This window comes from Fulvia fulva, chromosome 7, assembly GCF_020509005.1.
Source record: "Fulvia fulva chromosome 7, complete sequence".
NCBI classification, from domain to species: Eukaryota; Fungi; Ascomycota; class Dothideomycetes; order Mycosphaerellales; family Mycosphaerellaceae; genus Fulvia; species Fulvia fulva.
The window spans coordinates 1894687-2025745 of NC_063018.1; the positions used below are offsets into that span (position 1 = coordinate 1894687).

The following is a 131059-nucleotide window of genomic DNA, read 5'->3' on the forward strand; positions in this document are numbered from 1 at the left end:
AATATATCGGGTTAAGGGCCTACCTATATAGAAGGAAAGTCCCGGACGTATATAGCCTAGTATACTAGTATAACTACCCGTTATAGAACCCGGAGTATATAATACTACGGTGCCCGTAATAGGTAGAAGGACGAGGCTAGTAGAGAGCTAAGGTAGTAAGACGCGACTACTAGTTAATCGTAATGAACAAGCGAGACGTAAGACGGATAGTATAGTAGATACTATAGTAGGGCTTTCTTTAATAGTTTATACTAGCTAGCGAGACGGAGGAGTAGATAGAGAAGAGGCGGGAGGTTAAGGGGGTATAGATAGGGTAGTTATTAAGGTAGGCCTATAATACTAGTATATCCTTAATAAGGAAAACACGGAAGAAGGCAAGGTTAAGAATATATAGGAGAGGAGAGGGAGTTTTCACTTTATAATACGAGTTTCCCCTTTATAACTAGAAGTGGGTAGTATAGCTATATAGGCTAATAGGCTCTATAATAGCATAATAAACAATATATATATATATATATATAAGTACTAGGCGGCTAGCGATCGTAAGGTCGACGCTATTAGACTACTACGACTACTCGAGTAGTACTTAGAGTGAGATATAAACGTAGGTAATAATAGAAGCGAGTCGGATATCTCTATAGTTACTAGTATCGTAAACTACGATCGCGTAGATTAGAAGAAAAAGAAGAAGAAGAGGTTAAGTAACGTTAAGAAGCGTAATACTATATAGGACGTACTCTAGCGCTTTATTAACGATAACCTTACGTATAAGTATAAGATAGTACTATAATTCTTCGACGAGCCCGGACTACTACGGTATTACGAGAAATAGTCGCGCTACTATTAAGCCTACGATCCTAGTATCGGCTTTAAGCTAGAATAGATACGTATAGTAGTTAGATTTATATCGCCTATAAAGACGTCGAAGGGCGTATAAAAAAGGGAGGTATAAACTACGCTTAAGAGATAGGAGGGTATATAGCTATCGGCGCGATTCTAGTATAAGGTCTCTATACTATATCCTAGTATAGTTCTCTCGCGGGAATACTATAATACGCTCGTCGCGATATAGGGCGTTTAGAAGCCTATATTCGACAATAATTAGCTACGTAGTCCTATCGTAGTATATCGCCTTATATAGGGCTATAGTTACGCTAGCGATAAAAATCGGGTTATAAAGAGTCTACTATATAAGCTAAATAAAGGTCGGACGCTAGGGAAGAAGATTCGTAGTATAGAGCTAAGTAGATAAGTACTCGGTAATAATAGTAGACTATATACTATCTATTAAAGTATATATCTCGCCTATCCTACGACTACGCGAGCCCGCGTTTATCGTAGCTATCGCCTAAGCCCGGTATACTAGTAATCGTAGATTCTATAGAGATCGCTACGGCGAGGCGTACGCTCGCGTTATCGTAATCCGATCTATATATAGTTCGGCCTTCGATCTCTACTACTATCTCGATACCCGCGCTATAGTCTAGCCCTAGTATAGAGGCGGATATAGGCTATATACTATTAGCTACGGTAAGGACTAAGCTCGCGTTATCGTAATCCGGTCTACTAATACTAACGCTATCGAGTACTACTATCGTATCGGTACCTATACTACTATCGATACCGTCTATCTCTAGTATATATCTAACTCTACTAAGACCGGCGCTCGTATCGCTCGACTCTAATACGAAAGTACTCTCGAAGCGACTATTATCTACGGACGTACCTCTCCCTATAGCGAAGTAGTTACTAGTACGGAATAATACTAGGCGTAGGTATAGTAAGGAGAAGTATAGACCTTACGTGTCTCCTCCTATATCCCCTCCTATATCCCCTCCGATATCTCCTTCTACGTCTCCTTCTACTATACGTAAGCGTCGTACCCCGTCTACGACGCTATAACCGGATCCGTATCGTAAATAGTATAGCCCGCGTTCTCCTCGTACTATACGCTTTTAGTTATATAGCTCGTATTATAGACTAGAGTATATAATTACGGTATACGTATAGCTAGCTAGATATACCGTAATCTTATCTTCCTCTCCTATTATACGGCCTTATAGCGTATACTATAGTAGCTATAGACTATATAATATTAACTATCTCCTACGTTCTAAAAGTACCTATACTATATACCGTCGTAATCTAATATCGCTCGTTCGTTTCGTATTAGAAGTATGACTATAGGTAGCGTATATAATACTATATTAAGCGTATAGAATACTACTAACGTGCTTTACTACCGAGTAGGCTATACTACCGAGCGGGCCACTTTTGCTAAGAACTGTACTACTTCTAGAGATATAGGTATATAGCTACTATTATAGCGTATATTGTCTTCAAACGAGGCCAAACTGACCTGAGCTGTCTAGGCTACGAAACGCGACGCGACAATTACGAATCGACTTACTATAAAGGTATACGATACGTCTCGAACTATACTAGGGTATCGATTGAATAGACGACCTCCTCGGAGTGACTACGAGCCTAATTCGAAGAAGCTTATAGAGCTAGAAGAGAGGGTGATACTTAAGTATATACTCGAGCTAGATCTTAGAGGTTTCCCGCTATTAAAGGCTAGTATACGAGTAATAGCCGATTTATTACTATAAGAGAAGGGTCTTAAGCCCGCTAGTCTTAATTAGACAGACAGGTTCATTAGGCGGTATCGTGAGCTAAAGGTTCGTATAACACGTAGATACGATCGTTAGCGAGACCTAATAGAAGATCTAGACGTTATCGAGAAGTAGTTCTTACTTATACGTAATATAAAGGAGAAGTATAGTATCCTTAACTAGGACACCTATAACTTCGACGAGATAGGATTTATAATAGGTGTCATTACGTCTTAGAGCGTCGTTACGGGTTTAGAAAGGCGTAGTAGAAAGAGGAAGGTCGTTTAATAGGGCAATAGAGAGGGAGTAGAGAGATAGCGTATTAGATAGCTCTTATACGGAGCGAGATTAGTAAGCTACGTAAGTCTAACGAGGCCCTTATATAGCGGAAAGTACGAAAGCGTAAGTATATTTAGTCTAGAGGGTCTCTAACCTTCGATAAGGCGTCGTAATTAATACCTCTAGAGGATACTAGGAGGTAGGAAGTGAGTAGAGAGTCGCTAGATAGTGTTCGGCTAGTACTAAGGCTACGACGCTATAAGCGATATAGCGAGGCGGGGTATAACGTATGTACCTATTAAGTAGACTCGCTAGATAGCGAAGAATCTAAAGAGGAATTGTCCTCCTAGTAACAATTCTATAGGATGTCGTCGTATTAAGATACCGTCGTAATTAAAGTAGAAGTGGTATAGTTCTTAGTAAAAGTAGCCCGCTCGGTAGTAAAGTACGTTATATAAAGTAGGATTATCGTCGTATAGTTATACTACCGTTATCTAGAGTATAAACTATAGTACGATACGGCTAGTATAATATTATTATTTCCGTACTAAGGCCGCTAGGATAGTAATCGCTTTAACCTTATCGATAGCTACTCGTAGTATTTACGATACTAGTATATCGCTAACTATATATACTATTACGTAGGGTCCGCGACCCTTTACCCTCTAATCCGCGCTCTCTCCTTATATCTATAATCTATTAACGACCGTAGGGAGTAAGAAGAGAATTTATAGGCGTAGTATAGATATTACGACGCTAGTATAGGATACGCGGCGCGGTAATCGCTTTAGTACTAGTCGGTCTAAGCAATAGAATCTATATACTATCGTATAGTATATTAATAGCTAGGGCTAGTCTATAATAGAGTTCTTTAGATAGTTATTACTTACGGAGAAAGAGCTATACAAGGAGAAGTAAGCGAGGATACTAACTAAGTATATAAGGCTTGTTACGAAGGTCCTAGAAGACCTAACGTAAAGTACTAGTAAGCTAGGAATACTAGTAAGCTAGGAATTTTGTCTTAGTACGACTAACTTCTTAATTATCGTACTATATCTCAATAATATAATATATAATCGTCTAATAAAGAAGGCAGAATTGCTCTTACCCTCTCTACCTATTATTAGGGCTAATTTCCGAGTCTCCTACGCGTAGCTATAGTATATTACGTACCTTATTCGACGCTAACTAGCCGGTACTATAGAATTACTCCTCGCGTCGATACTCGCCCTATCTAGTATAAACTTATGTTAACTAAAGAATAGACGATTGTTTGATATATCCTCGACCTCGATTCGCGAGGATTCGCGCCTACCCTTAGCGAGGTAGTAGATATAGCGGATAAGCTACTCGGTAAACGCGACGCGGATCCGGTAGGTAAGAACTAGGTAGAGAGATTCGTTTCCCGCTCTACCGAGCTTAAAACGGCCTTTAACCGAGCGAAGGACCGTTAGAGAATACTCTAGGAAGATCTAGAAGTTATAAGCGCCTAGTTTAAGCTTATATAAGAGACGATTACTAAGTATAGCGTATATAACGAGGATATCTATAACTTTGATAAGACGGGCTTTTAAATAGACGTAATTAGCTCTATAAATGTTATTACTAGCTTAGAACAACGCTCTCGCCCTACGTCTACTTAGCCTAGTAATAGAGAGTAGGTTATAGTCATTTAGAGTATCTATACCGCTAGCTACTCGACCCCGCCCTTTATTATCTATAAAGGGTGCGTCTACATTTTAGTATAGTAGGAAGAGGTAGACATACCGCGGAATTAGAAGCTTACGGTCTCCAAGAATAGATAGACAAATAACGTACTTAGCCTCGAGTAGTTAAAGCACTTTGACGCGTATATAGAGGCGCGTTCTATAGGTAGCTATAGGTTGCTTATTTTAGACAGCTATAAGAGCTATTTAAACTAGGGTTTTAAGGACTACTATCTAGACTATAGGATCCTTCCGCTCTATATACCGGCGTATTCGTCGTATATCCTATAGCCTCTTAACGTGGTTTGTTCTACGCCGTCAAGGCTAAAGTACTTATAACGCGTATAGGACTTTACGCGTTAGCGCGTCTTCTATATTAATAAAGAAACCTTCCTTCCGGTGTTTAAAGACGCGATTTTTAACGTGTTTACGGCGTCAAACTATAAGAAGGCCTTTAAGGCTATAGGGTTAGTTCCTATTAACGCGTAAGTAGTACTTAATCACCCTAATATACGCCTACGAACTCCGCTAGGACTACCCCCGCCTTAGACGACATTATAGTAGTCTTAAACTCCGAGTAATTCGAAGAAGTTTACGTCGTAATCTAAGCCTATATACGACGCTATACTAAGCAACTCCAAAACAGCTTATAATAGCTTCTCTTAGCTTATAAAAGGCGGCGAAGTAATACTATAAGAGAATACGCTTCTTAGAGCTCGTAACTCTAAGCTTAAACGATAAGTTAAGACTCTTATAAAGCCCCGATCTCGTAAACAAAATCGTCTCTAGTACGGCGGGGTCTTAGAGTATAGAGTTGGCTCGTTATAGATAGTCGTCGAGTTGTTAAAGGCTATTAAATAGTCAAAGAAGAGTCGTAGGTCAGAGGGTACGAAAGAGGGCTTACTAAGTAGACCGCGGTATAGTAACTACGGTCGGACTAGCTATAACGTACGAACGTACTAGGAAGATAAAGTAAACAATTTTAAATCGGATAAGAGTATTAAGTTCACTAGTTCTCTATTTAATAGTAGTGAAAACGATTAATAAAGAATACGAGTTAGTCGTACTAAGACGAAATCCCTAGCTCACTAGTGTTTCTAGCTCACTAGTGCTTTACGTTAATTATTATATAGGTTTCTATAAGTTGTAGCGAAAAATCCTAGATCTAAAAAAATTTAGAAAGATAAAATAATATTTTCTAACTAATATTTTAATCGAAGACTACCTAATAGATAATAGCTCTTTAGTTAAATCTTACTTTATATTGAAGCTCGACGTTTCGCATTTCGGAATAGTAAGTAATACTTAGGCAGGACTTACTTAGAATCTAATAAGCTATTACTTACGTCTCTAGAATTCGATTCTTTAGAATAGGTAAGAAACTACGATATATAGATACTAATATATAGACACTACGATTAAATATATCGAGGTTACGATATCTTATAGTAACTTACGACAACTTATAACAACTTACGACAACTCGCGATAACGAGTAACCTATAAACATCGAGGGAAGATATAAGGTAGACGATCGAATAGTCGGCGAGAAATACAAGGCCGTAGGGCGTAATATTACGGAAGTCGGACGAAATTCCTAGCTTACTAGTATTCTTAGCTTACTAGTACTTTACGTTAGTAAATTATATAGCGTCTTTATCTATATCTAATATAAAAAGGTAATTAATATCTACCTAGTATTCTCTATATACGTCTACTTAGGAAGGAGATAAGCGCGCTATTATATACTAAAGTAAGATATCGCTATAGCGATAGGATAACGTAATACTAATAATGTATAGAAGTTTAGTACTTAGGACTCTATAGTAATACTAGCAGACCGTAATATATCTATAATATATAGTAGGCTCGCTATAACTATACCGGGCCTTACGTAGCTCCTATCCTACCTCTACGAGTCTAGGATTAGTACGAGATATAGTCGCGATATAGTACGATCGATAAAATAGAGTCGTAGTAAGCGCTATCGTAATAAGAATTGCTAAATTCTAATTATATCTATACTAATACGTATAACGCGTCGTCTATAGAGAGCGCCTTTACGCGGTAGACGACGTAAGTACCTTCGTTACGAAGGGAAACTAAGTCTCTCTCTACGAAGCCTATACGGCGGCTAGGGAGAAAGCCGTATAAAGACAAGACGTACGCGCCTCCTACGAACGACCTACTAGACCTACGAGATCTACGAGACACGAAATATAATACGATAGCTATATCTACGCGGTACTACCCTTCCCTATATACTCCTTCGAACCGGCTCCCGACTCGCGATAGAACGGAGTAGTAACCCGTTTCTAGAGTACTCCGTCGAGAGAAGAGACGTAGAAGCCTCGGTATCTTAGCTAGAGGATAATAGGGGCACCTCTACGTATTTCGGGGTACGTAGAGATAAGTACCTACGTACCTAACTATCCGGAGGGGATCCGAGTAGGGGAAGAGTAAGGAAATAGCAGTTTTTTTGTGTTTATAGGTCACGTGATCTTAGAAGCTTAGCGGAAATTTAAGGGCGGGATACCGAAAACTAAATAAGATAACGAGTCTATTATAAGGCGTACGGCTAGGGCGAGAACACTACGTCCGGGTAGTATATTAAAAACTAAATAAGATAAGAACGATAACCGGATATCACGTTCGTCCGATCTTTACGGCTATAAAGGAGTACGAGCTTTAGCCGGCGCTCGTAAGGCGGGAAGGCCTTAGTAGTATCTCGAAGAACGAACTATTAGTACTTTAAGAGGTTTTTACCGCCGTAGGGCTTTTCCTCTCTCTCGAAATTAGTTAAGCAATCCCCCGTATTATATAGTCTAGGACTTATATAGTACGTTAATAGGACAATTAATCAATTAATTAATAGACGAGTCGTAAGAGATATCGTAGGACGAGATCTTTACTATACCCGGTAATTAATATAACGATATATAAGAGCGTATTAGTAAGTACTTTATCGCGTAGGCTATTCTAAAGAACTATATAGCCGTAGTAGTAAAGATATTCGGGGCTATAGACAAGTCTTAGCTTAATAGTTAAGTCTACTTCTCTCCGGAGCCGTAGATTAATCCTCTCGATTACTATTAGAGCGAGTATACTATACTAGCGCTAATATTAGAGAGCGAAGGTACGCTAGATAGTACGCGGGCTATACTAGAGAATATCTATAAGTAGTAGTTTAGTCTACGAGATATATTCGTATAGTATAAGTAGGCGTAGTCTTATACTATATATACTACGATAGACTCGTAGCTAGTTAAGCTATCCTTACTATTAAATAGGTACGGATTAATAGTAGCGGAGTAGAGTAAGAGATTAATCTTGAACTAACTAATAGTACGAGTATATAGCAATATATTAGGAATCAATGTATTAATTATATTAGATGTCTATCTAAGCTAAAGGGGAGAGAAGGTATCTTCCTATAAGCTAAGTTACTATAGATACCTTAGGCTACTAGATCACTTCCTAATTATTAACTCCCTTTAAGATACTATATCTTAATACTTACTACTATTACGCCTAGACTTGCCGATCTCTATCGCGATAGGTATATAATTACCTATATATACGACGCTAGTCGTAGTAAGCGTAGTAGTCGATAATATATTAGCTACGATCCTAGCGTAGCTATCCGACGATAACGACGACGCGTAGTAAGACGAGCTTATAGTTACTAAGCGAGAAACAACCCCCCTTACGATACCTATAGCCGATTTAGCGCTATAAGACGATACCGTATACAATCCTACTACTTTTATCTATCTCTTATATAGCGACTAGAAGACCGTCGGTAATATCCGTACTAACCGTAAAGAGATAGCCGAGAATTACGATAGATTTAATATAGAATAGTAGCTACTACCTATACTAGGCTTATTCTATCAATAGATATATCTAATCTAGGCGATTAAAAGTAACTTCGAAGGCCCTACTACCTTAAGTAATAGCTTATTACTACGCTAGTTGTAGATTTATATAGGTCGTAAACTTTACCTATCCTTCTAGGTACTCTTCCCGTATACTAAACGCCTAGTACTTTATAGCTTCGACGCTTATATCCTAGTATTTATATAGCGAGCTATACCGGGTTCGCGCGATTAGATTAAGAAACTTCTATAGACAGATACGGCTATTACGAGGCTTACGCTATCCGATTTTAAAGACCTAGTCTATAAGGTATATAAGTAGGCGTTTAGTAAAGATACGAGAGTAGTTAAGAAAGAAGTATAGTATTCCTATATAGAGTCTATAGACCGCGACTAAAAGGAGTTAAAGGAGTCGTATATTATTACTATAGTATAAAGTAAGATACCTAAAAAGGATAGGGATACTATAGCGCGAGTATAGTAAGCGGCTACGAAGCTAGTCGGCAATAGGTATAAGAAGAAGACGAGCTATATCCGCTTTATATATATTACTAAGAGGTCGACGACGAGAATTACTTATACGTAGTATCGGCTACGAACCTCTCGTCTTACTACGAGAGAGCTAAGTATTCTTACGCTAGAGCGTCGTAGGCGCGACGGGCGCGTAACGTAGGCGAAGCCGCGGCGAATAGAGGACTACTAGCAAAACGGGTATAAAAACTATCCGACGAGCGTGTACTCGTGTCGGGAGCGAGTCCCTCTTCTTTCTACGTATAAGAAGGGCGCGGAACCGTGGCCTATACGCTCGATAGGACACCTCTAGTATAAGTATAGAATTTTCACCTCCGGAGACCGGAAACCGAGCGGGCTAAGCGACGAATATTAGACGAGCGGACTATAGAATAACAACTAAGCGGACTATACGACGGCGTCGAGCGGACTACGAAACAATCTAGTATTTACTAGCGGGCAATACGGTAGGTAGGTAGACACGCGACGAAGCCTATAAGGGCCTATTAAACACTCGGTATAGGAACGAGGGTTTTGCCTAAGGTACTACCTATTCCGCTACATAACGTACCTAGTCTAATATAGTAGATTACGACGAGGAAAAGACGATAGCCTAAGTAAGGAAAAGACGGCTATTAGGACGGGGAAAAGACGTATAATATAAGTAGATTAGTTCTATAATTAGGGAGGATCGAGGGTAGGGTAATAAGGAACTTTATATTAGTTAGTAGGTAGAAACGTAAGGAGTACGCTACCCGGCGTAGTATGTGCCCCGAGCAAACCTACGAGGTATAGACGGCCGCTTTCTAGAGATAGGCTACGGTAACGCGAAGGGCGTCAAAACCTAGGGCGTAGTATATACTAGTAGCGACGGCTAATACTATCTATATAGCCCGAGAGGACGGATACGTATGTCGGTCAATAGAGAGTACTAAAGGGCTTAGGCCTATAGAGGTAGATATTAGCTTAAGGAGCAAATAGGGAGGGAGGGCGTAGAGGGAAGCTTTTACTCCGGGCTAACCTCTCGAAACGAGGCTATACGGTAGTACTAGATAAGTAGGAAAGCGCGGTTAAGACTTATTACCTTATCTCGTAGCTAGCTTACTAAATACGATTCCTTCCTTACTCGATAACTCCTAGAGGCTAGTCTAGATCGCGTAGTAGCAATATAATAGTAAAGACGAGATAGACGAGGCAGTCTAAGGGTTAATAGACGAAATAAGAAAAGCGACCTTACTTTACGTTCCGCTTATCTAACTAACGATATAGTCTAAACTATACTAGACGCCGGAGTGTACTACGGTAGTAAGAGAAGTAAGGAGAGCCCGCCGGGTATAGACGAGTAGCTATAGCGAGGAGGCCTAGAACGTATATAGGGAGGTATACTAATAGAAGAAATCTATAATACGGAGGGAGAAAGTAGTCGGCTAGAGGGCTATAGTAGAAGAAATCGCCGGCAAGCTAGCGAGGATATAGAAGCTAGCAAAATAGGCCCGATAGGACCCTATATAGGGCCCCTCCTTCTCTATCCTAGCGCTATAATCGCCTAGTAGCCCGGTTAGCGACCCCGAGGCTAAGGCGCGTCTACTAGCTAGTAAGTTCTTCCCGCCCCTAGTCGAGGCTAATCTAAGCGATATAAATAGCTCTATACCCCTAGCCCCTAGTATCGCGATCTAATAGGAGGTGTCCGAGGGAGAAGTTGCGCTATACTTAGGAAGTTGCCGACGAAGAAAGCCCCGGGGCCGGATAGGATCCTAAACGAGCTACTAAAGAAGTATAGAGATTAACTAGCCCTAGTAGTCGTAGCAATCTTCAACGCCTACCTATAGACCGGATACTACCCGATAGCATTTAAATAATCGACGATAGTAGTCCTACGTAAGCCGTAAAAGGAAGACTATACGTAGTTAAAGTCGTACCGCCTAATTACGCTCCTTAATACTCTTAGGAAGGCGCTTAAGAAGATAGTTATAACGAGACTCTCCGAGGCGGTAGAGGAATACTCCCTACTCCCGGACATCTAGATAGGTACGCGCCTATAGCGATCGACGCTATCCGCGATAGAACTTATCACCTCTTAGGTAAAGGATATCTAGTATAAGAATAGGTGTAAGGTAGTATCCTTACTTAGTCTAGACATATCGGGAGCCTTCGACTACGTGTTATACCCGCGGCTACTCTATATCCTAAGGTCGAAAGGACTCCCTAAGTAGCTTATTAACTTCGTACGGTCCTACCTCTAAAGCCGTAGTACGTCAATCCTAGTCGATTAGTACTAAAGCCTATTTTAAGTAGTCTATACTAGAATCCTATAAGGCTTTATACTAGTACCTATCCTATTCCTCTTCTTTATAGCGACGCTACTCCTAGCTATAGAATCCTAGAGCACCGCTACGAGTAGCTCCGTAGACAATACGAATATCCTAGCGTAGTCGTCCTCGACTAAGGAGAACTATAGGCTACTAGAAGAGAAGCACAAGATCTACGAGGACTAGGCTAGGAGGCACGGGGCTCGGTTTGCCCTAGAAAAGTACAATCTGATATACTTTACGCGCCGGCTACGGTTCTATAATATACAAGCTTCTTTCTAGATATAGGGGTATACGACTAACCCGGTAGATTAGCTTAGGATCCTCGGACTATAGGTAGACCCGGCGCTACGGTAGAGGAAGTACGTATAGGTAATATTACGGAAAGCTAAATAGAATATAGTATTATACTAGAGGCTTACTACGTCTATATAGGGGGCGGACTTCCGGTAGTTACGACTCCTATATACGGCTATTATACGGCCAGTCCTTACCTATAGTAGCTAAGTATAGTCCTTAGGCGAGAGGGCCTACCTATCGAAGGGACTCGTCGCGCCGCTAGCGAAGATCTAAAACTAATGCCTAAGGAAGGTCACCGGGGTATATAAGTCGATACTAATAAGGATACTTAAGTACGAGACCGCTATACCGCTAATCGACCTATATATCTAGGGACTACGGATCTCCTACTTAGGCAAGTCGGCATAGTACCTAGTATAGAAGGTTATCGCTAGTATAGTCGTAAGGGCCCGCGAGTTAGTACTAGGGTATAAGGGCATTCGACCCGGAAACGAGCCGAACTACCGGGTAAGAGACGAATAGCTAGTAATACGATAGGAAGGTAAGAAGTCGTTTATAGAGCAACTATAGAAAGAGAGGTAGAACAACTAGGTTATAGGGTATAGTAGACGCCCTTAGCTAGCGGGACAACCTAAGGAATAGTTAGCTATAAAATCCGCGGTTAAGTACCCCCCGAAGCTTATCTACTACCGCCTTACGAGGGTATAGAGTAGTATAGTAATCTAACTACGAAGCGAACACATCGGCCTCTAGGAGTACCTATTATAGAGGAAGGTTCTAGGATATACGAATACTAGCTACCCCTACGGCTATCGCTCCTAGAACGTACGGTACGTACTCCTCGTCTATCCGAGGTAGGGACTAGGAAGGGGGGAGTAGATAGTAAAGGCGAGGAACCGGACGATTAGGGCACTTCTTAATAACGTTAAGGACCTACGGCGTATTACGAACTAGATACTAGAGAAGGGCTAGCTAGAACAGTACCGCCTAGTAGGAGTAGTATAGGAAGAGAGGATACGGCGTAGCGCGACGAGACTAGCTAGGAGCGGGGGCTAACGGGGTAGTAATATAGACTACGTACGTTTAGAGGGAAAGCTAATCTAGATAAGGAGTAGTTAGGAGCGGGAAGGGTTTTTACCTATTCGGGTTTCCCTTTATATATAACAATAGATATATACCTATATAGACCGGATAGGGTCCTAGAATAGGGGAATAACAAATCTATCTATCTATTAATATCGATAAGTCCGAGTTCTACTAGGAACGTATAAAATATCTAGGCCTTATTATTATACCCTAGGGTATCGAGATAGACCCGGAGAAATTGGAATGTATATAGATCTAGGAAGCACTAACTAATCTTAAGGATGTCTAAGCGTTCCTAGGATTCGCGAACTTCTACCGTAGGTTTATCGAGGCCTTCTCTAGTATTATATCCCTATTAACTAACCTAACAAAGTTAGATAGGCCTAGTAATCATAAGAACCGTAGAATTAACTAGACTAATTATTGCTAGAGGGCATTCGAGGCGTTAAAAGTAGCGTCTAGTAAGGCGGGTATACTAGTATACTATATACCGGGTAGGTAGACCGTCGTCGAGACTAACTCCTTAGACTTTATTAATATAGGTGTACTCTTATAATACGACGAGTAGGGAGTGTTATATCCTATAGCTTTCTATTCGAAGAAGCTAAGCCCCTAGGAGTATAATTACGAGATCTACGATAAGGAACTCCTCGCGATTATTAAAGTATTCGAAGAGTAGCGCCCGGAGCTTACTTACGAAGTAGACGAGGACGGTGATCTAGTCAAAGTGTTTATAGACTATAAGAACCTCGAATGTTTTATAACTACGAAGTAGCTAAATCGCCGATAAGCGCGATAGGTAGAATTTCTATTATAGTACAACTTCTAGATTATATACCGCCTAGGTATATAAGGAACGAAGCTAGATAGCCTAACGAGACGTAGCTAGGACCTTCCGTAGGGAGTGGACGATCCGAGAAATTAGTACTAGTATTAGACATTACTTCTACTAGAGCGATTCCTTAAGATCGACTCTATACGAGCTACTATTAAAGATACGCCCGAAGAAGAAGAGACAACTCCCCTCAATCCTAAAGCAATCGAGTTTATTCTAGAACTAGAACAGGTACTATAAACATAGCTAGCACTAGCTTAGGAAGTATAGACTATAACTGAAGCCGAAGTCGAAGCTAAACTCGAGTACTATATAACGACTACTTACGCCCTAGACTAAGAACTTAAGGCGGTAATTAAGATACTACGGAAAGATAGTACTATCCCTCTACTCTTATAGAAGGCGAAGATATACCCTACGTACTATAAGGTAGATAGTAACATATTATATATACGAAACTAGTACGATAGTTAGAGCCTATAGGTACCCGATAACTAGGCCCTATAGACTCGGCTTATTAGAATAAATTATAACGCTCTAGTAGTAGGATATCTAGGACGAGCTCGAACCTATAAACTCGTAGTACGAGAATTCTATTAGCCTAGCTTAGTAAGATTAGTACGTAGATTTACCGCGAATTGCCGTATATACCGTATAACAAAATTGTAAGGGAGCCGTTCTTAATATAGGGCAAATAATGAAGTTGTTAGATAGGCTATCTAAGAGGAGCACGAGGTATAGAAAGCTAATATATAAGCCGAGGTATACGGGCCGGCCCGTACCGTGTCACGTGCCTGACTACTATTTACTAGACGTCCGCCTAGGCCCGTAATAGAGATCTCTATACTCCTAGCCACCTAGATTATTATAGATAGATAGATTTATTATTCCCCTATTCTAGGACCCTATCCGGTCTATATAGGTATATATCTATTATTATATATAAAGGGAACCCCGAATAGGTAAAAACCCTTCCCGCCCCTAACTACTCCTTATCTAGATTAGCTTTCCCTCTAAACGTACGTAGTCTATATTACTACCCCGTTAGCCCCCGCTCCTAGCTAGTCTCGTCGCGCTACGCCGTATCCTCTCTTCCTATACTACTCCTACTAGGCGGTACTATTGTAGCTAGCCCTTCTCTAGTATCTAGTTCGTAATACACCGTAGGTCCTTAACGTTATTAAGAAGTGCCCTAATCGTCCGGTTCCTCGCCTTTACTATCTACTCCCCCCTTCCTAGTACCTACCTCGGATAGACGAGGAGTACGTACCGTACGTTCTAGGAGCGATAGCCGTAGGGGTAGCTAGTATTCGTATATCCTAGAACCTTCCTCTATAATAGGTACTCCTAGAGGCCGATGTGTTCGCTTCGTAGTTAGATTACTATACTACTCTATACCCTCGTAAGGCGGTAGTAGATAAGCTTCGGGGGGTACTTAACCGCGGATTTTATAGCTAACTATTCCTTAGGTTGTCCCGCTAGCTAAGGGCGTCTACTATACCCTATAACCTAGTTGTTCTACCTCTCTTTCTATAGTTGCTCTATAAACGACTTCTTACCTTCCTATCGTATTACTAGCTATTCGTCTCTTACCCGGTAGTTCGGCTCGTTTCCGGGTCGAATACCCTTATACCCTAGTACTAACTCGCGGGCCCTTACGACTATACTAGCGATAACATTCTATACTAGGTACTATGCCGACTTGCCTAAGTAGGAGGTCCGTAGTCCCTAGATATATAGGTCGATTAGCGGTATAGCGGTCTCGTACTTAAGTATCCTTATTAGTATCGACTTATATACCCCGGTGACCTTCCTTAGGCATTAATTTTAGATCTTCGCTAGCGGCGCGACGAGTCCCTTCGATAGGTAGGCCCTCTTGCCTAAGGACTATACTTAGCTACTATAGGTAAGGACTGGCCGTATAATAGCCGTATATAGGAGTCGTAACTACCGGAAGTCCGCCCCCTATATAGACGTAGTAAGCCTCTAGTATAATACTATATTCTATTTAGCTTTCCGTAATATTACCTATACGTACTTCCTCTACCGTAGCGCCGGGTCTACCTATAGTCCGAGGATCCTAAGGTAATCTACCGGGTTAGTCGTATACCCCTATATCTAGAAAGAAGCTTATATATTATAGAACCGTAGCCGGCGCGTAAAGTGTATCAGATTGTACTTTTCTAGGGCAAACCGAGCCCCGTGCCTCCTAGCCTAGTCCTCGTAGATCTTGTGCTTTTCTTCTAGTAGCCTATAGTTCTCCTTAGTCGAGGAAGACTACGCTAGGATGTTCGTGTCGTCTACGAAGCCGCTCGTAGCGGTGTTCTAGGATTCTAGGGCTAGGAGTAGCGTCGCTATAAAGAAGAGGAACAGAATAGGTACTAGCGTTAAGCCTTACGGGATTCTAGTATAGACTACTTAAAATAGGCTTCTATACTAGCCGACTAGGATCGACGTGCTACGGTTTTAGAGGTAGGACCGTACGAAGTTAATAAGCTACTTAGGGAGTCCTTTCGACCTTAGGATATAGAGTAGCCGCGGGTATAACACGTAGTCGAAGGCTCCCGATATGTCTAGACTAAGTAAGGATACTACCTTACACCTATTCTTATACTAGATATCCTTTACCTAAGAGGTGATAAGTTCTATCGCGGATAGCGTCGATTGCTATAGGCGCGTACCTATCTAGGTGTCCGGGAGTAGGGAGTATTCCTCTACCGCCTCGCAGAGTCTCGTTATAATTATCTTCTTAAGCGCCTTCCTAAGAGTATTAAGGAGCGTAATTAGGCGGTACGACTTTACCTACGTATAGTCTTCCTTTTACGGCTTACGTAGGACTACTATCGTCGATTGTTTAAATGCTATCGGGTAGTATCCGGTCTATAGGTAGGCGTTAAAGATCGCTATAACTACTAGGGCTAGTTGATCTCTACACTTCTTTAGTAGCTCGTTTAGGATCCTATCCGGCCCCGGGGCTTTCTTCGCCGGCAACTTCCTAAGTATAGCGGCAACTTCTCCCTCGGACACCTCCTATTAGACCGCGATACTAGGGGCTAGGGGAGTAGAGCTGTTTATATCGCTTAGATTAGTATCGACTAGGGGCGGGAAGAACTTACTAGCTAGTAGACGCGCCTTAGCCTCGGGGTCGCTAACCGGGCTACTAGGCGATTATAGCGCTAGGATAGAGAAGGAGGGGCCCTATATAGGGTCCTATCGGGCCTATTTTACTAGCTTCTATATCCTTGCTAGCTTGCCGGCGATTTCTTCTACTATAGCCCTCTAGCCGACTGCTTTCTCCCTCCGTATTATAGATTTCTTCTATTAGTATACCTCCCTATATACGTTCTAGGCCTCCTCGCTATAGCTACTCGTCTATACCCGGCGGGCTCTCCTTACTTCTCTTACTACCGTAGTACACTCCGGCGTCTAGTATAGTTTAGACTATATCGTTAGTTAGATAAGCGGAACGTAAAGTAAGGTCGCTTTTCTTATTTCGTCTATTAACCCTTAGACTGCCTCGTCTATCTCGTCTTTACTATTGTATTACTACTACGCGATCTAGACTAGCCTCTTAGAGTTATCGAGGTACGCCTAGATATTAGCCTAGTAGGCCTTTTCCTAGTTTAGCTTAGGGGTTCTCGCTAGTATACGTTATATCTATATCGTAATAGAGGTCCTAACTAGTATATAGTCTAACGACGCCTCGAGTTTATATTCGATCCTATAGTAGGTTACCGTATAGTAGTAGCTATCTAAGATCTAGGAAAGGTCGATCGTGCCTTAGAGTCCCCCTCTCTTCTAGGTACCTAGGTCCTTCGGGGTATTAAGGGCAATTACGTTACTCGCTATCAAGTCGAGTACTTCGTCGGCTATAGGGTACGGCTATATAAGGCTTTTCTAGGCAGGGTAGTATATATTAAAGTCTCCTACTACGATATAGCACCCTTGTCTCTTAAGCGCACTGTCTAGGTGTCTATAGACTCCTAGGTCGCGGCTAGACCTCGAGGCTAGCGGTTATATATATAGGTTATATATCTAGGTACTACCTACGTAGAGGGAGGTAATATCGCCCCCGCCTTCTTCGTCTACGTAGTACACTACCTCCTAGTCGGATTCTAGTATGTCCTTACTAATATAGAAGTACGTACGGGGTCTACCGTCGCCTCGTAGGTATATCGTATAGCCTAGTAACTTATAGGTCGTTAGTCTCTTATAGTACGGGTTAATCTATAGCTCCTAGATTACTAGGACGTAGTAGACGTACGGGTCCGCCTCGTATAGGAAATGGTTCTAGACTATATCCTTACTATAGTTGACGTTATACTAGATAATACTAAGCGTGTCGAGGCTAGTTATCGGTATTAATAATCATTTCCTCTATAGCGTCCTATATCCTACTACCTTATACGTCCTAGTCTACGCCTATCGGCTATATACTAAAGGGGAGCCGGGCCTAGTTAGATTCCCTCGCCGTAGCTAGTAGAGCACGTGGCCTCCCGTACGCCCTAGGTTACGTATCCTTTATATCGTTCTCGGCCCTAGGGCGCTTATACCCGACCGCCGCTAGCTAGTTCCGGTATAGGCTAGCCTTACGGTCGCCGTAGAATCTTAGGGCGACGGTTCTGTTTATAATTACCTTGTTTTTCGCTAGTTTCCGCTATAGGCATTCCGCGCTATACGATAGGTAGTGCCCCGGACAGTTCGCGTACCGTCTCGTAGCCGATATATAGTCCCTAGATATATAGTCTCCTATATAGTTCGAGTAGGCCTACTTGTTTATATACATATAGGTTTGGTGTCTATACTATTAGCATTTAAAGTATTAGAGGACACGAAAGAGTAAGGAGTACTTTTCTACTATCTTGAGGCTATATTGCTAGACTAGGCCTTGTTCTATCGCTAGATCCGCCGCTTTCGCGTCTTATAGCTATACTATTAGCGCCGAGGCCTTCTTGCCTTCTAGCCATTTCCTATAGAGCCAAGTCGCCTTCTGGATTAGAGAGTTAAGAGTGACCGGGTTGTCCTCTTAGAGAGTACGTAGGTAACCTTAGTTAGTTAGGTCGAACTCCTTAGGCATATCGTAGACTAGGATCGTAAATTGCTTCGTTAAGACCTTTGCTAATACTATAACCTTAGATGCCTACTATAGCTATACCTCTAGGTACCTCCTAGTAGTAGTAGAGCTAGTATAGATCTATAGAGTACTATTAGACTATTAGTTCACTACGACCACCCCTAGTTAGTTAATTCGTTAGGCGAGCTCCTTATTCGATAGCTTCGTAACTTCGGCCTAGTCTTCCTTTACTATAATACGGATCGTGACTATATCGTACGTTAGGCGGGGGCCTAGTATTAATACCGCGACCGATACCTAGCTATAGGGGTGTTAGTTCCGGGTGGCCTTACTAATCGCCTAGGACGTCGTCCTTATTTCTTATTACCCTCGGTAATACGACAGTATAAGCGCCGTACGTAGCTAAGTGATTATTACCTATAGAGACCGGTATAGGAGCTAATCGTTAGTTTCTATACTTTTTACGTCCTCTATAAGTTGCTACTAGTTGTCTTAGGGGAGCTTCGCCTATAGAGCCGTAGGCGCCGTTAGTACCGTAGCCTAGGCTACTATTACCTAGGAGTTGCCTAATGTAGCTAGGCACCTCCGCGGCGTTTAGAGCTAAAGAAATAGGGTGAAGAAAACTTTAAGCTATCTAGATTAAATAAGGTAGAACTCCCTCAATTCTAGGGGTAGTGGCCCACTTTATATATCGTTAGAATAGCCTTAATAAGAGCTTTCGAATGTTACGGTTAGTAATACACGTCTTTAGCTCGAGTATCTCGATTAGGCCTGCCGAAGTGTACTACTATACCTATATAGTAACCTAGTACTATCGATATTAATAGTAAGCTCGGTATCTTATAGCTTAATTAATACCTTTTATACGTGTTCGACGTGTTCCTCTAGAGTGCCGCTAAAGATAAGGACGTTATCTAGATATACTAATACAAAGTTATCTAGATGTTCCTATAGAATCTTATTAATATATAACTAAAAGGTTACGAGTCCGTTATAGAGGCCGAACGGTAATATAAGGCATTCGTATATACCGTAACGTATTACGAAAGCTATTAGCTACTCGTACCCTTTCGCGATACGTAACTTATTAAAGGCTACTATAATATCTAGTTTCGTAAAGTACTTCTTTCCGTATATACGGTTAAGCGTTTCCTATATTAATAGAATAGGATAGCGATTCTTAATAGTAATAGCGTTTAGCCTACGGTAGTTAATATATACTCGTAGCCCTCCTCTAGGCTTTCTTACTACTAATACCAATGCCGGTAACTAGCTTGTTTTCTAACCGGGCTTACGTACCTTGCCTTCTAAAGTCTATTTAAGTAACTATTTCTTAACGGCTTTAGTCTCCTTCTCGGCTAGTCCGTATAGCTCTCGATATAGCGGTTCTTAAGGTCTACCGGGTTTAATATAAATCTCGTAGCCGATACCTAGTCGGTAAGGTAGGAGTCCCTCGTAGTCCTTTACTAAGAAAGTATCTATAATGTCGTAGTATATAGGCGGGAGCTTCTCTTTAGGATTGTAGTTAAACTGCTTATTTAAGAACTAATCTAGGTCATTAGCTACTATCGCGCTTAGTTTAAGGCTATTATCGTTATTATCGTTATCCTCGCGCCCCGTAGGCATAATATAGAAGTACTCGGCCCTAGGCCGGTACGCGTACATCTCCTATACGCGCTACGAGACTTCCTAGTAATCTACCTCTTTATCTACCTCTAGAGCGGACATATTTAGCTCCGTCCCTCCGGCTATAAATCCTACTAATTCGCTAGTAAAGGGCTTCAGTCTATATTTCGTTTACTAGGTTCTACCGATATAGTTTAGAGATTATACTATTATCGATGTCTTGTTATATAGATAGTAACCGAAGTAGTAGTTAGATCTAAACGCTACCTCGCTAGTTTCCTAGAAGATGTTCGAGTTATACGCGGAGAGCTACGGTAGTCTAAAGACGATATCGTATTCGAGGTCGGTAACGTAGTATAGTATTTACTCGTAATAACCGCCGATAACTACGTCTATAAGGGCTATATATATATATATAATCTGACGCGCTATAGCCGATCTATCTCCTAGTATTAATCGTCTGTTCTTCGTTAAAGGGATTAAGGGGGTTATATATTTACGTATAAATTTCTAATTAAGAAAGAGAGAGGTAGAGGCAGAATCTATAAGGCCGCGAGCCTTTTTATATTGTATTATTACGGGTAATACTATATAAGGGTGTATAGCTAGTTATTATTTATCTAGTATAAATACCGATATCTTAAGCTCCTTACTATAGTCCGTCTCTTATATTCTATATCTCTTAATCTTATACTCTTTCTATCTTAGAAAGTTCGGTTACTAACCGCTATCTACTACGCTTAGGTAGCGGTCGTGCCATTTCCCTATTACTATAGTTCGGTAGTAAGGGAGCTAAGGTTCGGGTTGTTTCGTAGGCGTAGAGGGCGGTAGTCGCCGTCGTAACTATATATCGGGCATTCGGGGTTCGTTAATATATACGAGCCTATACGGTAGCGGTAGTACTTACCCTACTTCTTAAGGTCCTCCCGCTACTTACGGTTTAATAAAGGTAGGGTCTATAAGTAAACCGGTAGGTCCTTCTTCTTCTTCGTACCTACGTATTATAGTAGTCGCTAGACAATTATAGCGGTCGTACTAGTAGCTACGGCGCCTACGGTATTACTACCGCCCTATACGCCGTTATTGTTCGAATTAGGGTTACTACGTAGGCGCTCCTTCTATAGATATAGTCGGTCGGTCTCGTAGAAGCTCTTATCTAGTACCGTACATTTCTTCATAACATCCTATATATTATATAAGCGTCTATCTACTTCCCTATTACCGAAAGTCTTAATAAAGTACTTACGGTTTAGGCGGTTACGAAATAGCATTAGCTTAGTCTCGTCGGTCTACTCTATCTAAGTACGTAGCTTCGAGTAGCGAGCGTAGAAGGTAATAATAGTCTCGCCCTACTCCTACTTATAGGTAGCGATATTAACTATAGCCTTAGTTCCTTCGTTACGAGTACCGTACTAGCGCGTTATCTAATCTAGTAGTTCTTTACTAGTCTTAAACTCGTTAAATGATTGTTATCTAGGCATAGGGATCCTCGGCTTAATACTTCTCTAAGGGTCACCCTAAATCTATCTATATATAAAACGTAGGCCGTCTACCTCGGAGCGGGAAGTAGTTATAGTTAGCTTAAGAAGTACGCTACTATACTAACTATCGAAGTTAGGGTCGTTATCGTTCTTAAAGTACTTCGGGTTAGGCACGCCCTTACTAACCTCGATACCGCGTATTAGAGTACGGTTAATAGTAAATAGGCGTTCTAAAAGTTCGGTTAGGGGAGTCTATATACGGGTATTACGCGCTCGAGAGTCGCGACCGTTATTGTTACTAGGTCGTAGACGGTTTCTATTACGTCCTCGGTTATTATTACTATTACCGTTATTATTGTCACTACCGCCTCCGCCGCTACCGCCTCTACTAGTAGCTTTACGATACTTACGTATTAGCTACTCGAGTGAAGTCTCGCGCGGAGGTGAATAGGAGGGTCGGTAACTAGAGCGGCCTCTATTCTATATAGTGTCTTTAGTAGCTTAGAGTCGAGTCTTCAGATCGTTAACCTCCTTCTATAGAGCCTAGTTCTTAGCTTTGGCATCCTTTACCTTCTTCTTCTCCTCTTACAACTTTGCTAGGTTATAATCCTTCTTACTCTTTAGGTCTACGGCTATCTTCTATATTATAGCCTCCTCGCTTCGTAGTATCTTATAGATACGGTTATACTCGGTATATAGCGTAGTATACTAGGTGTTCTAGAGGTTATTAGCTCGCTCTATTATATCGAGTTGTCTACCTTTAGTGATCGCTTTTTTTACTACCTATAGTACGAAGTCGTAGGTAGTCTTTGGGTACTAGGATACGAGGGTCGTAAGTTTGTCTAGTATAACATTCTAGTATTCGGATACGAGAATATGCTCTACCTCGTCGAGTAATAGGTACACCTCGTCTAGGTTACCGCCTAGGTTCTCTTCGAGCTTGAACTCGAACAGTTCTATAAAGTTAATCTTACTACCTTCTTCTCGCTCGAAGGCTTTCTAGTAAGCTTTATTAATTTCCTATTATAGCGCGACACCGGTGTCTACTATAACCCGCCGGTTATCGTCCTATATCTAACTCCGAGGAAAAGAGGAGAGGTCGGGGAAAAGAGATATACGCTACTTACCTTTGCCCTTAGGCTTTAGTAGCGGTAGTATACCGCCGTTTATCTATAAAGTTATATTATCTAGGTTTAGGGAAGGCGTAATAATGCCTGTTTCCTAACTGTCTACGAGCGCGCGACTACCTACTCATAATGTCGCCGCGTTACGTTCTCTAGGTATTTACGCGCTATACGCCTTACTGTATTCTATATTCTAATACAACTCTACGCGTTCTTTGAGTTCTATAGTTCTATCTATTCCTATTATTACGCGTCCCTTACCTAGATCCGCGATCTAGGTAGGGTAGTAGAATAAACTATAAGGGCGCGCGTACTATAGGGTCCAAATAAGAGAGTTATTATTCTCCGAAGCTACGAAAGAGGAGCGCGAGGCGCGGCGAAGTTATAAAGTAAAGCTAAGCCGCGCTAACCCGATACGGAAGGTCCGCGGTTCACCCGGGCTAACGTAGCTATAGTAAGGGGTCGCGGACTGCCCGTAATACTATAGAAGCTATTATATATAAGCAAGAGATCCTAATTCTAAAATCCTATAAGGATGCTATAAATGATAAGAAATAGGGACATCTTTAGAAGGAAGCAATCTAAAAGGAACTAGATACTCTATAGAGTAATAACACCTAGAAAAATTCTGTTCTACTAAAAGGAGCAAATCTAGTTATATTAAGATAGGTCATTAATATTAAGAGAAGCATTAGTAGAGCTATTAAAAAGTTCAAGGCTAGACTAGTAATAAGGGGCTTCTTATAGAAGTTTAGTATTGACTTTATAGAGACATTTATACCTATAGTAAGATAGGACACCCTTAGGGTGTTTATAGCTATTATATATAAGAAGGATCTTCATCTTTACTAAGTAGATATAAACAATATATTTATAGAAAGTACTCTCTATAAAGACATCTTTATGTTACTACTACTAGGAGTTAAGCTTCTACTAAACATAGTGTTCAAAATCCTTAAAACCTTATATAGACTTAGGTAAGTAGCTAGAGATTGTAATCAATTCTATATATTGAAGCTTAGAGAGATTGGATTTATATAGTTAGAAGTGGATCTATATATACTTATCTATAAGAAGAGGGAGATCAAAATCCTTATATATATAGATAACATTCTAATTACTATACTAAAGTTAATAGATGTTCTCTAGTTTAAAAGAGAACTTGGCAAGATCTTCAAGATCAAAGATCTAGGTAAACCTAAAAAGATCCTTAGTATAAGAGTTATAAGAGATAGGAAGAGAGGAATCCTAAAACTTGACTAAGAACACTTTGTTAAGGACAGCCTAGCTAAGATAGGAATGAACTATAAGAAGGCAGCACCTATATACTTACCTATAGACAGCTATAAGGCCCTTAAACCTTTAAGCTATATAGATAAGAGGTATAACAAGGCAGAGTACTAGAGTATTAATAGTAATTAGATATAGCTAGTAACAATTACAAGGCTAGACATTGCTTTTGCCCTAGGAAGGATAAGCTCATTTGTGAGTGACCTATCCACCTACTACATAAAGGCTTTGAAGAAGATTACTAGGTACCTAAGATTATACCCTGATCTAGGACTTTAGTTCTCAAAGTCTAGAAAAGGACACCTTATTAGATACTGTGATTCTAATTATATAATAGATAAAGCAGACAGAGTCTTAATCCTTAGGTATGTCTTCTTCCTCTATAGGACACTAGTTTCTTAGATGAGCAAGAAGCAAAAGTCTGTAGCAACATCTATAATAGAGGCTAAATATATAGCTATAAATATATATACGAAGTAGTCCTAATTCCTAGCTTTACTACTAAGAGAAATGGATTGTCTAGAGTTAGTAGGAGACTGTTTATATTAACTAAGAATCACTAGAAACCAGGAGACTATATCAAATTTGAGACTAGTCTAATTAAGAGGTAACAATCAAGCTGCTCTTACCCTAGTAAAAGATATATATATTTATAACAAGTCGAAGTACATTAACATTGCCTATAACGCTATTAGGAAACTTTAGTAGAGGAGGCTTATTGCTATTAAGTACACCCTAACCTCTAAGATAGTTATAGACGGGTTTATAAAACCAAAGACTAGTCTATACTTCTAGAGGTTTATAAGCTAGCTTAACCTATTATAAAAAGGTCTAAGTACTATTAATAGGAAGTGAGTAGACTATAGCCTCCTATACGAGATAAGTAGGAGTGTTAAGATATAGCATCTTAAAGGGAGTCAATAATTAGGAAGTGATCTAGTAGCCTAAGGTATCTATAATAACTTAGCTTATAGGGAGATACCTTCTCTCCCCTTTAGCTTAGATAGACATCTAACACAATTAACACATTAGTTCCTAATATATTGCTATATACTCGTACTATTAGTTAGTTAAAGATTGATCTCTTACTCTACTCCGCTACTATTAATCCGTAGCTATTCAATATACCGTTAGACTATTAGTTTACTACGACTACCCCTAGTTAATTAATTCGCTAGGCGAGCTCCTTGTTCGATAGCTTCGTAACTTCGGCCTAGTCTTCCTATACTACAATACGGATCGTAACTATATTATATATTAGGCGGGGGCCTAGTATCGATACCGCGACCGATACCTAGCTATAGAGGTATTAATTCCGGGTGGCCTTATTAATTATCTAAGACGTCGTCCTTATTTCTTATTACCCTTAGTAATATAATAGTACTAGCGCCGTACGTAGCTAAGTAATCATTACCTAGAGAGACCGGTATAGGAGCTAATCGTTAGTTTCTACACTTTTTACGTCCTCTATAAGTTACTACTAGTTATCTTAGGGGAGCTTCGCCTATAGAGCCGTAGGCGTCGGTAGTACCGTAGCCTACGTATCTTCTATTATGTTTTATAGTGCAGTAGAGCCTAGCGTAGTTAGGTACGTATACCTTACGAGCATTTTAATACTTACGAGACTACGTTTAGCCTAGGCTACTATTACCTAGGAGTTACCTAATATAGCTAGGTACCTCCGCGGCGTTTAGAGCTAAAGAAATAGGGTGAAGAGAACTTCGACTTATTTATATAGAACTATATACTTATAATTTAGAAAATATATCTTAATGTCGCTATCGTCGCGTATAGAGTAATTAGATATCGTAAGCTATTATAGTACAAAATAGGTATACGTCTACGTAGCGATAGCGCTTTTCGCGACTTACGCCCTTAGACCACCTGCGCTTTAGTAGCCTATACTTGTTCCTATTGGGCAACGAAGCGAGCTTGCGTCAGGGGTTCTGATAGGCTGAGATTAGAATTGGGTGAACTGCATTCACTCACGCTTGCACACCCCACGCTCCAAGCAACAAAATTATTCATGAGCTCGCCAACTTTTGCCACTCTTTTGTCGTAGACACACCACCGACAACCACCAAGCTGTGTTTACCACCAACACAACATCAAGATGGCTGACAAGCGCGCCGCAAAGCGCAAGCGGTAAGTCACCACGTCTCTTCCTCGGTGAGATGTGACACTGACATATCTTGCATCTACTCGGGCAAGACTATTACCATCCGTGTCGGTGCGGAGAACGATGATGTTGAGGTCGAAGAGCTCTCATGCCACAAGCCACTACTCGAGGAAGGCTCCCCTTTCTTCCGCGCGGCACTCGACAAACAGTGGCGCGAGGGCCAGAACGTCGAGATCGGTCTACCAGAAGATGAACCAGACATGGTCGCAGCATACATCAGCTGGCTCTACGATGGCGAGATCGACCCACCAAGCTCCTTTGACGCAGAAGAAGACATTACATACCCGTACCTCGCGAAGCTCTACGTCTTTGGCGAGAAGGTGTAGAACGACACTTTCTGCAATGCCGTGATGGACGCCATGATCACCGCCAACAACAAGGTCGATTGTCGTGGCGAATACGGCGGCCCATGCGAGACTGCGGTGAACATCATGTACAATGGAACTCCGAGCGGCTCACCAGGTCGCCAGATCCTCGCTGAGATTTCGTAAGGTGTGAATGACGGCTATTGGGATTCCCAAAGACTCGGCAATCAACCAGACTTCGCAGAAGCGCTGATCGTGGTACTTCAGAGGCATTGCAAGAGTTTCGAGCATCAGTCGCTTGTGACGCAACGGACCAAATGGCACAAGGGGGGGAAATCATCGTAGGCGAAGTTGGCAGGGTTGCAATGGCTGCAAGGACAGACTGGAGGCGCCAAGTTTGGATACTGCTTGGTCCAGGCGTGCAGAGCGAACAGTATGATGTGAAGTGAAAGGACGAGAGACGGTGAAGTGGGGCCGCAAAGTCAAGCCTGAAGTGGAGAAAGGTTACTGTACAGGCTACAGCGGCGGGCGAAACGGGTCAAACGACGGGGAGCTTCAGCAAGGTTCTCCACGTGGGTCTTCACGATGTGACCCGATATAGTAATGACAGCAACCACAACCGTTGTGCTCGGGTTGTGCAGCCGAAGAGACGGATAGTTTCCCGTCAGCAAGCAGAAGGAGAGGGCAGATGACAGCTTGATATATTCCAGGTTCTTGGCGGATCGCGTTCGGCAAGCGTACTGTATCTAGAAACGCTCGCCGCTCGCCGCTCGCCGCAGCTACCGACCCGATCCCACCCTGGTGCTTTGCCTTATCTAAGCCCGTTGATAGGCGGTCATTATTATCGGTGAATTCTTCTTTGCTTGGTGCGCGACAAAGGACAATTTTGCAGCGCAGAAAGTCAAGCAGAAAGGACAATCACATCTCAAGCACAGCATCACACTCACCACCAAAGCGTTGAGCTAGCGGGCACAAAATGTCTGCATCTGCAGCAGCGCTGCGGCTTCGTGCCCAGTGGCTTGCAACACGACGTCCACTGTCGACCCGCTGTCTTGTACTCAACAAGCCACCACATCGTCCAGCCGTAGCACAGGCTCGCCTCGCAGCACTGCAGACACGAACGACTCACGGCACAGTCCGCAGCTTCTACTCCAGCTCCACCGAAAGCACCACTTCAGCCGACCCGAAACACGACGACAGCAACAATGCCTCCATCTTCGCCCCGCTCGATACCTTTCCTCGCCGACACATTGGCCCTACCGCTGAGTCGGCGGAGGAGATGTTGCAAGCCCTCGATCCGCCTGCAAAGAGCTTGGATGACTTTGTACAATCAGTCTTGCCGCCATCGATCCTGTCGAAGAAGAACTTGAGCGTAGAGGGGCCAGTGCCTGAGTCAGGATCTGTCCCAACCAGCGAAGGCGGCTACTCTGAAAGCCAGCTTCTGGCAAGATTGAGGGAGATTGCCAGCGAGAACAAGGTCTACAAGAACTACATTGGCTGTGGATATGCGGGAACGAGAGTGCCAGAGGTCATCAAGCGCAACATCCTTGAGAATCCAGCTTGGTATACAAGCTACACACCATACCAGCCTGAGATCAGTCAAGGGCGATTGGAGTCATTGCTGAACTTCCAGACTATGGTGACAGATCTTACTGGTCTCGCCATTGCCAATGCGTCGCTCCTTGATGAGCCCACTGCAGCTGCTGAGGCCATGACTCTGGCTGTAAACTCTCTACCTATTGCTCGTCAGAAGCGAGCTAAGAAGGTCTGGCTCGTATCGCATCTCTGCCACCCACAGACGATTGCTGTGCTTGAGAGCCGTGCCCAAGGTTTCAACGTCACCATCGAGGTCGCAGACATTCTCGCAGATAACAGCAAGAAGCTCGATGAGATCGGCCAAGACCTGATTGGTGTGCAAGTTCAGTACCCGGACACCCTTGGTGGTGTAGAGGACTACAGAGGACTGGCCGACAAGGTGCACAAGCTGCAGGGTACATTCGCCGTTGGCACAGATTTGCTCGCTCTAACACTGCTTACTCCTCCCGGCGAATTTGGAGCTGATGTCGCGTTCGGTAACGCTCAGCGATTCGGCGTACCGTTTGGTTTTGGTGGACCTCATGCCGCATTCTTCGCTGTGAGCGATAAGTACAAGCGTAAGATTCCAGGTCGCTTGATCGGTTTGTCGAAGGATCGTCTTGGTGATAATGCAGCTCGTCTTGCTCTGCAGACTCGGGAGCAGCACATTCGACGTGAAAAGGCCACCAGCAATGTGTGCACTGCCCAAGCTCTTCTCGCCAACATGAGCGCAATGTACGCCATCTACCATGGTCCAGCCGGATTGAAGAGGATTGCAGAGAAGGTCGCAAAGATGACTCAAGTGCTTGCGAACGGTCTGGTAGAAGCTGGTCTAGAGGTCAGGCCTGGTGTTGCATTCGACACCGTCATCATCAAGAAGCATGATGCACCCGGTTTCGCCAGCAAGACCGTGCAGAACTTTTTGACGAACTTCCGTGTCATCGACAACGACCACATTGGCATCACAATCGACGAGACTGTTGGCAAAAAGCAAATCGAGGAGATCTTCCGCGCTTTCACCACGGACCCAGTCGATGTCGATGCACTCGCGCAAGGTGTTGAAGCTACTGGCGGTGTACCTGACTTCTTCAAGCGCACGTCGACCTACCTCGAGCACCCAGTCTTCAACTCGTACCACTCTGAGACCGAGATCCTGCGATACATGCATCACTTGCAGTCAAAGGACTTGTCTCTCGTGCATTCCATGATCCCGCTTGGATCATGCACCATGAAGCTTAACGCCACCACCGAGATGGTACCAATCTCTTGGCCAGAGTTTGCCAACATTCATCCTTTTGCTCCAGCCGACCAAGCCCAGGGGTACAGGAAGATGATCCAAGAGCTCGAGGACGACTTGGCCGAGATCACTGGTTTCCACTCCGTCTCGTTGCAGCCAAACTCTGGTGCTCAAGGTGAATTCGCTGGTCTTCGCGTCATCAAGAAGTACCTCGAACAGCAGTCTGGCGGCAAAAAGCGTGACATTTGCCTCATACCTGTGTCAGCTCATGGCACTAACCCTGCTTCGGCCGCTATGGTAGGCATGCGTGTTGTGACGATCAAGTGCGACCCTAAGACTGGCAATCTCGACATTCAGGACCTCGAAGCAAAGTGCAAGAAGTACAAGGATGAGCTTGGTGCTATCATGGTAACATATCCATCCACATTCGGTGTGTTCGAGCCAGAAGTCAAGAAGGTTTGCGATCTTGTGCATCAATACGGCGGACAGGTCTACATGGATGGTGCAAACATGAACGCTCAGATTGGCCTTACCTCTCCAGGAACGATCGGTGCTGATGTGTGCCATCTGAACCTACACAAGACGTTCTGCATTCCACATGGTGGAGGTGGACCTGGTGTTGGACCTATCGGTGTTGCTGAGCACCTTGCGCCATACTTGCCAGGCCACCCGCTGGTTGCAGATGTTGGTGGTGAGAAGGCTATCGCACCTATCTCCGCCGCTCCTTGGGGATCTGCCAGCATTCTGCCCATCAGCTGGGCATACATCAAGATGATGGGTGCTCGAGGACTTACACATGCCACGAAGATCACACTCCTCAACGCCAACTACATTCAATCTCGACTGAAGCCTCACTACGACATCCTCTACACCAACGAGAATGGCCGCTGTGCCCACGAATTCATCCTCGACACTCGCAAGTTCGTCGACACAGCTGGCATCCAAGTCATCGACATCGCCAAACGTCTGCAGGACTACGGATTTCACTCCCCTACCATGTCATGGCCCGTCGCCAACACTCTCATGATCGAGCCGACTGAATCCGAATCGAAGAACGAGCTCGATCGCTTCTGCGATGCTCTCATCTCCATCCGCGAGGAAATCGCAGAGATCGAGCAAGGAAAGCAACCACGTCATGGGAATGTTTTGACCAATGCTCCGCACACCATGAAGGATCTTATCACATCGGAATGGGATCGACCATATAGCAGAGCCAAGGCGGCTTACCCACTGGAGTGGCTGGAGGAGAAGAAGTTCTGGCCGAGTGTCACCAGGTTGGATGATGCTTATGGTGATATGAACTTGTTCTGCAGGTAAGATAGCCTGTATACGGCCCAATCTGGACATGTACTGACACTATTCGCAGCTGCGCCCCAGTCGAAACCGTCGAGGGCATGACCGGCGTCGACGCTCCAATGCCTACCTAGAAATATACAGTCCTCACGGACAGCCATATCGTCAAGTCTCAACGAACTGACGACACCACCTTTTGACGATTCAACATGATCACAGCGTTCAAGCGAAGGCGTTCCTGCTTTATGTGGCGCGATAGGATCGTTTCATTAAACATGAACGATCCCGGCGGAAACACGAATGGAGTTTCAACATATGGAGATGGGAAAGGCAAAATTCTGCAATGTTTTAGACTATACCCTGTCGCGAGGTGCGACGTAATGGAACGAATGCATGAGCCGGCATCACGATTGTGGTGTTTGGTGCACACCAAAAACTTTGCTCTCCGACCTTTCTTTTTACCACAGTACAACAGCATGTGAACTTCTTGGCATCATCCAAACACAACCCAGTCATCTCGGCGGGATTGCCGGGCTGCCACCGTGTCTGGATACCCTTCAAGCCTTTGCCAGACAGATTTCGCAATTGCTCACCATCTTGCACAGAGGGTGTTGGCCATGTACAAGCATGCTCGTGTGCGACTTGCCAAGGTCACGAAAACGAGGTCGCTCGGAACGTCAAACGTCGATGTAGGAACCGACAAGCGTCGAGAAAGTACATAAGCACCTGTACAGTAACGTTCAACGTAGCCCTCAGAAAATTAGACTTGAGAGCACCAAGGGCTGAAACCTCATAGCGATGTTGCTGTCATCATCCCATATGATTACCTGGCTACTACCCTAACACTAGATGACTAAGACTGGCAGACGCCGTCAATATCCGATCGCTCGTGGCTCTGCGGATATGCTGCGATCTCTTCCACTCTGTCATCCTATGTAGGATCCAAATAGCAATGCCGTCGATACGAGGTCTCGTTTCTTCATGTCTTAGCGTCTGGTTCAACTTCCTTGTTCAGACTAGCTGCGGGGAACAAACAGGGGCCGGACATGGGGAAACGTCATCGACCAGGCTCATGGTTCGTGGTTCGTGGCACAACGTGCCGACTGGGATGATGCTCGCCAACGAAGGAACATCTCATGCGATGAACGGCCCGAATGTTCGAGAGCTGAAGTCTTTCTTACATCACTTCTTCGCCTTCGTCTTATTCAACTTGTAGTGTTGAGCAGAAGTGGGAGTTGCTATTAGATGCTGACCCCGGAATAGAGAAGGTATCACTGGCGAGGTGAGTTGCACAAGCTCTTTCTGGCGCAAAGTCAAGAAGTGTTACCAAGGCCTTGGGATGCCTGAGATGGCGAAGAAATAAGCACAAACAAAGTCTACTGTATGGAACAGTGTTTGGCTGGAACAGCAATACACTAAAGCATGACTGCTCAGAAGACCTTATCGCCATGCTCTGCCCCTCAAGCTATTAGCACGAAGAAGCAGGACCAAGATTGACCACAGTCACAATGCCTTCTCCAGCAGCTCAGCTCACGAATTGCGCACCGGCGAACACATGTACTAACCATCACAATGCCCAGAAACCATGCTCCTCGGCACCCTCGCGCTCTTGGCGCTCGCCAGCACCATCACAGCCACAATCTACAACACCCGCTTCAACGGCACAACCTGGGACGACTCGAAATGGATCCTAAAGACTACCCACCTCGATCAAGGTCACTACCAATCCCGCATGTCCCTCGCCAATGGCTACCTGGGCATCAATCTCGCTGCAATCGGTCCCTTCTTCGACTATGATGACCCCGTAGGCAGTGATAATATCAATGGCTGGCCGCTTTTCGATAGAAGACAGAGTTTCGCGACGATTGCGGGATTTTGGGATTCGCAGCCGACGACGAATGGGACGAATTTCGAGTGGTTGAATCAGTATGGGGGCGAGAGTGTTATTTCTGGTGTTCCGCATTGGGCGGGGTTGCATGTGAAAGTTGGGGATCAATTGCTGGACGCGAAAGTGCCGGCTGAGCAGATCGCAAATTTCAGCTCGAGCCTGGATATGAGGAATTCGGTGATGAGATGGGAGTATATTTGGACTCCGAATGGTGGAGAGGCGATTGAAGTGAAGTATGAGATGTTTGTGCATAAGTTGTATGTCAATCAGGCTGTGGTGAGGGCGGAGTTGAAGGCGGAGAGAGATGTGAATGTTACCGTGATTGATCTGCTGGATGGGGATTGTGCGGTGAGGAGTACTTTCGTGGAGAAGGATTACCTTGCGACTTGGCCGATGATTTATTCAGCTGTCAGACCGGATGGGATCAGGCATTCTACCGCGTATATCTACTCATCGCTTGTGGGAGATGACTCCTGCGACCTTGAGGCGAGGCAGAGGGTTGATGATCCGAGCCTGACTGGCAACAGCTCGAGCATTGCTCAGTCCGTGACTGTGGCTTTGTCAGCTGGAAAGACTTCGACGGTCACGAAGTATGTTGGTGGAGCATCTGGAGATGCGTTTGAGGATCCACAGGAAGTGGCTTTGAATGCTTCGTGGGCCGGAGTGAATGTCGGCTTCGAAAAGTTGCTCAAGACCCATGTCGAGGAGTGGAAGACGATCATGCCAGAAGACAGCGTTGAAAACTTTCGCGATGAGGCTGGAGCTCTTCCGCACGACGAGAATGTACAGGAGCTGGCCATCACAGCTGTGACCAACCCATTTCAGCTTCTACAAAACACCGTCGGCGACAATGCTAGGTTAGCTGCTGCGAACATCACCAAACTGCAATCAAACAGTATCAGCGTTTGCGGACTTGGCAGCTCATGCTATGCAGGTCTCGTGTTCTGGGACACAGAAGTCTGGATGCAGCCGGGTCTCGTAGTCTCCTTCCCCCAGGCCTCTCGACAAATTGCACAGTACCGGGTCGACAGAGAGCGCCAAGCGCATGAGAACATTCTAACAGCTTATCAGTCCAGTCAAAATGAGACTGGCAAGTTCTCACCCGAAGGTGCTGTCTACTCCTGGACTTCTGGGCGATTTGGTAATTGTACTGGCACGGGACCATGCTTCGACTACCAGTATCACCTTAATGGTGACATTGGCCTTGAGTTCTACAATTACTGGTCAGTTACTGGAGACACTGACTACTTCCGCGAGGAGCTGTTCCCGATTTACGAGTCCTTTGCGCAGCTGTATGCTGACCTCGTCACATATAACGATACAACAGGACTGTATGATCTTTACAACGCCACTGACCCGGACGAGTACGCCAACTTCCAGAACAACGTTGGCTATACGATGGCCCTGATGGCTAGCCACATCAACAACACGAACGAGATTCGCGAACGCTTCGGGATGGAAGCGAACGAGACTTGGGCGAAAATTTCGTCCCTGATCACGATCCCAGTCGATAACGATGCGAATCTGATCCTCGAGTACGCTACACAGAATGGTAGTATCACTGTGAAGCAAGCCGATATCGTTCTCATCGATGACTTCCTCCAATGGCCGAATCCATACACCCTCAGCAATCTGGACTACTATGCCGCTGCTCAGTCGCCTGATGGACCGGCTATGACGTATGGTGTCTTTAGCATTGTCGCCAATCGTGAGAGTCCTTCTGGGTGCGCTGGATATACCTACGACCTGTATGGGTCAGCACCGTATACCCGAGGACCATGGTTCCAGTTTAGCGAACAGATTATCGATGACTGGTCTCTGAACGGCGGCACCCACCCAGCGTTCCCATTCTTGACTGGTGTTGGTGGTGCAAATCGTGTCGCAGTCTTTGGCTACCTTGGTCTGCGACTCAACCCAGACACTCTCGACGTGGACCCTTTCCTCCCTCCCCAGATCCCACAGCTATCATACAGAACGATCTACTGGCAAGGCTGGCCGATCAAGGCATACTCAAACCAAACACATACTTCCCTAACTCGTACTGGCGATCCACTCACTCAAGCCAACAGCACCTTTGCCACAGCGGCGATACCGGTAATTCAGGGCATCACCGGAACGAATCACTTCCAGCTACGACCTAACAGCACTATCACGCTCGAGAACCGCCAGATCGGCGACATCAAGACCATACCCGGTAACCTCGCCCAATGTCGACCAGTATCTTCCGAAGCAGACTACGAACCCGGCCAGTTCCCCCTCAGCGCAGTCGACGGCTCAGTCAGCACAAAATGGCAGCCGACCCTTTCCAACACGACCGCGACCCTGACCGTCGAACTCCCACAACCCTTCGTCCCCATCACTTCTCTTCGCTTCGATTGGGCTCAAGCACCACCGTCATCCTTCCGCGTAACCTTCCACAACCTCTCCGATACCTCCGCCGTCCCGCCGCTGGAAGTCACGAGTCAGCAGAATGTGGAGATCAGTGATCCGTACAATGCGGAGACTGCGTTCTTGATCAGGCCGTATATGTCGAACACGACTAACGTTACGCTAGACACGCCGGCGTGGAGCGCGAGGTTCGCCACGTTAGAGATCAAAGGGAATAGAGGGACGGAGGGGACGAGTGATGAGGCGAATGGAACTGGGGCTACGGTGGCGGAGTGGGCGGTCGTTGCGGCGGGGACGGGGGAGGATTTGGCGAGACGGAGCAGGAGGGCTTGGTTGGGGTGGGCTTGAGGGCGAGGGCGAGGCTCGTGATGGGTTCCGGTAATGTGCAACTATCACTGCGATCTTTTGACGGTCGCGTGTCGAGCGTCGACGAAACGAACGTGTTTCCCCCTGTGCTCTCCTCGCTCATCCCGAGCTTGTCTGGTGGCGTTGCCCATGACATCTTGAATGCCGTCGTCCTCCGGGGCTGAGTTGCAGGTTCTGCTCCTTCATCCGGCGCGCAACCTCGATCGAAGTCCTGCGCCACCACGAACCCAAGATGTGTGTTAGCGAAGACTTCATCTCCGCCATCTCATCTCCATTTACTTCCGCGAGGGGTCTATGCCTTTAGCGATCATGCTCTGACGCACCGCCGCTTGGATCTCGGGTGGCATGTCGTCTATGTTACCACTAAAGTGCTGTCCAGGATCTTTCTCGTGCATGTTCATGAGCATGTCTTTGAGCATCGGGTAAGTCGGCTTCAAGATGTGCATATCTATCAGCTGGTACAGAGGCAATAGCTGATGTGAATCCTGTCCAGACAGAAATAAGTTAGCCATACTCGAACACCATTTGCCAGTGCCTCCACACCTGAGATCAGATTCAGGATACGGCGCGCCTGTCTCAACGAACGATGCACTCCGCACTTACCTTCTGCGGCCAGCGGGTGTCTCCTGTGCTGAGTACGCCATTGGCTTCGACTTCGAAGCCTATAGTACTGTGAGCAAACCTGGCCGCCTCTATAACATCGCGATGGAAAGCTGGCTGGTCACTCTTGCCACAGATGCTGAGAATATCGAGCGCCACTCTGGAAGCAAAGACGGTATGCACGCTAACTGTGCCAGACTTCCAAAGCTCTCTGGCGCACCTGGCCAGCTCGTCTTGCATGTCTGGAAGAGAGCCGCGATCGTCCAGATTCTCCCGACCCATCATGCCTTTACTGTCGTCGACCATCATAATGTCAAGCAGTAGTTGTGTCAGTACACGATCATCTTCTTCTCGTGCCTCGTAGCCAGGCATGTCCAGCAACTCGGGTCTAGATATGTAGGAGAACCGCATCGGCTATATTGGAGGCGGCCATGCCGTCTTCTCGATAGTCTTGGAGCTTGTTTGCGCAAACTTCAACAGTGTCTTGGCGGTTGGAAGGTATATGAAGTCGTGGAACGGTTGGTGCTCGAGCGACTTTGGTGTCTTCAGTACTTCACTCGCGTCCTACTTAGTGTTAGCAAACCTGCACGGAATCTGTACAATGATATCCTCTTACTAGGCCTTGCTTCCACGACTCTGCGTAGTACACAGGAAGTGCCAATTCTGTGTAGGAGTCACGGGAGTCCAAGACGTTCTTGCGTTTCGCCATAGTTTCCTTCTCCAAGCGTTTCACCATGTCTATGCCTGCTTGTGTAACAATGGTCGCCACGCCCAGCGCAGTCTTACCGTCTCTGAAGTTTCGCCAGACCTGAGTGATTTCGGCTTGTATCGCATGCAGATCTTCGAAGAAGCAGAAAAGAACGAAATCGTCTTCGAAGTCGTCGATAGCATCTTCAAGCTCATAAACATGACGACTTGGCTTGCCGGCTTGGAAGGATGGCTCCGCTACATCGAGCGGCGTGAAAGGATACTCTTCGTCTGCTCCCTGCATTTCAAGCTGCGAGAAGCGGTTGCTGCACACTCGTCAGTCCAAGTCTTGTCAGCATGAACCTATGAATCGCTCCGCTCTCTACACCGTAGTCTGTGACCCTGTCGCGCGCGTCTCGATGACAGCTAGCAACCTTCTGCTGGAAGGGGCAGACCGGAGCAACTGACCTTAGCTCTAGGGCATCTGCGTCTCTTGACTTTGCAGCCCATTGTTCGCCGAGCCCCGATTCTGGTTTTGACCATTGCAGTAGGTCCAAAGCATTCGCGAGAACTTGTATGAAGTGCTTATGCCCTTTGTCCGAAACGGGCCATTTTTATCTCCAACATCACTTCATGTCATACGCATCGGTGTGCATCGGAGCCGTCATCAGATCTGTTGCGAAATGCCGGCCCATGCCATGGCTTACCATTCCATCGCGTTGTCGGGCATGTCCTCGGCCACTGGCTCATCGATCGGGCCTCAGGCTGACAGCCTTGGATCCTGCAGAAGAAGGCTTCACACACAGGGACAACGAACAGCATACCATGGCACGTGATGCTGTGCCTCTTCAACATCGGTCGGCGGTGAGGTTCATGTACCTCTGTGCCTCTTATCAAACCTGTTTCTGGACAGCCGCCGTCATCCTGCGCTAGGCACAGCTTCGGGTCTGATCAGCATCCGCGAAAATCCATGTGGGGACTGCGAGGAAGGCATGAGTGACGATGGCTGTTGCAGTGCGACAGACTCAATCCAGCCGCTCTCGCCGGATGCGTAACGACATGTCGCCATGCTGCGTACCCAACAAATATCGAGCATACGGGGAGCGAGCGGCAATTGTCAGGGGATCCTCCAGCAATTATGCTTTCTGATAACCGCCAATCTCTATCGACCAACACAAAAAGCATCTTACTAAGACTGACGCCACAGGCCGGCACGCGATCAAGCAAAAGCATCGCCGCCGCCCCAAAGCTTCTGGCAAAGCTTATGATGCCGGTGCTCTGTCTTTTGTGTCACCTCGACTATTGAGATCCACTGCCCTCACCATGGACCGTGGAGGAAGCTCAAGTAGTAGCGCTACGGATGCCGAGAAGAACGGCTGGGACCACGCCGACCCTTTCCAAGAGGACCAGCAGGGACAGCAAGACACACCGGGGCAACCAAACCGGGTCGCCTTTTCACATCCCAGCCCGGAAGCCAGGACCAGCAATGAGGCAGATTCACATTCGCGCAACGACAGCAACTCCAGCGGCGAACAGAAGCTAGAACGCGTGCACACCTACGAGAAGATCAAGCATGCTGCAGAAGACGTTGCACCTGGACTTGTTGAAAAGATACGCACTGCAAAGGAACTACTACATCTGCACAGCGTAAAAGCGACTGGGCCGACCAACTTCTTCAACCCGACCAATATCCGCATGAAGGTGCATTTTCGACATAACTCTGACGAAAATACTGACTTCGGCATGCGAGACTCCAAAGATATGGATCTGCTGTGGCGGTCGCGTGACAACCGAAAAGGCCGCAACTCCATCGCAGTGCCAGAGATGCCGACAGAGGAAACGCCCTTTCTTCCCATGCGCTACACTCCTCGCTTGTCTACGAAGTTCGCAGATATTCGCAAGAACCTGTGGAAGATGTGCACGACTTTTGCGTACTGGGACATGGCTTTTTGGTCTGGTTGGTCCTACACTATCGGCTCAGCACTCTTCGTCACGAATGGTGTCCTGGCTTGGGGGCCAAAGGCTTTCGGAGAGGACTTTGAATCCGCCCAGACAGAGGGGTATGGTCCATCGCTGACCTTCTTCATCGGAGCACTCTTCTATCAGATCGGAGCTGTGACTGCATATCTGGAAGCTGTGAATGATGGCAGTTTCCATGGTGCTGCAATGCGAAAGCTACTCGAAGGTCACGACGATGACAACAAGAAACTACTTGACGACAAGATTCACCATTTCTTCAGTCACATGAACCCAGCTCATCGCCACCGGGAAGAGGTCTACCAAGATCCTCGTGTCAATCTTAACCCAGAAGCCGGCTGGAACACCAAAGAAGCTCGCAATTTGCGACCTGGATCCATCTACCCACGAGACAAGCACCCTGCCCCACGACGAGGCGCTGTCGATATGGGCGGCGAAGAAAGTGAAGGCAGCGGATACATGGTATGGCGATGGTGGCCCACATGGAAAGCACTGCGTACCCACCACGTCTATGAGATCGGATATACGGCCTGTGCAATCCAGCTATTCGGTGTCACGCTCTACGGCGTCACAGCAATCGTCATCCTCCCAGGCATTCTATCCAGCCTGAACTGGTGGCAGACTCTTGGCGCATACTGGTGCCCCCAGATCGTCGCCGCGTTGTGTTTCTTGACAGCCAGTATCATGTTCCAACTCGAGACTCAAGAGAACTGGTGGAAGCCAGAGCCCAAAGTCCTCGGCTGGTGGATTGGTATATGGTCTGTCGTCGGATCCGTTGGTTTCGAGCTTTGTGCTTGCTTCGGTACCGCTGCTGCTGTCAGGGAGTGGCACTGGGCTGAGTATCAGAGCGATCTGTCTTCCATGTGGGGTTCTGCTGCGTATCTTACCGGCAGCTTTCTGCAGTGGTATGAGGCGCTGAATAAGAACCCGCTGGAAGAGTTGTTGAACGAGCCTGGTGAGATGAAGTCGCATCAAATTCATCCGATATGAAAGCCGAAAGCAACTTGCCCGAAGCGAACTGTTCCGAAGACATGTACTCCCCAACGCAGCATCAATTCTTCATCCTGCCAACGCGACATTTATCTCATGTGACGACCGCGCCATTTGCTCGGACTTCATTGGTCTTTGCCAGCCTCACCAGACCACCGGGTTGCATTCGCGAAAGACTACTGATGCAGCTCTCCAGCCAGGTACCTGGTCTGTTTCTACGTTCTATTGATCTTTTGGATAGATTAAGACGATGACGAAACTGCAGCGACGCCAACATTAAACTTACTGAAGAGAGCCGAGAAAAGGCATCCCGAACGCCAACCACCACAAGTCGCGCCCAAGCCACGGCGCAAACATGATCAACCCATATCTCACATCGCAATCGACCCTCAAGATCCGGTATCGAGATACAATGTTTGCTTGCGCCCAGCTGTTGTGTACATAAGCATGCATGGAGAAGCCCTGCTGCGTGCTCCTTCCTGTCAGCCGCTGCCATAGGCTTTCCTTGTGCGTCCGGCTGACTCGTCACGCGCCTGTGTAACGTTCTTCTGCAGATGCATGAAGTAGTGCTAGACGTCTGCCCAACTATGGAAATACTTCACATCCGTTCCGAGTCCAGCTTATCTCATGTCGGACGTTGGGGTTGCTTACCTTCGACGGTACACCTCTTCAGAAGCCCGGCAACATCGCCAAGTAGAGAGATTGAACCGCCTGTCTCTTCGCGGGCTTTGGACGACAGATGGCAGCTACCCTCCTCACTGCAGTTCCGACGAGTACGACGGTTGTGATCGCAGCAGGATCCCCGAACACGTTGATCACGGCCAATTTAATTACAGCCGTTGGACCTCCAGTCGCAACTTGTACTCCTATCTGCCTTCAATTGGACTCCGGTGGCAGATGTACTCGATTACAAGGCTGCGGCTGCATCGTTGCCATTGGTGTTGAGGGACATCCGGATTGCTCTTTCAGGCCTTTGCCACTGCGATCGAGTGCTGGACGGACGAATGGACCTGGAGCGGCTTTCGCTGGGCATTGTTACACGATGATACTGTTCGTCAGCCTCTCTTCACTTTGGCAATGTCGTGGATGATGAGCGGCGATTCTTATATTCAGCACAACATTTACGATGTACACTCCCGACATTTCCGCTTGGACTATAGACCAGTTCGCCACCGGATCTGTTCACCAAAGACTACCTACCACCGCACGATCTTCACTACAGATAGCTCTGCCGAGAGGAGCATAACACGAAGCCCTCGCTCGCGTCACAACACACATAACAACGCCCTCTTGAACACCAACGATTGCCAGCAGTTTCTATGCAACGATCCTTCGGTGGCTGTCCACAGCTGCCACTACCTGCAGCCTACGAGGAGGCCAGAGCTATCAGCCTCGAGCCAAACTTTCCATCAGCACCACAAAGCGGCACAGACAGCCAGCGAGAAGCAGAATCATCGAGCCAGCAGGATCACACCAGCGATGCCTCCAACCCGCGTGAGCCGCACGTTATGTACCCTGAATTCGAAGTAAGGAGAGCTCGAAGGCAGCTGGCAGCGACGTATATCAGGACTCCTAGCGTTCACAGCATTTCATCCGTCGATTCACGGCTTCCAGATCCCGCTCCGGAAGCAGGCAGTGCCGCCGAAGATTCAGGACCAAGTCCAGAAGCGAGTACGTCTACGCGACCTCGAGTGGCATATCATCATCGGCCAGACTGGAAGCTGAGGCTTCTGCTCGTGCTCGTTCGTACGGCTGAGGTGACGAATGCGCCGTGGATGTTTGGGAATGGGAATGAAGTATAGTTGACGGAGGGCTTATCTGGCGCGACGATCAAGCATATCAATACGGATCTTTGCAATCTCTCTTGAATCTTCTGTGCTGTGGCTTCTGTTGGTCAGCTTTCATGTGATCTCACGTCATTTCATGCGTCTCTTTTCCGTGCGTCAGGTGGCGAATCTATACTGGACAGGATATTCACCATATACACTCTCGACGGCTGCAACCGAAGGAAGGCGCTGGCCCTCGCCTTCCGACGCATTCACTGGGAGCTTTGACGGCGGAGTGGCCTTCACTGAGGAATTTTGGAACCACTAGCCGGTCTTTCGCCCTCGCTCTCGCTCTCACACCTGCCATCCGCCACCTCTGCCTACCGCACACAGCGAAGATGGCACCTGCCTCGCTCCGCTCGCTTGGCGACTGCCCACAGCTTCACCTTCCCTCGGTATACGAGGACTCGAAGGCGATCTGCCTGGATCTGACATGAACAGCCAACCCACCCACCGATGCAGACGACCCTGGGCGCACTCATCCGACCAACTGTACTGCACGAGAGACCACCTTGACACACGCACCCCATGTCCTCTTCCCCGATTCCGTGGTCAGAAAAGCTCGGGATCAACGCCAGCAAGTGGCGAGCCTTGCCAGTACCTCGTCAAGGCGGTCAAGACCACCAAGTCCAGCTCCCCAATACAAGCACAAGGTGGACTGGAGGCTGAGGGTTTGGCTGGCTGGTGTCCGTGTCATCGAGAAGACGGGGATGTGGTGGCCATTTGGTGGCCAACGGGATGATGATTGATTAGGGGAAGGCTGTTGAAACGGTAGCATAGCGTACTGATCGCACATGAAGAGCATGGTTTGGGAGGCATAGTCTAGCAGTATTGCGTAATCTGTCTGCCACATATGGACTCAGTGTCTAGGAACTATCTCACTCGGCCCCAGCGAGCGGCCTCCAGATCATGAAATGCGCCAGATGTAGTGATCTTGACTGACTCGAGTCGCCATGTGCACTGTCGCTGGGCTTGAAGGATATCACAACAAAAACCGCTGCTTCCGACGACCGACATCGCCTGAGTGGCGCAATCAGAACTGTTTCCTTTCCAAGCACACTGTATACCGCCGCTAGCTGCGATCTAGGACCATCATAACCATGGTCCTCAGTACACTCCTCTCGTTGGTACAGCCGCTCAAGCGATGGCGGTTGTTGTCTTTTTGCCTTGAGCCATGCATTGACTACCTCTATGATGTGTGAAAGATGTGGTGGGGTGTAGATAGTCCAGTGACTCGAGCTGCGCGTTGTTGATCATCTAGGTCCGCATGTGAGTGTTAGAAACGATGATAGGGTCATGGTATGGGGAATGCGAGACTCAGGAGCGACGATATTGCGGAGGACTGGTGCGATGTTGAACCGTCGATTTGTATATTTATATCATGTTCGTGTGCTGGAGTGATAAGGTGTTGAAACTGTTGTTTATTCTCAGATGTTTGAGACGGCGAGGTATGCGACGACGAGGTATGCGACGACGAGGTATCCGACGACGAGGTAGTGGTAGTCGGAGTGGGAGGGTGGGAATCAGGGGTATAGAGATTATGGACTCGGGCGCAGCAACAGTACGACGGCAACTGTCTTGGCAGCATTCATGAATGCGACGGCAACCGGGCGCAATATACAACAGAGCGCGAGATGAGGCGGCGACGAGACAACACGACGAAGACACCGAGATAGGGAAGGGACAACTTCTTCTCCAGTCGCCAGCAAGATGCCAACTTTCTGATGAAAAAGCAACGCACAAAGAGTGCAAAGTGGAGTGGGAAGGACTTGAACCTCCATCTCTGAGTTGAATGGTACTGGCATAAAAGAGTCTGCCGCCCTCAGCATGTCAAACGAGCGACAACATTATCGGGCCCCTCGGTGTCCTGCCGTTGGACGACCTCTCCAAAGTGGTTCTGCTTCAAGCCCAGGAGGCTGTTGGGTAGAGTGGGAATCGAACACCACATTTCATGAGTTTGGTACGGTACCGACAAGAACGAGTTTGTCACCTTTCGCATGTCAAAAGAGTGAGACAGCTAGGGCCCCTCATGCGTCTTTCCGTTAGACGACATTCCCGAAAAGTGGGTAGCCTGTTTATAGCCCAGGGAGGCTGTTGGAGAAGGGAGGAATCGAACACTCCATCTCGTGAGTTGAATGGTGCTGGCAAGAATGAGGTTCGCCACCCGTCGCATGTCAAAAGAATGAGACAGCTAGGGCCCCTGACGTGTCCTGCCGTTGAACGACCTCCCCTGTGATGAGTCGCAAGTGACGATGACCTCGATAAGGCGAAGGTACTGGAGAAGGGTCAGTGAAATGGAAAGGGGGTTGGACGTACCTGGTGGACATTGGGTTGGTTGATGTTGAGGAAAGGAAGAAGGAGAAAGTGCGAGGAGCTTGGAGTTTTATCCTGGCGGGTGTGACTCACAGCTCGACTGTGGCCACCACTCTGAACGTTAACTTGTTGTATAGCAGTCTGACCAGCTCTATTTCTGGAGTGCTAGAAGTGTTGTGGGCGAATGAAGTGTATGGTAAACTTGTTCGGCATGCCGAAGAGCTCTCGGGCCGAGGATTCTGAACGACATCTCCAGTAAGGACCTACGAAGATGATATGAGTACCTTGATAGTAGAAGTTCTTCGGCAGCTGCCGGTAGGCTTGATGGTCGCGACTCTGTCATCGAGATGCCATGTCACGGTGCGGCGAGCGATTCCAGGTGTCTTGGCCGTTCTGCGAGTTCGGCTCGAAGGTCCTCTCACGCCAAGCAAGCCCAGAAAGTTGTACTCGTGCGTAGACTGTTTGTGAAGTATGATGGCTCGTGGCACGAGGGATCACTCAAGTGCTTGGCATGCTTGTCTCTCGTGGTTCGCACATGGTTCGACCAGTCCACGGTGTGTGACGGCGTACACTTGAGTGGCGGATGCCTGCTCTCTCGACGCCAAGCTGAAGCGTCACCAATGCGTAGCGACTGCAGATGGTCGCACCACACCGACCTCATATGTGCCTCCATTATGAACGGAGATGCTTGTGACCGCCATTGCTCCGAAAGGTGGAGAAGTGAGAGATCGGCATGATGTGCTCGGAACACGGCTGAGGTGCCGAAAGTTGGATCTAGTGCAGAGGTGCCTCTGTGGCGTGACGCTCTTGGTTCATGTTGCGTGCCTTCGGTAGTCATGTTGTGAGTACCAATGCAAGCGCGGACTCGTCTCCTGCTTGCGTGCGAGTTCAGCAAATGCGACAGCACCACCACATACGCGTACAGTAGCGTGTAGCAGGCGAAAGTGGTCGGCCGAGCACTCGCCGAGCCACATGAAATTTGGTCTCGTGAGGTGATACCGCCGACCGGGAAGAAGGTAGCTTGCTGAGCTACCGCTGTTGGCTTGTTTGTCGAGAGCAATCACTGCTGTTCATGAGACAAGTCGTCCAGTGGCAGCGGAGAAAGCGCAGTAGCATTGCGCTAGCTTGATCTCGTCCCAATAATTGCCACGGAGCAATCGTGGAGAGAAGGTTGATGTGTTGCAGCAAATGCGGAAGGCCATCATTGATAGCCATCATGGCTGGGCAAAGGTTTCCGATGGCTTCGTTGTGCTGCATCTCAGCCTGCTGTGCGAATAATCGCGCGTGCATCGGCCAGTGGAAAGACGACAGCATGGTGTGGGCGGTGATGACAACGAGGCATGCTTGACGGAATTGCAGGGCTGTCGACGTGAACGGTGAACGGTGAAGCCTGCGTGGCCTGGAAGATTGTCGCGACATGACGATGCTCACCTCGCTAACAAGGAAGTCGCACCTGCGCCACACCTCCCAGCAGGTCCATTTGATCATCCAGAAGCGAGAAGAATCAACACCCGACATCTCCGACGTCCTGTAAACGTCGACCTCCACGACCAACTCATCGACATCACTCCTCAGACATACCACAGACTGCGTGCTACTGCAGGCAGCAACTTGGCTTCTGACGAGTGCCCGCACTGATATGTGTGAGTGGAGCCATCTCATCGCTGCTTAGAACATCGTCCGCGCCCAGCTCATTATTGTGGAGCGTCCCCGAAGGCTTAAGCCCGTGGCGCGGTCATCACAAGACGACATCTCGCCTTAGCATTCCTCCCTGCTCTCTCCTCGCTTCTTCACCAACTCCGCCTTCAGTGTTTGAGGCAGCATACGCGAATGGGACACCTCTCTGACCCTTTTACAGACCGTTATCGTACTGAGGCAATACGCACTGCCAGCCAACGCGATATCCCCACCGTCGAGAGCAACGGAGGCATCCTCCCAACCCACAACACAGCCAACAAGGCCAAGTCTACCGAAGCTGGCGGGCTAAGCAACGACAATGGGCGCGGCGGCCTACCGTCTCGACCCTCAGGCCTACGAGCCTCCCAGAGCAACGGCGGCACATATGGAGGAGATGGAGCAAGAGACATTGGCGGTGACGCTGAGAAGTCCGCACACAACACCGCGGAGGACTCAACATCCCAGTCCGCACCTCCCCCAGCTCCGCCACCCATCAAGTCCGAAGTTGCGGGCCCTGGAGATGCCACCATAGAATCTACCGAAGGAAACAAGAACAAACCACCTATCACCACCCGCATGAAGAATGGCTGCAAGCGCTTTGGCTCGCACTTCAAGAATGCCATCTGTCACAGTTGGGTCAACGTCCTTCTCATTGCTGTACCCGCTGGTATCGCCGCAGAAGCAGCACATCTCAGTCCAGCAGCCATCTTTGCCATCAATGCAGTCGCCATCGTACCACTCGCTGGACTGCTCAGTCACGCCACCGAGAGCGTGGCCAGCAGACTTGGAGATACTCTTGGAGCACTCCTCAATGTCTCCTTCGGCAACGCTGTCGAACTGATCATCTTCATCATCGCACTGGTGAAGAATGAGATCCACATTGTTCAGGCATCCTTACTGGGCTCGATTCTGGCCAACTTACTACTCATCCTGGGCATGGCTTTCTTGTTTGGCGGCCTCCGCTTTCGAGAGCAGATTTACAACAGCACCGTTACACAGATGAGCGCTTGTCTCCTCAGCTTGAGTGTGATGAGCTTGCTCCTGCCGGTAAGCATGAACTACATTCACATGATATGTCAGGATACTGATTTGACTACAGACCGCCTTCCATGCCTCTTTCAACGACCAGAATCTCAATCTAGCCAATGCTTCGACTCTCAAGGTCAGCCGTGGTACAAGTGTCATCCTTTTGCTGGTCTACGTCCTGTACTTGCTGTTCCAGCTAAAGTCGCATGCGTACATGTATGAGAGCACGCCACAAGCAGTCATTGACGAAGAGTCGCATCCTGGAGTACTGCACGACATGATGAACTCGTCATCGTCTTCCAGCGACAGCAGTAGCTCGGACAGCAGCGACTCAGATACCTCAGGCTCAGGCTCCGTCACTACCAGGAAGAAGGTCACGCGAATGATCAAGCACCGAATGCGCCGCAAGTCCAGTGTCAGTACGAGTAGTTCTCGCACTCACTCAAAGGCCACATCTGCCTTGAGCTCTCCTACCACCCAGGAGCGTCAAGAGTACATCGAAGACCCAGCACTCGACAATGGTGCCACTCGTCGTGAGTCCACACTTGCAGCTATCGATAGCGTCGAGGATGCAGATGCAGACAGAGAAGACAACGGACCAACCACTCGTATCTTCGATTGGGCGAAGCGTCACAACAGCAACGAGGGCGAGAAGTCGCCAGACCCGCCTAAGAAGCGAAAGAAGCACCACAAGAAGAAGGACAAGAAGCATCACCGCAAGCACCACGATGGACCGGCTGAAGAGCCAGTTGAGAATGAGAAAGCCACGATCGAAGAAATACCTACCGAGTCTACCACCGGACAGCCAAAGGTCGGATTCGCCGACGACGTTGAAGTGGTCCCAGCCCAGACTCCCACCAACCAGTCCGCTCGCCTCGCGTTTAACATGCGCGGGTTGTCTTCGCGTGTCAGGCCTGCATTACCGTCAATGTTGTCTAACAACGTCTTCGTGCAGCCACGACCAACTCCTTCGCCAGCTGCTCAACGTCCCAACTTTACACGCCCGGTGTCGGCTGGAGCTGCAAACCTCCGCCGCACCAGCTCTTTACCCGAACGCCTGAACCGCGAGACCACACCCACTCCTGGCACCAACTACGTACGCACGGATCCTCTGCCACCCTACCAGCACCAGCAGTATCGCGTTCGTGCGGGCAACCAGCCAGCGCCGACCAAAGAGGAGGAAGAGATCGGTGAACCAGACATGTCCAAGACAGCAGCTGTTGTCCTGCTGTTGTGCAGCACAGCTCTGGTCGCTGTCTGCGCCGAGTTCATGGTCGACGCTATCCCGGAGATGATTGCTGGCAACGGTGCAGTTGGTGAGGCCTTCATCGGTCTCATTATCCTGCCCATCGTTGGTAACGCAGCAGAGCACGTCACAGCAGTCACCGTTGCCGCCAAGAACAAGATGGATCTCGCAATCGGTGTCGCTGTCGGCTCCAGCATCCAGATCGCACTCTTCGTCACTCCAGTCGTGGTCTTGCTCGGATGGATTCTGGACACTAACATGAGTCTGTACTTCAACATCTTCGAGACTATCAGTCTGTTTGTCACCGTCTTCGTCGTCAACTTCCTGGTCCTCGACGGGCGCAGCAACTATCTGGAGGGCAGTCTGTTGATCGCGGCTTATGTTATCATCGCCCTCGTGGCCTTCTTCTATCCCGAGTCTGACGCTTCGAGCGCCATCGGTGATGGAATTGGCGGAACCTAGGAAGTCTGTCGCCCGAAGTGCGACTGAGCGTCGCAACGCTCAACGATCGATATCTTGGACCGGGGAGTTTGTCTTTATGATGGCGAGGCTGATGATGGCCTGGGCATGATCGACCATTGGGTCGCTCTTTCGTAGCTCATGAATGAATGATGGACAGTCCTTTCTGCCAATCGATATATCAATGCCTCAGTCTGAATTCGAGACCTGCTTGCTCAACGACGCTTGCATTTCTGCCAATGTCATTTTCTTCTTCGGCTTTGGCACCTCCACTGCATCTGCCGCTGTCGTTGGCGCTGTCTCCTTCGCCTGCGTTGTGTCCTTGCTCGTATTCACCGTGTCCGTAGCTGTCTTCCTCTGCTTTGTCTTCACGGTATCTGTCACCGCCTTCTTTTCCTTCTGCTTCACACCACCAACAAACGGATTCGGAACCCTCCCACCCTCCTCCCTCTCATCCTCAATCTCCGTCGCCCCGCTCCCGAGCCCAACAGTCTGCACCTTTCTCGCAACCCCCTCCAGGCCACCTTCATCCTGTCCATCCCCACCAGCTGCAGCCCCACCCCTCCTCCTCCTCCTCCTCCTCCCCACCTCATTAAGCGCCTCAACATGCGGCTTCAACCCCTCCATACTCCTCATAAACCTCGTCCTATGACTAACCTCCGCAGCCCTCAACCGCTCCAACTCCTCCTCCTTCTCCCGCTTCGTCCACAGCGACAACTTCTTCTTAAACTTCTCCGCCTTCCTGACCGCCGCCGAGTCCGTCTCGCTTGGGTAAGGCGTGTTCTCAAGGTCGGTCAGGTTGTTGTCCAGTTTGGCGATTTCGGCGAGGAGTGTGGCGGTGGGGATTGTGGGGTTGTTGGAGGCGGCGCGGAAGGGGGAGGTGGTGTAGGGGGGTGTGCCGGTTTGTTGGAGGAGGGCGATGCGGGAGGCGGAGGGAAGGGTGGAGGCGAAGGATTTTATGGTTTGGGCGGTGTGGCGGATGGCGCTGAGGTGGTGTTTGGTTGTGGAGAGGTGGATTGTGTCTTGGGATTGGAGGTAGGATTTGAAGTCGGCGGTTTTGGCTGTTGGTTCATCTGGTGTTGGGTAGGGGTCTTGTGTGTTTTCGGGTGGTGAGTATTCTGTGGATAGTGTTCGGGTTTGTGGGCGTGGTTTGATGGCGCGGAGGCAGATCCATTGGTAGGGGCCGTTGCGAGACATGGTCGATGTCGATGTGTTGTGGGAGGGATGTCTCGAAGTGAGTGTAAAAGTTTGGGCATGGAGCTTCGATGGGATGGTCAATGCGTTGATCGAGGTCAACACTTCAACTTCGATTCTATTTAATTCCTCTCTAGCCACTATCATATATCGTTCGGACTCATTGATATGGATTACTGCATCCAACAGGTCATATTGTGACCCAATATGACGGTTTCGCAGCTTTTCATCGCACCCATGGATACCTAAACCCAGATCGAAGCCTCATCGCTTCGGGAAAGACCTACCTCTACGACAGCACCGGAAAGGTAGAGGTAGCACCATCAAGAATGCCGTTAATATCACTACTACCGTCTCTCTCGACCTCATCTCGCCATCAGATGGCCTCATCTGTGCTTACCTGTTCGACCTCAAGGCCCTCCTCGATCGACGTGAAGGGCACTTCCAACAAACTAAGCGCTCAATGAAAGACTGCGCCGCGTGACAGCGCCACTACGCAGCGGCTTGCAGACAAGACTTGAGGCGCCTCATGTCTGTTACCGGTGTAGAGGCCAGTTGGAGAAACCGTCCGGTGTGGACGCATTCCTCAGGCGCGCGGCTATGCGTAAAGTTGATGGCGGTTAGTATTGCAGCCTCAGCGACAATGGTTGGTCGCGTGCCCGTGTACGACCGGTGCAGTAGCTGTATCGTGGCTGTTGTTATTAGTGGAGCTGAATCCGTACGGCGGGTGTATTTGATGTCGTGTGACTGATGGAAGGAGAGGGCGAAGCAGAGGGCGGAAGGACGAAAAGCAAAGGGCGGTCTGGGGTAGGTGTGGGTCGTGGGCCTGTGGGCCAGTTTGGTCGTGAGGCATGCGATTGATACTGGAGGTAGTGTTCGATTGGTTCCATTTCCATGCCTCTATCCCAACTTCGTGTGCTGTATACAATGCTAGCTATGCAATTTCATGTCATGTCGTCGCTCATTCATGCCCTAGAACCTCCAAGTTCGCTATGCTGACTCGCTTGTTCGAACGCTGTAGAAAGCCAAGATGATTTCAATCTGTCGTTAAATCCCGTCGTAAATCCCATTCATTCATGCTTCGTATCGTTTCGTGACGTGATCCATGGTACCGTGGTTTCCTTTCGTACCACAGATTTCCTGCGGTTGTGTTGTTGTGGCGGCGGCGTTGGCATGGGAGTCTCCGGCTTCTTCCCTGTGCCGTAGTAGGCCCTCCATTGTCGCTTGATGGCTTTGCATCTACTCCAGGTCCAGCTGTTCTGCTCTGGGTGAGTGAGCTCAATCGCAAGCAGGACGATCAGGGTCAATGGAATCCCAATGACGAAGAATAGCCAGATGGATTGTTTCGCCTGGGTGAAGTCCGGGGATATGCTTAGGAAGCTCGATGTGAACTGGAGTGGGATGAAGAGGGCGGCCAGGAAGGTAAGTCTTGCCAGGTTCTTGTTCTGTTTGACAGCGCGTCTGCTCTCTTCGATATTGATGTTGTTCGTGGCCATGTTCTCAATGCTTTTGATGCGGACCTGGATCTCGTCCATTTGGCGTTTGACATTCTTGAAGTCAACGAGTAATGCGATGATGCCAACTTTGTCTGTGCCCGATGCAAGGATCTCTCGTGAAGTCGAGTCCTGGGACAGAGCTGGTGTACTTGATTGCAGACCGTGATACGGCGCATGTACCTCTGGAGGAAACAGTCGTGCACTGGCCTCACTGATCATGGTCTGGTAGTATCCAACGTTCCGACGCCAGGGCGACAGTTTTTGCAGTACATCTGAGATGTCGCTGGCATTTTCGCCCCAGTGTGGTTTCTCAAACTCCCATTCGATCTTGCCCAGTTGGGTTGTCATATACTTCAACGTGGTAAGCCAGTCTGCAATGACTAGACGATACATAGGGAGAGCTATGCACCGCTCGTCACTTCGGATCCTGTTGAGGTCATCGCTACTCAGCCTGAGGCTCCAGTACTTCATGTCATCGAATAGGCTCTGGCGCTTAGGCGCCTGCACTGCCTTTTCTCGGTTTGACCGAAGGGCCGCCATGGATGGAGTACCCTCGAAAGGGCGGTACCCGCCCCAGAGTGGCTGTCCGGTGGAGACTGTAGGATCCAAGAGGAGGATCGCTATACGCTCCGGTCAGCAATGTCTCACACAATGGCGCACGGTCGGAGACTTGTTACCTGTTACAGGGTCCCCTGCCTGTCTGGGCTTGATCCATAGCGATGTCTTTGCACGAGTAAGCACTACGCTGGCATCTTTCTTGTCTAGCAGACCGTTCTGCAGCCGTTTCCGACTTCTGTCACTATCCAGTCGCCGCAAGATGTTCCAGTTGCCAGTTTCCATCTCGGCAGCCTGATACTGTTTTTCAGTCGGGAAGTACCTTGCTCGAAGGTACTGTATGATGAAGTGGTTCTGCTTCCTCAGATCGACATCGAGATTGGGAAGCTCTACCCATGGATCTCGTGTGTTGTGAAAGAGGTAGTCGCCAATGTACGAGAGGAAGAAGAGTGGATCGATATCGTAGAAAGCACCGAGGCCCTCGACGAGATCGCGACTCAGATCTTCGACTATCAAGAGGCGAGTCTGTCGTGATTCGGCAGTCTGAGGGGCTTTCGTGAGAGCAGGCAGTAGTTCTTCGGTATTGTTATATGTCTCAGTCTCCGGTCCTCCGCCATCGGTGTAGTCGATCACGCAGACATGAGCTTTGGACCTCCGCTCTCGACGATTTTCGTCGAAGAACTTCATGTAACGCCATTTGGGTGGAGCGCATGTGACTTCCATCCAGTGTCCGAGATAGGCAAGATGAGGCATAGTCTCTGAGAGGTCCTTGACATATTGAAGGTACGGGCCAGGCCTACACAGCAAAGTGGACAATCAGTTGGCAATTTCCAGCAAGTTGAGAGGACATACTCTTCCATCTCCCACTCGTTAGCACACTTGATGCCCTCGTAGAAGTCCCCAATGAAGTATGCATCACCGCCCGCATCGGTATGGGGGATGATAGCATATTCCTTGTCGCGCCATCGTGCCCAGTCTTTTCGCTGGTGATCCTGCAGCTCGAGAATGGCCTCATAGACATTCTCTGGGGGCGTGTACCCGTCTTTGGCATCCTCAATGCCTTTCGTCGCTTTCTCCTCGTCCTGGGACCGCGACTTGCCCTGCAGGCGGCTCGAGATGGATTGACGCATGGCCGAAGCGGCAAAGACGCTTCCGCCCTCTCGCCCCACGCCGCAGGCTTCTCAGGGCGATGGTACTGTATAGTCAGTCCGGGCATGGGTAGGATGGCGCTTTGGAGTGAGGATAACGTGAAAGGCGGGCTGCCGGGCGCAATCTCACTGTCAATTGGTCCGCATCACGCCCATCGTGTCCAGCTGTTGCACTGCACTGTGCCACGAGGCATTGAATGTATCGTTTCCCTCGTTCAGCAAACCGATCGACCGGTCACGGGCATCGTTATAACACGTCTACCGGTGGTTACTGTAGTCTGTAGATCTGCAACTCAGCCCCACGATGCATACAAAGCGGGAGATTGTCACGCTGCAAACAGCGATTGAAACAAACCCTCGCAACGCAACGACGTGTCCGAGCGGGGTAAAGTCGTCGTCGCCTTCCATCACCCTCATGCAGCTTCTAGCCAGCATCGCTTCTGCACTGTCCTCGCACTGCACTGCACTGTCCTCGCACTGCACTGCACTGTCCTCGCACTGCACTGTCGAGATGTCCACCGTGAATAGCAGACACAACCCGCAATTGGTGAATGGCGACCAACACGACCTCCACCATGGCTACAACGACGACAACAAGACCGCCTGGAAGGCAATGGCCACCCACTGGGAAGAGTACCACTCGGAGAACGACATGGACGGCAACGACATGTTCACCCAGTGTCTCCTGCCTGTTGTGCAACAGCTATCGAACATGCCCGCGAAGGGCGCAAATACTACCTGGTGCCCGCGAGTCCTTGATCTGGGCGCAGGCAGCGGCATTATCGCGCGCATGATGGCGAGAGAGGGCGCTCACGTTACCGGACTTGACTACTCACACGAAATGATGGACATGGGCCGGAGACGAGCTGCCAAGGAGACTAATTTGAAAGGAAGTATCACCTATGATCTGATCGATCTAACGGATTATGAGGGCATGGCAAAGTTCATGCAGAGCCACGAGTGAGTCCAAACATGATGAAAGCCGCGCTCGTCAGTCTGACGAAAGTGACAGCCGATACGACATTGTGACCATCAGCACAACGTTGAAGTCATTACCAACTCTCGAGCCACTCGCGAAAGCTCTACCTCTTATGATAAATCCTGAGGGGCGGTGAGTGGCTCAGAAATGCATCGAATTGCTCTTCCACTGACTTTCGTAGCATCGTCGTGGTTGATCTTCATCCTGCATTCTCGAAGCCTGCGGGTCACCGTGGCATGGAGATCTACGAAGATCCCAAGACTGGCAAGCAACAGCTCAGCACCTACATCAAAGTGCCACGGTACTTGAACATTCCACCCACCAAGAGTGAGGCCGTACGCGGTCAGCCAGAGCCACTTGTGAGTTCCTCGTCCATATCTGATCCTTCCGACAGCTAATCCGCGTTAGTGGGTATTCCACCGACCGTTCGGAAAGCTCATCGAGCCATTCTTCCAAAACGGTCTCATCCTGGACGCCATGCGCGAGCCAGCATTTGAGGGAGAGCCAATGCCATCACAGGCACAAAACTACCACAACTTCCAACAAACCCCCATGCTTCTAGGATTCCGATTGCGACTGGCAGATCGTACTGCAGTACCAAAGGCAACAGTAAGCTGAAGATCGTGCATTGCTATCGCAACCATGAGTGCAAATCTGCCCAGGGCGTACGCTCGATAAGCTTCGCGAGCCTCAAGCTCAGATGGCGGCCACGTCGCAACCACAATACCGAGCCGAGCAAACGCCCTGCGAAGTCGCGCGGTTTGCCACCGTAGACATGCTGCGGGAGATGCGATTAGTGTGGTCCCGATTTGGAGGCCGTCGAGGAATCAGGAGCTTCAGCTAGAGCGAGCGAGAGGCGAATGCGGCGTAGCTGACTTTGAGCAAGATACCCTTGAGAGAAAGGAGACTTGCGGTGCGAGACGAAATCGATGGAATTGCTGCTTTATGGAGTCTCGAAAAGCCAAAGCCAGATGGAGAACCATGACTTGAATCTCAATAACCCAATCTCTGGAGAAGAAGACCGCCTCCACGAAAATAATGGGAGTTTCACAAGGCGTAGGCAGTGCAGGTAAGGCTTCGGCGCCGAGTTATGGGCATTGCCAAAACCGATCTACCGCGCACGGCGTCCCTGCACTCACTCAAACTTCCGTATCGAGCCCTTCGAGGATCACCCTACTACTACTACTACTACTCTTAACCCCCTATCAACTATAAAGACACTCTTTAATAAGAAGAATATTTAGTAGTAATAACAAAGAATAATAATTACTTATTACTACTATAAACTATCTCTAAACCCTCCCCTACTACTCCTCTATACCCTCGTCCCCTCCACCCTCGCAGCAATCGACACAACCGACCCCTACGACCCCCTCCCCCCCTAGGCTACACCACCTACCGCGGCATCTCCAACCTCACAGCGGGAATCCTCTACTTCAAAGGGGTCCCATATGCCGCCTCTCCTTCAGGAGCCTACCGCTGGCGTAAACCCTGTCCTATCGAGTTCAACAACGATTACGATTTCAACGTGATTCAGAACGCCACAGAAGATGCGGCACCATGCATTCAGACTGTTCCGGAGCCGTATTATGGGCTGGGGTTTAGGGAGGATTACGCGACCGAGGGGCAGAGGGAGGATTGTTTGACGGCTGATGTGCTGGCGCCGGTGGATTCGCGGGGGGAGTATCTGCCGGTTGTGGTGTTGATTCATGGGGGGTGGGTTTGATCAGGTATGTCTATGGTCATGTTCGGATGATGGGGCGGTGGTGGTGTCGGGAATGGCTCATGCGGTTCTATCGGTAGGGTGGGAGCCGATGGTTCCAGGGGGAGTCCATGGTGAATGCGTCGAATGGCGAATGTGATGAGTAGAACTGGAAGATTTCCGCTGATCTGATGTGTAGGCGGCTTCATATGGGTGAACATCCAGTATCGGCTGGGAATGCTGGGCTTTCTTGGTGGCAGTGATGTAGCGCATAATGGTGTTCGCAATGCTGGGTTGCTGGACCAACGGGCTGCCCTGGAGTGGATACTGTACAGAGGAATATCAGGAGCTTTGGTCAGTACATCAATCTCTCGATTCAACCTCGACTGACAATAAATAGGTGGCGATCCTGCAGAGGTCACGATCTGGGGTGCATCGGCCGGAGGAGGGAGTGTAACTGCTCAACTCATTGCTGGCGGCGCTTTCGACGAGCCTCCTTTCTCTGCAGCTATAGCTGAGTACCGTATGTCGACAGATCTCTTTGATATCCACGTGATGCTGAAGGTGGCACAGCTTGGTGGCAACCATACATCAACGAGACCCAGCAAGATATCACGTATCGACATGCGCTTGAGTTGTCTCAGTGCAAGACTACAACTTGTCTTCGTGCGTTGCCGGAAGAACAGATGGTTGTTCTCGCCCAAGCGGTGCTTAATGCCTCCTATCCTGGTCCTGGAGCTGTTTATGGCGTAGGTCTGTTCCGACGTGATGTCCGAGTGTTGCCAATGAGAGACAGCCTTACTACTTCGGTTCAGTGGTGGACGACAAGTTCATTCTCGACCTTCCTAGCCAGGAGTTCGCGTGTGGTCACTTTCATGATGTGCCTTTGATCGTTGGGCACTCGGTGTGAGTCGATTATAAGTCTTGAGGTGCCTCACAGCTGACGGATCTTGCAGCAACGAGGGTAGTATCTTCGTGAGAAGAAATTACAGCCCTCAGGTCATGGCCACAGACGATGCTGAGCTCCTCTTTCCCTTCGCAGGACCTGCCTTCCTGTCCCGATTGTACAATTTGTATCCACGGGCTGCATATGACTCCATCTCGAACCAGACAGTAGGCTGGTTTGGCGACTTCGTGCGTACCGCACCCTGGCTCGCTTTTGCCCCCCTATTGACCATATTAGAACATCAACTGCCCGACCTACCACACGGCCCACAACGCCATCGACCGCACCTCCAACAAATCCGCAGTCTGGAAGATGCTCTTCAACGCAGGGCGCAAGCGCCATGGCGCTACCTTCGAGTACCTCAATTCCAACTACACCGGTCTTCCGCAGGCCAGTAATCAGACTCTGGGGCAGATTATGTCTTCATACTGGATGTCTTTCATCATGACTCAGGACCCTAATGTGTTGAGGATGGATCGTGCGCCTGATTGGCCTAGCTATGCTAGTGGAGGGATCGGGACGCTTGATACGGGAGAGGCTGTGGGGTTCCAGACGTTGGAGGTGATGGATGATGCGATGGAGGCGGTGGTTGATAACGATGCGTCGGCGAAGTGTGACTTTTTTGCGAGTCGTGCTTTCCAGGTGCAGAATTAGACTGCAGAAAATGTGAGGAAGCCGCGTGTGTGAGGTTGCCACCTCCCTTCTTTGTTGTCAGCAGTGCAGATCAAAGTACACACCTGCAGAAGTCGCGAAGCAGAACACATGCGTGGACGCAACTCCCCGGTGGCATGCTTGCTACTGCTTCTGCTGAGATCGCCCGACGTGCCTGCTTGAAGGTTGTATTGACGATTCTCTCAAAGGTCCTTTGCTAATTCTGCCGCAGACATCCCCAACAAGCATACCATTCTGCAGCACCGCTTCAGCATTCCAGCAGCATAGTCCTTCGCACACATCAGGAGACACATCCCAACAACAGCATCCCACCCTACCCATGGCTGGCCCAACCAAGGAAGACGACGGTCCAGTCGGCGGAACCCAGCATCCACACCACTACAGGCCCGCAGGCTTGCCACCTCAGACAGGCGGCCACGATGACGAGCCAAGAGTCTACGACGACGCAGTCGGCGATAGTGCAGCAGACTACGAGCCTCAACGCTCTGACAGTCTCGCACCCCCAAGTGGGCCCAGCGGCAATCCGATAGTACAGACTCTGCCAACCGACTCGAGAGACGACGTACCAGAACCACCTCCCACTCGTCCAATGCCGGTCTTGACACCTACTCGTCCCGAACCCTTGATCATCAGAGACGAAGTCAGACCCCACGGCGTGAGTAACGGACCCTTGGGTCTCAAGTGAAAGATGACTGACCAAACCACCCAGAGCACTACCTCCTCACCAGATGGCGTCGCACCCCTCGAGAGCGATTGGCCATCTCCCCTTTTCTCACGCCGTCGTGGAGCCTCCGCCACCTCAGATCTCGACCAGAACGAGCTACGCCTCTCTCGATCGCTCCCCAACGACGCGTGTGGAGTTGCGCCCCAGACACCGCTCTTTGGCTCAGAACGGCTCTCTCAGCGTGAGAGCTGCCAACAACCCTCGGCCGTGGCACCTTAGCAAGGACCTACCCCTCATAACTCATCCCGCGCCCCCATCGGTGGCATGTACGACGGCGCGATCGACCCAAACGCTGATCCGGAAACGAATCTCCGGCGTGTACGAGCGATCGAAGCTGCTGGAGGCAGCGCCCGGGCTGATGGGCAAGTTGACGGAAGCGCGGGGAGCGCACGCGTGGACGACTTACCCACGTCGGATCAGCTGATAGATGAGCTACTGGAGCAGTTGACACTGGCAAACCAGTCAAACGGCGCTCCCAACACGAACGGCAATGCTGGAGCATCGGACAGTGAGCCCAGTAGCTCAGACGAAGAGCGTTTCGAGGGGGGAGGCGCGCGCTGACGCGGTGCTGCAGAGTCGAGCAACTTTGTGTGGTGGGCCATAGGGTTCTTGACATTGGTCGGGCTGCTATGCCTCGTTCTGGGAGCAGCAATCATCCTACAGTTGGTGTTTCCATACTGGTGGGCCCATGTCTTCCAAATGCAGTCGTATTGGATGACGGATCGAGAAGGCTATAAGTATGGGTATGGCTGGACTATCATTGGAGACGAGCAGTGCCAGATGAGGGGGAGGTACTTCTATTGCGAGGAGCGGACGATTGATAGGAGGGTTTGATTTTGGGTCTCGAAGTTTGCGAGCGCGCCCGAGGTGCGGAGTGTTGTGGGTGGCTATCAAGTTCGTAGATTGAACTCGAAGCATTGTTTTGGGCTCTCATCTCCCATGATTCCCTCAGCTCGTGTGCTCTTTCGTTCCAGCTTCCAAAATCGACTTTGCTTCCCATGCTCTCCTTCAGGATCGCAGCAGCGGGGCACCTCATCGTAGTCCCAGCCTCCTGACATCAGCACTCGTCCTCTTACCCTCAATCATCTCACTCATAACAAGCCCAGTCTCCAAACCCAGACTGATCCCCCAGGGCCCAGGTCCAGCACAGACATACACGCCCCCATCCTCCGCCATCCTCATACCTCCAAGCTCCTTATCTTCCATCCTCGTCAGAATCGGCGCCCCGCTCCTCGTAACAGGCCTGAAACATAAACCTTCCCTCAGCACCTCCAGATCACTCACATCAGTCCCATCCCTCCCAGGTAGAGTGTGCGCCACCGCTATCAAATCCTCAATCGCTTCAGGGTCTGGCACCGCTTCGCTTGCCTTTTCAGGGAGAGGTAGGTCACTGTCGTTAAGGCCGGCGATGTAGATTTCCTCTCCTACTCGGGAGAAAATTTCAGGGCTGAAGCTGTTTTGCATTGTTGTGAGAAGCGCGTGGCAGCCACGGGTTTCGTGTTCTCTCGTCCAGCGAGGGCTTTTTACGACGATGCTGTGGCCTGCGTAGGGTGTGACGGCGATTGTGGTTGGCGAGGAACGGAAGAGGGAGGCGAAGATCTGGGGCGTCCAGGCGCTCGCTGAGATAAGAAGGCGGGTACAGGGGATGTGGTGTTCGGTGTCGTCGCTGTCGCTGTCGCGGAGAGTTATGCCGGAGAGGATGCCCGTGGGGTCTGTTGTGATTTGGACCGCTCGGGCTGGATGGTGCAAATGAACACCTCGGGATGTACATTGATCGAGAAGGAAGTGTGAGAGGCGTAAAGGATCAACCTGAGCTACGCCGCCTTCTTCGCCGATATGGTCCACAGCGTCGCCATCCCTCTTTCTAAGCCAAGATGGGCCATTGCCTGAGACGAACTCATGTACGCCAGGGTCTTGCGCTGCTTGGGCTCTACTTGTACCATTCGCTAGCCATTCCGTATCTTGCCTCCCTCCGGATGAGCTTCTTCCTCCGCCATCGACCAAAGATATGCCTGTGCTCCTGCTGTAGCCCCAGTTCTGTCTACCATTGTGTTCATCTGCTAGCTCTTGATGTAATTGGAACGACAGTCTACCTAGACTTGCTGTCGCCGGCCCGAACCAGTCCTCAGCAATGAAACCGCCACTCTTACCGCTCGCGCTGTCGAATAGTCCGTCGCTCGCTTCGACGAGATGTATGCTGTCGGGTCGTGTAGTGGCGGATTGTGAGAGGTAGTACGCTGTGGCACAGCCGATGATGCCGGCACCTAGGATAACAGTACCGCTTGCGCCGGCCTGGTCGTTCGATCTCGATGGAGTACTCGGCATGATGAAAGCGCTTTCGGCTGGGACCTAGACCAGTTGTCGTGAGGTAGGTTTGGGTATGAAGTGTATCTGTCAAGGAATACATATAATACAAGCAAGAATGATAATGAGGACTGCACTTACATTGACTGCGAACCCATGTGCCTACAGTATAGCATGTCCTATCCCCAAGTTAACAACGAAGACAAGATATCGGGGAGCTGTGCTTGGAAAGATCCAGTCGTGCCAGTCTCCTTCGAAGTGGGGTGAGCAATGACGAGCCGTGGGGTCGTGATTTCGGCTGCTCGCATCCTTCCAATGCCTCTTCAATCCAGCAACACACTCTCTCACAGTAAACATCACAACCTATCCACATCATAGCATCCACTATGTCAAAAGTCATAGCTCTCACAGGCGCCTCCCGCGGTATCGGCCTCACAATTGCTCACTACCTCCTCGAACACTCCCACAACCTCGTCGTCGTTGCCAGAACCGCAGGACCCCTCCACGAGCTCGAGGAACAATACCCTGGCCGCGTCGCAGTGCTGGCCGGAAATCTCAACAACGTCTGGTTAGGGCAGGAGATTGTAGACTTGGCGTTAGAGAGGTTCCAGAAACTTGATGGGGTGATTGTCAATCATGGTGTTTTGAATCCGGTGAAGAGGATTGCGGACAGCATGGTGGAACAATGGCGGGAGGCGTTCGATGTCAACTTCTTCTCGGCGGTCTCGATTGCAAAGGCAGCGGTGCCAGTGCTGAGGAAGTCGAAGGGTACGATTCTGTTCACATCATCTGGAGCAGCAAGCACGGCATATCCAACCTGGGGAGCATATGGCAGTGCGAAAGCTGCGGTGAACCATCTGGCCATGACCATTGCAAGCGAAGAGAAGGATATAACAAGCATTGCTATTCGACCAGGCGTCGTAGACACCGACATGCAGCGGGACATTCGTGAAAAGCACAACACAGCCATGGATCCTGCTGATGCGGCGAAGTTTGCCGAGTTGAAGAACACGGGTGGTCTGTTGAAGCCGGAGCAGCCTGGGTATGTCATGGCAAAGTTGGTACTCGATGCGCCCAAATCCTTGAGGTATGTCATACGGTCCAGACGAGACGAGTTGGGCTGACATTTTGCAGTGGCAAGTTTCTAACATGGAACGCGGAGGAACTGAAGGCATATCAAGTGCAAGGATAGGAGACTTGGTTGGATACGACAGGCGATATGCCACTATCCTGGGCTGATCAAGTCGAGCTTGAGCTTGAACTCGAGACACAGCCCGCTCGTGTGGACACACCGGTCGAAAATGATACTGTGTTGCCGCCTGCACCCCCATTGCAAGTGTCAACGGGAACACAAACTGAAGATGATGCTGTCCCACAGCCTCCACCACCACCATCGCAAGTGGACACCGACACACCGGTTGAAGATGATGCTGTCCCACGGCTTCTATCACCATCGCCGCAGGTGGACATGGATACACCGGTTGAAGATGATGCTGACCCACGGCCTCCATCATCATCGCAGCAAGTGGACAAGGACATATTAGTTGAAGATCATGCTGTCCCACGACCTCCATCACCACCGCCGCAAGTGGACGCGGACCGACCGTTCGAAGATGATGCTGTCTCACGGCCTTCATCATCGCCGCAAGTGGACAAGGATATATCGGTTGAAGATGATGCTGTCCTGCGGGCTTCACCACCACCATCGCACGTGGCAGAGGACACACCGGTTGAAGACGATGCTGCACCACCACCGCCGCAAGTGAATTCGGACTCAGCAGTTGAAGATGATGCTGTCCTGCAGCCTGCACCGCCACCGTCGCAAGTGGTAACCCCCCAGGCAACAAACCAACCTTTCCGATGGCCATATGTGAAGCTGCACTTCGGTAGCTTCCAGAGTATGAGGGAGCTACATTTCAATACTGACGATCAGTCAGTCGTTCAGTCTCATCTCGTGACTTGCAAATACAAATTGAAGAGGCGTAACGGGTCAGTCGAAAGATGAAAAGCATACATTTGATCAGCATGAGGCACGAGGCCTTCAGGCTTAGCATGGAATGTTTTGTTGCATCACGTGAGAAGGGTAGAAGTAGATGATGAACTTACCATTACAATGAAGACGTACGTTATTGTCACCACGGACTCAGTCTCGTGACTTCACGCCTCACTCAGAGAGCGCTCATCCAAGCTGTCGCTGGTAAAGCTTGACAAGCTGTAGAGCGCGCGGTGGTCAGATCGTGAGAGTCATAAGGCTTGGGCCAGCTCGGACAATAGACTCAAATCCTGCATAATGGTCGCCGGAATCTTGCACCCCCTACCTGTACACAGTCAGCGCCATGTCACAAGTGTATCGGTGAATATGGCATTGCAGGGAATTGTGGTGCTCAGCTAATCGAACGAAAATCCTCATGAAATATCGGAATTTGATAGTATATTTTGGTCATCATGGTATGGTGTAGCATCGGGTAGGGTTGTCTTACCTTCTGATCATCGCTCGCCGACAGCGAGATGTGTGATTCGTGTTCAGCGAGCGATGTGCCGGGCCATAGACTGATGTCGACAGGGTGTCCAGCGAGTGAACCACAGTCGTCGAAGCTTTTGCAGGTGCCCAGAGTCAACTTTCCAAGTCGACGGCGACAGAAGAGCCATCAGGCATCGCAGGTATTCGAACCAATCGGAGGGGATGATGTCGTATACCTACATCACTTGTACAAGTCAGCACACGTCCACACCATGAAGTGCTCGAGCGGATGTGGTTGAATTTGGGGATTTCAGTCGGTGCTTTGGCGGCACGGTCAATCACCACAGAAGCTTTCGAGAAGCTCGTTGGTAAGATAGGGGCGACAACAGATCATCATGTAAAAGGGGAGGGAAGGGTGATGGTGGTGGAGAGCGACATACCTTTTGCGCGTGTTGGTGGTGAAGAGAAGAGAAAAGCTGCAGAGCTTGGAGGTTTTGATAATGTTGGCACGGCGCACTCCCGCTAGCCGCGATCTGCCGCTGTCCAATCGGAGAAAGTTGGCCTGCGACAACTTCCGCGTCTTTACGCGACTCGATTCACGAGGATGTGAGAGTACTTAAGTGCACATCCACCATCCATCTGACTCTTCTACAACTTTGTTCGATCTTTGCGATACTCCCAGATCTCCGCGATCAGTTCACCCGAATCTCACCCCCGCCACGATGTCAGACAAGGAGTTTGGAGGTATGTTCCTCATCATCGCACATGCCTACACTTCAGACATGCGCCTGCAGCTGTTACGCATCTCGCAAATACGTGGGCGCTTTCAGATTGACTGATATAACTGTAGGTAACGATGACCTCTCTCTTCCAAAAGGTACGTTACACAGCATACAATACCCTCCGATATGACGAAGGAATCGGGGCATCTCGGTCAGCCCAAATACGGCAAGAGAGGCCAAACGATTACGACGACTGTCTCGGAGGCCGTCAAAGCAGAAGATGCACGTGAAGCTAAATCTCTCCCAACAGCCACCGTCCAAAAGATCATCAACGAAGTTCTCGCGACGAATCCTGCCTTCGAAGGCGCCAACCTCGCTTTCGCCAAGGACACCCGAGATATCCTGATCGAATGCTGCGTCGAGTTCATCACCATGTTGACATCGGAGGCGAATGAAATTGCCGAGAAGGATGCGAAGAAGACGATTGCATGCGAACACATTACGAAGGCTATTGCAGATCTGGGATATCCTGACTTTGTGCCGGAGTTGGAGAAGGTCGCTGCTGAGTTCAAGACGCAGCAGGCTGTAAGTTGGGTGTCATAGGAATTCGGGGTGGATGGGCTAACGATGGCGCAGCATCGAGAACGGAAGCAGACTAAGATCGAGCAGAGCGGCATGTCGCATGAGGAGTTGCTCAAGGCCCAAGAAGAGCTGTTCAAGAGTGCGGGAGACAAGTACAATGCTGGCCCGGCAGAGTAGAGATTGGAGAGGGATTCAGCTCCAGCAGAGCAAATCTCGTGCAAGAGCAGAGATATTGATGGGTTAGCGCGGCGTTGGTTGGATGTATATGATACCCACACATCTTGGAAGATGCTCTTTCGGTATGCTTTCTCCATTAGGTATGATTATACTTTGATGAAGCAGATTCTACGCATTCGGGTACTCTCCGCGTACTCTCTTGCTGTGTATGCAGGTGCAGCGACAAGTTTTCTGCCCTAAATCCTTTGCCACGACTAGCAGCACGGTCGAGGCGGCCCTCGATAGACCGGAATAAGACTGCAGGCAGCTTCGCGTACATGGAGTGCTGTGCGACATGACAACTGCAATCAGCTGAAGGTCCGCTTCTCCCTCTCGAGGCGCTGTGGGAAGGGCGAGCTGCGCGAAGTCCTTGCTTGCACCGCCGTCAGGCATCCATACATACGCTGGGCAAGCACCAATAGCACAATCCTGGTTCGTGCGCCACCTACCTCTGCATGTTGGAATCGACGCAGGAGCAAAAGGGTTATAGCACGCCTCCAGAGATTTTCGCGTGCTTCCTAGTTCCTCATACACGTCTGCGCACTGCCGCCTATGGACCCACATACAGGATCTGCAATTATGCGACCACCTCTTGTGGACGCTAGCAGTCAGGTCCGACTTTTGAGCATCAGTCGTGACAGAAACCTCCTGGCCTACTCAGACGATTTGCACTGCACGCTTGCAAGCTACGCGCTCATTGACGTGAGTGGACGATACACGGCAGTCTCGTATACCTGGGGCCCCAAAACACCCACCAAGACCATCTTCGTCTGAAAGTTGAACCTCCCGATGACGGAGAGCTGACATATTACCCTCCTCCTCAGGCGTTCACCTCTGTGAAGGCCCGGACTACTTAATCAGGCCCTGCTTATATTGCAGAAGGACCGTCCAAACCGCTGTAGGAGTACGCGGGCTTAGAGTCTTCCAGCGAAGCACCAACACAGGGCGACAGCGAGGCGTCTGTGGCCGAGATAGCATCCATGGATTGGATTGGATTGTGAAGCTGCCGACTACACCAGCCGCTCCGGCACACAGAGGTAGCGTTCCAAGCCATACAACTAAGAAAGCCAACTTCAGGCTGTTCATTATCACATCACATAATGCTGGATCCCCAAGTCTCAGTCCAACACTCCACGACATCGTTTTCCCCATCAGTGCCAAATTCGGGAATTACATGAAGATGGTTGAACGCGAAGGGACATCAGCATGGGCAAAATCAGCTCATGCAGACCGGGTATAGCCATTTATGGTGCTCTGCGAACATGAGATCAGTGGACAAGAAGTCATTCAAATGCATACAGATCGATCAGTGGCGACAGACTTTCCAGAGCACTATCTCAACCTCCAACTGATGCCTACCGGCAATCCCCCAATGCCTCCTAAATCGTCTCTTTCCCATGGACGACCGGTGTACTTACTGGCCAACACCCTCTTTACTGGCCAGCCAGCAAATTGTATGGTGCAACCTCCGGCTCATGTTGTATACATTTTTCCTCATCTTTCCTGACCATTTACCCAGAACCTGTGCCGAATATGGTTGAGATGTACTGTTTCATCGGCTACCCGAGGCTTCAACATCGCGTGAAAGCAGTCTTCGAATGGCTCATCACCTGCATGTTGATCAGTAGTCCCGAGAGATCGAGGTGTTGAAACAAGACAAGGTCCATAGGGCACAGCCTCCCCATCGACAAAAAGTTACTCATGGATGTCGACAGCGGTAGACTTGCGATTGTGGTGGGCCATTGGATGCTGAGCTGTCGGTCATCAAAGGCTTCAACGCCCTGCAACGTCGATCGTACTACCCTTGGCCGCCTTCTCAGGCCGCAGCAGTCGCACAAGGTCGATATGATCCCAGAACGGACATCTGTTGTGAGCGATTGTTGGTGCCTCGGAGATGGTTTGCTGTACAGAGTCTTCAAGAGTAACAATGCTATCTCTGTCGGATCGCACGATGAAGAACCTTCGACCAAGAGGGCTTGAGATTGGCCTCTGGGGAAGTGTCAGTCGAAAGGTCCATTTGATAAGAAAGTCGTAAGTCACCTGAAGAATAGCGTCCACCAAAAAGCTGGAGTGAGTGCAATGGTCGAGAAAGCGACATACGTCCTTGGAGGCTCTGCTTCGAACGTGGTGATATAGCTGTGGCCGAGCGGCATGTCTCACCTCCTGTCTGGCCAGTAGCTGTGTTCTTCCTGGGTGGAACATGCTGATCACGAATGGATCGTCGAGTGTAGAGCGATGGATGATTGCGATGATGAGAGATGTGCTAAAAGATGGAGCTGCAATGTATTTGGTGCTATGTTAGTTCTCGGATGATCAACGTATATCGATCTTATATCTTCTGCTAGGGACTCGGGCAGCGCGCTTTCTCTTGTTGACAATGAGTCCTGCTCGTCGTTCTGCCATCACGGTTATCCTTTCGAGAGCGAGATCAATGCATCGTGTGCTCAAGGCTAGCCTCACTAGTGATGTTTCAGCTAATTCAATCGCCAAAGCTGGCCCAGCCTGCTTGGCGATATGTTGCGAACATTCTTAGGTTCGACCGAGCAGTGCGTGAAGTAATAACAGACCTGCTGTCGACAGGGAGACAGGTCGTGGTTCTTGACGCATCTACACTCGGTGTCGTGACTCCAGGTGTGTCGTTGACTCGTGGCTGCGGGAAGAATCCACCTTGGTCAACGAGTATCTCGTACGAAGTGCCGCGCTCGAGCTTCCTGCTTGAACGAAACAATGACTTGAGACCGTGGTTTGAGACCTTGCCACGAAGCTTGCGGTAGATGGACTGCATGTCAGACATTCCCGCTGTAGTGTTCGGGTACTTGCGTCGATGCTTCTGGTGGGTCTCAGGCTGTGTAGAGAGAGAGGTCTTGTAGCGAAAAATGAAGAAGCAATGATGAGCCCATGACTTGTCGTGGGCGTAGTCTTCTCTGGCCAGCGTGATGTGTTGTAGCCTCATTCAAAGGACGCTCGTTAACGGCCATGTCGTCGGCGTCGATTATGCCGTGGCTCGTAGCAGCCTGGGGTGCCTCTTCAAAACCTGAAGTCGCTCTTTGTGTTTGTCTGTCACTTCACCATGGCGGAGCATGAGGTGAGGCCCGTCCACCACGATCATACGTCGACAAAACGCATTAGTCTGGAGGTCGTTCAACTCCGCCATGGAAGCGGCTGCGAAATTAGTAGCTGGCATCTAGCACCAATATACTACGCTTTCAATCGGGTAAAGCACGTCTGCCGGGCTGATGAAAGAACCTTGTTTGTTCATAGACTGCACACTACATCTGATCATAATCCTGACAAGCCCACCATTGCTGCTGCTTCGGAGATGGTGCTCGACTGCCGACCCGCGAAACAGCTGAGACAGACGACACAGGCGACACCGGCGACACACCACCATCGATCGAAGCATCTCGAGATTGTAAAGGTGTAGCATTCGGCTCAGGTATAGTCAGGACTGGCGGCCCGCCAGGGATGTGCCGCGACATTGGCCGCCCATCTGAGATTGGGGTGCGCAATTCAGAGCGCGTGATAGCGCTGATCGGGGTCTGGAAGACATCTTCATCTCCAAAAGTGTCGATGGGTGGCGGTGGAGGAGGCGGGGGATGATATGCCTGATACTGCTGGCTGTGGAATTGCTTGCTTACTTCGCCGTGATCGGGATGTAGTGGCTCGCGGGATGCTGACATGGCGCCTGGGTGTGGAGTTTCAATCATGGAGAGATCAGATTGTCCTCGCGTTTCATACTTGGGAGACATGCGCTTGTGACTCTGTCTCTTGCGACGCCGGAGGAAGAGCAGAGCGATCAGGGCGAGAAGAAGTGGGACTCCAACTCCGACTCCGACTCCAAGGCCTATTTTCGCGGACTGAGTCAATCCGCCAGAGCTGTCGTGTCCCTGCTGTGCTGAGGTATCTTGTTGAGAAGAGGAAGTGCTCGATGAATCTGTCGCTGTCGGTTTAGCCAGACCAGCAGTGCTAGTAACTTCGCCAGCCTTCGTGTTAAAGGGGGCGCTGGTGCTTGCTAATGTTGGCGTGACCACGGCCTGTGTCCCGCTGGGCACGTCGAGCGTGGTAGTAACGACGTTGCCTTCGGCATCAATTGTGGTCTCCACATCTGGGGCGCGTGTGGTAGCGGATGAAAGATTGTCTGTAGTGGTATCGCCGGTTGCAGTACCTGGGTAGTATAGTCAGCACGCTGCAAACAATGCTCCGCGATGCTCCTTGCTTCATACCTGCTGTCGTAGCCGCAGCGAAGATCGATGACCTTATGCTTGCCATAAATGATTCTTCAGGACTGTCTTGACGTTCCACAAGATCCCTTGCTGGCAGCATCTCTTCCTCAACAGCACGCCTCAGCTCCCTCCTCTCCTCCCCATCATCATGTCCACATCCGGCTACACATGTGCCCAATCTCTTCCTATCCGCTTCACTCATTCGATCCCCAGTCCTCTTTCCCTCGTATATATGTCCTGCTCTTTCCTCCTCTATAGCCGCTCGAATCGCATCCCAAGCATTCGACATCGTTCGCGGACATGCAGCATACGAAAGAACAACAACAACGGAAAGACCATGATCACAGCCGTACGTGAGCAGCGCTTACCTTACCTCGCACAACAAGGCTTGGGGCTGAGTTCAGGTGTGATAGTGCATCCTTGCCCACGTCGTGCACCGGAGGACCAAGCTGTCAGCCGCAGACGGACAATGCAAGCTCGGATCTGAATATAGGTCTGTATTGCAGATCCAGAAAAGCACTATGGCATATGTCTTACACGCTATACAGCTACCCATAGCGTTGTCATTGGTTGGTAGTGTTTGGTGTTGGAGGAGCGCGTATGTAGGAGTGCAGTGCAGGATGATGCGCGGTTGGCAAGCGCGAGGTGACGATGTGGGAGCTTGCCCGTGACTGTGCACTGACCAACGTGCATGGGCTAGCTGCTATTCTTGGGTGTCTTGCCTTTGTGGTAGTTCTTACTGCTCACGACTTGCATCAGCATGTGTGTCAGGTTTGAGGATCCGATGCATTGACCTTCGCAAGCGCAATGTAGTTCAGCCGGACGGCACAGCTTAGAGAAAAAACGAAACGTTCACCAGCAATCATGGCCACTTCATCTACGCGATCATTTTGATGTGTGTCAGTAGGTCCGTAGCATGCCTGAGGATGCAGCCCCCTTCTATACTTTAAGGATACGATCTCCATTCATCGCAGCGTCTCATCGTCTCGTCATCGCATCGTCTAACCTCATCTCCTCTCTTCACTCCTAGCAGGCGCCCAGTTCCTCAACCACACCCTCGCCGCATCAAGATCACCACCCTCGGCCTCCAGCGCCCCAACACACCACTTCACCGCAAACCCACCCTTCCCACTCTGACCTCCATCCTCCGCCGCCAGCATACCCGCCAGATTTCTCCGCTTCTGACTACTCTCATCCACACAAAAGTGTAGCGGTGTATCCTTCGCAGTCTCTAGATACGGCTTAATCATAGGCAACGCATCCTTCGTCGTGATATTCGTGCTCATGTCTAGATTCTTGCGTCCGGTCTTGCAGAACTCATTCTTACACCACGCCTTTCCGCATCCCGTGAGGAGTTGCTGTAGATAACGTCTCTCGATCCGGCGACGCAGGGCTTTGTTCTCGGGATCGTACATACTCACATACAGCGGCCCGAAGCACTGGCTGCAGAGTCCTACGTCGTTACCGGGACCTTGACCCATCCTCGTGCCAGCTCGCGTATCACCGTTCTTCGCGCACACGTCCAGAGTGCGGCCGCAGTTGATGTTGCGGCACGGGATCGGTACTGCGCGGGAGAAGCGGTCCATCTCGTGATTCTTGATGTGTGTCTCCATATCACGTAGCCGCACGATCTTGTTGCAGAGATGGCATTCCGTAGTTCGTGCTCCATCGGCGAGCTCGTGTGGTGTCATGCCTGAGAGCAGCGCTTCAGCATTTGGGACGTCGGGGTCGCCTTCTTGTGGGACTTCGAGGTGGCAGAAGCGGCAGAGGATGATTTTGCCGGGACATGTCGTGGTGCGGTGACGTGCGAGAGAAGGAAGATTGGGGAATGTTTCGGCCGTGCTGCAATCGCTGCAGCGGAGGACTTCTGGCGGGTGGAAGATGCTGTCGTGATTCTGGTGGCCGGGTTCTGTGTTGCCGTGCGATTCGTCGTGTGGGCAGTGCCAATGCGATGCCAACTCTGGAGATCGCTTCTGAAAGACCTGTCCGCAGCCCTTGGGACATAGGAGATTGTTTCTCAGGCAGAAGTTCTCGTGTAGCATCAGAGTTCGTTGAGGTACCCATTGCCCACAATTCTTGCACTTGACATCTCCTTCGTTGGGTGGAACGGTATCGACAGTGGCTGGCAGGTCTCCGTTCGTCTTCTCGTCCGGCCCTGGATGTCTTGCTCGTAGAGTGAAGCGCCTGGGCTCGCCACTAGACTCTGGCTGGACGCCATCCCCGTTGGTCTCGGCAGCTCGTGGTGCAACAGCGTGCACAGCAACGTACAGCGACTCAGCATGCTCCACGTCCACATTTGTAGGCTCGAGACGTATACGTTTGCGCGGCCGTATATCCAAGTCCCCAAACACGAACTCGTCCAATCGCGGCTGCGACCTCAGCGTGGTTGAGTACGGATTCACCAGAAGTGCCAGATCCTCGTCATCATCGTCCTCTGCTTCAAGCTCGAGCTCAAGTGGCTGTGTCCTGTTCCAAGATGCAAGCTGATAGTTCACATAGTCTCCAGGTACCACCCGTCCTTCCTGCGCCTTGAACAGATCTAGCGCTCCGCCTGTTGAACTTCCCTGCTCCGTACCTGGTGCCTTCAAGATCTTGTCATGTATCCGCTTTAGCGTCTCTCTTGCTTGCTCTTCGTTCAAAGCTTCGATGTCGACTTCCAGGTCTGTGTCCACCACGCAGATACCATCCACCTCAGGCTTGAAGCCATCAACCAGGAATCTGAACTCCTCTTTCTTGCCTCCAACTCCGCGACCTCCTGGCACGACCAATACTTCGCCATTTGTCAAAGTGGTGTAATTCGATCGCAGATGCTGTTCGAGCAGCGCTTTCCAGTCTTCCGGATCGTAGCCAGCTTCGAGCGGCCGTAACTTGACGAATGTGCCTTTTGGCAACTGCTTCGCATGTACTGTGATGGTCGGTACGCTCTTTGCTGGCTTCTCGTCCTTCTTCTCGTCCTCGTCCTCCTCCTCATCATCATCGACGATAATGACGTCCTCATGCTGGGCCAGATCCTCGGCCTTCAACCCCAGAGACTCGAGCAGAAATGGACTCACAGTCAACTCGTTCTCTCCAGCTGAGAACTCCCGTATGCCGGCATACACTACTCGTCCATTCTCTGGGTTAACCAGCCGGAAGGTCAGAGGATACGGTAACTGTTGCCGCTGATCTTGATACTGCGATTCCGCCTGGCGATATGCCGAGTACGTAGAAGAATTGTAAGGGTCATATTGCGGGAGGTCTCGTCGCGCACTTTCGGCCGCCGCATGAGAGGATGCGCCGAGGAGTTGTTCGAGTGCCGAGGGTGGTAGCAGTATCTTATCGCCAGGTAGGGTCTGTGTCGTCGACGCTGCTGTCACTGTGAACTGTGCCGACCACTTCAGCGCTGGCGGCGGCGACTCGGTCATGATTGGCAGTGAGGTATGAGAACAAGCTGTTGTGTGTTAGTGAATGACCACAAGGTCACATACATGCGATGATACTGACCTGAAGAGAGGCAAACAGCTTCTCGAAGCAGCCATCGGACTTTACAAATACAGCCCAGACCTGCACATGACATAATAAACCAAACCATGTGAACGGCTCTGAAACAGCGAGACAAGAGAACGACGGAGCGCGGCCACATGCAGACTGCAACATGCCGTGCTGCGGTAAAGTGCGACTTCACTGGGTCTGTAGGTATTACTGCTATTCTCGCGACTGTGAACGCGACTGTACATGATGCCCTCAACAATGCGCCAGAAACCGTATTCCTGCCATCTGCGAGCGCGATGCTTCAGCTTGCTGCCAGATCTCTTCCGCGAGCTCCGCGACTGTGCCTCTATACCATGCTGCTCCATTCCTCTGACCAGTGTCTCTGATAGATTTGCGCAAATGATGCGTTGTCCTAGGTATCCATAACGCCTTTCTCCCATAGTATTAATGGTCCTTTTGCCCATCCCGATGCCCAACAATCCCTTCCTGTGCGGGTTCCTCGCGAGAAACAACTCCCCAACCACTCAAGTGCAAATCGCGGAAGGCTCGTTCACCCACTGGCACGCGGCGCCATCAGAGCTGCACTGTATATCCATCCATGTCAGCATATATCCGTCGCATCGCATTCAGCAGTCCTGAACTTGAACCTACGCCATTTGTTTCTCTGCAGTAAAGCACAGCATTCTGATACTGGCAAAGACCCCATTTCGTCCCGGCCGCCGGAGCCATCAGGCAAGTCTAGCACAACTCATTAGCATCCCAATTCATCCCATCGCAAACCCAACAACAGCAGCAGGGACAAACATACGCCACCCAGTGCCCAGCTGACCTGCGACCCCGCCAAAAGCGCCAACAGAGAGAAAGCGAACGACTTCATGGTGAGGATATGATAGTGAAATGGGAGATGGGTAGTGGTAGTATTGTATGTACAATAGTAGTAGTGATCACGTCAGGAACAACAAGTCCATGATCACCCTACGTAGCGCTAGACTACAGCAACTCAGGGAGGTGCCGCCAAGGTGTCTTGGAAGGCGATCCTTCTACTGGACGTTGTGCTGTCACCGCTTGCACAGCCATCCGCCAAGCCCGATGAGGAGGAGGCAAAGCCGGGAATCCGGACACGGACACGAGACGAGGAATGCAAGACTAGCTCTGACGTTTCGTTGGTTGGCCGTGCGCCGTTTCTGTTGTGTTTTTGTTCGCAGGTCGTTGTCTTTGTTTGTCCTCTTCTACCACGCCACACGATGAAAAGAAGCTTGTACGTGGGCATCATGGTGCTTCCGAGCATTCATTGCCGACTCGCAGGCAAGCTGAAAGGACAAAAGACGCATGACTCGGGCGGACAAGTGTAGCTACTGCAGTGGCTATCTTCCAATATGTTGTTGTTGACCATGTTTGTCTTTACCAGAGCTCTGCTTACAATCGAAAGAATTCGGACCTCTCATCCACTGCCTTTTGACCGACTGCCATACACCGCGTCAAATTCCACGCCGCTCCCTCTCTGCTCTCTCGAGTTGCACCGCCGAGTAGTTGTCTCAAGTATCGAGTCTTGTCTGCATCAATCTGTCCCTTCAGTTCGGCGCCGTCAATCAACTCCTGGAAGACGAGGAGTGTGAGGTCGTGCATGAAGGGCAAGTGGCTGATCGGACTGAGACGCTTCTCAATACACGTCTGCTGCATATTGGATGTGATGAAGTACTCGTCCAGTCTGGGTGGCCATTGAGGTTGCGGTGTGTGTCTGCGCATTGCCGCGAACTCGGCCTCGAGTTTGTCGATGTTGGCTTGCGAGGCTTCGGGGCGGATCTTGGTGAAGTGGCGGTTCATTACATCCCACTCGTCCCATTGAATCCAGCCTCCAGGTTTGAGCATGCGCAGAAGATTTCGCAGGAGAGGTGTTGGGTCGTTGGCCTTGACTACGCACACGAAGTGGCGGATGTGGACGATGTCGTAGCATCCAACCAATTCTTCAGGGACTGGGCGGAAGATGTCAACAAGACGTAGGTCGACGTTTCGAGGCAGCCACTCTCTGGGAGGGCATTGGCCGAAGCTGATGTCGAAGCCGTCTAGCTGCGTAGACGGAGGAAGCTGTTGCGCCATGTCTAGTAGCCATACTCTGAAGGAGTGTTAGTCCGGATTCGATGTTGCTATTGCTGTTGATTGACATACCCAGTGCCTGTGCCAATGTCCGCGACTCGCAGATTCTCCTTGCCAGCAACTGCATCCTGGATTCGCGGATGCAGATTGTACCCATACGAGCTCTGCCAGATGTAGTGCGAAAGGTTCAGTCGAGCAGAAGCTGCCGCATCTCGAGTCAAGACATAGTCATCGTTGAGGTCGACAGCGGAGTCTGGTCTCTCTTGCTCCTTCTCCACCGGCGGGATGTCGGTAGCGATGCCGTTTGGAAGGGACATGTTGGCCAGCATGTGATCAGTAGAACAGGCAGACCGCGCAAGAAATCGTGCAATGTAGATACCACACCTACCGGCAATTTAACGTCCCTCGAGCGCTGTGACGACAGCGAGCTCTGACGGGTCAACAAGCAACGGTAATCGCAATCGCAATGGCGAATAGGTGTCGTGTATGCAATATGCGTTGGCATATCAGCATTCAATGCTTTAGCCGCGTCACGCCTGAAGCATGGGTTGAAATTTTGCGCGTTCTGATGGGCCACTCGAGTTCGTGAAGCGGGCCGCCAAAATAAGTCGCTCTTTGTCCTGCAGTGCGCGATGTCCCGCTGTGGGAACTTCACTGTGCAGGTGAACTGCTCGTGCACTGTCTGTTCACTGTCTCCCCTCGAAGCCTTTCGAATAGAGTATGTATCTGTAGTGTTGTGTGAGCTGACGGGCGGTGCTGTTGCGCTGTTCACGGTATCAGGAGAGAGAATGTTGGCTGATGGCGTGACATGATGAGTACGGCCGGTCGTGTAGATGCATACATACGCCGGCACTATCAGAGGCGTGCAGTACGGATGCAGGACAGGGAGTCGAGCCATGCGCCGTGAGAGGCCAGAGCAGGTACGGCAATTGGCCGAGTTCGAGCTTGAGCTTCACCCGAGGTCTTCAGGAGTGTTCATCTGACAGTGAGCAGTACGTCGCATTTACTGACAGTGAATCAAACGATTTGTTCGATGTTGTTCGTAGGCGTCGATTTGTATGCAGGAGAAGAAGGAACGGTCGTGACACTTGCGTTTGTGCCTCCATCTTCAGACCCCGCACCATACCATACCTATTCCAGTCTCTGTCACAGAGCTAGACTCGTCCCTCCTGCACTTCAACCGACATCACCATCACGTCGTCATCCACCTATCAGTCATCCATCCCGACCCATCAGCTTGCCATCGCAACATGACAGACCTGGAGAAGCTCCCTGTCACTCTCATCCATCTGCTGTCGAATTCCATCGTTCTAAGACAGACAGCACCATATGTCCCTGTTCGGGAACTACGTCGCCTGACAGCAACAAGCAAGTCATTGAGACAGCTGATCTATTCGTCCTCTGATGCTTGGCGCTATCTACACTTGAGCAGCGTCAAGCGAGCTGTAATCGACTCGAGCCCCATCGATGCCGGCGGCTACTCCTGGCGAGCAGAACGTATGGACGAGAGCCTTACAGAGGACGATTTCTATGCCGGACCTCTTAGGGGCATTCTGAACTCACTGCACTCCAAGTGGGTCCTCAAACATGTCCAGACGTTGATTCTGGATGGGCTGTCCGTACCAGCAGACCTCGTCCGAGAGATACTAGTGGAAGACCGGTATCGGGTAAGGATACTGAGCATTCGTGAAGCAAAGAACTTGAACCAGGCAAAACTCCAGCAAGTGCTCAGATACATCTGTCGGCCCGCGCGACAGGAAGGCACGCCCACATTGAAAGCACTCTACGTGTTCGGTGCCAGGGACACGCCTCGGGCGATCACGACTGCCCTAGAAACAGTCCCCAATGCTCGTGAGCTTGGCGTTATGAGCTCTGCTGGGGCCCAGATCGGCGCCGAATGGAACCAGAAATCCTCAAGCACTCTTGCATCTCGACTCTCGGACGAGGAGACGAAATGGTACACTCGTACTGGCCGAGCTATCAAGAAACCTTGGGCAGACTGGCCGGACACTCTTCAAGCTTGCAAAGGACTCATCGGCTTCGACGCTGTTCTCTGTCGAGGTCCACGGCATGACATTACGAAAGTTGACAGCAAAGCGTTCCTGCAGCCTACGATAGCTACAGTCGCCCTTGGTCCCAGCGGCTGCGAATCTTGTGGATCATGTCCTGAAGCTCCTGCGATGTTTGGCGATAGTCCTGAGTCAGCTCTACCTCTTCTCGGTCCTGTGCCTCTGCACTCCTCTACTCTCCGCGCAGCAGTGCGACCTGATCAGATCGCCGATGGAAATGTACCGAAGCTCATACTCCGCTGCGAGGACTGCCTCCGCGGTCGATGGTGTGAGCAATGCAACCGATGGTGGTGCGAGGACTGCTATCAGGAACCTGTCTCTCGTACACATCATCTGCGGACTGGAATGCAGCAACTTGAGCTCCGCGACGACCTCCAGCGCAATGGCTGGGCTGAGGTTAATCACAACCCCGGAAGCACAACCGTAAAGGTATTCTCCAAACTCTGCGTTGAGCACTGCTTAGTCGAGACCATGATGGCAGGAGCTGGAAGCAATGGCATGTGGGGATGAGTTATGAGTCGCAATGTATGGCTGGACCTGTCCTTCGGCGAGACTCTGCTTGGCTCTGCAGCCTTCTTTTGCGGTGTAACACGATACTGACCCACTTTCTAGATGGGCGTGCATCGAGACTGTTGGGCTTGTGGTCTGACATGTGAAAGTTGCAAGGCAGCACTGATTGGGCAATGCCGCACCTGCAGGACAGAATACTGCTATCCTCATGACGAAGGGTGCTCCCGGACGGAGGTAATCATTTTGAAGGCGAAAGTCTGCACCCAAATGCTGACGTGCTCCGGTGTGGTTGGTGGAACACTTCTGGTCGACGAACTCGAGAACTGTTCTGAGTCCTACTATGCTTTCAAACAACGACACGATATCATTTAGTCCACAATGCATCACAGACGAACCCTCACTGCCGATCCACTGCCGGTCACTTTTGGAGGCGTAGCACTGAGTCTGGCGACAGCATTTCATATCCTGCCCAGTCTTGGAGCCCTCGCGCGCCTTCGGCCATTCACACTTGCTTTTGCCCGCATGCACAACTGAACTCAACCTTATCTCGAGCTACGTCGCGCGGAGCGTGGTCCAGACATTCGTTCTGTCGGCGGAGTAGGGAATCCTCGACATGTTGCGTCAGACGTTTTACAGCAGCTTCAGAATAGGCCGCGAACGCTGCAGCAAACCGCCTTGGTATCGTAACAATTCACGAAGTCTCGCCACGATGACTGCAACCACACCTCAATACCGCTCTATAGCTGAGCTCCAAAAAGTATATCGAGCTGGAAGCACCACCGTCAAAGAAGTGACGCAGCAGTATCTTGCAGCTATAGATGGCCTCAACGGTGATGTGAATGCCGTTACTGCAGTCAACAAACATGCCGTTGAACAGGCAGAGCGCCTGGATGTAAGTATATCCGTCAATTACGAACACTCAGAGTTGCAATAGCAGTAGCAAGAGTGCATTAGAGATATCCTAATGTTGATCAGGGCGTACCACAAGACCAGAGAGGTCCATTGTTTGGCGTACCAATGGTGCTCAAAGACCAGATTGAGACCGCTGGCATACCCACTGCATACGGCAGTCTCGCATGCGAAGACTATGTGCCACCCAAAGATGCCACTATAGTCACGAAGCTCAAAGCTGCCGGCGTCGTGATCCGTGGAAAGTCCACCATGCCTGACTGGGCTGCTGGCTGGTTATCGACCTCGTCGCTGAGCGGAACCACCAAGCATCCCATCGACCACACCAGAGATCCTGGAGGCTCTTCAAGTGGAAGCGGCACCGCGGTCGCCACTGACATGGCGTTGGCAGCTATTGGCGGTGATACTGGAGGCAGCATCAGATTGCCCGCCAGCTTCTGTGGCTTAGTGGGTGTGCGGGTCACTCCTGGGAGGATCAGTCGAGATGGCATGTCCTCGCTGGTCAAGACTCAAGACACACCAGGTCCCATGGTCAAGACCGTAGACGACGCCGCTCGTCTTCTTGACGTGCTCGTAGGCTTCGACGAGAACGAACGATTTCACCTCCATCAACGCCGTGACTGGCCGAACCCACTCACGCACGCAATTCGTCGATGCCATCGAGCAACCATTCCTAGAAGGTAAACGCATCGGAGTCCTCCGACAAGCCTTCGGAACTCACAAAGGCATCAATAGCGTCCTCTCCAAAACTCTCACCAGTCTAAAGAACGCTGGCTTCGAACTCATCGACGTCGAAATTCCAAACCTCGAAGACTACATCACCAACACCGCCCCCTACATCCTGCGCTCCAAAACCGATATCAACCACTTCCTCGCGTCCCGAGAAGGCCTCGCTCACCTCAAGATCGAAGATCTACACGCAGCGGGGACATGCCATAAGTCGCTCGACCTCGTCAACATGATCGTTAGAGGACCTACTGACCCGTTCATGAGTCCTCGTTACGCGAGACTTCTAGCAAAAGTCAGTGAGTTCCAAAGGATTGTGGATGGGCTTGATGCGATTGTGTATCCTACGTGTAAGCAGCTCGCGCCGAAGACGGAGAGGGTGCTTGCTATGGCGTAAGTTGAATCTGGGGATGACAGGCTGAGGTGTTGGAAGCTGACTTTCTTTTGATAGCTCGCATCTCAATACGGACGCACCGAATACTGTAATTGTATCGTAGCTGCTGTATACTGCGCTGTCAGTACCGATCGGCAAGGCGAAGGATGATGAATACCCTGATGATCCAGAGCTGCCGGTGGGACTGGAGATCCTGGGTGTGCCTTTGAGCGAGGAGAGGATATTGAAGATTGCGGCGGGAGTCGAAGCGTTGCAGCACAAGCAGAAGTAGTAGAGTCCATTCATGTATGTAGGGGCAGTCGATGCTTGCAGTGACACATATGTATCTTGCTGGGTCCCGCGCGCTGCGTGTTTGCCGTTTGGCCTTTCAGCTTCAGCAGGTACTTACTGTGCATGTGAGCCACCTGATGTATAGCGCTGACCTACCGCTGAGGTCTTGGAACACACATGCGGGAGGAAGTCTTAATTCGTCGATCGTAGAGCCGAGAGTGTTCTCATGATGAGCCTCCATGTTGTATGTAGTCCCACCGCCCCAGCTTCACGTGAATGACCTGGTAATTGATGATTAGTGCTCGATGCGTGACAGCTGCCTGACTGCCACACGATCATCTGCCACTAGCCTACCGCGTGGTATGAGCCACGTGAGGTGTAGCTTTCACATGCCATGCTTCACAGTATCAGCCCTGAGGGCTAGAAAAGTGGTCCAAGCTGTCGCGATAGATAGCTTGGTGAAACGATGTAGGGCATGCGAGAAGCTTCCAGCAGGCCGCATATTGGATCTTGACTGCCTCGAAGTAGAGATCATGGACTATCTCGAAAAAATTATGGCGTGACAAGCGCTCGTCTTTCGGCTCAGCTTGGCGCCTTCGGTTTATCGTGGACGAATGCAGAGCGTAAGCTGTAGCTATGCTTGACCTAGACTTCATGGCCTTTTGCATGTGACTGTGTAGCCGCAGCTCTGCAGGCGCGGGATCCGAGTTGCGTTCAGGCAGAAGTAGAGCGATCCCGTTTCGTAGACATCACGCTTTGAAGCGTAGTGTGGCGACTAAGCTCAGATCTACGTGTCGCATATATGAGCCGCACTACGACACCACGCTCGCTGGTGAAACAACATGTGCTGCCATGTGTTGGAAGCGTGTCGTGCGGCAAGCCGGGGTGAGTTTGACGACTCGATGGTCAAAGCGAAAAGACTCGTGGAATTCAACGACCATCGGCGACGGCACCAACTTTGGTCAGCCACGCGGTGGAGTAGACTTCTGCGACTTTTCGATGGTCTCTTCGAAACTGTGGATGTGGATGAAAGCGCGCGCTCGCTTCGTTGACTGGCGTTGGTAGCGCGGCCATGCCGTGTGCGAAGTTGTAGTAGCTATGCGTTAGCTAGATTCAAGATTACAGAATGCTTCAAGCAAGCCATCGTGGCTTGTGCTGGACTCGAGCTTCTCCCACCACGATCGGAGAGCAGCCTGATGATAGCTGATGATCGGCGGAGTCGTGGACAGCTGAAGTCAGAGGAGTAAAACTCTTGCCAATTGTTTGTCTCGGGTGGTTACTCGCTACTGACAGAAAGGTTGAGACATATACGAACCTTCGCGGCAGACAGAGCGGTGACAGCAGAAGCCATATGCAATTTTCGAGCGGATGCATTGAGCAAAGCAGGGAAGCCGCAGGTCGAACCTCATATCTCACTGTGCGCTTTGCACTCAGCAATGCGACCATGGTGGGTCAATACGATGCCTTGCAGTCCTTGCTTCCACCACTCGCCATAAATACTGACTTGCAGTAGCACATTGTTATATTGTTCTGCAACCTTCGGTCAGCTCGTAGCTGCCCAAGGATAAAGTGCATTAGCATCCAGACCAGGGTTTATTGATGAAGGCCTCACAGACACCAGGACTCGCTTCCAGAAAGCCTTTTCGTGGGCTTTGGGTCGAACGTTTGCTGGCGCGTGGCATCCTCGTGGACGGCTGATGCGACGAAGTTGTCGCCACACTGTATACTGCGTGACTACGACCACAGGCCATGGCAGGGCGTGGAACACCACAATCAGGACAGGTCGCTGCTGTCCGCGGAGTGCCAAACGCCGAGCCATGGACCGTGGAACAACTCTGCGATCAGCCATGTCCGTCCTTGCCTCCAGACCCGCCTGACATGCATAGCATGTGAGCAGATGAGCCCGTTGAGGCGTCTTCGCTAACCCGGTGGCAGGCGGCGTTGAAGGTGTGAGTTGCCACTTCTGCGAGATGCTTCCTGGCATCACAGCAGGTAGGTGCAGTTTCGCATGCGGCAAGATGGAGCCAGGGTAACTATGTTCACAAAGGGAAAGCCAGGAAACAGAAATGGACTTCACGGAGCCACGTGATCATGCACGCTCCCGCGCTAAGCTTCGCTGAGTTTGACTCGACTTCACCTCTGAACTCTCTTTCTTTGCACGTCTTCTTCGGCTGGCGGCTCGACGGAGTCCTCGCACGCTCGTGCCGTATAGGTGCCTCCACGCTACGTTTCGCTACACCACTGGACCTCAATCTCACCTTAGAGTTGGCATTTTCTTGGAGGCGGCCATGAGTCTCCGCTGACGGGCATTGCGTGGCAACCTCACCGATCCTGCGGCCACTCCTGTGTACGAGTCTGGAGTGACCGTCTGGGTAGCTCAATTCAGGCGCTGGTCATCTCCTTCGTTCCTCTCATGGACAGCAGCCATGACGAAGCCAACAGCAGTGTTGAGCTGCATTTTCAGTATATTGACTGCATTCCAATGCAACGCCTCTATCCTCACGCGAGCCGCCCTTGTACCCGCGGCCAATGCGTCTTTGCCAACACGATGGAGTTATGTTGGATGTTACAAGTACATGGCCGATCTGTAATCCATTCGAAGAGTGCTGACTCGATTGAAGTGACACTCAGCAAGTGCGAACACTCCAAGGAGGCGCAACCACTGATAAGGCTATGAACGGGTCTACATGCGCCAAATACTGCAACGATAAGAAATTTGTTTATGCTGGAACTGAGTAAGTATGGTTCGGTGGAGCCACTGGAGAGCGTCTGTCGAAACGTGGTGCCGACTGACCCTATGCCACACTGGCAACAAGACCGTCCTCCACACGTATAGCTAATACCGACCGCACAACAGATATTCGAATGAATGCTACTGTGGCAATCAGCTGGGAGCACCTTCCGCTCTGCAGAATGACACAAAATGCAGCATGTCCTGCGCTGGAAATTCTAGCGAAGCTTGTGGTGGCGCTAACTTCATCTCTATCTACTACACCAACAAGCCAGCACCAGCTGGTCCAGTGGTCAATCCCGGACCTGCGAACTGGACATCGTACGGCTGCTATACGGATGGCAACCCTCGGTCGCTGGCAAATGGAGTCGCCACTCCAGGAGGACCCAGCAACATGACTGTAGCACTGTGTACCGCAACCTGTGGTAAAGCTGGTTATACTTTAGCTGGACTTGAATATGCCCAAGAATGCCACTGCGACAACTACCTAGCTGCTTCTGCAAGTCAGGCTGTGCTCGCAGATTGCAACATGCCATGTAATGGCAACAGTTCCGAATTCTGTGGCGCTGGCAACAGACTGAACATGTACGCTTCTGGAGGTACCAAACCAGGGTTTAAGCCCGGTGCTAGTAGCTCGACGAGAGCAACCAGTACTGCCGTGTCCTCTAGCACTGCTGCTGCTACCGGTGCGAGCAAGAGTGCCACTAGTACTGTCACTTCTTCGAGCACTACGGCCGCGACGCCCTCAAACGGCGTCGACCCAGCCGCAATTGCGCCTTTCAAATACGCTGGCTGTTACACGGATACCAGCTCAGATGGACGCTCCATTGCGAATAGACAGACTGATGATCCGAAGATGACTGTAGAGTCTTGCATCAAGGTGTGCTCTTCGAAGGGATTTACTGTTGCTGGAGTGCAATATGCACAAGAATGCTACTGCGACAACTTCTTGCGAAACTCTCCCACGAAAGCTCCCGACTCCGATTGCAGCATGAACTGCGTTGGGAGCCCTGGCGAGAAATGCGGTGCTGGTGGCAGGAACTCTGTCTACACCAATGGCACCATCACGAATTACCAACCTCCAGGCCCACTCACGAACCTCCCTGGAAACTGGTCGTACACCGGGTGCATTCAAGATAATGTCAACAATGTGCGAGTGTTCCCGTACGAGATGATCTTCCAGAAGAACAACTCCAATACCTACTGCTTGACACTCTGCCAGCAGTACGGGTACAGCGCCGCGGCTACGGAGTAAGTATAGAATTCACTACGTTCTTGAGCATTCGAGCTATGCACAAAGCGGGACTAATCTCTGTTCTTCCAGATACGGCGAGCAATGCTTTTGCGGTGATCCTCAGAACGTGATCGACTACGGAGCCAGGACTCTAGCCAACTCCTCCTGCAACGTCCGCTGCACAAACGACACAGCCGGCAGCAACGGCGGTGAGATCTGTGGTGGTCAAAACGCCCTGTCCTACTATCAATGGAAGGGCGAACCTCTCAACAGCTGGAATGTCGCGACCGGTAACGCAGCAGGCGCCTACCAATTCCTCATCGGCGGCGTCGTAATCCCACTCATCGTGACCCCAGCACGAAATGGCAAAGTCACCTTCGTGGAGAGATTCGGCACTTCGCAGAATGCCAGCAGCACCGGAGCTTACGAACTTGACCTTGCTCAATTGAATGACTTTTCGAAAGCGTGGAGGACTATGCACGTCAAGACCGATGTCTTCTGCGCGGCATCACTGACCATTCCCGATCGCGCTGGCCGTCAAATCGATGTAGGAGGATGGTCCGCCCCCTCGACGAAGGGCGTCCGCCTCTACTGGCCTGATGGATCCCCTGGCGTACCGGGTGAAAACGACTGGCAAGAAAACGTCGACAAGCTCTCCCTCATCGGAAGGACGCTGGTACCCCTCTGCCATGATTCTCGCCAACGGCTCCATCCTTGTCGTAGGCGGTGAAGAGGGCTCCAACGGCGCTCCCGTGCCTTCCCTCGAAATTCTTCCCTCCCCCTCTGGCCAAGTCCTCTACGCCGATTACCTCGAGCGCACGGATCCCAACAACCTCTACCCGTTCCTGACAGTCTTGCCCTCCGGCAGGATCTTCATCCAATACTACAACGAAGCCAAACTCCTCGACCCCGTCTCTCTCCAGCCCGTGAAAACCCTCCCCAACGCCCCCGGCGCCGTCAACAACGCCGCCAGTGGACGAACCTACCCCTTCGCCGGAACTATGATGATTCTGCCTCAATCACCACCATACACAGACCTCGAGGTCCTCATTTGTGGCGGCTCCACCGCTGGCGCCGCGGTGGCGTTGGATAATTGCGTAAGCATGAAGCCCGACAGCCCCTCTGCGAACTGGACCCTCGAGCGCATGCCCTCGAAACGCGTAATGCCCTGTATGACCGCCCTCCCAGACGGGACATACCTCATCGTCAACGGCGCAAGACAGGGCGGCGCAGGCTTCGGCCTCGCGACGGATCCCAATCTCAACGCTGTGCTTTACGACCCAACCAAGCCGAGGGGGAGGAGGATGACAGTTATGGCAAATACAACAATCGCGCGTCTCTACCACTCCGAATCCGTCCTCCTCGACGACGGCCGTGTGATGATCACAGGTTCTGATCCCGAGGACCAGAAGAACCCGCAGGAATACCGCAACGAAGTCTTCATTCCACCATACCTCATGGGCAACCCGGCCCGACCAGCCTTCAACATAACAAACCTCGACTGGTCTTACGGCAGTTCCCAAACCCTCTCCATCCTATCGCAAGGCGCCGGCGGTGCTTTCCGAGTCAGTATGATGGGCGCCGTATCCTCAACACACGGAAACTCCATGGGCCAGAGGAGATTTTTCCTAGCAACGAGCTGTAGTGGAAGTACCTGTAGAGTGACTGCGCCACCCAACGCGAACGTGTGCCCGCCGGGGTGGTTCCAGCTTTTCTTGCTTGATGGGAAGGGAGTGCCCAGTAAGGCGATTTGGGGACGAGTGGGAGGCGACCCGGCGTCGTTGGGCAACTGGCCGCAGAATGCGGGATTCACATTGCCGGGTATGACGGCAGTTTCGAGGTTGTTCTAGGGAAAGCTAGGTGGTGGGATGGTGGTGGTTTCGTTTGAGCGTATAGCGATAGAGCGTGTTTGCGTGCGTTTGTGTCTGATTTCTGGGTTAGCATGAGATACCATGATAGTCGTGATTAGATAGATAGTAGCCACAGCTAGAAGACGATATTTTCATATGTTAGCAGATGCCCTCTATCAATATGTAGTTTCAGGACTGGAAGCTGTACGACTTTCGAGGGCGCTCGCCAGGGGAGGTAGCCGGATGGGCAAGAGCTCCACGGTCTCTCGCTCCGTGGGTCACTGATGTAGCAATATGGTGTAGACATGACTCGTGCAGTGAAAGCGTTTACGCGTGTGTCTCGCTTCCCCGGACTGCCAGATGTCTTGCGACTCAATTCTCATTCGTGTAACACAATCAAGTGCTCACATTCGATATCTGATCTCGACCAGTCTCTCTGCCTGCTGACTCCAGCTCTACACTTCCACCATACCTGCTCGCAGCACATCTCTAGATCATCAATCTCTCCACCTTATCCTTGATGCTCCTGATCTGGCCCATCAAATCCGACGCCTCGTTGGTGGTAATCGAAGTTGCAATGACCGGTCGGGACACACCACAAGCACGGCCGAGAGCCATCTTGCTGGGAACGTAGACGTATGGGACGTTCTTGTCTTCGCAGAGGAGGGGGAGGTGGAGGAGGATGGCGAGTGGGGTGGTGTCGGCGGCCAGGACGATGACTTCGGCGATACCTCTGTTCAAGGTCTTGGTGGCTTCGTTGGCGCCTTTTTTGGCTTGGCGGTAGTGGGTTGCTTGCTGTGAGGTGGAAGTGTTAGCTTTGCGCAAGAAGGAAGTGCTATTGCCTCGGGGGCGAAGGGCAGCGCGGGTCTTGGACACTACACCATATTCTAGACATACCTGGACAAGATCAAGCAGCTCCTGTGTGAGGGCAGCGTCGGCGACGGGCCTGTGGCATGTTAGTAGAAGGCGGTGATAGTGTGCAAGCCCATTCGCTCAACGTACCATGCAGCAGATTCGGCCATTTTTGGTGGTGTTTGTCGCGTGAGATAGGCGATTGAGTTGATGTGTCTTGGTCGTTATTGGCTCACCCGGTCGGATCACGGCCTTGTGGTAGAGGATGTGCTGGTGAAGATGCTGGTTGTCGCAAAAGTGAACTTCAAGAAATTCGATCGGCAGACTTTCTCTTGCCGGCGTAAAGTGCTGCCGAGCCGAGACTCGACTGTCATCCAGAACGGCTTGTGTACGTACATGTACTGTAAACACGACCCCACACCATATCTATCCTCCAGTTGCCCTAAAACATCATCCTAACCTTCAACTTATCCCACTCCACAATCTCCTCCCGTCTTCCCACCAACTCCTCCATATCCCACGGACAACTAACATACCCTCCCCCCAGCCACTCCCTCCTCTCACTCGCCAACCAACAAATCGTATCTCCCGCAATCTCCGGCTTATGCGGCAACCGCTCCCTCACAGCCTCAGGCTCCTTCACAGTCATCTGCGTCTTAATCGCACCAGGATTGACACAGAACGCCAGTAGATTTCTGGGCCCGAGTCGAGGATCGAGGCGTAGGGTTCTTGGTGGGCGGCCTTGTTGATGAGGATGTCGAGATGGCTGCCAAACGCCTTGGAGACGGTTTCTTGGAAGGCTGCTGCGCTTTCGAGCTTGGATATGTCGACGATGCCGGTGATGATCAAGCGTTCCGAGCGGCCTGCTTCAGTGGCGGGGGCTGTGAGCTGGGAGATGAGCGGCGGGGAGATCTCGTGCAGGTCTGCCAGGGCGATGAAGGACGCTCCAGCGCGCGCGAAGGCTAGGGCTGTGGCGTAGCCTACTCCGTCTTCCCATGCTGCACCAGTGATGAGCACACGACGACCAGAAAGATCTGAAGACAAGGGTGAGATGTGTGAATAGCTGGTGGCGTGAGTTGTGGCTGTGAATTCACGTCGGCCGGCGCGCTGATTGGACTGAGACATTGTAGTTGTGCTTGGTACTTCACAAGGCTTTCAAGATGTCAATCTTGAGCGGAGCTCTGTATCAACATGATCACTGGTCACGATCCCGATTTGCGCCAAACGACGAGAACAGCCGGGTTCCACTCAATTCCAGTCGGTATGCCTGTTCTTCTGGCACCTTTCTACTCACTGCTCATGGAATTGTGAGTAGGACATACTGTAATCTAGAAAGTTCACCGGACAAACAGCACGTCGAGAGACCGAGTCATGGCGTGTGCCATGGTATTCCGGTGGATCTTTAGCACTCTTGACCCGTGTGCATCGCATCTTCGTTCTACACCTGTATATCCAGAAGTGCTTGCTGATCTGGAGCGAGATAAGAAGTACGAGAGCTTCGACATTGGTCGAGGTTGCTGGGTTCGTGTTATGTTGGCGTCCCTTTGCATAAGCCTTCCTGCGCCGACCGTCCTCTACTACCACTTCGACCCCCTGAAAGATCAATCTCAAACGGCTCCACGAGACTCGCCATCACAGTCCCATTCATCGACCCATCTCCACCAAGCAGCACAACCGCCCGAACCATATTGATCGTCTGATATCCAAACGTCCCACTCGAGCTCAGAGTAGCATCACTATACGAAAAATTAATGTACGAGACATCCTCACCAGGCTCCAGAGCTTCACCATCATCCAGGTACAAATAGCCCGTTGCAGTGCCATCCAGATTTGGAGCCACAAGCAAACGGAAATCCTGCTTCCTCAGCTCCGTCGTCGTGTTCGTCGGGTTGGCTCGTAGAGGTATGATAGCTCCGCTCTTGATGTGTACTGGGATTTTGTTCAGGGGTGTGTCGTCGAATGTTTGGGTTGCTCCAGTTCCGCGTAGTGGCTCATAGGTCTCGAAGTCGTAGAAGAGGTCATCGGGGGATGTAGACCTCCACACTCATCTTCCCCTCCTCCGTGACGGGGGATACCATAATATCATCCCCAAAGAAGAACTGCGTCTCGATCCCGAAAGTCTCCTCATCTTTCGGGTAGTTAAAGAACATCGGACTAACAACCGGAACACCCCACACACTCTGCCTATACATCGCCGTATACAAATAATCCAAAAGCATCAACCTCCTCCTAATCGCCTTCCTCGCCGCATCAGCGACCTCAGGCCACAGGTAAAACTCCTGCGGCTGAGCGCCGACGACTTTGTGGTTGCGGAAGCAAGGGTTCCAGGCTCCGAGCATGGCCCAACGCGCGCAGAGCTCGATGGTGACGTTCGCGTTGTGGCCGCAGGTGTCGGAGCCGACCATGGGGAACTGGAAGAAGGAGGAGAAGGATGCCATTTGCCAGATCGAGATGAGGTAGGAGCGCCAGTCGACGTTGTTGTCGCCGAACCAGTGCCCGACTTCGCGGGAGGAGCCCATGTAGGAGGAGCGGGTGATTCTGGAAGTGATAGTCAGTGAGGTACGTTGGTTAGTCATGCTAGTAAGACTTACACTAGCGGCCTCTTGTCTGGACTTCGCGAAATCGTGGCCTTTCGGCTAGTTGAGCTCATCATGGCGCCGAAGAGATTGTGAGTATCGTACTCTGCATACCCACCATCGTGATACACGTTCGTTGGCAGACCTTGATCGCTGAGATTGCCCACAGTGCTGTTGATGTTGTACGCAGGGTATGCCAGATCACGCCCCGGGAGTCCCAACATTGAGCCAGATGGGACATCTGGACCTTGTCCCTCTTCTGGTATCAGCGGTAAGGGAACGTACGGCACTTCAGTCTGATTCGTGCCGGAAGTGGTGATTCGATCATTGACGATTTGCGGGTTCCACATGTCATTGCAGCCCCCAATCATGATAGTCCTGTTCTCGGTCTCGAAGATATACGAGCCGTCGATGGCATAAGCCCACCTAGGATACTGGTAGGAGACGACAGTATTTGGTGGAAGCTGCACAACGACAGCATATCCATCTTCAGTCTGGATCGGAAACGCTCGACCATCCTGAGCCCTCCCATTAGTAAGAGCTGAAGCATTGCCAATGATCGTAATCCGTTATACATCGCCATTGACCTCAACCGCCACGTTAAATCGCGTATAGCAAACACAAGTCGGCTGCCAGTTCTCCGGCCAGCCAGGGATCTCATACGGGCTAGGGATGCGCACAGCGGGCACACGCTCCGGACGCTCCTGGTGGATGCCGTCAAGCGTGGCGTTGCGGCAGGTCGGGTTGCAGAAGTTGGCGGCTTCGTTCATGTCGATCCACAGTCCATCGATATCGATGCCAGACTCGGCACTGAGGAACTTTGCGAATTCTTCATTCCAGTAGTCTTGCGTCGCTGGGTTGAACCAGTCTGGGTATATTGACCCACCGCCCCAGACAACACCGGGCACAGCTGTACCATTTGGGAATTTGAAGAAGACATTGCTCTGCACCAGATCCTCGTACGCGGTATATGTACCCGGACGCCCAGGGATTGAGTCTCTCGGCTGCGTCGGTATTGCAGGCTCAATGATAAACACCGCCTTCTGCTGATGCAAATGTAGGTAGTCGACGTACTCTCTGACCCTCTCTATCGCCCATCGATCAGGATCCGAAGAGAATGTCTGCTTGCGATACATGTGCTCAATGTCTGTCCACATCGTCTCCAGTGGTATCTCTGCCACGCTGTAGTTCGCGATAATCTCGGCGGCCTCGAATATGTCGAGCAGACCATATCTGCAGTGGTGCTAGCCAAAGCTCCAATATGGCATGATCGTGGAGTGGCCTATGACATCAGCGAACTGTGCAGATGCTTCGCGTGGTGTTGCACCGGTGACGAAGTAGAAGTCGAAGACGCCGCCATTAGTGTTGTACTCCAGGTACTGGCCTTGGTCATCGCCATCGAGAATGACTCGCTCTCCATTACTATTGAGATGGTAGACGGCGTGCGTACCATTAGCACCGCGATGATCGTAGTATGCTTTGAATGTGCCATAGAGATTACCCTCGGGCAAGAATGATGGCCCAACGTTCCAAAACGGATGCGAATAGCCAGTAGTCGGCAGACGTAAGGAGTCTGAGTTCTCTCCGAAGCCATAGATATTCGGATCCTGCTATAAACTCGTTCGCATGCGAAGGTACTGGCTCTCAAACACCAGCTTTTGGCCTGTGGTATCGAACAGCATCTCGCCAGTAGCATTCCTGATCACTGCAAACTCGAATGGGCCTTCGTTCAGTCAAAAGTACAGGTCGCTGTCCGCGTCGTTCACTGTGCTGTCATCTGGTCGCCACACAACATCTTCGGGTATCTGGTAGACTCGTTGGTCGGCGTCGGATATTCTGACGTGTAGGCGTTGTTTAGCTTGATATTCCACCAGCAGACGGAGGTCTTTCAGGTCGTCAGAGTATGCATTGCATGGCTCTCCAGCCAATGTGAGATCAGCAGTGATCGTGCCACTAGTGCGTCGCACATTCGATGCTCTATAGCCTGGACAGTCTGCGATGCCTTGAGCTGCGACTACCCAAAGCCCTACCGTGGAGGCTAGCAATGCCAACGCGGCTGTCCTGGCCATATTGATATAGTGTCTGCAAGCTCGAGAATGATCGAGCGGCTATCGCGTGCAGCTGCAGCAAGGTGAAGTTATCTATGTCAGTCCTTCAGGCTAAGTCAGCATAGCAGGATGCATCGAGCTTGGTGAAGCAATCCTCTGCTACACGATAGCGGAGAGTGTCACATCGCATTGATCTTTCTGATGCAGAGGCATAGAGTCATGTGAGCAATGACATCGCAAAAGGACAGGTCCCATGCTGATCTTTGCCAGGATCTGACCGAGTCAATCGACCTCCACTTCGGAAGTACCTGTCGATCATGTTCGAGAGTCGCGATACCGAAGCTAAGACACGAAGAGCCGTGGTCCGGATCAATCATAGCACAAGAAAGCAGTGCCTACCGTAGCGTTTGTGCGTTGGCCCAAATAGTGTGAAGCTGCTCGATTGTTCACGAGTGATTCCAATGTTGCAGGCTGCAAAGTCCGGCATTGACTTGCATTGCGATCGGTGATGCATGGGCTTCCTGGCTGTGCCGGAACATATCTTCAGTCTTGATTCCTGCGCTTTCCGCAGTCATGGTAGAGCAGGTCGTTTAAAGAGCTGTCAGCGAGGGTTATATCGTATCGACAAGAGAGTTGTTGATAAAGGAGGGCTATAAACCAGTTAGCTGAGAAGCAACAACACCGTAGCGAACAAGAACGTGGATGCTCCCAGGCCACTACTCGTCGGGCGTCTCCTTCTCTGCATCTCTCGCCATCCTGTCTTCGTCCTCAATCTTCCTCATCTTCTCTTCCAGTTTCTGCCGCTTGCTGGCGGTACGCTCCAGCTTTCGCGTCTGCTTATCCTCCGGACTCGCACTCATCTTCTCTCTCAGCACATAGTGCAATAGGCCAACGACGCCGATGCTTGCTTCGACGCCGCTTACGAATTCCTTGTACGCGGTCTTGATGTGGATCTTCGCGGCAGCATAATGAGTCCGCGCTCGCGCAGCTTGCCGGCGAGTGCGGTGTTGCTTCTCAGCCTTCTGAGCTTTCTTGTATGCGTCCGAAGTCGTCTCGCGTTCGGTGGTTAGGGCCAGATGGGCAGCGGAGGGTGCATGAGGTATAGGCGGAGGGGGACTTGCTGGTGTCTCGCCATCGGCGTTGGCGTCAGGCTGGGGAGCCTTCGCCGTTCTCTTGAGAGGTCCCATTGTTGGTTGTAGCCTTGATGGTACAGATGGTAGTAATGAGATGTGTAGTGGCCGTCTCGTCTTGGTCGGATGCACAGTTGCAGCAGTACGTTGACAATGCCTACCTTCGACTACTGCGTGACTCACCTTGTCTTGTTGATGTTGTTGTCGATATCCAGGATCTGTTTGTGGCCCGAGTTCGCGTCTTTGCCAGGCTTACACGCGTCTAGAACTTGGTCGTTTTGACACAGGAAGGTAGGGATCGTGCCCAGAATCAGGCTTCCGTGCCATCGCACGTACGCTTCGACCAGGACGCTATACAGCAGCATTCACGCTCACGTTGACCGTCCGAGGCTGCTCGTCCACATTGCCCGACTCTCAACGCGGTCAGTGAGAGGCTGTGTCTGGCATGGGCAATGCTTCGGCGACAACGCGTCAGTGTTTCGGTCGCGGAGACAGATGCCAGACTGGGGCGATCCGGTCATCACTTGAGGTATTTGGCGTCAGGGCGTGACTGTTATGGTCATGGTCGGATACATGTAGTCCGTCCACGTGGAAAGGAGATGGTGATGCCGAGCTGACATGTCTTGGCATTGGCCCGCCTTGGTCACTTCCTGCTCATCAAATCCTCTCCTCTCTCTACCAAAAACACTCGATTCGTCAGAACGAGCATCGTCTTGTAGTCCTCAAATCTCCTCTGAACCCCAGGCAAAGAGGCTGTGTCACAATTGACGCCTAGACATCGCGCCGTGTCCTGAACTTGGTGTTTCAAGCGGGAATCCTTCCATCCTTCGCTCCTATAAGGCCACAAAGGCATAACGAGGTCTGCCTAGACACACATAGACCATTTTCATGCCATCATTGACAGCGTATTGACATCTTTTCCACAACATACACAGCCAAACAATCTTCGCAGCAATGGCCCCAACATGGCGAGCACTCCTCACCCTAGGCACTCTACTGGGTGCCTCGAGCATAGCACACGCCGAAGACTATCTTCGGACCACCTCTTTCACCAACTGTGAAAGCAGCAACCAATTCAACGCCTCAACATTCAACATCACCATCACTCCCGAGAACAGGACCATTGTGTTCGACCTCGGTGGCGACATCACATTCACCGGCAATGCATCTCTCGACTTCTCCATCATCATCAACGGGAACGAGGCCCAGCTGTTCAGACAAGATGGCTGTATCGCGGACTACCCAGCCTTCTGCCCTACGACACCGGGCCAGATCAACTTGAATTCGAACATTGAGTTATCGGAAACTGCCTCGGACATGATTCCCGAGGAGCTTTATACGATGCCTGACCTTGATGCACAGTTCAAGTTGTCATTCAACGATACTGCTACCGGGCAGCCTTGGGGTTGCATCGAGGCAAATTTGACGAATGGAGTGACTGAGGCTTCGGCTATGAACAATGCCTCTTCTACCTCCGACACTTCCAGGACCACGAACGCTACGAATGGCACGACGACTCCTGAGGGCTCAGAGTCCAGTGCCACCATGACATCTATCTTCTCAACTCTTGCCGTCGGAGTACCTGCCATCATCGCCATGACCTTGTGCTTGTAGAGGACAACTTGGAACAATCGAGCATACATTTCGTGGCTGCGACTATACATTTTGACACGAGGCTTCCGATACTGTCATTCTCGATGAAACAGCATCAACCATCGAAGCATCGCAAGGCCGTGGTCTCGGCGTTCTGGATCTACGATGCAGCAGGGAGTTTTACATATAGAATGCAGCAGGGAGTTTTACATATAGAAGTTCTCAAGACACCTCCGCCATCACATACGACCATAGGCCAATGAAAGCGAGGAACCCCGTCCGCTCTTCCATATCTAAGCATTGGACCGCAAGACTAGTACTACGGTAGGTGACTACGTGGGAATCCCTTGTGTTGTATGTTTTTGGCATTTTTCTTTTTGCTTTTTGCATGGGGATTGTGCCAGCCGGCGTTAGGCCGGTGTGGTGCCGGTGGAGCTTTGAAGAATGACGGCGCCTGTTATCATGCCCTAGCGCGGACATGGGCCGGATATGTCTCCGTAGGAAGGCGTATAGAACACACAATCAACTTCTGCTCTAGCTATAATCTTAATATTTCAGTATCTGAAAATTTCAGAAATCGAGACTTGAGGTCTTTAATATCTAAGTGTCGAACAAATCTCTGTACTTGAGATTTATGTTATGTTTTTCGAGATTCGATTGTTAGTCGTACCTTTTGAAGTTCTCGCTTGCCACAAGCTTCGCCGCACCCCAGCAATCGCCGCACCCCAGCTCGGATTCTCGCGTTCCGACACATGGTGTTGCTGGCTTGTATCAATTGCCACACACGCTCAAAATACACGATATGTAGCTCAAATTGCTCAGAATAGCATCGCGAATACAGAATTTGAGAGCCTGTGGGCACTATAGTGGGCTCGATGGTGTGTTGTTGTATGTGGTGAGGTGGTGAGAAAGCAAGAAACGCGTGAATCTCGACACGGGCGCATGAAGCTTTGGTGGGGCTCTCACCAAAATCCCATGCCGAAGCGTCAACACCAACCTCTCGGCAACACAACGTGTTTTTACGCGATATGAGTATGCAGAATATGGAAACAGATAGCTGCAAACATATTGGGAAAAGAATCAAGTTGATATGAGCAATATTGGTGGTGTTTATGATAAAAAGTCGCTGGGGTGCGGCGATTGCTGGGGTGCGGCGAAGCTTGTGGCTTCTCGCTTATAAAGCATTTAGAAACCTTAACTCTTGCAACTTCGCAACCTTAGAAGTCTACGATATAGATAGATAGATATTTCATTAAGCTGTTGTAGTGCCCTTTGGCCTATGCAGCTATGCTATCTTGTTTTCGTATATATAGAGGGGAAACCGTGTTGGTGAAAACCCCTCCTCCTTCCCGCCTGTCTTTTCCTCCTAGTTGTTGTCTTAATTTTCCCTTGTTAGGGGTACGCTAGTGTCATGGGCCTGCCCTGATGACTACCCTATCTGCCACCCCCTAGCTTCCGCCTCTTGTCTATCTACTCCTCCGTCTCGCTAGCGAGGCTAAACTACTAGAGGTATCCCTACTATAGTATCTACCGAGAGATTCGGCGAATGTTGCCTTTGTCCCTAATAATTGACTTGTAGTCTCTCCTTCCCGCTTAGTGCCTCCAATTTCCCCTGCCTCTCGCCCACTACGGGCATCGTAGTAGCATATGTTCTAGGTTTTACGATAGGTAGCCATACTGGTAGGCTAGGCTATAGATGTCTAGTACGCGTCTTCTAAACAGGTAGGCCCTTAACCCAATGTGTTCGGACCTGATTTGGATCGCTATGCTTGCCTCGGCCCTTGTCAGGTCCCTATATAGCTAGTAATTGTGTCTCTAGAAGGCTCGGAGCGCTATCGGGCCTGTTGTCTTAGGGGGCTTCTTTTTCCAGTCCTACTCCTATAGGTAGCTCGCTATCTATTCCGCTAGGCTTTGGGTCTGAGCCTTGCTCCCGCCGGCCTGGCGAGTCCTACGCTCCTCCTCTTTTCGTGCTAGCCATTCGGTGCTTGTCTGTATAGCCGCAAAGGTAGTAAGGTCATCCTCTTTTTAGCTTGTCCTATGTCCGGCCCCTCTCCGGTAGTGGCTTTCTATCTTATTCTTTGCCTCCTAGATCGTAGTTTGTACTAGGTAACCTGTCGTCCTTACCGCGTATTGAATTCTCATTCCCCGGATATACTAGCCGATTAGTAGTGTTCCTGTCTCCATTTCTACCGTGCTTATTAACGTTGTCTTGTATACGCCTAGTACCCTACGTAGGTTGCCTGCCTATGTCCTGTTTAGGGGTTGCTCTATCCGTTTCGGGATCGGCTTGCCTACGCCTCCTATTCCCTAAATCTGTGCCCCGTATAGCATAGCTAGTCTGACGATCGCCTTATACATTACTCTTACCTTGTCGAATGTTGCTCCCTACATAGATGCCGTAAGTCTCTTTATCGAGGCTTCGTTAACTTGTACTCGACTCTAGGCTTTCTTAACCTGTATATTCTAGCTTAGCTTCGGGTCGAGCTAGATCCCTAGTACTCGTAGCTCCGCTAATAGCTTTGTCTCGTAGCCTTAGATTCTTACCGCCGCCTTTATGTTATAGTATGTTCTCGCTTTACTGAAGTGTATAAGTTAGTACTTTTTAGGGGCGAACTGGGCACTATACTTCTTTGCCTACTCCTCGCATTTCTTGTGCCTATCTTCGAGGAGGCGACAGTTCTCTTCTGTCGAGTCTGACTAGGCTAGGATGTTTGTGTCGTCTACGAACCCCGATGCTAAGGTTTGCGGAGAGGTGAGTAGGGGGATTAGATCAGACATAAATATCAGAAACAGGATAGGGGAGAGAGTAGATCCCTAAGGTATTCTAGTCTCTGCCTTTACCGGGTCGGACGTATACCTTCCTAGGACTAGGTATGTCGTCCGTTCCTAGAGAAAGGAGTAGACGAACGTCGTTGCCTACTAGGGGATGCCTTTCTACTGTAGGATATATATTAGCCTTTAGTATAAGACGTTGTCGAAGGCTCCTACGATATCGAGGGATAGTAAGGACGCCGCTCGGTTCCTACCGTAGTGCTAGAGGGTCTGAATTTGCTCCGTAATTAGCTCTATTGCTGTTAGTGTCGATCGCTAGCTTCTTCCCCCTATCTGTATTGCTAGGAGTACGTGGTTGTCCTCGGCTAGCTACGTAAGTCTCTAGGCTACTATCTTTTCTAGGACCTTCCCTATCGTGTTTAGAAGTGCGATTGGTCTATACGACTTGGGCTAAGTATAGTCCTCCTTCTGTAGCTTACGTAGCACTACTGTTATAGACTCTCTATACGGCTTCGGGTGATACCCTAGCCGTAGGCACGCGGTAAATAGGTTTGCTAGGCTCGGCGCGATCTCTTCTCTACACTCTTTTAGTAGTATGTTTAGTATCCTGTCTAGGCCTAGGGCTTTCCGTCCTTTTAGCTTACTTATGACTCCTGTTACTATGTTAGAGCTAACCGCCCAATCCATGTCTAGGGGTTTCGGGTATATACTCGGGTCGATATCCGTAAGGTCTGCCTCTACTTACGTCGAAAAGAAATGGTCGGCTAATGCTTTTGCCTTGCCCCGGGGCGTAGCCTAGGCAATCCCTTCGCGGTCTACGATTGGGGGGAAGTGAGGGGTTTGCTGCTCTTTAGGTAGTCGTGCCTATTTAGCAAGTCTCTACATCTGTTCCGGGTTTTCTATAACGAGCCCGATCGTCGCTCTCTAGTCCTATAGCTTGTCGCGTCTTATCTATGCCTTCTTCTCTTATGTCGCGCGACAGTATTGCTCCTACGTCTCTTAGGTGTGCTCCTTCGTCCACTGTCGCCTTGCCCTTCTAGCCTCCCTTACCTTCGTAGAGCATTCAGGGGTCTAGAAGGCCTTCTACTACGTTAAGGGCCGGAGTAACGGCGTATATTGTTCCGCTACTTGCCATATGACCGAGGTAATCTGTTCCGCTACTTGATCTAGCTGAGCTGTCGTCTCGAGTTCTCTATACTGTGGTAGGTTCGCTATTAGGAAGCCTCTTATGTCGTCCTAGCGTGCCTTCTTCTAGTTACGGCGTGGTTCGCTTGCTGGCTCCTCTATCGCCTTCACCCCTAGCGTCGTTTGGCAAGGAAGGAATCGTATTTAGTAAGCTAGCTACGAGATAAGGTGACAAGTCTTAACCGCGCTTTCCTACTTATCTAGTACCACCGTGTAGCCTCGTTTCGAGAGGTTAGCCCGGAGCAAAAGCTTCCCTCTACGCCCTCCCTCCCTGTTTGCTCCTTAAGCTAATATCCACCTCTATAGGCCTAAGCCCTTTAGTGCTCTCTATTGACCGACATGCGCATCCGTCCTCTCGGGCTGTACAGACAGTGTTAGCCGTCGCTACTAGTGTACACTACGCCCTAGGTTTTGACGCCCTTCGCGTTACCGTAGCCTATCTCTAGAAAGCGGCCGTCTATGCCTCGCAGGTTTGCTCGGGGCACACACTACGCCGGGCAGCGTACTCCTTGCGTTTCCACCTACTAACTAATATGAAGTTCCTTATTACCCTGCCCTCGATCCTCCCCGATCATAGAACTAATCCACTTGCATTGTACGTCTTTTCCCCGTCCTAACAGCCGTCTTTTCCTTGCTCAGGCTATCGTCTTTTCCTCGTCGCAATCTACCATGTTAGACTAGGTGCGTTGTGTAGCGGGACAGGCAGTGCCTTAGGCAAAACCCTCGTTCCTATACCGGGTGTTTAACAGGCCCTTATAGGCTTCGTCGCGTGTCTACCTACCCACCGTATTGCCCGCTGGCAAACACCAGATTGTTTCGTAGTCCGCTCGACGCCGTTGCATAGTCCGCTCAGTTGTTGTTCTGTAGTCCGCTCGTCCAATGTTCGTCGCTTAGCCCGCTCGGTTTGCGGTCTCCGGAGGTGAAAATTCTGCACTCATACCAGAGGTGTCCTGTCGAGCGTATAGGCCACGGTTCCGCGCCCTTCTTACACGTAGAAAGAAGAGGGACTCGCTCCCGACACGAGTACACGCTCGTCGGATGGTTTTTATACCCGTTTTGCTAGTAGTCCTCTGTTCGCCGCGGCTTCGCCTACGTTGCGCGCCCGTCGCGCCCACGACGCTCTAGCGTGAGAATACTTGGCTCTCTCGTAGCTAGACGAGAGGTTCGTAGCCGACACCACGTACAGGTGATTCTCGTCGTCGACCAAGTCTACGATATAGTAAATTCGTTAAATAATAACCTATAGATATGAAACAAATAAGTAAGCTATAAAAAAACTATACAACATATAGAGTAGTCTATATCTACAAGTGTCGGTGTTGCTATAGGATGTGTTTCACAAGATTGCAGATTGCGCCCGAAGCGCGGAAGCATGATGTTCCATTGCCGGCGCTAGGGCATTATATTGCTTGCCAGGATGACCTGAGATCGAGACTTTGGTGTTGAGACATTGCTTCCCTTGTGTGCATATGTAAGAAGGGTGTCTTGAACGCCTGCTGTAGGCCGATGGCTCGATGTCGAATACAGTACATTTGAGCTCTCCCTCCTACACTCACAGCTCCATCGTACCAACCTGTCCCCCCACCTCTCCCTCCTTACTCAGCGGTCCTTCCGCCAATCTTTTATTAATCGTCGCCAAAATGTCCTCGTACCCTTGACCCGGACTCTGCTCAACCTGTGTCACCAAGCGAACCTGAAAAGCCTTCAGCGAATCGAACTTCGCCGCCGCAATTTTATACGCTGAGCTCTCGGCATCACCCCTCCCTCCCACGATATTTGCGAAAGTCTGCGGTGGCTTCAGCAGATATGGGAGAGCGTATTCCAGAGCAGGTGGGGAGAGGATTGCGAGGTGGCCGGATGGTGGGGTTGCGAGAGTGGTTGGGAGGGTGGTGGTTTCGGTTTCGGAGTCGTTCCAGTTAGCGGTTACGACGGCTGTGAGGCAGTTGATAGCTGCTAGGGCGAGATCTTTCAGCGCTACGGTGTCTGCGTGTCTTGTGATGTCTTCCCAGAAGCGGTTGTTGCTGGCGATGTAGTGGTAGTATAGAGCTCGAGCTTGTGATGCCTCTTCAATGGTGGTTGGCTCTTGCTCGAGTGTGGTTCCTGGTCGGAAGATGACGTCCCGTGCAGGTCCGTGGAAGACTGCTGCCAGCGTGTTGAGCACGTCTGGGTTTGTCGCTTTGGATGGCAGCAGTGATAACGGACTCGCTCGCCATCCAGCAGTTCCAGTCGTTGCCAAGAGGGCCTTACGAGGTAAGCTTGCAAGGAGGTGGAGATCGTGCTTTGGTGAGTCAGAATGTGCCCACTTGGCTGCGGACAGATCGAGGGCCACGCCTAGACGATCTAGGGCTTGCTTCGGCATCTGGCTTGCGAGGAAGTGATCGGGGTATTCTGAGGCATATGTGGCAATGTAGTGTGCGGCTGGACCGTATAAAAACATCGCCTCCAATGGGTCTAGCTGGACACCTGGAAGCTGGACGTAGATGGCTGCTGTTCCCGCGTGCACGCCTTGAGTGACCAGGTATCTCAGTCCAGCTGAGTCTCCTGGACTGCCTGCTAGACGAACAGTAGGCTTCGTCGCTCGTAGAATGTCCGAGTAGAAGTTGATCAGTACCTGATGCATCAGAACGTCGTCTTTGGTATCGACCATATGTGTAGCAGCGAGATCCAGTAGGCCTCCATTCACCTTATACTCGGCCTCGATCTCAGGATGGTGGCTCTTCGATGCAGCATTCCAGTCCATTGCTGCGACTTTCGGAAGCCATTCCATCAGACGAGCTTGTGCGAGGGTACGTTGACTCTTGTTGAGCTTCAGTAACGAGGGACCCGTCAGTGAGCAGGCTTCGAAGAAGGTTCGATACACATCGCGGTCACCAAAGATCCTCTTCCAGAACAAGCCCTGGCCACCTGTAGGAACATGTGCGTCGGTGTCTTCTCGCTGTTGGTCCACGGCTAGTAGGTCCAGTAATATTTGATGGCTTTGGTTTGTGATACCGGTGTCGCGCGTACACAGCCAGAGTCGAACCAGAGCTAGCACGGTATCCAGCATGCCAGCTAATGTAGCGGCATCTGCAGCATTGTGAGACGCCTTGCTTAGCAGCGCCAGGATTAGTCGGTTGAAGGCCACCATGTGCTCGCCCACAGCGAGGCCTTCCGTGAATGGTACATTGCCGAGCTGCAAGACATGGCTAAAGGAGAATGGCTCGACTAGCTTGAGAAGTAGATTGACGGCAGGAGTGGGATCTTGCTGGAGGTTCAGAAGCAGAGATGAAAGCGATGACACTAGTTGAAGTCGAGTCTCTGCCGGTAGGCTCTGCGTGACAATCAACTCGGCCTCGTCGAACAGTCGTTCATCCAGTGCCACTGCCGAGTCGTTGGTGGTGGCGTTGACGTTGTCGTTCAGTCGTTGGATGATGGTGTCCGCCATGATTGTGATGTGTTACCGGTGGTCTATGGTTGACTTGGAGAAGAAGACCATGTCTTGTCCTGTTTGAAGTGCTTGAAGTGTAGTGTTTGTAGATGAACAACAGGCAGTTGATCTGACGAAGTGCCCATGTGGAGGTCAAGGGTCGGACTGATCTCCGTGACCAATCATGATGCAGCTCTCAGCTCGGCCGCAACAACCTTTATGGGCTCCCCTGAGACTGCACAACGACGAGCGCTGGACGTTCGTGAGAGTGTAACTGGCAGCATTGCACATTCACCTCCAGTTCATACGCGAGAAACAATAGCACGAACGACATTGCTTGACCGACAACATATGATTGATGGCGACAATGGCGTCCAACCTACCCATACCACTTCCACCACGAACGCCCACGCCGCCCACACCCAACCCCCCTTCTCCCACCAGCGAAACGCCAGTAGGACTCGGACTCGGCTCTGAGCTGAGAGCACAATATGACTACGATGTGCAGCAAGGCTCGCCCGAACGAGAAGGAGGTCTTCGAACTGGATCAACAGCATCACTACTCTCACCAGAGAGCGCGACCTTCAGCGTGAATGGAGGCCTGAGTCCACCAAATGCCTTCTACAGCCCAGTCACGCCACCGACTGCCAGTACAGACGGAGGCTTCGGAAGCCTCGATGCCGTCACTGCGAACAATGGAGCGACGAATCCTTTCAATTTCACCACACAGCAGTATGCGCCTCCTTCGCAGGCTACTGCGGGAAAGAGCGAACTGTTGAAGGGGAGACGAGGGCACAAGTACAGACACTCGAGCATACACGCCGTACACATGGACGCAATCTTTAAGCCGCCTCCAAGTGCACGAACACCATTGAGCGTACCGGGCAGCCTGCCTATGCCTACGAGAAAAGAAGCGTGGTGGAGCATGACGAAACATCAGACAATGCGCTTGACTTGGTGTCTGTGCCACTTTTTGATAGCTGGATATGTGCAATTCAGTGGAGCAGGGAGTCTGGCCATGACTGCTCTGAGCCGACTGCTACTATTCGATGCGGCAGGTGCGACCGTCTGCGTAGTTGTCGATGTCATGGGCAACTTCGAAGTCTGGAAACGATCATCAATCAAACACCCCTTCGGCCTCGAGCGTGCAGATGTGCTGGCAGGCTTCGGCATGGCTGTCTTCATTGCATTCATGGGATTGGACGTGATATCTCATGGCATACAGCACATGCTGGAAAATGTTGGAACTCATGTTGCGCACTCGCCACATGCCCACGAAAGAGTTGGGACTGTGCACGTTGATACTGCAAGTCTGCTGTCAATCGTGAGTACTATGGTGTCGGCAGTATTGCTCAAGAACCATGCGCGAATTGGGAAAGCAATGCGACTTGAGCTACTGGCGGGCTGGGGTAAGATTTTGGGCAATCCGTCGCACTTCTTGACGTTGTCATGCTCGCTTCTGATGCTACTCCTGCCATTCCTGACCGAGGATACCTATGGCTTACTCGACAAAGCGCTGTCTTTCATCATTGCTGGACTCATGATCGCATTAGGTGTGCGCCTCGCAACATCTTTAGCGTCGATGCTTCTAATGAGCTTCCGCCCACCTGGAAAGGGTGCGCTTGAATTGGTGATCGACGACATCGCCAACGCCGACTCCTCCATTACGAACGTTGACGAGGCAAGATTCTGGCAGGTGCATTACGGACTCTGCATGGCGAATCTGAAGATGCGCTACCGTGGCAGCAGAGGTGGATATGGCATGAACACCGACGACATGACGAGAATCAGAAAGAAGGCCGAGAGCTTGATTAGGGAAAGGCTGAACGGTTGGAAGTGGGACGTGAGTGTGCAGCTTAGTGTGGAGACGGACTAGAGATGTGCCTGAGATATATTTGCCTGACGTACTTATGAGCGAGGCGAGGCGTTGGTGGAACGATTGTGCTTGGATGCTGTGATCATGTAAGATGCCCAAATGAATGATCTTGCATGCCTCAGGCGCTCCCCCGGAGCTGTCTATGTTTCACAGGGCGAATGGTGCTACAAGTAGCACAGCTGACGCCCAGGCATCATCGCTGCCTTCTTGTTGCCTTTTACTGGCCTTCACATGCTGGAAGTCTAGACCAGCGCAGTCTCGTAAGCTTGAATCGATTGCGTTGCGCAAACCGGTGAATGGCTTGCAGGGCGGAACGCTGCAGCTTGCCTCGAGCTGAGCTGCCAATCATGGCAATACTGCCTAGCTGCCCTCCCAGCTACTACATCTTTTGAGCGACTTGCAACGTGACACCACTCGACGAGCTGCCTGACTGTACCATGCTTTCCACAACGCAGCCTGGGGAGCTGTACTCAGCTCACCGGTCGAGCATGCTGATAAAGAGGTGCGGCATCTGCCCTTCGGTCCTCTTTTTACTCTACAGCCCCAACCCGTTCCTGGACCATGGCCCCCAAGAACATCAAAGAGATCATCGAGATGGACGACGAGCCTTCACCCTCGTCCAGTGGAGCGTCTTCACCAGTCGTCGTCGGCAGCACTACTGTCATTGAGAACCTCGTTGAACGTCTACAGAAGCTGGAGCGTAAGAGTGCTCGTCAAAAGTCATGCAGTGACGTGGACAGCGACTCTGAGAGCGAAGCTGAAGATGAGTCGAGCAAGAAGAAGCATCACCACTCCGACAAGCCCGAGCACGACACCCTCGAGAAGGACCAAGACGACGACGAAGAGGAAACACCAATCGAGACTGACCATCAAGCACTGATCAAAAAGCTCTACGAAGGCAAGTTGAAGTGCAAGTGCTGCACGAACTGGGTCTCAAAGTATCCACAAGGCATCGAGAAGCCCACCGAGCAAACCAAGGAGAGTTGGCGAAGTGCTGCTCTGCTGCTCCGCTACAAGAAGTCCCACAGCGACCTCGGAGAAGACCCATTCCAGCTTCACTCGGTCACTATCCAGAGCCCACACCTCAGGAAGCTGGCTCAAGAGGTTCTCCACGATTATCCTGCCATCGACACGAGCCTTCAGAAGCTGGTGTTCAAGGCGCCGTTCTGGCCGTTCTATCATCGTTGGAATCTTCTTGAAGGATACAGGGCTTCTGTTTTGCAATCTTCGACCGATGGCGAAGAGGTCGGACATGTCAATACTCTCTATGATGTGTTGCATGAAGAGCTGCGCGATGCACTCGCCACTTCGAAGGAGCTGGCCGCTAATGGTAACATCGACTTTGACCTCCTGTGGACTATCTTCCCACCAGGCTGCGTTGCCTTTGAACGTATTGGCACCGTCGACCGATGCTACCTCGTTACCGATTGTGAGTATGGTTCTAGCAAGAGGACTGAGGCAAGCTACTTCCTCGTCCACTTGGCATACCTCGACTACGACGGCGACATGTACGGCTGGACCAAGACGAAGACGTACATGTTTGGGTTCAAGGATGTCCGCCGCATCTCGGAGCTTAAGCTGGTTCCTAAAGAGTATCGACAAGGTGCCGACGAGGTCATCAGCCGTTTGGTCGAGCGAGGCAACAAGGCCAAGTCGCTGGTCACTGGTGCGTACAAGGCTTACCGCGGCTTCATCGACAACCACAAGTCGGAGCCTTGGGTTGATGGCAGGATCATGGTCGACACTACCGAGTATTACAAGAACATGTCTTGCCGACACTTTGTCGCAAATTTCTACCCCATCGGACTTCAATCAATCGTCCCTGAGGGAGAAGTCTGCCTGGCTGGCACAGACGGCGATGATGTCGCCAAGAATACGGTCATCGAGGATGTTCACATTCAGCAACAACCCCCATCAAAACCACACCCGGATGACCTCATGGACCCCTTCGCCAATCTCAGCTTCCCACCGATGCCTCCTATGCCATACTGCCCGCCAGACCAGCCAAGACTCAAGAAGAAGGGCAAGCGATTCGGCAAGTCCCCCAAAGCGGCTGACTTCAGCTGGGCATACCCTTCGGAGGACGAACCAACGCCAGAGGACGACGGACTCGGCACGGATTCTACCGTTGCCACCTCCATGGAAACCATGCACGGCTGGACTCACTGCGTCTTCGGCATCGAGCCAGAAGCCTTTTGTCCTCCCACTGTAGCTGGCTACTGCTTGACCACCAAGATTTGGACAAGCTTTGCCGTCGATAACATCTTCGACATCGAGTGGAACGACGTTGCATTCGAGAAACTCGTCATGCCCTCCCCTCGCAAGAGGCTGCTGAAGGCTCTTGTGCAAGAGCACAAGAAGCACAAGGACCATTCTGATGATGTCATTCGCGGCAAGGGTCAAGGTCTTGTGCTTCTTCTTGCGGGTCCTCCTGGTACGGGGAAGACGTTGACGGCGGAGTCGGTGGCGGATAAGTTGCGGTTGCCGTTGTATGCTCTGGATGCTAACCAGCTTGGTGAAAGAGAGAATAATGATTTTGATCCTGAGAATATCGAGGATGAGCTGAACAAAGTGTTCAAACTGGCTGCGGCATGGGATGCTGTCCTCTTGCTCGAAGAAGCAGATGCCTTCTTAGAGCCACGAGTCGACGACGACGATGCCCGGGAGAGGAACAAACGCATCGCGGGTAAGCTTGCTCCCCTACGCTCTACACTCACACCACACCACACCTCGCTAACACTCCCCTCACCAGCCTTCCTCCGCGTCCTAGAATACTACAAGGGAATTCTCATCCTCACCACCAACCGCTCCACCCACTTCGACGACGCCCTCTACTCCCGCATCCACCTCACTCTTCGCTTCCCGTCCCTCGACGAAGACGCCAAGAAGGCCGTCTGGCGGAACTTTCTCGATCCCGTTACTGTCGACATTACGGATCAGGATTTTGATGAGCTCGCGCAGGAGGATATGAATGGAAGGCAGATAAAGAATGTGGTGAAGATGGCAAGACTGCTGGCGGAGGCTGAGGAGGAGGAGCTGGGTGTGGGGCATTTGATGGATGTCATCAGCGTGATCAAGGACTCAGACGCAGACGCCGAGGACGACGATGACGAAAGCCATAATGACAGCGACAGCGACGCCGGAACCGAGCGTGACAGCGTCACCGGAGAGAAGAAGAGTGAAACTCCTACCCATCCGATCCACCCAGTCGACCCTTTCGCCAACATGGGCATGAAAGCCCCACCTCCCCCAGCGCCGGCGTACCCCTACACGAACCCAGCTCCGAACCCTTTCGCGACGCCGAATCTCGACCGCCTCCCGCCGCCTCCTTTTGAACAAGGTGCCGAGATGGTTCCGCATGATAGGCATACGATTAAGTTGCCGGCGGGGCCAGGGAGTAAGTGGTGTTATAGTGTGTCGGTCGGATAAGGGGAGGGGCTTGGTGGTGCTTGGTGAAGAGGAGGGAGCAGGTGATTGTGATGGCGGAAGGGGGGGGGGGGTTGAAGAGAGGGTCATGTCGTTGGCTCGGTTAATGAGGTTTTCGGGCTTCTTATCATGAGGTTCATGGGTAATGAAAGCAAGTACACAGCGAGATGGAGCAAGTTTGTTTTCAAAGATCTTGCTTACTCTTGGAACTTCTACAAAGTCAGAAGCCAGAAAGACTCAAGGGCTGGTAGTCTTACGCTCTGAGTAGCTCCGGTGCTACTCTACAATACCTCAACCCACTTAGCCCGGGGGACGTCGCCGGGTACGCACTGCACCTTAGAAGTACAACCCGTGCAAAGCACGCGCTGCGAGCCCGCCCACCCCTATTCTGCCTCTTCCTCCTCTTCCTCCTCGTCTCTTACAATGCCAGCCGGAATGAACTGCCTCACAACCTCATCAGAATCTCTCCTCTTCCTCCCCCTCTCCCTCGCCACAACCCCATTCTCCCTCTTCGCCTCCTCGAGTTCTCTCGCCACAACCTTCGCCTTCACATCCCTCGACTTCGCAACCCGCTTGATCCCCATCTGGATCAGTCCTTGCACTTCCCGCTTCGTGACCCTCCACGGCTCCAGCTGATTCACCGAGTCGGTGATTTCCTGCGCTGTCTGCTGGGAAGCGAGACGCAGTAGATCGTCGAAGTCGCAGAGAGGAGATTTGGGGTTGAGGCTGAGGATGCTCCCGAAGATGGGGGAGGTGATGAAGAGGATGGGGTCGAGGACGAAGGTATCGGGTTCTGATGGGGATGGGAATATGACCCCGTCTTCAGATTCCTCGAGCGACAGAGAGGAGGTGTTTGAGGGAGTGCCGAGGGTCGGATCTCTCATGTCGAGGTCCGAAGGGACGGGTGAAAGACCGTACTCGTCGTATGTGGGAACGTCTGGAGTTCTTGGGAGAGTCGGATCTGTCATGTCGAGGTCTGAGGGTACTGGGGAAAGGCCATACTCGTCGTAGAAGTTGTTGAAGGAGTTTGGCTTGAGGTCCGTTGGTTCTGGAGTAACCTCGAGTTTGATGGACTTGCGCTCGTAGGACTCTTCTGATTTGATGCTTTACTCCGATGCGGCAGAGCGCCTTGGCTGATTGACGTGATCAGTCGACTCGGACATATGGTCTGCGAGGGAGAGGCGGGGGTTAGCAGACGAAGAAGACATTGATGACGGGGCTCCCGGTGAGTTGATGTTGTTGTTACTGGTTATCGGAATGTTTGTCGAAGTTGAAGAGGGTTCGCAAGTTGTTAGTTGCTAGGTAGGCAGAACTTGAGCTGGTCCGATGGCTGGTAGAGAAGCGAGTCAACTCTGGTGGAATCTAGTCCGATGCGTCGAGATGGTTCTTTATGGTGTGTCGATGTGTCGTGCGCTCTACACTCTGCGCTTTGAGTGAATGCTACCGACAACAGTGTGTTGTGGCTGATTCGTCGCTAGATCCTGAAGCATGACCGCTGGTGAACGAAACTTCGGCCCCTGCAATGCCAAGCGCCCTCAAGTTCTGCATCCGTGTCTGAGCGAGGAAGTGCTACTCTATTACGGATTCATATCTATTCGTAAGGTCGTCTCTTCGTAGTATCATGATGCGCCTCTTCGCTCACCCGCCCTGCATCCCACCGCGGAGAGTCGAGTGCAGCCATGATACAGAATCACATGTGATTGCGGAACCTGCATGGTTCGTGCACTTGATCATCTCCCCCAGAATGACTTCTTCTCCTTGCCTGTCGTCTTCGACGTGTGAAACTCGTACTCTGGCATCCGCCGCCCATCACCAGAAGTCGACATGGCAGTATCAAAGTCCACTCGGCGATTTGGATGGGCGGGACCATGCATCACGACTGGAGTTTGGGTGCGTGGCGACTAACAAGTTCCACCGTATCTTATCGTAGAGTCTGTCCTCGAACTTCCTGCATCTTCATTGTTGAGATGCATGGTACCAAAGCGAGAGAGAGCTTCGTAAACCTCATTTGTGCTGTCGAGACGAGGATCTGTCGACGTAGACGACACACTGCCGCCATACGTACTGTCATGTCTGGATACCGCGGTTGGGGTAGGCATTGATCGGACAGATGCGCGCTCGTTGCCGACTAGACGATATACTGACGTGTCGTTTCTGAGGTTGATTCTGGCGGATCATAATCATTTTCTCAAAGTCCCGTTGGTCCTTGATTTGTTGATCCCGAACCATGAAGCGGTAGCTGAGCTCCTTGTGAAAGCGTCGTTTCCCGGCAAGACCTTCGTGCTTGAAGTTCAGCAATAGGTATTCAGTATGCTTGGTCGTGATCTTCTCGAACGCGCGACCATGAGGCAAGCGTAGGGGAAAGATGTCGAACGTGTTAGGGTTCAGCGTCCCGTTCGGGTTCACGTCTGAGTACAGAACGCGAACAGGAAACGTCTTCTTTGTCTCGCTCTTCAGGACAAGATTAGCACAGCCGTCGTAGTTGTTGTGACACTTGCACAGGCTGGCGTCCACGAAGATGCCAGGCCCCAGCTCGATGTGGATGACAGCAAACTTGCTACCTTTCCTGCTGTCCGATAGGAGTGTGAAGACGACCAAGGACGGAAGCTTGATCCTGTCGGCCTCCTACCCGTCGGCAGTCGCTACTATAGTGCTTGTTGGCGCGAGAGACGGGGTCATACTGTCATGGCGAGAGTGTGCCACGTCCGAAGCAGTAGCAGGAACTGTTGGGGTCAAACGATCTTGATCTCCATTTGACGCCACGCCGTTGGGCAAGACAATTGGCTCTTGCCACAGCTGTATGCGTCCAACAGTGGGTTCTCCTTCGGGACCACCCAGGGATGTCGCATCTTTGTTGAATTGGCACCGAATGCTCTGTTGATCGTGAGACACATCGTAGCCCATCAGTGCAGTCTGGAACCTGCACAAATTCTCGAATGTGCTGAACTTGTAAAGCATTTCCTCATTTCGCGAAAAGACAGCGACTTCGAGGCAAGGGTCAACCAATGTCGGCAAAGCGTACCGTGGGATCAGCTTGTCCTCTTTCACGGAAACGTGTTGTGGTATGACGACCTTTTGCTCTGGCGCCGAGGACGGAGTGAGCTGTAACACAATGCGGACGTTCTCATCAGAGCTCTTGAAGACGGTGACAGTCTCTGATATCGATTGTTCGCTCGAGGCGAGACCGATCATTGCCACTTTGACCTCGTTTGCTCGGACCATGAGTGGATGGGGTTGAGAGTACTCGACAGTGCGCGCGGTGGAAGTGTTGGGCCAGATACGAAAACACGACTCTGGCAAGTCCAGCAGAACGCTTTCATCGAAAGAGATCAACCCGCCAGGCTGACGTGTCTTCGCCATGATAGCCCGCTCGATCTGGTTGATGGCTCGCTTGTAGTAGAATCCTGGTCGAGCGAGGTAATATTCTCTGCCTTCCTTGAGGCGTGCTAGCAGCCAGCGTGCCATCAAGAATTGCAGATACTTCTCGGGTGTTTGATCTGAGCCTTCCATACTTTGTTCGAAGTGTTGGAGAAGTACATCAAAACCTTGTGGCAAAGGGATGGTGACTGGATGCCAGGTGGAGCATCGACCAAGATCTGATCCTGCAAGCGCTCTGCGATTCTGTTGCTCACAGTGTGGTAATCCGCCGATGATGCCGCATCTGTCACACCGTTACCTGAGACATAGCCCAACCAAGACGCACGGATGCGGCTCAGCTCGACTTGTATCTCCCGCGATACCGGCAGGTTCTGCTCTGACATGGCAAGGATATCGTCGACTTTGGCATCCATGTCGGTGAGCAAGTTGACAGACAACCAATCGAGCACCAGTCTGATCTTTTCGGAATGAAAGTGTAGACGCCGGCGAAGAAGATCGACCCGTGGCTCTTGCTGCGAGAGGTTGTAGTGCAAGTTCTCCCAGACATTGCTGCATCTCTCACGAAAGTGTCTGTTCCCCTCTAGCAAGGTCTCACATTCCTTCAGCGTTGCTAGGAAATTGCCGACAATGGCCTTTCTCTCTTCTTCGAAGTCAGATCCGAGCGGTTCGTATGGTTGAACACCAAAAACGGGACCCCGGTTCTGATAGCGAAGCTGTGCATTCTGAAGAGATTCGTTAAGTCTCTCGAGAAGGTATCGAAAGTTGAAGATGTCATTTTGAAAGTTCTTGTAGCGCACATCTATGAGAGAGTTACATCAGTACTGAGTCAAGTGAAGGGGGCCATAGAGTGGATCTTACCTGCTCTGTTCTCGTCTACAAATCCCCATTGATAAATCTGCCAGGCGACTTTCAGACCCACGATCACATCACTGCCACCGACACTGAACGACATTATGACGAAAACCAATATATGGCTGGAGGATAGGAGGGACACGATCTTGGTACCTCACGTCTGCCATAGGCCGACGAGGGCTGTACACCATGCGCAAACACCCAAAGAACAGTGCTGTGTAGAAGAGTCAGCTGTAGTGCAGTAGAGGCGAATCGATGGTGAAGAGAGGTCGTGCTGTGACCCAGGAGCCGGGTCCCTCGCGTGCTCAAGAGCGTGAAGTGCGGCCTCTCACACCTGCATACAGCGTTATCGATGGCGGCGGCAGTGCGCATCCCGTTTGGGAGGAATGTGTTCGCTTCCTGATCAGCTTATAAACTCCTATTGGTGTGGGAGCGCCAGCCGCAGCGCCATGCCGTTTTCGCACCAGTCAAAGCACGTGCCAAGCATGTGCAGGACTGCGGAGAGCACAAGCTACCGGTGAACACTGCCTGGCGTGTCTGCCTTACTCTCGTACCCCGAGGCGTAGCAAGGATATTGATAGTGTGGTCGAGGCCACAAAGGATGAAGCTCCCCGATGTCCTCAGCTCCCAAGCTGCTGTTATCGTGCTTCATCCAGAACAAAGATGCCTCTCAACGCGAACGAGGAAGCTTTGATAGGGAAGCCTTCTACAGCAGATCTTGACTATGAGCATCAAAGAGTGGAATATGCGCCCGAGGAACAACACAAGATTGGAAAGTGGACTCTGGTCGCGCTCATCCTAAACCGAACGATCGGCTCTGGCATCTTCCTAACACCGCATCGTAAGCCAGATTCACAGTTGGCAGCGAGCTCATAGATCTCTAAGAGGTCATGAGGGCGTTGATGCGCCCACAACACGTAGCCAGATCAGGACTGACGTGTCGTATGTAGGGATCCTGACTGGCGTTGGCTGTGTCGGCGGTGCGCTCTGTGTCTGGGTCCTGGGTGCTCTCATCTCGATATGCGGTCTTTACGTCTGGTTGGAATGCGGCTTGTCGATGCCACAGAGAAGAGTTCGAGTCGAGACCGAGCCTCGAGGCGTTCCTCGATCTGGTGGCGATAAGAACTACCTTGAGTTCATGTTCCCAAACCGCGGACTCAGGCTCCCACACTTCAGGACAACATGCTCATTCTCGATCATGTTCCTACTGATGTATATTCTCTCTGGCAACGCGATCTCCTTTGCGATCCAGGTGATGACAGCATCTGGACACTACGATCGCGACTCTGGCGATCTCCCTCCTCGAGGTATTGTTATTGGCATAGCTATATCCGCTTTGAGCCTGGTGGTCTTGCTTCATGCCTTCTCCCGAAACATTGGCATCTTCATCAACAATGGCTTCGCCATTATCAAAGTGGCACTTCTGTTGACCATAATCTGTCTGGGAATTGCGAAAGCAGCTGGCAAGTTCGGTGGTCCAGGCGACGTTGTCCGGAACAACTTCACCAAGGACGTCTGGCAGACGTAGCAAAAGGATGTCGGATCCTGGTCAAACTCGCTCCTGCTGTGCATGTACGCCTTCTCCGGATACGAGCAACCCTTCTATGTCCTTGCTGAGACGAAGAGCCCTCGAAAGAACGGTACACCTCGATTGCAATGGTCATTGCGATGGTACTGTTCGTTCTGGTCAATATCAGCTATCTCTTGGTGGTCGACAAAAGCGAAGTCTTGCCCGAGCAGGGCGGCATCCCTGATAGCTTCGACCTGGCTACGCTCTTCTTCGATAACCTGTGGAAGAATGATCATCAAGGAGCTGCGCGTGCTATGGCTGCAGTCATCGCCGTATCAATCTTCGGCAATCTATGGGTGATGACATTCACGGCCGCCAGAGTAAAACAGGAGATTGCGAAAGAAGGCATCCTGCCCTTCTCTCTGATCATTGCCACATCATACAGAACGCCTTCCGGCATGCTCAAACGAGCCTTCTCCAGGAATCCACGCTCAGAAGAGCAAGTAGAACAAGCTACGACGGCAACTTTCGGTCTGCACTGGCTTACATCAGTCGTCTTGATCGCAGCCACTGCGCCGATCCTCGATCCGCGCAGGACGTACTCCATCTTGATCTCCCTGTATTCGTATACGATCATACTGGTCCTGGGGTTCTGGGTGTCCTTCGGGCTAGTCATGACCAAATTCCGCAAGTCCCAATGGCACTGGCAGGAGCGCCGCCGGTCTCGTCCGTGGCTTTCACCAGCGCACGCCATCATCTACTGCATCGCCACAGCTTTCATGCTCGTAGCGGCGTTTGTGCCGTCGCAACGCGGATCACCTTTCCACGAGTCGGTCACTGGTTTGCCGTGGTACCTCATTCCTGCGATAGGCATCACAGGTCCGTTTTGGGGACTGCTGTGGTACGGAGGCTTCAGACTGTACGAGTCCAAGATGAGATGTCGGCAACTTGTCGTGACTAGGGAAGCGTACTGGGCGCGAGACCCAGGCTGCCCGGGAGAGTACGTTCAGCTTGCCGAAATTATCGATCACACGTGGGAAGTGGCAACGCGAGAGGACATGTCCGATGAGTTCGAGAAGCCTCGTACCGCGTTGCTTGAGCATAGGAGTACGCCCATGATGCGAATGTCAAGTCCCAGCAAAGGCGATGGAAGTGATGGACAGTTGTTGGAGGAGGGCAAGGCAGGAGGCCGTGTTCGAGATCAGGACGTGGGTATTCCTAGACGTCTTTCTGATAGCTTTTGATACGACGGATGAAGATATGTTGCAATGGTATGGGAATGTGCAAGATGCAACAGGTGCGCTTGTCAGCGCAAGATTTATGTCTGACTATGCCACGACTTTAAGGTGGGTGGCTCGTCTCAGAGTAACAATGCGATGCAATGCACGAGGCGTCTGTACACCCTGGTCTAGTAATAGCGTTGCATTTGACACAGATCCTCTCTCGCTATCTAGATAATCGACGGTTCGTGTATGACAAGGATTAGTGAAGAGCAATCCCAGTCTGCACAACCTTTTGATGCAGATACCTGGCATATGAGGCAGCATCGTGCACCTCGACACTGGCCGGAGCGACTGACTAGCACTCTATTGATCGTCTGATGGAATGTGAAAAGTGTATATCACGCCTACCAACGGCACGGCCAGATGAGTGGAATGCTGGCATCTATGGTGATACCCTCACGAAGCCACAAACCACCCACCTGCACAAATCCCCACCGCAACCATCGCTGTCAAAATCCACGCCCCAGCCCTATCCGCCGTTGTAATATCATCATGCTGAACATACTTCCCCGTACTCTCCACCCCGGCATTGGGGTTCCCTACACTCGTGCCCCCAGAATCCTGACTCACTGGCCCGGGCACCAGATCAATCAAATTGCTTTGAATAACCTCCAACGCATTCATCTGCTGCCCTACCCCAAAGCCTCCATCCCACTCACTCACAGTCCACTTCGTCCCACACGTCACGCCGTCGTCGCCACCGGTGCAGGAGCGAGCTGCTGCCATGGCGGAGGCGGAGAGGAGGGGCATGATAATGTCGTGGGTCCAGGGAACGATTTTGACGGTGCCGGCCATCCAGCGGGAGAGGTAGGCTTTGAAGGTTTGCTGGTCGATGTTGCAGCTCGAGAGGGGTTCACAGGCGACTTCGTACATGATTTGGTCTTGGAAGAAGATGCGGATTGTGGCTTCGAGGAGGGATTCGAGGCGGCCGCGCCATTTTTCTTGTTCGGCGCCTGATGTCTGTGGGCGGTGTTAGGGAGGTGTTTGAGTTGTGGGGATGTGGTGCTGGACTTACGATGTTGTACATGGCGGCGGCGCCGTAGAGATATACGCCGGCGTTGTAGGACCATTGTGTATGATCGTGCTCGGCGCAATTGAGGCGGTCATCTGTGCCATCGTAGATCTGCCAAACAGAAGCGTGTTAGCTATACTTGAGGACCACGTGGTCATGTCTTAGCGGATGGTGCCAGGCATGTCTGAGACAGACGATGCCTTCTACCCTTCAGTACTTACCATGTAGTGCTCGCTGATCAAACCGACCTCCACAGACCAGTCCCATACGGTATCTGCCCATTGTGCATATGTAGCGTTGTACGTATACATACTCAAGCGGGCTGCCAGATTAAAGAAGCATCCGTTCGATATGGAGTTCTTGTAGTTGTAGCCTGTACTTGTCAGCCGTCATCACCTTGCGACTCCGCACAGTCCACTCTCCTTACCGTTGTTGAATGTGAAGATCTGCCACTTCAATCCGCCGTTACACGACCGCATATCCCACCGTACGACCTGCGTATTGAAGACAGCTTGAGCCAAAGCTAGCCATTGTGGTTGGTCTGGAGGCGGGTTTGGAAAACCGACTTCTGCAGCGGACATGGCTGCAATCCCCCAGAAAGCCTGGTCATCATTCCCGAGCGTTCTTGATTGATTCGGTGGCATGTAGTTCTCGTCTGGACCGACCTAGAACTGCGTCAGCGGTCACAGTCTGATAAGCATCAGTGACGCTCGACCAACCTGATGCAGCAGCCCCTGCGTGGTGACTTCATTGTATGATGGATCATCCGTGTAGTACCTCAGAGAGTGTCAGCACGGAAATGTATCATTTCTTAAGTTTCGAACAGGAGTTTATTTTACATACCAGTAGTCGATCAAGGAGCCAAACATTGCTCCTGCTTCCCACCAGTAGTAAGGTCCAGGTAACAATCCCGGAATCGCATAAGGTCTGGTAGTATTGCCAAAATACCAGGTCATCATCGTATCTGCAGTAGTCCTGGCAGCGCTTTTGATCGATTCCTGATCGTTGAGGTCCAGTACTATTGCACATGCTAGCCGTAATGCCGCTGGCAGTGCAAGCAGTGCTGTGAGCCGCATGTTCCCTCGGTTCTAAACTCACTGTCGTAGTTGTTCGTGGTCTTGTGGCAGTCACGTAGGTGGCCGCTGCAGGAATACCGTGATCACTATATCGACCGCCAACGCTTGATACGATCTGATTGAAGCATCTTGTTCTTGGCGCCGAGCACTTAGCCTGAGTGGCAGCTGGGATAGTGCCTGGCCGCACGTGTTGGACGCGTGCACTCCGCGCCTGGCATGAAAGTCGGTCATAGCTCACCAGATATCATACACTTCCAGTCCTGATGAAGCTCTGTCTGTCCAGAACGATCTTCCAGTGTATGGCCAAATATCCCATGGTCATACTAGCGGTGATACTTGTTCTCTGCCAATCTGGCCACTTCTTTCGACCTCGAAGACACTACGAAGAAGCCATGCTTCGAAGTTCTCAAGTCAATTAGCTTGTGATCATTCTTGACCTATTCGTGAGATTCGATATTTGTTTGCCAAGCAACCAAGAGCAAAAGTCCAGCCTTAGCATGTCTCTTCCGCGGCCAACCCGGAACCTGGGCAGTCTGAGGTCAGCATTTCCAGTGGATGTCCCCTTTTCATTGCTATGGCCAAGTGCTGGATTGCGTACATCTAGGGAGTGGCTGTGTAATCCGTGTCATCTGCGAAGACTGCCAATATCTTAGTATCGCCAGATTAGCATCTCGCGTCTCGCGCTTCGCACCTGCAAGTCGTCACTCATTAGATGAGATCAATGCGGCGCGTGTCCTAATTTTCGGTCGCTCAGGATACCAGTCAATTGTATTGCCCGGAATTCCATCATTTCTCATTTCTCCTCGCAGGAGTGCTCATTCATTGACCATGATTACCATTGCTGGTCTTCTTCTCGCTTTGACGTTAGCGGTCCAAGCAGCAGATCAGACGCCAGACGTTGCCTACGGTCTTACCGTCGAACACCGTCCAGATACAGCATGGCGGCCCTGTCGTTCTACCGGAGACGACAGAACGAACTGTGGATTCTGCTATGGTCCGACTGGCGGCTTCCTCGGGTGGAATTGTGAATGCGATACATTCGTGCGTTCTCCGCGACGAGTCCCAAGTGCATAGAATACCAAGCTAATGTGGCACAGTGCTCTGGTACGCGGTCGGAATGTTACTATATTCTCGAGTCAGATCCGGGCACGTACACGAAGGTCAGCTGTGTGCGGGCGTAACGAGACATACAGCATCACGACGTGCAGTCATGGGAGACACGGTGGTGCGTGGTGTCGACAAGAGAAAGGAGGAGCAGTTGAATGGAAGCATCAAAGTACCTCCTGCCAGGATCACCTCGCCGGAGCTGATCCGAGTGGGGGCGGAAGCCTAGTTGGTCAGGTTTATCAAAAATAGCGGTGTGGAGTATCACGTTATTTGTGTGGGAAGTTATCGTACGGGCTTATATAGGGTGTTTCAAAAGCAGGTTGTGTATTGTATATGTCTATCTAGAATAGACAAGTGTTACTCTTAAAGAGGCTATAGGTAACTAATTAGTTACCTAATTCTTAGCGTATATATATATATATTGTTTATTATGCTATTTTAGAGCCTGTTGGCCTATACAGCTATACTACCTACTTCTAGTTACAAAGGGGAAACTCGTATTATAGAGTAAAAACCCCCTCTCCTCTCCTATACGTTCTTAACCTTACCTTCTTTTGTATTTTCCTTATTAAGAGTATACTAGTATTATAGGCCTGCCCTAATAACTACCCTGTCTGCACCCCCTTGACCTCCCGCCTCTTCTCTATCTACTCCTCCGTCTCGCTATCTAGCGCGAACTGCTTAAGAAAGCCCTACTATAGTATCTACTATACTATCCGTCTTACGTCTCGCTTATCCGTTACGATTAACTAGTAGTCGCGTCTTACTGCCTTGGCTCTCTACTAGCCTCGTCCTTCTACCTATTACGGGCATCGTAGTATTATATACTCCGGGTTCTATAACGGGTAGTTATACTAGTATACTAGGCTATATACGTCCGGGACTTTCCTTCTATATAGGTAGGCCCTTAACCCGATATATTCGGACCTAATCTATATCGCGATGCTTGCTTCGGCCCTTATTAGGTCACGGTAGAGTAGGTAGTTATGTCTCTAGAAGGGGCGTAAGGCTAGGGGTCCTCGATTTAGTAGAGGATTCTCTTTCTATTCCTATTCCTAAAGGTAGCCCGCTACCTACTCTACGAGGCTTTACGTCTTTGCCTTATTGCCCTTTTTCCTCCGTACCTTTTCCTCCTCCTCCTCCTTCCTCTCTAGCCACTCCTAGGTTCGCTTAACGACTTTAAACGTACGTAGGTCGTCTTACTTTTAGCTTTAACGTGCCCTAAGGCTAGGTAGTTGGTCGTACCTCCTAGCGATCTTCTCCGTAGAGTCCCGAATAGCTTGTTATACTAGATAATCCGCCGTCTTCCTAGCGTATTAGATCCTCATTCCCTTAATGTAATGTTTAATCGGGGGACCCTATCTCTACCTCCGCTACTCTCGTTAGCGTTGTCTTATAGGCTCCTAGTATCCGTCTAAGGTTCGCGGCTTACGTCCGGTTTAGGGGTCCCTCTATCCGCTTTAGGATCGGTTTACCTACTCCTCCTATCCCCTATATCTAGGCCCCGTAGAGTATTACTAGTTTTACGATCGTCTTATATATAATCCTTACCTTATTAAACGTAGCTCCCTATATTAACGTTATAAGTCTAGTTATTATAGCCTCGTTAACCTAGGCTCTAATCTAGGCTTTCCTAATCTAGGGGTTCTAGCTAAGCTTAGGGTCTAGCTAGATTCCTAGGACTCGTAATTCGGGAGAGGGCTTCTTTACGTAACCCTAGATAGTTACTATTACTTATATATTATAGTAGGTTCTTACCTTGCTAAAGTAGATAAGCTAGTACTTTTCCGGGGTAAAACGGGCGCCGTATCGACGTACCTATTCCTCGTATACCTCGTGTCTTTCTATAAGTAGCCGGTAGTTTTCTTCGGTCGTTATTAACTAGGCTAGGATATTCGTATCGTCGACGAACCCCGAGGCCGACGTTTATAGTAAGGTAAGTAGTAGGATTAGGTCCGCTATAAAGATTAAGAAGAGGATCAGGGATAGTATTAAGCCCTAGGGGATCCCGTATTCTATATATATAAGGTTGTTCTCCTTACGCTTCCTAAGGATAATCTACGTTATTCTCTCCTTAAGGAAGGAGTTTACGAAACTTATTACCTACCGCGGGATTCCTTTTTACCGTAGGATATAGAGTAGTCGCTCGTAGGAGACGTTATCGAATACCCCTAAGATATTAAGAGACAATAGTAATATAACCCTATTCTGTCTATAGTACTAGAGAGTATAAATCTGTTCGGTAATAAGCTCTATAGTCGTTAGGGTAGATCGTTTACTCCTACTACCTATCTATATCTCTAGGAGTAGGTTGTTATCCTCGACGAGCTATATAATTCTTCTTACTACGACCTTCTCTAGTATCTTTCTAATTATATTTAGGAGTACGATCGGCCTATAGGACTTTAGCTTTATATAGTCTTCCTTCTATAGCTTCTTTAGGACGACTATAAGGGACCGCCTAAATAGCCGTAGGTAGTACCCCTTACGTAGGCAAGCCGTAAATAGTTCGGCGAGGTATAGGGCGACTTCTTCTTTATATTCTTTAAGGAGGAGGTTTAGGATACCGTCGGGTCCCGGGGCCTTACGGCCCTTTAGCTTTTCTATAATCTCCTTTATCTCCTCCTCGCCTACTATCTAGTATATATCGAGTGGCTCCGGGTAGATCGTTCCCTCTATATCCGTTAGGTCGGCCGTTAACTATATCGTAGAGAAGTAGTCGGCGAACGCCTTCGCCTTCCCTTCCGGCGTTATCTATATTATACCTATCGTATCCTAGATTAGGGGGAAGTATAGTATCCTGTCCCCGTCTCCGGCCCTTACCTACTTTATAAGCCGCTATATCTACTCCAGGTTCTCTATTACGAGACCTATAGTTACCCTCTAGTCTTATCGCTTATCTCGTTATATTTAGGCCTTCTTTACCTAACTTGCTTCCTAGTACTCATCCTACGCTTCTTAGCTTTACTCCTTTGTCTATTTTCGCCTTACCCTCCTTACGTCCTTGACTTTAGCTAAGTACTCTAGGGTCTAGAAGGGCTTCTAGTGCTTCGAGGGCCTTAGTTCTAGTATATATTCCTCGGCCGCCTACTATATCGTCGTTATTATCTATTCTACCGTACTATTAAGCTCGGCTTCCGTCTCCCTAATACTAGTATTATTTAGGTACTGTTTAAGTAGATTCCGGTTCTCCTCCTAGGGAGCTTTTTTCTACTTAAGGCGCTTTTTACCCCGAAGCTCCTCTTCTATCCCCGTCGCTATTGTTATCTAGATAGGGATATAGTCTAACCCTACCTCTAGGGTAAGGTTAGGTCTCTACTCTACTAGCCTTATTACTATGTCCCTCGATAGGAAGTATAGGTCGATAGTACTCGCGCTTATTCTTACCTTCTACGTCTCTATACCCTTTAGGATTACGAGCTCTATATCCCTACTTTCCGTAATCTCTAGGAGCTGACTACCTAGATATACGTAAGGGGTGGGTAAATTCTTAACTCTACGTTAGGTAGTATAGGTTAAAGTCGCCTAGGAGGATATAGATAGATAGATAGATTTGTTATTCCCCTGTTCTAGGACCCTATCCGGCCTATATAGGTACATATCTATTATTATATACAAAGGGAAACCCGAATAGGTGAAAACCCTTCCCGCCCCCGACTACTCCTTGTCTAGTTTAGCTTTCCCTCTAAACGTACGTAGTCTATGTCACTACCCCGTTAGCCCCCGCTCCTAGCCGGTCTCGTCGCGCTACGTCGTATCCTCTCTTCCTATACTACTCCTACTAGGCGGTACTGTTCTAGCCAGCCCTTCTCTAGTATCTAGTTCGTAATACGCCGTAGGTCCTTAGCGTTATTAAGAAGTGCCCTAATCGTCCGGTTCCTCGCCTTTACTATCCACTCCCCCCTTCCTAGCGACCACCTCGGATAGACGAGGAGTACGTGCCGTACGTTCTAGGAGCGATAGCCGTAGGGGCAGCTAGTATTCGTGTATCCTAGAACCTTCCTCTATAATAGGTACCCCTAGAGGCCGATATGTTCGCTTCGTAGTTAGGTTACTATACTACTCTATACCCTCGTAAGGCGGTAGTAGATAAGCTTCGGGGGGTGCTTAACCGCGGATTTTGTAGCTAACTATTCCTTAGGTTGTCCCGCTAGCTAAGGGCGTCTACTATGCCCTACAACCTAGTTGTTCTACCTCTCTTTCTATAGTTGCTCTACGAACGATTTCTTACCTTCCTATTATATTACTAGCTATTCGTCCCTTACCCGGTAGTTCGGCTCGTTTCCGGGTCGAATGCCCCTATACGCTAGTACTAATTCGCGGGCCCTTACGACTACACTAGCGATAACCTTCTATACTAGGTACTATACCGACTTGCCTAAGTAGGAGGTCCGTAGTCCCTAGATATATAGGTCGATCGGCGGTATAGCGGTCTCGTACTTAAGTATCCTCGTTAGTGTCGACTTATATACCCCGGTGACCCCCCTTAGGCATTGGTTTTAGATCTTCGCTAGCGGCGCGATGAGTCCCTTCGATAGGTAGGCCCTCTCGCCTAAGGACTATACTTAGCTACTATAGGTAAGGACTGGCCGTATAATAGCCGTATATAGAAGTCGTAACTACCGGAAGTCCGCCCCCTATATAGACGTAGTGAGCCTCTAGTATAATGCTATATTCTGTTTAGCTTTCCGTAATATTGCCTATACGTACTTCCTCTACCGTAGCGCCGGGTCTACCTATAGTCCGAGGATCCTAAGCTAATTTGCCGGGTTAGTCGTGTGCCCCTATATCTAGATAGAAGCTTACATATTATAGAACTATAGCCGGCGCGTAAAGTGTATTAGATTGTACTTTTCTAGGGCAAACCGAGCCCCGTGCCTCCTAGCCTAGTCCTCGTAGATCTTGTGCTTCTCTTCTAGTAGCCTACAGTTCTCCTTAGTCGAGGAAGACTACGCTAGGATATTTGTGTCGTCTACGAAGCCGCTCGTAGCGGTATTCTGGGATTCTAGGGCTAGGAGTAGCGTCGCTATAAAGAAGAGGAACAGAATAGGTACTAGCGTTAAGCCTTACGGGATTCTAGTATAGACTACTTAAAATAGGCTTCTATACTAGCCGACTAGGATCGACGTACTACGGTTTTGGAGGTAGGACCGTACGAAGTTGACAAGCTACTTAGGGAGTCCCTTCGACCTTAGGATATAGAGTAGCCGCGGGTATAATACGTAGTCGAAGGCTCCCGATATATCTAGGCTAAGTAAGGAAGCCACTTTGTCCCTATTCTTATACTAGATAGCCTTTACCTAAGAGGTAATAAGTTCTATCGCGGATAGCGTCGATCGCTATAGGCGCGCACCCATCTAGGTGTCCGGGAGTAGGGAGTGTTCCTCTACCGCCTCGGAGAGTCTCGTTATAACTAGCTTCTTAAGCGCCTTCCTAAGAGTGTTAAGGAGCGCAATTGGGCGGTACGACTTCACCTACGTATAGTCTTCCTTCTACGGCTTACGTAGGACTACTGTCGTCGATTGTTTAAAAGCTATCGGGTGGTATCCGGTCTGTAGGCAGGCGTTAAAGATCGCTATAACTACTAGGGCTAGTTAATCTCTACACTTCTTTAGTAGCTCGTTTAGGATCCTATCCGGCCCCGGGGCTTTCTTCGCCGGCAACTTCCTTAGTATAGCGGCAACTTCTCCCTCGGACACCTCCTATTAGACCGCGATACTAGGGGCTAGGGGAGTAGAGCTGTTTATATCGCTTAGATCAGCCTCGACTAGGGGCGGGAAGAACTTACTAGCTAGTAGACGCGCCTTAGCCTCGGGGTCGCTAACCGGGCTACTAGGCGATTATAGCGCTAGGATAGAGAAGGAGGGGCCCTATATAGGGTCCTGTCGGGCCTATTTCGCTAGCTTCTATATCCTCTCTAGCTTATCGGCGATTTCTTCTACTATAGCCCTCTAGCCGACTGCTTTCTCCCTTCGTATTATAGCTTTCTTCTGTTAGTATGCCTCCCTATATACCTTCTAGGCCTCCTCGCTATAGCTACTCGTCTATACCCGGCGGGCTCTCCTTACTTCTCTTACTACCGTAGTGCACTCCGGCGTCTAGTATAGTTTAGACTATATCGTTAGTTAGGTAAGCGGAACGTGAAGTAAGGTCGCTTTTCTTATTTCGTCTATCAACCCCTAGACTGCTTCGTCTATCTCGTCTTTACTGTTATATTGCTACTACGCGATCTAGACTAGCCTCTTAGAGTCATCGAGGTACGCCTAGATGTTAGCCTAGTAGGCGTTTCCCTAGTTTAGCTTAGGGGTTCTCGCTAGTATACGTTATATCTATGTCGTAATAGAGGTCCTAACTAGTACATAGTCTGACGACGCCTCGAGTTTATGTTCGATCCTATAGTAGGTTACCGTATAGTAGTGGCTATCTAAGATCTAGGAGAGGTCGATCGTGCCTTAGAGTCCCCCTCTCTTCTAGGTGCCTAGGTCCTTCGGGGTATTAAGGGCAATTACGTTGCTCGCTATTAAGTCGAGTACTTCGTCGGCTATAGGGTACGGCTATATAAGGCTTTCCTAGGAAGGGTAGTATATATTAAAGTCTCCTACTACGATATAGTACCCTTGTCTCTTAAGCGTACTGTCTAGGTGTCTATAGACCCCTAGGTCGCGGCTAGACCTCGAGGCTAGCGGTTGTATATATAGGTTGTGTATCTAGGTGCTACCTACGTAGAGGGAGGTAATATCGCCCCCGCCTTCTTCGTCTACGTAGTACACTACCTCCTAGTCGGATTCTAGTATGTCCTTGCTAATATAGAAGCACGTACGGGGTCTACCGTCGCCTCGTAGGCATGTCGTATAGCCTAGTAACTTATAGGTCGTTAGTCTCTTATAGTACGGGTTAATCTATAGCTCCTAGATTATAAGGACGTAGTAGACGCGCGGGTCCGCCTCGTGTAGGAAATGGTTCTAGACTATATCCTTGCTATAGTTGACGTTATACTAGATAATACTAAGCGTGTCGAGGCTAGTCATCGGCATCGATAATCATTTCCTCTATATCGTCCTATGTCCTACTGCCCTATACGTCCTAGTCTACGCCTATCGGCTATATACTAAAGGGGAGCCGGGCCTAGTTAGATTCCCTCGCCGTAGCTAGTAGAGCACGTGGCCTCCCTTACGCCCTAGGTTACGTATCCTTTATATCGTTCTCGGCCCTAAGGGCGCTTATACCCGACCGCCGCTAGTTAGTTCCGGTATAGGCTAGCCTTACGGTCGCCGTAGAATCTTAGGGCGACGGTTCTGTTTGTGATTGCCTTGTTTTTCGCTAGTTTCCGCTATAGGCATTCCGTACTATACGATAGGTAGTGCCCCGGACAGTTCGCGTACCGTCTCGTAGTCGATATATAGTCCCTAGATATATAGTCTCCTATACAGTTCGAGCAGGCCTACTTATTTATACACGTATAGGTTTAGTGTCTATACTGTTGGCATTTAAAGCATTAGAGGACACGAAAGGATAAGGAGTGCTTTTCTACTATCTTAAGGCTATATTACTAGACTAGGCCTTGTTCTATCGCTAGATCCGCCGCTTTCGCGTCTTATAGCTATACTATTAGCGCCGAGGCCTTCTTGCCTTCTAGTCATTTCCTATAGAGCCAAGTCGCCTTCTAGATTAGAGAGTTAAGAGTGACCGGGTTGTCCTCTTAGAGAGCGCGTAGGTGACCCTAGTTAGTTAGGTTAAACTCCTTAGGTATATCGTGGACTAGGATCGTAAATTGTTTCGTTAAGACCTTCGCTAATACCGTAACCTTAGATACCTACTATAGCTATACCTCTAGGTGCCTCCTAGTAGTAGTAGAGCTAGTATAGATCTATAGAGTACCGTTAGACTATTAGTTTACTACGACTACCCCTAGTTAGTTAATTCGTTAGGCGAGCTCCTTATTCGATAGCTTCGTAACTTCGGCCTAGTCTTCCTTTACTATAATACGGATCGTAACTATATCGTACGTTAGGCGAGGGCCTAGTATCGATACCGCGACCGATACCTAGCTATAGGGGTGTTAATTCCGGGTAGCCTTACTAATTGCCTAGGACGTCGTCCTTATTTCTTATTACCCTCGGTAATACGATAGTACAAGCGCCGTGCGTAGCTAAGTAATCATTACCTATAGAGACCGGTAAGGGAGCTGATCGTTAGTTTCTATACTTTTTGCGTCCTCTATAAGTTGCTACTAGTTGTCTTAGGGGGGCTTCGCCTATAGGGCCGTAGGCGCCGTTAGTACCGTAGCCTAGGCTGCTATTGCCTAGGAGTTGCCTAATGTAGCTAGGCACCTCCGCGGCGTTTAGAGCTGAAGAAATAGGGTGAAGAGAGCTTTAAGCTATCTAGATTAAATAAGGTAGAACTCCCTTAGTCCTAGGGGCAGTGGCCTGCTTTATATATCGTTAGAATGGCCTTGATAAGAGCTTTCGAATGTGTCTTGTTTTGATAGGGTTGAAATACTTAAGCGCCTCCCTAGGAGGATATAGTTTATATCCCCCTAGTCGAGTACCTAGTTAAGTCGTACTAGCGTACCGAGGTCTCTACTCGTTCTTCCCTAAGGAGGAGGGTTATAGACGTTATATATCTAGATAGGTTCTTGACTCGTAGTGATTTAGATAGTCGTAATGTCTCCTTAACTCCCTTCCGGGTACGAGATTACCTTCTAGGCGTCCGTACGTAATACTTTACTAACGTATATATATATCCTTAGGGTATAGCCTATGCCTCCCTCGATAGCTATATAGTACCGTAGGTCGGTATAGGTAGTAGGTCTTCGAGTATATAGGTTTAGCTATAGCTCTTATATTGCTACGATATAATGCCTTTAGTCGTCGAGTTCCTAGAGGAAGTAGAGCTAAACCTTATCCTTACTTTTATTAACGTTATACTATATAATAGTAAGGTTAGCTTATATTAGTATTACGGACTAGCTAGGATAAGGTCTATTAGGGTGCTCGTTAGCTATATAGCTCCTTCGTTTGTCGCGCTATCCTATTAGGTTAGTTAGCGTTCGGTCGTTAGGGGGTGTCTAAAGATTCGTATCTATCTAGCTTCATTTACCGCCCTCTATAGCCCCCTTAGGCGTCCCGGCGGCGGGTAAGTACTCTACTATATATTTTATATTGCTTCGTCTATCCTTTTCCTCTTTACGGCCTCGAATCCTCTATACTAGGAATTACCGAGCGTTAGTATAGAGTACCTCGCCGGAGTTATTACCCTAGCCTAGCGGGCCTTTTCTTACGCTACTATCCTTATAGGGCATTGGTTCGAGTATACTAGGTGTTTACGGCCGTAGTACGCGTACCTCGATTCCTCCCGTAGGTATTATTTCCTCTAATACGATCCTACGTAGTATAGGTACTTAGGGGTCTTCTCGGTATACCTTAGCGCGATATAGCCGTATTATTAGTAGTTAATGCATTAGAGCACTCTATAGCTACTCTTATATATCTCCGTGTCGAGGCGTTCGTATTACTAGAATAGTCCTCCTTCTAGGACCTAGTCCGCTTATTCCGCGGTAGCTATCTAGACGATTAGAGAGGAGTACGTCTTAGTAGCTTCGACGTTCTTATTTAGCTACGCTACTTTAGTAAAGCGTACTCCCGGTAAGGTGTTCTAGTTCTATATCTAGAGTAGGGCGAGGTCGTTCTCTACCCTAAAGGTCCTTAGTACCCTATAGGCTATTACCGTAAACTACTAGTAAGAGACCTTTACCGACCTCGCTACCTTAACTATCTAGTCCTTAAGGGTCTCGAGCTTTTATTGGTCTGTCTCCTATACTATAAAGAGGCGTATTACTCCTCTAGGCTCGATTTTAGCTCCTACTATCTCCTTCTAGCTAATCCTATCTACTAGCTCCTTACTTATTAGGCCCTTTAGCTCTCGCTTCTCCTCTAGGTCCGTAACGTATACCCTAATAGCGTTGTTTATCCTTTAGGTCCGTAGGTTAGGGGAGCTAGCTACTACGTTTGCCTATATAGGAGTATACTAGGTAGTAGCTTTCTATATTATCTACTAGATTGCTCTCGGGATCTAATGTTCGAGTACCTTAAGGGCTCTAAGGAGTTAGGCGACCGTATTCTTATACGCCCTAGCTAGGCGCTTATCTACTTCGAGTATCTCTTAAGCCTCTTTATAGAGGTCCTTCTATATAGAGGTTTAGTTAACCCGGAGGGGTAGCTTACTCTATATTTATAGTCGCGGTTACTATAACGTACTTTTCTACCGAGCGGGCTATACTACCGAGCGGGCCACTTTTACTAAGAACTATACTACTTCTATAGATATAGCTATATAACCACTATTATAGCTTATATTGTCTTTAAACGAGGCCAAACTGACCTTAGCTATCTAGGCTACGAAACGCGACGCGACAATCACGAATCGACTTACTATAAAGGTATACGACGCGTCTCGAACTACACTAGGGTATCGATTAAATAGACGACCTCCTCGGGGTGACTACGAGCCCAATTCGAAGAAGCTTATAGAGCTAGAAGAGAGGGTGATACTTAAGTATATACTCGAGCTAGATCTTAGAGGTTTCCCGCTATTAAAGGCTAGTATACGAGTAATAGCCGATTTATTACTAGAAGAGAAGGGTCTTAAGCCCGCTAGTCTTAATTAGACAGACAGGTTCATTAGGCGGTATCGTGAGCTAAAGGTTCGTATAACACGTAGATACGATCGTTAGCGAGCCCTAATAGAAGATCTAGACGTTATCGAGAGGTAGTTCTTACTTATACGTAATATAAAGGAGAAGTATAGCATCCTTAACTAGGACACCTATAACTTCGACGAGATAGGGTTTATAATAGGTGTCATTACGTCTTAGAGCGTCGTTACGGGTTTAGAAAGGCGTAGTAAAAAGAGGAAGGTCGTTTAATAGGGCAATAGAGAGGGAGTAGAGAGATAGCGTATTAGATAGCTCTTATATAAAGCGAGATTAGTAAGCTATATAAGTCTAACGAGGCCCTTATATAGCGGAAAGTACGAAAGCGTAAGTACATTCAGTCTAGAGGGTCTCTAACCTTCGACAAGGCGTAGCAATTAATACCTCTAGAGGATACTAGGAGGCAGGAAGTGAGTAGAGAGTCGCTAGATAGTGTTCGGCTAGTACTAAGGCTACGACGCTATAAGTAATATAGCGAGTCGGGGTATAACGTACGTACCTATTAAGTAGACTTGCTAGATAGCGAAGAATCTAAAGAGGAATTGTTCTCCTAGTAACGATTCTATAGGATGTCGTCGTGTTAAGATACCGTCGTAATTAAAGTAGAAGTAGTATAGTTCTTAGTAAAAGTAGCCCGCTCGGTAGTATAGCCCGCTCGGTAGTGAAGCACGTTAGCTATTACTAGTTTAGCTATTATTACTAGCTTAGTAGTAGTGTACTTTATGTCTGTTTTTAGTAGGCGTAGGTTTCTCTTATAAGTTGCTTAATACTCGCTAGCTAGGCTTCTAGTCTAGAGTCTATATCTCTAGTTCGCCTTCTCCTTTTCGAGAGGACTAGCGGGCGGCCGTTTAGGTTATAGCGTAAGGTCTTATAAGTGTTCTATATATTACGCGAGCTATGTACGTTAAGGGTATATAGTAGGTTTATAGTAAATTGCTAGTATAGCTTATAATCTAAGTTAGGTAATGCTCTAGCTAAGTTTTAGCTAGTCTAGAAGGGGGCTTAGGGCCGTAGCTAAGCTATAGAAATAGGGTGACTAGAACCTCGAAATAGGCTAGCTTTAGAGCTATATATCTCGATAGGTATCCGGTACGGACAGTTACTTTATACGTTCCTAAGTTGCTCTTAATACGCGCTATTGAATACGCCGTATTTATACTTAGATGTCTTAGCGTATATAGCCTTAAGTTTTAATAATAAGTTAGGCTATTACCTATATATACGCTTAGATCGTAACACACCCCCTTAGCTCGTACGTAAGAGTAAATAAGCTAATTCTATATAATCGCGTATACGCTATTATAACTACCCCTCTACTTATAGTAGTAACGTTAGGCCCTTAGTATTACTACTACTATAGTAAGGGTAAGTCCGGTATCTTAAGTAAAGTAAGCTAAGGTAAGTAAGATACGCTTTATACCCCTTCTTTATTTATATCTTACTATTACTTCTACTATTATTACCTATATAATAAGGTATAGATTATATAACGTGCTTTAATACCGAGCGGGCTACTTTTACTAAGAACTATACTACTTCTACTTTAATTACGACGGTATCCTAATACAACGACATCCTATAGAATCGTTACTAGGAGGATAATTCCTCTTTAGATTCTTCGCTATCTAGCGAGTCTACTTAATAGGTACGTACGTTATGCCTCGACTCGCTATATTACTTATAGCGTCGTAGCCTTAGTACTAGCCGAACACTATCTAGCGACTCTCTACTCACTTCCTGCCTCCTAGTATTCTCTAGAGGTATTAATTACGACGCCTTATCGAAGGTTAGAGACTATCTAGACTAAATATACTTGCGCTTTCGTGCTTTCCGCTATATAAGGGCCTCGTTAGACTTACGTAGCTTACTAATCTCGCTTTATATAAGAGCTATCTAATACGCTATCCCTCTACTCCCTCTCTATTACTCTATTAAACGACCTTCCTCTTTCTACTACGCCTTTCTAAACCCGTAACGACGCTCTAAGACGTAATGACACCTATTATAAACCCTGTCTCGTCGAAGTTATAGGTGTCCTAGTTAAGGATACTATACTTCTCCTTTATATTACGTATAAGTAAGAACTACTTCTCGATAACGTCTAGATCTTCTATTAGGGCTCGCTAACGATCGTATCTACGTGTTATACAAACCTTTAGCTTACGATACCGCCTAATAAACCTATCTGTCTAATTAAGACTAGCGGGCTTAAGACCCTTCTCTTATAGTAATCAATCGGCTATTACTCGTATACTAGCCTTTAATAGCGGGAAACCTCGAAGATCTAGCTCGAGTATATATATAGATAGATTTGTTATTCCCCTGTTCTAGGACTATATCCGGCCTATATAGGTATATATCTATTATTATATACAAAGGGAAACCGGAATAGGTAAAAACCCTTCCCGCCCCCGACTACTCCTTATCTAGGTTAGCTTTCCCTCTGAACGTACGTAGTCTATATTACTACCCCGTTAGCCCCCGCTCCTAGCCGGTCTCGTCGCGCTACGTCGTGTCCTCTCTTCCTATACTACTCCTACTAGGCGGTACTATTCTAGCTAGCCCTTCTCTAGTATCTAGTTCGTAATACGCCGTAGGTCCTTAGCGTTATTAAGAAGTGCCCTAATCGTCCGGTTCCTCGCCTTTGCTATCTACTCCCCCCTTCCTAGCGACTACCTCGGATAGACGAGGAGTACGTACCGTACGTTCTAGGAGCGATAGCCGTAGGGGTAGCTAGTATTTGTATATCCTAGAACCTTCCTCTATAATAGGTACCCCTAGAGGCCGATCTGTTCGCTTCGTAGTTAGGTTACTATACTACTCTATACCCTCGTAAGGCGGTAGTAGATAAGCTTCGGGGGGTACTTAACCGCGGATTTCGTAGCTAACTATTCCTTAGGTTGTCCCGCTAGCTAAGGGCGTCTACTATACCCTACACCCTAGTTATTCCACCTCTCTTTCCATAGTTGCTCTACAAACGATTTCTTACCTTCCTATTATGTTGCTAGCTATTCGTCCCTTGCCCTGTAGTTCGGCTCGTTTCCGGGTCGAATACCCTTATACGCTAGTACTAATTCGCGGGCCCTTACGACTATACTAGCGATGACCTTCTATACTAGGTACTGTACCGACTTGCCTAAGTAGGAGGTCCGTAGTCCCTAGATATATAGGTCGATCGGCGGTATAGCGGTCTCGTACTTAAGTATCCTTATTAGTATCTATTAAATAGGTACGGATTACGTAGCCGTAGAAGATAGGAATTACAGATTATATAAATGAAGAAGGACCTAATAGGATAGCGTATATCTATATATAGTATCGCTAGTTAATGTAGGTAGATACTAGGTGTCCGGATGTTTACTAGCCTATAGGCTAGTAACCCCTAGTTACGTAATCTAGTTATATAACACACCTATACTTATATGCTTGTCCTACGGCCTATATGTTCTCAACACTCCTACTTAGGCTATATAGTCTCATATAATTCCTTTACGTAAGCTAGAGCTACCTTATAAAGTTTTGGAACTACTAGCTATTAAGGGGCTTTATTAACCTATTAGTAGCTATGTCCTTTATATAGTAGTAGTCTACTATAATCTTCTTCTACTACTAGAGATGTCTAATATAGTTATATACAATATTAATATACTCTGACCTTTTATGTATATAGGCATCTTTAATAAGTATTAAAGCGGCTTAGTTGTTATCTATAAGCTTGACTAGCCTTAGCTCGTTAATAGTACCCTTGCTTACCCTTATACTCGGCTAGAAAGAGCTCTTTCCTACTAGTTCTAGGCACCCCATTTCCCTAAGGACAGTAGTAAGAAATTGTGACTACTTTACGGCTACGTTTATAGCTATAAACTTAGCTTCTATTATTGATGTTATAGTAGACTTCTACTTCCTACTTATCTAGGATATAGGTGATCTATAAAGGAACTATACGTATCCTGGAATTAAGACTCTATCTACTTTGTCTATAGCGTAGTTAGAGTCCGAGTATCTCTAGAGATTGCCCCCTCCCTTTCTATATATAAGACCTAGGTCTAGGTACGACCGTAGGTATCGGAAGAGCTTCTTTAAAGCCCTTATATACTACTACGAGGGATTAGTAATATATAAGCTAATTCTTCTAAGGGGGAATGCTAAGTCTAGCCTTATTATTGTTATTAGCTATATCTAGGTACTATTATAGCTCTAGTAATCCTATTTGTTGTACCTCTTATCTATAGGAGCCGTAGGTACTAAATGCTCGTAGCTCTCTATAGGTAAGTAGGTTAGCGTAGCCTTCTCTCTAGCTATGTTTATCTTAGCTAAGTTAGCGTAGATATAGATAGATAGATAGATAGATATTTCATTAAGCTGTTGTAGTGCCCTTTGGCCTATGCAGCTATGCTATCTTGTTTTTGTATATATAGAGGGGAAACCGTGTTGGTGAAAACCCCTCCTCCTTCCCGCCTGTCTTTTCCTCCTCGTTGTCGTCTTAATTTTCCCTTGTTAGGGGTACGCTAGTGTCATGGGCCTGCCCTGATGACTACCCTATCTGCCACCCCCTAGCTTCCGCCTCTTGTCTATCTACTCCTCCGTCTCGCTAGCGAGGCTAAACTACTAGAGGTATCCCTACTATAGTATCTACCGAGAGATTCGGCGAATGTTGCCTTTGTCCCTAATAATTGACTTGTAGTCTCTCCTTCCCGCTTAGTGCCTCCAATTTCCCCTGCCTCTCGCCCACTACGGGCATCGTAGTAGCATATGTTCTAGGTTTTACGATAGGTAGCCATACTGGTAGGCTAGGCTATAGATGTCTAGTACGCGTCTTCTAAACAGGTAGGCCCTTAACCCAATGTGTTCGGACCTGATTTGGATCGCTATGCTTGCCTCGGCCCTTGTCAGGTCCCTATATAGCTGGTAATTGTGTCTCTGGAAGGCTCGGAGCGCT

General features: G+C 49.7%; 37 protein-coding genes across 37 annotated transcripts; 20 read left to right on the plus strand and 17 right to left on the minus strand.

Annotated features, from left to right (window-relative positions):
* Positions 1–26226: 26226 nt before the first annotated feature.
* Positions 26227–26618, plus strand: CLAFUR5_10195 (uncharacterized protein; the record flags this gene model as incomplete). Its single annotated transcript, XM_047909343.1, has 2 exons — positions 26227–26258; positions 26288–26618. The coding sequence occupies 2 exons, from the start codon at positions 26227–26229 to the stop codon at positions 26616–26618; spliced, it is 363 nt and encodes a 120-aa protein (XP_047764076.1).
* Positions 26619–27573: 955 nt separating this feature from the next.
* Positions 27574–30836, plus strand: CLAFUR5_10196 (Glycine dehydrogenase (decarboxylating), mitochondrial; the record flags this gene model as incomplete). The annotated part of the gene is made up of 2 exons (XM_047909344.1): positions 27574–30722; positions 30776–30836. 2 exons carry the CDS (start codon positions 27574–27576, stop codon positions 30834–30836), a joined length of 3210 nt encoding a protein of 1069 aa, XP_047764079.1.
* A 1451-nt stretch (positions 30837–32287) lies between these two features.
* On the plus strand, positions 32288–35326 carry CLAFUR5_10197 (Cell wall acid trehalase; the record flags this gene model as incomplete). The annotated part of the gene is made up of 1 exon (XM_047909345.1): positions 32288–35326. The coding sequence occupies one exon, from the start codon at positions 32288–32290 to the stop codon at positions 35324–35326; it is 3039 nt and encodes a 1012-aa protein (XP_047764078.1).
* Positions 35327–35619: 293 nt separating this feature from the next.
* CLAFUR5_10198 (uncharacterized protein) lies at positions 35620–36355 on the minus strand (the record flags this gene model as incomplete). Its single annotated transcript, XM_047909346.1, has 2 exons — positions 35620–35829; positions 35948–36355. The coding sequence occupies 2 exons, from the start codon at positions 36353–36355 to the stop codon at positions 35620–35622; spliced, it is 618 nt and encodes a 205-aa protein (XP_047764802.1).
* Positions 36356–36358: 3 nt separating this feature from the next.
* Positions 36359–36935, minus strand: CLAFUR5_10199 (uncharacterized protein; the record flags this gene model as incomplete). The annotated part of the gene is made up of 2 exons (XM_047909347.1): positions 36359–36508; positions 36561–36935. The coding sequence occupies 2 exons, from the start codon at positions 36933–36935 to the stop codon at positions 36359–36361; spliced, it is 525 nt and encodes a 174-aa protein (XP_047764798.1).
* Positions 36936–37954: 1019 nt separating this feature from the next.
* Positions 37955–39598, plus strand: CLAFUR5_10200 (uncharacterized protein; the record flags this gene model as incomplete). Its single annotated transcript, XM_047909348.1, has 1 exon — positions 37955–39598. The coding sequence occupies one exon, from the start codon at positions 37955–37957 to the stop codon at positions 39596–39598; it is 1644 nt and encodes a 547-aa protein (XP_047764267.1).
* Positions 39599–45376: 5778 nt separating this feature from the next.
* Positions 45377–48148, plus strand: CLAFUR5_10201 (Vacuolar calcium ion transporter; the record flags this gene model as incomplete). Its single annotated transcript, XM_047909349.1, has 4 exons — positions 45377–45380; positions 45596–46461; positions 46514–47048; positions 47217–48148. The coding sequence occupies 4 exons, from the start codon at positions 45377–45379 to the stop codon at positions 48146–48148; spliced, it is 2337 nt and encodes a 778-aa protein (XP_047764266.1).
* A 186-nt stretch (positions 48149–48334) lies between these two features.
* Positions 48335–49342, minus strand: CLAFUR5_10202 (uncharacterized protein; the record flags this gene model as incomplete). The annotated part of the gene is made up of 1 exon (XM_047909350.1): positions 48335–49342. The coding sequence occupies one exon, from the start codon at positions 49340–49342 to the stop codon at positions 48335–48337; it is 1008 nt and encodes a 335-aa protein (XP_047764269.1).
* Positions 49343–50409: 1067 nt separating this feature from the next.
* Positions 50410–52520, minus strand: CLAFUR5_10203 (uncharacterized protein; the record flags this gene model as incomplete). The annotated part of the gene is made up of 3 exons (XM_047909351.1): positions 50410–51455; positions 51513–52186; positions 52243–52520. 3 exons carry the CDS (start codon positions 52518–52520, stop codon positions 50410–50412), a joined length of 1998 nt encoding a protein of 665 aa, XP_047764268.1.
* A 433-nt stretch (positions 52521–52953) lies between these two features.
* Positions 52954–54135, plus strand: CLAFUR5_10204 (Ubiquinone biosynthesis O-methyltransferase; the record flags this gene model as incomplete). Its single annotated transcript, XM_047909352.1, has 4 exons — positions 52954–53498; positions 53551–53649; positions 53699–53876; positions 53926–54135. The coding sequence occupies 4 exons, from the start codon at positions 52954–52956 to the stop codon at positions 54133–54135; spliced, it is 1032 nt and encodes a 343-aa protein (XP_047764271.1).
* A 1091-nt stretch (positions 54136–55226) lies between these two features.
* CLAFUR5_10205 (Carboxylesterase patB) lies at positions 55227–56819 on the plus strand (the record flags this gene model as incomplete). Its single annotated transcript, XM_047909353.1, has 6 exons — positions 55227–55233; positions 55620–55742; positions 55793–55972; positions 56035–56125; positions 56176–56353; positions 56403–56819. 6 exons carry the CDS (start codon positions 55227–55229, stop codon positions 56817–56819), a joined length of 996 nt encoding a protein of 331 aa, XP_047764270.1.
* Positions 56820–57156: 337 nt separating this feature from the next.
* CLAFUR5_10206 (uncharacterized protein) lies at positions 57157–57522 on the plus strand (the record flags this gene model as incomplete). Its single annotated transcript, XM_047909354.1, has 1 exon — positions 57157–57522. One exon carries the CDS (start codon positions 57157–57159, stop codon positions 57520–57522), a length of 366 nt encoding a protein of 121 aa, XP_047764273.1.
* A 303-nt stretch (positions 57523–57825) lies between these two features.
* CLAFUR5_10207 (uncharacterized protein) lies at positions 57826–58395 on the plus strand (the record flags this gene model as incomplete). The annotated part of the gene is made up of 2 exons (XM_047909355.1): positions 57826–58069; positions 58136–58395. 2 exons carry the CDS (start codon positions 57826–57828, stop codon positions 58393–58395), a joined length of 504 nt encoding a protein of 167 aa, XP_047764272.1.
* A 198-nt stretch (positions 58396–58593) lies between these two features.
* Positions 58594–59886, minus strand: CLAFUR5_10208 (Putative oxidoreductase; the record flags this gene model as incomplete). Its single annotated transcript, XM_047909356.1, has 1 exon — positions 58594–59886. The coding sequence occupies one exon, from the start codon at positions 59884–59886 to the stop codon at positions 58594–58596; it is 1293 nt and encodes a 430-aa protein (XP_047764265.1).
* Positions 59887–60251: 365 nt separating this feature from the next.
* On the plus strand, positions 60252–61057 carry CLAFUR5_10209 (uncharacterized protein; the record flags this gene model as incomplete). Its single annotated transcript, XM_047909357.1, has 2 exons — positions 60252–60952; positions 61000–61057. The coding sequence occupies 2 exons, from the start codon at positions 60252–60254 to the stop codon at positions 61055–61057; spliced, it is 759 nt and encodes a 252-aa protein (XP_047764264.1).
* Positions 61058–61084: 27 nt separating this feature from the next.
* Positions 61085–61870, plus strand: CLAFUR5_20306 (uncharacterized protein; the record flags this gene model as incomplete). Its single annotated transcript, XM_059463142.1, has 1 exon — positions 61085–61870. The coding sequence occupies one exon, from the start codon at positions 61085–61087 to the stop codon at positions 61868–61870; it is 786 nt and encodes a 261-aa protein (XP_059319057.1).
* Positions 61871–63048: 1178 nt separating this feature from the next.
* CLAFUR5_10210 (NCT transcriptional regulatory complex subunit B) lies at positions 63049–63807 on the plus strand (the record flags this gene model as incomplete). Its single annotated transcript, XM_047909358.1, has 4 exons — positions 63049–63070; positions 63177–63203; positions 63359–63633; positions 63685–63807. The coding sequence occupies 4 exons, from the start codon at positions 63049–63051 to the stop codon at positions 63805–63807; spliced, it is 447 nt and encodes a 148-aa protein (XP_047764779.1).
* A 3308-nt stretch (positions 63808–67115) lies between these two features.
* CLAFUR5_10211 (uncharacterized protein) lies at positions 67116–68358 on the minus strand (the record flags this gene model as incomplete). Its single annotated transcript, XM_047909359.1, has 2 exons — positions 67116–68011; positions 68070–68358. The coding sequence occupies 2 exons, from the start codon at positions 68356–68358 to the stop codon at positions 67116–67118; spliced, it is 1185 nt and encodes a 394-aa protein (XP_047764780.1).
* Positions 68359–69076: 718 nt separating this feature from the next.
* Positions 69077–71473, minus strand: CLAFUR5_10212 (uncharacterized protein; the record flags this gene model as incomplete). Its single annotated transcript, XM_047909360.1, has 1 exon — positions 69077–71473. One exon carries the CDS (start codon positions 71471–71473, stop codon positions 69077–69079), a length of 2397 nt encoding a protein of 798 aa, XP_047764777.1.
* Positions 71474–72064: 591 nt separating this feature from the next.
* CLAFUR5_14670 (uncharacterized protein) lies at positions 72065–72417 on the minus strand (the record flags this gene model as incomplete). The annotated part of the gene is made up of 3 exons (XM_047913818.1): positions 72065–72124; positions 72192–72278; positions 72349–72417. 3 exons carry the CDS (start codon positions 72415–72417, stop codon positions 72065–72067), a joined length of 216 nt encoding a protein of 71 aa, XP_047764159.1.
* Positions 72418–72956: 539 nt separating this feature from the next.
* CLAFUR5_10213 (N-methyltransferase tcpN) lies at positions 72957–73963 on the minus strand (the record flags this gene model as incomplete). Its single annotated transcript, XM_047909361.1, has 2 exons — positions 72957–73653; positions 73707–73963. 2 exons carry the CDS (start codon positions 73961–73963, stop codon positions 72957–72959), a joined length of 954 nt encoding a protein of 317 aa, XP_047764778.1.
* Positions 73964–74884: 921 nt separating this feature from the next.
* CLAFUR5_10214 (uncharacterized protein) lies at positions 74885–76213 on the plus strand (the record flags this gene model as incomplete). Its single annotated transcript, XM_047909362.1, has 1 exon — positions 74885–76213. The coding sequence occupies one exon, from the start codon at positions 74885–74887 to the stop codon at positions 76211–76213; it is 1329 nt and encodes a 442-aa protein (XP_047764783.1).
* Positions 76214–76826: 613 nt separating this feature from the next.
* CLAFUR5_10215 (Glutamyl-tRNA(Gln) amidotransferase subunit A) lies at positions 76827–78513 on the plus strand (the record flags this gene model as incomplete). The annotated part of the gene is made up of 5 exons (XM_047909363.1): positions 76827–77105; positions 77189–77662; positions 77700–78241; positions 78300–78330; positions 78382–78513. 5 exons carry the CDS (start codon positions 76827–76829, stop codon positions 78511–78513), a joined length of 1458 nt encoding a protein of 485 aa, XP_047764784.1.
* Positions 78514–80938: 2425 nt separating this feature from the next.
* On the plus strand, positions 80939–84327 carry CLAFUR5_10216 (WSC domain-containing protein; the record flags this gene model as incomplete). The annotated part of the gene is made up of 5 exons (XM_047909364.1): positions 80939–81084; positions 81134–81247; positions 81370–82494; positions 82568–83097; positions 83147–84327. The coding sequence occupies 5 exons, from the start codon at positions 80939–80941 to the stop codon at positions 84325–84327; spliced, it is 3096 nt and encodes a 1031-aa protein (XP_047764781.1).
* A 489-nt stretch (positions 84328–84816) lies between these two features.
* On the minus strand, positions 84817–85349 carry CLAFUR5_10217 (ribonucleoprotein-associated protein; the record flags this gene model as incomplete). The annotated part of the gene is made up of 3 exons (XM_047909365.1): positions 84817–85122; positions 85225–85273; positions 85330–85349. 3 exons carry the CDS (start codon positions 85347–85349, stop codon positions 84817–84819), a joined length of 375 nt encoding a protein of 124 aa, XP_047764782.1.
* Positions 85350–85621: 272 nt separating this feature from the next.
* On the minus strand, positions 85622–86304 carry CLAFUR5_10218 (Short chain dehydrogenase citE; the record flags this gene model as incomplete). Its single annotated transcript, XM_047909366.1, is given in 2 exon segments — positions 85622–85828; positions 85846–86304. 2 exon segments carry the CDS (start codon positions 86302–86304, stop codon positions 85622–85624), a joined length of 666 nt encoding a protein of 221 aa, XP_047764775.1.
* An 893-nt stretch (positions 86305–87197) lies between these two features.
* On the minus strand, positions 87198–88126 carry CLAFUR5_10219 (putative alpha/beta-glucosidase agdC; the record flags this gene model as incomplete). Its single annotated transcript, XM_047909367.1, has 2 exons — positions 87198–87717; positions 87771–88126. The coding sequence occupies 2 exons, from the start codon at positions 88124–88126 to the stop codon at positions 87198–87200; spliced, it is 876 nt and encodes a 291-aa protein (XP_047764776.1).
* Positions 88127–88324: 198 nt separating this feature from the next.
* On the minus strand, positions 88325–89437 carry CLAFUR5_10220 (putative alpha/beta-glucosidase agdC; the record flags this gene model as incomplete). Its single annotated transcript, XM_047909368.1, has 3 exons — positions 88325–88988; positions 89055–89365; positions 89408–89437. 3 exons carry the CDS (start codon positions 89435–89437, stop codon positions 88325–88327), a joined length of 1005 nt encoding a protein of 334 aa, XP_047764292.1.
* A 1082-nt stretch (positions 89438–90519) lies between these two features.
* CLAFUR5_10221 (uncharacterized protein) lies at positions 90520–91298 on the minus strand (the record flags this gene model as incomplete). Its single annotated transcript, XM_047909369.1, has 2 exons — positions 90520–91090; positions 91117–91298. 2 exons carry the CDS (start codon positions 91296–91298, stop codon positions 90520–90522), a joined length of 753 nt encoding a protein of 250 aa, XP_047764291.1.
* A 589-nt stretch (positions 91299–91887) lies between these two features.
* Positions 91888–92547, plus strand: CLAFUR5_10222 (Flavin carrier protein 2; the record flags this gene model as incomplete). The annotated part of the gene is made up of 1 exon (XM_047909370.1): positions 91888–92547. The coding sequence occupies one exon, from the start codon at positions 91888–91890 to the stop codon at positions 92545–92547; it is 660 nt and encodes a 219-aa protein (XP_047764290.1).
* A 5488-nt stretch (positions 92548–98035) lies between these two features.
* CLAFUR5_10223 (uncharacterized protein) lies at positions 98036–99907 on the minus strand (the record flags this gene model as incomplete). Its single annotated transcript, XM_047909371.1, has 1 exon — positions 98036–99907. The coding sequence occupies one exon, from the start codon at positions 99905–99907 to the stop codon at positions 98036–98038; it is 1872 nt and encodes a 623-aa protein (XP_047764289.1).
* A 340-nt stretch (positions 99908–100247) lies between these two features.
* Positions 100248–101765, plus strand: CLAFUR5_10224 (putative zinc transporter zrg17; the record flags this gene model as incomplete). Its single annotated transcript, XM_047909372.1, has 1 exon — positions 100248–101765. One exon carries the CDS (start codon positions 100248–100250, stop codon positions 101763–101765), a length of 1518 nt encoding a protein of 505 aa, XP_047764521.1.
* Positions 101766–102326: 561 nt separating this feature from the next.
* CLAFUR5_10225 (uncharacterized protein) lies at positions 102327–105194 on the plus strand (the record flags this gene model as incomplete). Its single annotated transcript, XM_047909373.1, has 2 exons — positions 102327–104451; positions 104518–105194. The coding sequence occupies 2 exons, from the start codon at positions 102327–102329 to the stop codon at positions 105192–105194; spliced, it is 2802 nt and encodes a 933-aa protein (XP_047764520.1).
* Positions 105195–108655: 3461 nt separating this feature from the next.
* CLAFUR5_10226 (uncharacterized protein) lies at positions 108656–109521 on the minus strand (the record flags this gene model as incomplete). The annotated part of the gene is made up of 2 exons (XM_047909374.1): positions 108656–109368; positions 109428–109521. The coding sequence occupies 2 exons, from the start codon at positions 109519–109521 to the stop codon at positions 108656–108658; spliced, it is 807 nt and encodes a 268-aa protein (XP_047764519.1).
* Positions 109522–110084: 563 nt separating this feature from the next.
* CLAFUR5_10227 (High-affinity methionine permease) lies at positions 110085–112175 on the plus strand (the record flags this gene model as incomplete). The annotated part of the gene is made up of 5 exons (XM_047909375.1): positions 110085–110262; positions 110372–110910; positions 110950–111080; positions 111119–111287; positions 111321–112175. 5 exons carry the CDS (start codon positions 110085–110087, stop codon positions 112173–112175), a joined length of 1872 nt encoding a protein of 623 aa, XP_047764518.1.
* Positions 112176–112610: 435 nt separating this feature from the next.
* Positions 112611–114302, minus strand: CLAFUR5_10228 (Mannan endo-1,6-alpha-mannosidase DCW1; the record flags this gene model as incomplete). Its single annotated transcript, XM_047909376.1, has 6 exons — positions 112611–113174; positions 113230–113337; positions 113448–113599; positions 113654–113891; positions 113946–114003; positions 114070–114302. 6 exons carry the CDS (start codon positions 114300–114302, stop codon positions 112611–112613), a joined length of 1353 nt encoding a protein of 450 aa, XP_047764051.1.
* Positions 114303–115130: 828 nt separating this feature from the next.
* On the plus strand, positions 115131–115483 carry CLAFUR5_10229 (uncharacterized protein; the record flags this gene model as incomplete). The annotated part of the gene is made up of 2 exons (XM_047909377.1): positions 115131–115343; positions 115400–115483. 2 exons carry the CDS (start codon positions 115131–115133, stop codon positions 115481–115483), a joined length of 297 nt encoding a protein of 98 aa, XP_047764045.1.
* Between the last annotated feature and the right edge of the window lie 15576 nt (positions 115484–131059).